This window comes from Lathyrus oleraceus, chromosome 5, assembly GCF_024323335.1.
Source record: "Lathyrus oleraceus cultivar Zhongwan6 chromosome 5, CAAS_Psat_ZW6_1.0, whole genome shotgun sequence".
Classification (NCBI taxonomy): Eukaryota; Viridiplantae; Streptophyta; class Magnoliopsida; order Fabales; family Fabaceae; genus Lathyrus; species Lathyrus oleraceus.
The window spans coordinates 76,585,335-76,729,513 of record NC_066583.1 but is presented as its reverse complement, the minus strand read 5'-3'; the positions used below and the strand labels follow the sequence as shown (position 1 = coordinate 76,729,513).

Here is a 144,179-nt window from a genome sequence, read left to right as displayed (position 1 = left end):
AAGGTGTTAAACCTTGGCACATTTTTTTACCTTGTAAGGTGTTAAACCTTGGCACATTTTTTTACCTTGTAAGGTGTTAAACCTTGGCACATTTTTTGCTTTGTAAGGTGTTAAACCTTGGCATTGTTCTTAGCCTTTTGAGGTGTTAAACCTTGGCTATTCAATTCAGTCATTTGCCCTGAGAGTCATGGACTCTGGCATGGGTTTCTCTTTGCTTTGTAAGGTGTTAAACCTTGGCACTTTCTTTTCCTTGTGAGGTGTTAGAACTTGGTTATTTAATTTGTTCTTTACCTTGAGAGTCGTGGACTCTGGCATAAGTTTCTCTTTGCCTTATGAGGTATTAAATCTTGACTATTCGATTTGTTCTTCTTCTTGAGAGTCATAGACCTTGGCATATCTTTCACTTTTACCTTGTGAGGTGTTAAACCTTGGTTATTCAATTCAATTCTCAGCCTTGAGAGTCATAGACTTTGGCATCTGATTCTCTTCGCCCTGTAAGGTGATAAACCTTGGTAGTTCAGTTCTTCGATATCATCAGTTTTAAACTCTGGTAGTGATATCTTACCTAGAAGATTGTGAACTTTGGCACTTCTTTTTCCTCATTGAAGGATATTGTACTCTGGAAAATCAATCTCGTTCCCTTTTGTTTCAACTAGTAGGCTGAACTATGATTGCTCTGATTTTCTCATTGCACGAAGAGAATGTATAGGCATAAGGGTTTGAATCCTCCGCGATCATACTTATTTATTCTTCTTCTTTCCGCCTTAGGGCACCCTTCATATCTTTCACGATCCATTGTCTACCTTCGATCATAAACCGTTAACCTAGTGACATATCGTTTCATTAAAACTGAAACATAGTTTTCTTTGGAATTCCATATACGCCCTTTTAGGACCATATAGTGACGAATTCGCATTTATGCCTAGAGTTGTTTAGCTTGTACCCAGATATTTAATTCTTCTTTTTTGGCTCAACCATACAGTGATACCGTGTTGTAGGCCCTCACTTGTGGTTTGTGCCACCTTCCCTATATGGTTCAAATTCCGTTTCTCTTATGGATTCTGATGTATATCTGACATTTGGTTTCAAACTGTACCTATTCAGTCACTTGTTACCAAACCTTTCAATTTTGTGACTTTGGTCACTTCATTCCATTCATCTCTATGACGCATTCGTATTCTACCTTCATTCACTTCATGTGATATACCCTATTCTCTTAGCAAAATACATTATCCATTTGTGAACCAAGAGATGTTTGTGCTATAAAACCAAACACTTAATTCCTTTGTTTTCGGTTGTTCCTATACCATACCGTGCTATAGACCCTCACTTGTTGGTTCATACCAGTTTACTCTTGGGTTCATATTTCACCCCTTGTTGGAGTTCAAATTAGATGTTCTTTGGTTTAGACCATACTTTGATCACAATTCTTTTCATCTCCCACCATTAGTTCTTTGAACTATGGAGCTCTGAATTCCTCATTGCACTATGAGGATACGTAGGCATGAGGGCCTCATTCCTCACCAAACATTTTATCTATTTCTTTTCCTTTCCCCCATCGCGAGTAATCTTTAGATAACACCTATTTGAGCGAGAATAATCAAAACGGTTCCCATGGAGTACCATGGATGTTTGGGGTGCTAATACTTTCCCCTTGCATAACCGACTTCCTTACCCAACATATCTCTTCCCCCCGGGGTTTATCGATGTTTTCTCTTTCCTTTGGGAATAAATAAATTTTGATGACGACTTTGTTATATGTTCGAGTGTGCGATACGTTCAGATATATTTCCGCTAGCTTCAAAACCCAACAGGAAGTCAACTGTCAAGTTTGTCGGGTCAAAGTCAACCATCCACTGCATCTTCGAGGCATCTTTACTTGTCTCAGTTTCCTGTTTTCTCGCGTCCATACATTGATGACATTGTTGATGTTGGTGACGATGAAAATTGTGGTTTTCGGGCTATTGCAGCTTTACTTGGATGGGGCAAAGAGTCATGGTTGTTTATTCAGACGCAGTTAGATACTCAAGTTCATCAACACCCTAAATTGTTTTTCAATTTGTTCTATGACACAGTCTCTGAAGTTAGGAATGCCTTACGAGTAGAACAATTGGGTGTGCAAGATTAAAATAAATAGATAATGATTGTTGATATGGGTTACCATATTACTTGTAGATATAGTGTCATATTTGTATCTCTGATAAAAAGACTTAACATTACATTTTTTCCTCTTACCTTAACTCCACCTATGTATACGAGTCGACATAAAATCATTGTTGTTGGTTTTGTCAATAATAATCATTGAGTTTAGGTAAAGCTGAAATCCGATTGTCCATTGTCTCCTATCACTAACCGTTGGAGACATAACGGTATTGAAGATGCAAAAGCATGAGAGCCAGTATATGCATGAAGAAGTAGGCACATGGAGATAAAGTTAGGAAGTCGTCCTAATTTGTTTTGAAATCTTGAATGTAACACGATTTTTGTGGAAAATATGTATATATATTGTATGTGGTATTTTTTTTATCGAAACAGTTATGCAGATTCCTATGAAAAATACCAATTTTTTTTTTGAATTTCTGGACTCACACCGAAAATTTTAAAATTTCTAAAATATTATGACATTTCACATGATTTCATAATTTTCGATAATATCTCTATCAAAAATCTTATAATTTTCGAAAAAACACTTCAGACCTCTACCACAAATTTTTAAATTTCCAATATATTCTTTTCGAAAATTCGTACATACTTAAAAAAAAAAAAAACATAAATGGTGCATCTCCCTAAATAAATAGTCTATTTCTCTATGTTTGAAATAGAAGTAAAAATTGTGTATTTAAATTAAAATCAAATATATTAACGGGTTTATTGGGTTAAGGTGGGTGTTTGTTTTAGCCCCGTCACTCCTTTTTTAAGAGTAAAGAGGATCTTGCATGATCTACCGATAAATAGGAAAATCTTGACGAAAATAAGAAGAATCCCAAAAAAGTGTTTCCATTGCGAAATGTGTGGTCTATTCAAGTTTTTTAGAACCCATTCATTTCTTCTTTCTCATTCTCCATTTCACAACAACGGATAAAAGGGAAGGCGGTTGGCGGGCCCCACTGCCTTCCTTTCCAACCTCCTTTTTTCAGTCAACTCTTTTCTTTCCCCCCTCTAATCAAAATCACCTAATTAATCAAATCAATTCCTTAATCTCTTTCTCTTACGCTAATTAATCATAATCACAATCACGTTACGTTTTTCAATGGTGTTCTTCATCTCCATGATTCCTTCGTTGGAATCACACGGAGATTGTTGAAGGTGAAGAACGTACGAATGTAACGAATCAATTGTTGATGGCAAACCCTACAACTCATCACGTAATCATCGATATAACAACAACAACGACGACTTCGACGACTTCAATTTCTGAAGCTGCTCCTCCTTCTGTTCATGGCGGTGGTGATGTTGATGTTGACGTTGTTTCTCGTCAATCTTCAAATTCTAGGTTAACAAGAGGAGAGGATTCATTAGGACGTGTTACTACTAGGACTCCGTTGAATTCAGGGTTTTGTGTTTCTTTGGAATTTGTTTTTACGTTTACTCAAATTGTTGCTTCTGTTATTGTTCTCAATTCATCCAGAAATGAACATCCTCATGCTCCATTGTTTGCTTGGATTCTTGGTTATGCTTCTGGATGTGTTGTTTCGCTTCCTTTGTTGTTGTGGAGATATTTTGCTAGGGAACCAGATTCCGAGTCTCAAAGCTCGACCACCGGTGATGATCCTTCCGGGATTCTGCTTTCGAATCGGACTACAATACAAGGTGAAGAAGATGCTGTCCCTGTTTCATCCAATCAGGCTTCGTCGTTGTTCAGGAATACGAGGTATATAATTGTTGTTGGCTTGTTTGGTTATGATTAATGCACACGATTTAGGTTCTGTTTGGATAAAGAACTTAATTAAACGGATGTAGGTGAGCGAATTCATGTTTATCGTTGTTGTTGTTCTTATTTGGTTATGCTTAAATTCCGTCTTTACTGTTTGGATAAACAACTTAATTTAACACTTATAGCATAATCGCTTATCATATCAATGCTTATAAGCTATTTCTATGACGAAAAGTTAAAACAAAGTCGAATTGTTTTCATGTAAGCTATAGTATGTTTTTATTAAGTTGTCATGGAGAGCTTATGAAAATAAGATGAAAACGTGCCATAAGTTGTTTTCATTAGCTTTCTCAAACGGTTTGCCAAATGTTTATGTTCCTAGATGAACTCAAATAAATCAATCAATATAGATTAGTACTTGTTGTTTTCATGTCTTAGAATCACGTATTGTATTTGTTTTTCGTCGATAGTTTGAGCTAGAACCTCCTTCAAGCTTGGCTAGGCTTGGTTTTATTTTGTCTCCAAAAGTTACTTAAATACCTAAAAGGATGAAAGTTCTAGTGGTGAAATCAAATTAGAGCTTAATGTTTGTTACATCCTCTTTATTATTGATGAAGATGGCTTTGATAGATAAAAGTCTATCTAGAATTACATCCTCTTTACTATTGATGAAGATGGCTTTGATAGATAAAAGTATCTAGAATTGGGACATTTTATTACATACTAGTAAGTTTTAGCTTTTAGCCTGGTGTATGGGGGCTCTGATTTTGACTTGTTTTTGTTCTTCTTTAGTACGACCAAATATTTATTAGAAATATTGCAATTTGTTCTATCCATGATATACACCGTGTAATGATAATATATGTGATAAGAATATGATCTTCAAGATGCGTTTTTGCATCACATCCCTGCATTTTGCATAAATTTGGAAGCTGCACCTTTTTGTGTTGTTGTATGGTCATGCTATTCTTGAGAATATATTATGAATAATGATGCTATCACAGCCCAAAGAATTCCAAGACTTGAGAATGTATCTGTAATAACCAAGGAATGAAGGAAAAACTTGATATAGTCTCTTGAATTTCGCTGTTTTTTTGTTTGAAAATTTACTATTCAGTCACTAATAGCTATGACTCCGGTTGTGAGAAGTTTATAGAGTTACTAAGCTCTTTCTTGCATTTAATCTGCAGACTCAAGATACTTATGGAATACTTCAAAATTGTCCTAGATTTATTTTTTGCATCATGGTTTGTTCTTGGAAACGTATGGATATTTGGAGGGCATTCATCCGCTAATGAAGCTCCAAACTTATACCGGTATGTATAGCCTTTAAGAACCTCTTACTTTAATATTATGTTTTTTCAGGCCCTGCATATTAAATTTGCTTCCTTTTGCTTTGACAGGTTATGTGTAGTGTTTCTTACTTTTAGCTGCATCGGTTATGCATTGCCCTTCATTCTATGCTTAACAATCTGCTGCTGTCTTCCTTGTATAATTTCCACTCTTGGGGTCAATGAGGATCTGGCACAAACCAGAGGTGCAACCTCTGAATGCATTAGTGCTTTACCAACTCACAAGTTCAAATTGAAGAAAAGCAAAAGCATAGATGAAAGCACTCCGGCCAGGGATGGAGGTACGTTGTTTAAAGGGTGGGCCTATGCCCCCATTATAATAATTATTATTTAGTATTAAGTGCTATAAATAATATATTTATATATTAAATAAAATAAATATTTTTAATAAAATAATAAGTAATTAACTTTTCTTTTCCATTCCTATTAAGTAATTTTGACTTTTTTGAAGCACAAACGAATCACTCCCTCTTCCCTTTTCCTTTACTACAAAATGCCTATTTAATACTGATTTCTTCTTCATTGTTGATATTCTAAAAGGTTTTTATTTTTTTTATTTTAATCTTTATGAATTTATTATTTACTTTATTATTGTAATAAAAAATAAAATATTTTGTTACCTTATTTTGAACTTGAGATTGGACTAATGTTTGAAATTATTGTGTCTGTATCTATTTTATAGTAATAGTAAGAACCGTTTTTTTGATATGATTTTAATTGTGTTATTTCTTTTTCATTTTTAGTAATAAGCAATGAACATTTTTTAAAAAAGAAAACCAATATAGGAATCATATACTCTTAATCCTCAAACACTTGATGAGCGTGAAAGCTTTAAATTTGGGTCGTTCATGAAAAAAAAGATTTTTCAAGTTGAAAAAACTTCATAATGATTCTGGTTTAAGGCAAAAAATATTAATATATCTTTCAAGTGATTGAGATAAAATTAAAATATATTATTTATAAAAGGGTCGTTGACCCCGCTACTCAAACTTTCTGGCTCCGTCCCTGACTTCGGCTGTTATTGAAGGTGGAGTTGTTTCCGGAGGAACCGAAAAGGAACGCGTGATCTCCGGAGAAGATGCAGTAAGTACAAACTGATATTTAATTATTCACGATCCTTAAGTAAAACTCATGCTATTTATGTTTTTCTTTCAAGATAGTGAGCTAGGTAGAAACCTTTATCTGACAGGAGAATCTTAAGAATGTTTTGTCATTATTATGTCCAATTCACAAGGCAGTACAAGGCAGTGAACTTCAATTTCGTGTTAGTGTAATGTCATCAACTTTTGATAATTATACAGCAACAAATCTATAATACCATTGCTTAATTCATGGAATCGTACAAGATAGTCTGAACATCAAGCCAATTTGTTTCATTGTATAAGATAATCTGAACATCAAGCCAATTTGTTTCATTGTTACATCGATTATTGTTATTTTTTTTTTATGACTTCAATTATTGTTTGTGTTTTATGAGTTTGTCAACTCACCTGTTGTACTTTCTGCCCTTGTGTGCAGGTTTGCTGCATATGCATAGCGAACTATGAAAACGACGATGAATTGAGAGAATTGCCTTGTTCACATCTTTTCCACAAAGATTGCGTAGACAAGTGGTTAAAGATAAATGCATTATGCCCCCTTTGCAAAAGGGAAGTTGGCGGGAATGAAACAGAACCGGTCATCGAGGAAAATGCCAGCCAACAAAGGGGCGAGAGCAGGATTGAGAATAGTCCCAATACCTCATCAGTAATATAGTTGGATCATATACATAATCCAGACTTTGCAGTTTTGTAAAACTTTTCCTTATCATCTGCCCACTCTTTCCCTTGGATTGACGTCTGAATTTTAGTGCATCTTTGAAATTATGGTGAGTTTCGACTGTATTACAGTGACATGCCGTATTTTGTTGAAGTTTCGAAGTGCGGCTTTTGGCAAAAATTACGGTTGTACATTATGATTGTGCTAAACTCAACGTCATTCCAAATATGAACTTAGTTCAATCATTTTGTTTTGATTTTGTTGATATGGGCCAATGTTTCACTGGCCGTTACTGGAGTTGTAAGTGGATGGAGGTTATACTTGCAGAGGCTTTGATGGGGGAGAGAATATTAATAATAGAAAGATAGAGAAAGGAGTTGAAATGTAAATCTTTGAGAGTTTCTTCTTCTTCTTTTGTATTTGGTTATTGATTCTACTTTCTAAGAAATAATATCCACTAAGAACAGTGAGTTTATAGCAATGATAACTTGTAACTTTGAAGCAACTTAATTTGAAATTTATTTATGAAATTATCAAAGACACTAGTAAGAGATTTAAACAGTTTTTTTTTTATCAAAATAACCCCATTTTCAAAAAAAAAATCAAAATAACCACATTTTTAAATTTTTTCCTTCAAAATAATCCATATTTTAGATGATTTTTTAAAATAACTCATTTTGAAGAATTGGTGATAGATGAATTGGCGTATGCTCTCTAAGTTAAAACGGTGGCGCCAATTGGATTGACTTATGCACCTAGTGTTGTCAATCCAATTGACGTCTATGTATTATTTTTAAATGCAGTCTTTAATTGGTTTGACACTTGTATGTATTGTGTAATTTTTTTTGTTAATAATTGATATGTTATATAAGAGTTAAAATAAAAAATAGTAATGTTAATATTAGGTTACGCTTACATACGAAAATAAAAAATACTACTGTTGTTGACTTGGATGATTCAATCGACTTTCGATTCCACATTCCCTAGTTACCCTAACGCATGGCCATAGCCCACGTTGTTGATTCACCCCAGATGTTTGAGGATTTGAGAACCCAGAACAATTCTTTGTAGTCCTGTGTATGCAATGAAGGGCTATTGAGTCGATTGAAGGGTGACATTTGTGTGAATGATTTGTTGGGGAAAGTTAAAATGGGGGTAGTGGTGTTTGGTATGCATCTGATTGTTGCATGGTTTTGTGATGTTTGGACTTCTGAGTTATAGTAGGAGAGACGATTGATGTTAAATGCCTGCTGAGTGTTTTGGCTATGGCGGCTATGGTAGGGTGATGTCTTAGGGACATATCGATGTCAGGTGTCTTGATAATGATCTTGTTGGCGATGGGGTATGCTCTTGGTATTATGGTTGGGTGTAAGTGACTTGGCATGGGTCGTACAGCTACATATCCTCAGGGAGAAACTCAAATCCAACCGATTTGTACCAAGCCATATAATTACGAGTTGGTTTTTCTTCGTTTGACATCACAACGTCAGTTAAGACATGGTCATTTTGGTGCTTCCATTTTTAAATCGCACCATCGTGTTTCTCATTACTTCTAATTTTTTCGCCTTCAGGTATGTTTCCGTCTAACTAGTGAATCAACTTCCTCTGTAGTTGTAGTTGCTCAAAACTACATATGTTCCAGAAGAGCATCTCCATCAGAGATTTCTCACTTGAATAAATCACTTTCCATTGGCGGTGAAGAAGACGAACCATGTTTGGAATATTAAAAGATAATGAGAAAGAGATGTGAAAAAATGAATCTCATTAGACCTCTATTTATACTAAAAATTACATAATACACACTTGTGTTAATCTAATTGTCGACTGCATTTAAAAATAACACATAGGCGTCAATTGGATTGACAACACTAGGTGCAGAAGTCAATCCAATTTGCATCGCCTCTTTAAATTAGAGAGCATACATCAATTGATCTTGTGCTTTGACGTTTTTATTTTAGAAAGTGAGGTGTAGTTTGAGAATTAATCTGAATTGTGAGTTATTTTGGATTTTTTAAAAAAATAAATTATTTGGAAAAAAATCGTTTTTTGTTTCCTTTCAATTTAAGAGAAATAAAATATTTGATAAAGAACATATATAATGGTTAGATTAGATTAGATTGATGATTTATTTAAAGTTTACCTAATTTATATAGTTGTAGGGGGAACATTTGATATAAAAATAATAATAATAAAAATAATAATTTTTTATTTATAAAATATTAAAAAAATAGTTAAATATTTTAAATTTTATAAATTGAATTAACTAAAAAAACTTTGATCATTTTAAATATTTTAATAATAATTTGTAGTTATTAAAAAAAATACGATAATGCAAAAAATTTAGAATTAAACTTTAATGGTTATGAATAAAGGATGATTTATCTCCCAAATAAAGTATTCAGAGTTCCTTAAGAACTTATAAAGCATCCATGAAGGTTGGGGTGACAATTTGACTCATCCACAATGGACATCCACAAATTTACCCGCAATAGATAGGATAAAAACCCATAAAATGGGTATGGACATGGGCTCGCGTAATTACTCATAAAAATAAGTGGGTACGGGTGCGGGTTGATACTCACCCCGCCCCATACATGCACACTATATATTGATGTATATATATATATATATATATATATATATATATATAATATATATATATATATATATATATATATATATATATATATATATATATATATATATATATATATAATATATATATATATATATATATATATATATATATATATATATATATATATATATATATATATATATATATATATATATATATTATATATATATATATATATATATATATATATATATATATATATATATTAGTTTATATTATTATATAAAAATATATGTCTATCAATTATAAAACGTATATCAATGTTAAACCATTACGTATTTAATATAAGTTCGTTTATTTCAACAATAAATTGTATGAATTTTTTTTAATATTTTTAAAAACTTAAAATTATATGATATTTTATAACTGATCTATTTATTTTTAATAGGAATGCGGGTCACGGGTACAAGTATGAGTACTTACAAACCCATAGGACATGAGTACAGGTGCTAACTTTGGCACCCAAGCGGATATGAACTCGGGCACGAGGATTTTGTCAAATCGCGGGGTATGAGGATGAGTATTATAGTACCCTGCCCAAACCCTATCCATTGACATCCCTACCTGAAGGATATCAAAGTAACAGAAAATGTATGGTTGTTATTTTAAAATACCAAAATTTACAAATCCTTATATTTATCATTGTGTCAAAAAAATGAAATTTATTTGAAGTATTATTGTTTCATGATTTTTATCGAGTTAGCAATTTAAATTTTAGATCAGATAACAATTAAAAGGAAAATACAAGATGTATTTTATCACTAATTTGATATATTTTTGTAGATAATTTTAAGACGGAACCAATTTACTATCGTGCTATTTTAGAATATTGGAATTTGCAAATCCTTATCATAACCATTGTATCAAAATAATAAAGAGTCTACATATTAAATAGTTAACATTAATGATTCAAAATTGTGTTTATATATAGAATTTCGAGAATTACGAATTTTATATATATATATATATATATATATATATATATATATATATATATATATATATATATATATATATATATATATATATATATATATATATATATATATATATATATATATATATATTAGTGATTTATGAATCTTTTGATTGATTATGTATAATGGTATGTTAGAATTTTTAGTTTTTTTATAGATCCAACGAAAAGTGTTTTCACACATACATTTTATTAAAAAAAATATTTTACATTGAATATCTCACTCAATATTTTAAAAACCGGATCGAAGATTGAACCGGTGAAATTTGTGGTTTAAGATTCAATTAGTTCAACCGATTAAACCTACGGTCGAACCATTTATTAAATAAACTAAAAATTTAAAACTAAATTTCATGAATATGTTCACAACTTAATAAAAAAAATATTTCAAAAACTCATTACAAATTTAATACAACAATATCGATAATACATATAATAACCTAACATAGTTCTACACTTCATTTCAAGATTATTTAAGAATAATTTGATCAAATTAAAGAATTACAATAAACTAAGTTAAACTAATTCAAACCAAAATTAAAATAATAGAATATAATAACTAAAATAAAGTTCAAATAATTAAGAATATATAAATTAAATAAGATAAAATACAAAAAATAATAATATAATATACTTTATTAAACAAAAAAACGAATTTGTGTTGAATTATGACAAATAAATCTTTATTGCCAACAACAAACAATATTGACTTGAACGACAATCATTATTAAGTTGGATAGCGTGACTATGTTTGAAAGAGACAACATGATGATGAAGTGTGGTTGAAAGAAAAACTATAATGGAGTGACAACACATAAAAGTTTGTTGGTTGTAAAAAAATACGATTTTATTTTTGTGATTGAGAATGTATGTTAAAAGTTTTGATATTAACATATTAAAATTTTTAAATAAATTTTAAAAATGCTTAATTTGATGCATTTTTTTTTGAACCGGACGTTTTTATAAAACCGACTTCCATTCTTTGATTCGAATGGCTTTGGATGGTTCAATATGATTTTTTCGATTTTACTTCGGTTTTGATCTATCAGAGATTTTGAGAGATTGACCCAACCAGATTCATCTCCAGTTCTCGATCCAAACGGTTGAACCGACTGGTTCGGTCTGGTTTTTAAAATAATAATATCTAATATTTAATAACTAATATTGTTTTTATGATCATTATCTCATTATAATATTTAATACTTAATATTTTATCTAACTTTTATTATTTTAATTTATGATAGAACTAAATATGTCAAATCTTACGAAATTGGATTTTGGGGCTCTTGATATTTCAGGAAAGAACTATTTGTCATGAGCTCGAGACGTTAAAATTCATTTAAATGCATAATGTAACACCCATTTTTCTACTCCAAAATACTTAACATATAATCAGAGTAAATAAACACGCATATAAACAAAATGGTGTCACATCGACGTTTTCAAAACTAGAAGCTTTCAAAACCAACATCATTCATCATCAATATACAATACACCTGGTCATTTAAAAATAGCACATTTCCATTATCACGAATATTCAAGAATATGCGTTTGCAGCGGAAAATAACAAATATCCATGCATTTCATCAAATGATCCATGTCCCATACCATGATCATCTCTCAATAATCTCTTCAATTAAACATATTCACAATTAATAACATAAAACGTACTCAATTCAGATATGAGTTCAATACTACCAATCTACCCAGTATTACATGACCAGAGCATTGACTCACTACTTAGTCTCTAAACGAAGTACCACAGCTCTCCAGCTAATCTCGAGTGAGCTACCGTCCACTTACTTCAGCGATACTACTCCTGAGTATCTGCGCGATACCCGTGTAAAGGTAACATTCAAACAGAAAGGGTGAGAATTCAAATCATTATGAAGAAGTATTAATCAAGCACAATGATTAAATCAACACTTAAAGGAATTCATCACACTTCATATAACCATGTAAATAATATTAACCAACATTTATTTCACATGTTTCAAGCACACATAAAAACTCACGGAGTATAATATTCAAATCCAATATTATATTCTCAAATATACACATAGCTACAATTATCACATAATCACATATTCAGTCAAGTTATGTATCCAAACATCATCAAATTCAATTACCATATCTCATACACACATCACAATCACATCAATGCAAACACTCAATTATCACATAACTCTAATGTGACTCAATGCAAAACATGTGACTCTATGCATGTGGTACCAATGTGAACCCAACGTTTCACCGCTTTCCGATTCAATATCTAGAATCCAAGCCACCACGTCTATTTCCAATTAAGGATCAACGTCTGCTACGCCTATTTCCAATTAAGGATCAACGTCTATATGGATCCAATGTTCCACCGCTTTCCGATTCAATATCTAGAATCCAAGCCTCCACGTATATTTCCAATTAAGGATCAACGTCTGATACACCTATTTTCAATTAAGGATCAACGTCTATTTACCACGTCTATTTCCAATTAAGGATCAACGTCTATTTACCACGCCTATTTCCAATTAAGGATCAACGTCTGCTACGTCTATTTCCAATTAAGGATCAACGTCTAATACCATGTGAACCCACAGTTTCACCGCTTCCACCATGAAGCCGACCATGCCATGAATGAATGTACAAATACCAACACATATGCAATTAAGACCATCTCTACCATCTTAACATTCAACATATCGCCATAATTCAACTCTATGAATTATCCACCAATGGTACATATACGCATTCATAACAAATACACCATTCACATAATATGCAATTAAGATCATCTCTACCATCTTAACATTCATAACAAATACACCATTCACATAATATGCAATTAAGATCATCTCTACCATCTTAACATTCATAACAAATACACCATTCACATAATATGCAATTAAGATCATCTCTACCATCTTAACATTCATAACAAATACACCATTCATATAATATGCAATTAAGATCATCTCTACCATCTTAACATTCATAACAAATACACCATTCACATAATATGCAATTAAGATCATCTCTACCATCTTAACATTCATAACAAATACACCATTCACATAATATGCAATTAAGATCATCTCTACCATCTTAACATTCATAACAAATACACCTTCACATAATATCTATTATAGTCACCTTTCTAATACTTTAAACCCCAACCCAAAATGATTCACGAGTTGAAAGTTATGAATAAAACCGTGCACGAAGGCGTTACTAAAAAGTTGTTGTTTTCTAAATTTTCTAACATAATTTTCGTCTTCTTCAACCCGAAAAACGTCCATGAAATAATCTCCAAAATTATTTTATTCCTAAAACAAAGTTATAGCCTTCTATTTCAGCTATCCAATGCTTCAAATGAAACTCGATTTGGACTTACGGATCAAAAGTTATGACCAAAACGATTTCAACAATAAAACATAAAAAAAGCCGCGATTGTGACAGACATCATGCAGAATTTTCTGCGTTTTTCATCGTTGGAGGACTTCCGAACCTCCGATTTCAATTCCGTAAAAAGCTAAATATTTAGAAATTTATAACTCACACAATACTCTAAATATATAATGTTAATTTGCAGTTTTAACACAATCAATCACCACAATCAAGCATACTCATCAAACCTAACGATTCCAAACAACCATACAAAATTAGGGATTTTAACCTAAACATACATCTACCCATTGACCCAATAATACTAACCCATAATAATAAGGATTCCCCCTTACCTCTTCGATTTTCTGGAAACCCTAGCTCCTTCTTATTTTTCCTCTTCTCTTTCTCTATTGTCTTCAATGATCAAATGAACCTTAATTCTCACTCTCCTCACCTCTTACTATTTATATTAGTATTCTATTTGGGCTTAAGTCATTATACTTCTAATTTAATTAATAGGCCCAATAAGACCTAATATTTAAATATCTTTATTTAATTCAAATAAATTAAACTAACACCATATATCCACCAAGTTAATTAATTCAATTATTCATGATATTTCCTATCAACTAAATAATTAATTAACACACCAAATTAATTAATATAATCGATTATTATACTATCGAACAACCCATTAATTAATTAACACTCCACATAAATAAAATAAAATCTAGTAATAATAGTATAATAAATAAATACTAAAAATTGGGTTGTTACAACTCTCCCCCACTTAAAAGATTTTCGTCCTTGAAAATTCACCTCAAACGAACAACTCCGGATACGATCCCCTCATCTTATCCTCGAGTTCCCAAGTAATATTTCCATTGGTGACTCCGTCCCATATCACTTTCACCAAAGCAATTTCCTTACCACGAAGCTTCTTCACTTTTCGATCTTCAATTCGCATAGGTGAACTATCAACCGTCAAATTATCCCGCACTTGCACATCATCTAATGGAACAACATGCGATGGGTCCGCAATGCACCTCCTTAATTGAGACACATGGAACACATCATGAATATTAGAAAGTGATGGTGGTAATGCAATTCGATATGCCACTTCACCTATCCTCTCGGAAATCTGATAAGGACCAATGAAACGCGGCGTCAACTTACGCGACTTCAAAGCTCTACCAACACCCGTTATTGGCATAACTCGAAGAAACACATGCTCATCTTTCTCAAACTCAAGAGCTTTCCTCCTCTTATCATGATAACTCTTTTGACGACTCTGAGAAGCCTTCATCTTCTCTTGGATCATCTTAATCTTATCCGTAGTCTCTTGAATCAACTCGGGTCCAACCACAACACTCTCTCCCGATTCGTACCAACATAAAGGAGTTCTACACCTTCTGCCATAAAGAGCCTCAAAAGGTGTCATTCCAATACTCGAATGGAAACTGTTGTTATACTTAAACTCGATCAAAGGCAAGAAACTATCCCATTTTCCTCCTTGTTCCAAAACACAAGACCTTAAAAGATCTTCAAGTGACTGAATAGTCCTCTCTGTTTGACCATCAGTTTGCAGATGATACGCCGAACTCAAACGCAACTTCGTACCCAAAGCACTTTGCAAGCCTTCCCAAAATCTCGAAGTGAACCTCGGATCTCTATCCGAAACAATGCTCGACGGAATACCATGCAAACACACAATCCTTTCGATGTACAACTTAGCCAGTCTCTCCATCGAATAATCCGTCCTTATCGGAATAAAATGAGCATATTTCGTCAACCTGTCCACAACGACCCAAATCGCCTCACAATTACTCGATGTTCTCGGCAAACCCGAAACAAAATCTATAGAGATACTATCCCACTTCCACTCGGGAATAGATAACGGTTGCATCAAACCAGACGGCTTTTGATGTTCAATCTTTGACTTTTGACAAGTCAAACATGAGTAAACAAATTATGCTACATCCTTCTTCATACCTTGCCACCAAAACATCTTTCTCAAGTCTTGATACATTTTAGTAGCACTAGGGTGAATACTCAAACCACTTCTATGCCCTTCCTCAAAAATTCTCTTTCTCAAATCCGCAACATCCGGAACACAAACTCGATCACGACACCTCATGATACCATTCTCATCAATCCGAAAGTCACCACATTTTCCTTGATTAATCAATGTCATAACATCGACTAATTTCAAATCTGACTTCTGACCTTCTCTAATCTCATCAAGAATACCACACGTAAACTTCAACATACCAAGCTTAACACACGAAGGCGTCGCTTCACAAACCAAACTCAAATCTCTAAATCGCTCCAACAATTTAAACTCTCGAATCATCAACATAGACATGTGCAATGACTTCCTACTCAATGCATCAGCTACAACATTCGCCTTTCCAGGATGATAATTCAAACCAAAATCATAATCCTTCAAGAATTCCAACCATCTTCTTTGCCTCATATTCAATTCCTTCTGATCGAATAAGTACTTCAAACTCTTGTGATCACTAAACACATCAAATCTCGATCCAAACAAATAATGTCTCCAAAGCTTCAACGCCAACACAACGGCGGCCAACTCTAAATCATGCGTCGGATAATTCCTCTCATGAACTTTAAGTTGCCTTGAAGCATAAGCTACCACTTGCCCTTTTTGCATCAGAACACCTCCCAAACCCAACAAAGAAGCATCCCAATACACAACGAAAGTTTCTAACGGATCCGGTAAAATCAAAATAGGAGCCGTAGTCAACCTTCTCTTAAGCTCTTGAAAATTCGCTTCACACTGCGAAGTCCAAATGAAAGCTTGACCTTTCCTAGTCAACTGCGTCAATGGTAACGACAACTTAGAAAATCCTTCAATGAACTTCCTATAATAACCAGCCAAACCAAGGAAACTTCGAATCTCAGCAACAGACTTAGGAGCTTCCCACTGAGATACAACTTCAATCTTCGTAGGATCCATAGAAATACCACCACTCGAAATCACATGTCCAAGAAAACTTACTTCACTCAACCAAAATTCACATTTGGAGAGTTTAGCAAACAACTTTCTCTCTTTCAACACCGATAACACAACCTTCAAATGATCGGCATGATCCTTTTCACTCTAGGAATAAATCAATCTAAAACTCAACCTCACGTTCCGACGGTAAATCACTTATATCTTCCGGAAATACCTCCGCAAACTCACAACTATTGGCAATTCTGTTGGTGTAAGCCCTAGAGGCCAATACTTTTGGTACTTGTATCAAATTATTTATTAATAAAAGGCTTTTTCTTTATTACGTTTGTTTAATAAAGTCCCTAGAATAGCTAGTCTGTTTAATGTATCAAGTATGACTTAATCATGAGATCACATTAAACATAAGGACACTATTCTTAAAGTATCCGTAGTCGAGCTTTAGTGTGAAGTGGGATAACATTAAAGCTTTAAGACTATTATGTTTGTAGACTGATGATCACATCTCATGGATCATGGATAAAGAGTTATCAAGTCTTAAACATAGGCATGAATATTAAGAGTAATATTTATACCGGATTGACCCGCTATGAGAATACTATATAGAAAGTTATGCAAAATGTCATAAGTTATTCTCATGGTGATAATGGTGTATACCACTCTTCGACCTGAAACCACTATGGACCCTAGATGTAGAGTCGAGTGCTTTATTGCTGATCCAACGTTGTCCGTAACTGGATAACTATAAAGACAGTTGATGGGTACTCCATGAAGCATGCTAAGGGACATGAGTGATCTAGATGGAATTTTCCCATCCTGCGTAACAGGATAAATGTCTATAGGCCCAATATTGAACTGGACAAGGATGACACGGTCTATGCCTTGTGTTCAATATAGACATAAGGGCAATAGGGTAATTATACACATAAGTATTATCACAGAAGGAATTGTCAGATCACTTGATATTTTCGTGTCTTGGGTAGCAGTGATGTGTTGCTAGATATCGCTCACTGTTTATTATGTTAAATACATGATTTAATATAATTGCCAACGTCATGAAAACCTACAGGGTCACACACAAAGGACGGATTGATGAGAGATAGAGTAACTAAGGAATACCGTAAGGTACGGTGCCCCTAAGTGAATTATAGAACATCGTAAGGTACAATGTACTTGAGTAGAATACGAAATATGGTAAGGTACCATGGGCTTAAGTGATTTTGGGCATATTATAAGATATGGGCCAAAATACACTTAAGTGGGCTTTTAGCTTGAAGCCCACACAAGTGGTTCTATAAATAGAACCCTTGTGCAGAAGCATTGATAGCGGTTGCATTATTTTCGTTTTCTCTCTCTCTCACTCAAAGCCTTCATTCGTACCAGCTAGCACTGAGATTGAAGGAATCCGTTCGTGTGGACTGAGTAGAGACGTTGTCATCGTTCAACATTCGTGATCACTCTGTGGATCTGCATCAAAGGTTTTGATCGTCACAAGAGATCTGCACCAAAGCTTTCAACCGTCACAAGAGGTAAATATTCTATCACTGATCATGACCATTCGTAAGGATCTCTAAAGGAGAATCTTTTAATTTCCACTGCATTTTGGACCGCAATTCTCCTTCAGTGGTATCAGAGCCTGGTTACGAAACCATGAATCGGATAGCTGTTTAATTTTGTATTAATATGATTAAAAGACAGAATGAATCAATTAATTAAACGGGTAATTAAATTTGGCATCATGAGTGTACGAGTTGGATGATTGATGTTGACTATGCTTCGGTACCGACATTAGTATGGTGAAGCAGCGATACATCGATCGTCCATAGGTTACGCAATTGAGACCGATCAGCTTATATATGATATAAGTAATCCTAATGCAAAGTACGGTATATGTGATATATTGTTTCTGTTTCATTCATTCAAACACTAAATGATTGTTTTCTTTTGAGCGATCAATGGTCATTTGCTTCGGAATCCGACATTAGTATGGTGAAGCAATGACCTGTTGATCAATCATACTGAATCAATAATCGAGGTGTGTTTGACGGTCTGAAATTCGCGCATTAGGGTTGGTGACGGCGCAAGGGTTGTGCCGTCAAGGAGTTGTGAATTTAGGGTTTTTGGAACAGGTCTGTAGACTGTTTCAAAGTTCTGTTATTTTGGATGCGTAACGGTCGTAACAAGACGCGTGACGTTCGTAACAGACCCATGACGGTCGTAACAAGGACGTGACGGTCGTCACGTGCTTTGTGACGGTCGTCACACTCACAAATCCAAAATTGTAGGCGTTTCTGTTTTGGCCCCGTGACGGTCGTAACATATGTCTGTGACGGTCGTAACATGCTTGTGACGGTCGTCACACTCACAGGGTCAGAATACTTGGGGTTTCTGTTTTGTGACTACGCAAGGGTTGTGTTCATGCAAAACAATGTCCATTTCAAATGAATTGTTCATTAAAATTTTGGACAGGGGCGCTTCCCCTCCAACCCCGCAAGGGCGCTGCCCCTTGACCCCGTCCACCGTCCGCTGACCGGGCAGCGGAACCCCCGGCTAACTCTGCGTAGTGTGATCGGTCGCCGAAATTTAATTTGGTTTTGATTAATTAAAGGAATTAAAATTAATAATAATAATGTGTTTGTTATTATTGCCTTGTTGTGATCAGTTATGGTCTTAGTCTTCCTTCATTTTGTTTTGGGTTTTAAGTACGACCTGCGTGTCGTGCCTCTCCTTTTAATCTCTTAATGTAACTTCTTTCTCATCTCAATCCCTCGTATGTAAAACGAGTTTCTTCCGTAATGTAATGAAGAAAGAAAAGAAGACAATGTTATGAAGAAAGAAGGAATTCAATATCAAAGGAGGACAACCTTGAAGATCTTGCTTGGAGAAGCTTAGAGAAGAATTCAATATCAAAAGAGGACAACCTTGAAGATCTTGCTTGGAGAAGCTTAGATCGTTATTAGGTTAACTTAGGTTCTCTCATTGGCTTGGGAGAACAATTGCGCTAGGGGCCATAACTGTTTCATTATTTATGTTGATGCATGTGTATGTATGTTGATGCATGTGAATATATGTTGATGCATGTGAGAGACGATTTATATGATAAATAAGCCGGTGAGATCATGACAATTACAATTCCCTCAAATTAAATATTAAGTTTATGCTTTCCAAGTTTTAGCACTCATCAAGACTAGTATCAGATGATGTAGGTTTCGCCTACGCGAGGTGCATGTTCTATATTAGTAAGGTGCGATGGGATAATTGTAATATCCAATTGCTAAAACAATGGGTCAAACTTAACTAAATAAATATATAATAAGATTATATATGTTTAGAAGCAAGAGTTGGGAATGATCCATATGATGGATTGGAATAAGGAGTTATTCACCCAACTGAAATTTTCGAGAGTTGTATGAGATACAATTGAAAGGAGTTCCTACCTAAATAACCTAGTTTTGTGTAATCCGCCTACGCGGACTTAGAACGAAGTGAAATATGGATCTCGACCCACTAGAAAATCTTCCAACGGGATTTTCCGAATCAAATGATGAGGGTCATTTGTTTTGAGTAAAATAGTGGGAGCATATTTAATTAAAGGCCTGATTAAATATGTTATTGATACTTATATTTTCATTAATTGTTATGTAGATTACCATGACAACAAACACCTCTAACAACATCTTGCGATCAATCCTTGACAAGGAAAAATTGTCTAGGACAAATTTCCTGGATTGGCACCGAAACCTGAGGATTGTCCTCAAACATGATAAAAAGCTGTATGTCTTGGAGACTCCTGTTCCTGAAGAGGAACCTCCTAGTTCTGCACCTAAGGCAGAAAGAGATGCTTATAAGAAGCATGTCGATGATGCCAATGAAACTGCATGTCTCATGCTAGCTACCATGAACTCAGAATTGCCAAAGCAACATGAGAACATGTCAGCGTTCGATATGATCGAACACCTGAAGTTGCTCTATCAAGAGCAAGCAAGGCATGAGAGGTTTGAGGTTTCAAAAGCCCTTTTTCAAAGCAAGTTAGCTGAGGGAGCCCCTGTAAGTCCCCATGTGCTCAAGATGATTGGGTATGTGGAAAACCTTGAAAGGTTGGGTTTTCCCCTCGGAAAGGAACTTGCGACTGATTTGATCTTGCAATCGTTGCCAGAAAGATTCAGTCAATTTGTCCTAAATTTCAACATGAATTATATGGATAAATCTCTTCCTGAACTGCTAGGCATGTTAAGAACAGCTGAGCAGAATCTGAAGACAAAAGGGAAGTCCATTCTGATGATCGAAAATGGAAAGAGACAGAATAAAAGGCCTACCAAGCAGGGTGATAAAGGGAAAGGAAAGGAAGTTGCCAAATCCAGACCCACTGTTGCTGCTTTGAAGCCTAGTGGAGGCATAGCAAAGGCAGGAACCTGCTTCCATTGCGGTAAGACCGGACACTGGAAGAGAAACTGCCCAAAGTACCTGGAAGATACGAAGAATGGAGTAGAGACTTCAGCTTCAGGTATTTTTGTTATTGAAATAAATTTATCTACTTCTGCATCATGGGTATTAGATACTGGATGCGATTCTCACATTTGTACAAATGTGCAGGGGCTAAAAAGAAGTAGAGATTTGGCAAAAGGTGAAGTTGACCTACGAGTTGGCAATGGAGCAAAGGTTGCTGCTTTAGCCGTAGGAACTTATGTATTAACTTTACCTAGTGGTTTAATAATTCAGTTAGAGAACTGTTATTATGTACCTGCAATTAGCAGGAATATTATTTCCATTTCTTGTTTGGACAAGTTTGGTTTTTCATTTATAATAAAGAACAATTGTTGCTCAATTTATTTGAATGATATATTCTATGCTACTGCACAAATGAGCAATGGACTGTATGTCCTTGATCTCGAAATGCCTATATATAACATTAATACTAAAAGGATGAAACCTAACGAGTTAAATCCAACTTACCTTTGGCATTGTCGATTAGGCCACATAAATGAGAAACGCATTTCCAAACTCCATAAAGATGGACTCTTGGACTCTTTTGATTATGAATCATATGAGACATGTAGATCTTGTTTAATAGGAAAGATGACAAAGTCTCCATTCACAGAAAAAGGTGAAAGAGCGAATGATCTTTTGGGCCTAATACATACTGATGTATGTGGACCACTGAACATACCAGCCAGAGGAGGTTTTCAGTACTTCATCACATTCACTGATGATTTCAGTAGATATGGTTATGTGTATTTAATGAAACACAAATCAGAGTCCTTTGAAAAGTTCAAGGAGTTCAAGAATGAAGTACAAAACCAACTAGGTAAGAATATTAAAACTCTTCGATCAGATCGAGGTGGTGAGTATTTAAGCCTAGAGTTTGATGACCATCTGAAAGAGTGTGGGATCCTATCCCAACTTACTCCTCCTGGAACACCCCAATGGAATGGTGTATCTGAGAGAAGAAATCGAACCCTGTTAGACATGGTCCGATCCATGATGAGTCACGCCGATCTTCCAAACTCCTTTTGGGGACATGCACTATTGACAGCAGCTTACACACTTAACCGTGTTCCATCCAAAAAGGTTGAGAAGACACCATATGAGATATGGAGTGGTAAGAAACCACATATGTCTTACATGAAGATTTGGGGTTGCGAGGTTTATGTGAAACGACAAATTTCAACTAAGCTTGAGCCCAAATCTGACAAATGCTTATTTATGGGGTATCCTAAAGAAACAAGAGGGTATTACTTCTACAATCCTTCTGAGGGCAAAGTGTTTATCGCTCGAACTGGAGTTTTCCTAGAAAAGGATTTTATTTCCAAAGGAACCAGTGGGAGGAAAGTAGAGCTTGAAGAAATTCAAGAATCACAAAGCATAGATACACCTATGGAGGAATTAGAGCAGGAAACACAAGAAGTTGTGGAAGAGCAACCTGCTCAAGTAGAACAAAACCAGCGTAGGTCAAGCAGGATACGTCAACTACCTGAGAGATATGGATATCTCATAACTAATCAAGGTGATGTATTAATCATGGATCAAGATGAGCCTGTGACCTACCAAGAGGCCATAACTGGTCCCGAGTCTGAGAAGTGGCTAGAAGCCATGAAATCTGAAATGGATTCCATGTACACAAACCAAGTTTGGACCTTGGTAGAGCCTCCTGTAGGAGTCAACCCTATAGGATGCAAGTGGGTCTTTAAAAAGAAGACTGACATGGATGGTAAGGTACATACCTATAAGGCAAGACTGGTTGCAAAAGGATATAAACAAATTCATGGGATTGACTATGATGAAACCTTTTCACCAGTTGCAATGCTTAAATCTGTTCGGATTTTACTTGCTATCGCTGCATATCATGATTATGAAATATGGCAGATGGATGTCAAAACTGCTTTCCTTAATGGAAATCTTCTTGAGGATGTGCACATGACACAACCTGAAGGATTTGACATACCAGAGGAAGCCCAAAAGATATGTAAGTTACAAAGATCAATCTATGGATTGAAGCAAGCTTCCAGAAGCTGGAATCTTCGTTTTGATGAAACAGTAAAACAATATGGATTCATCAAGAACGAAGATGAGCCTTGTGTCTACAAGAAGGTTAGTGGGAGCATGATCGTTTTCCTGGTATTATATGTAGATGACATATTACTCATTGGAAACGATATCCCTACCCTACAGCAAGTAAAGTCTTGGTTGGGGAAATGCTTTTCTATGAAGGACCTAGGTGAAGCAGCCTATATATTAGGAATCAGAATCTATAGAGATAGATCACAAAAACTGCTTGGCCTAAGTCAGAGTACATACATAGACAAAGTGTTGAGACGCTTTAATATGCATGATTCCAAGAAAGGATTCATACCTATGCAACATGGCTTGTGTCTATCAAAAACACAATCCCCTTTAACTAAGGAAGAAAGGGATCGCATGAATAAGATTCCATATGCATCTGCAATAGGATCTATCATGTATGCCATGTTATGTACTCGACTAGATGTCTCGTATGCTTTAAGTACAACGAGTAGGTACCAATCTGATCCTGGTGATGCTCACTGGGTAGCTGTCAAGAATATCCTTAAGTATTTGAGAAGGACTAAGGACTCATTCTTGATATATGGAGGTCAGGAAGAGTTGGCTGTAATTGGATACACCGATGCTAGCTTCCAGACAGATAAGGATGACTTTAGATCGCAATCTGGTTATGTGTTTTGCTTAAACGGTGGCGCTGTGAGCTGGAAAAGTTCAAAGCAAGATACAATTGTTGATTCTACAACCGAGGCCGAGTATATTGTTGCCTCAAGTGCAGCAAAGGAAGTTGTTTGGATCAAAAAGTTCATTAGTGAACTTAGCATAGTTCCTAGCATTGTGGATCCCATTGGTCTCTACTGTGATAACAATGGTGTTATCGCACAAGCCAAGGAGCCTAGATCTCACCAACGATCCAAACACATACTTAGGCGTTATCATCTCATTCGAGAGATAATAGATAGAGAAGATGTGAAAATATGCAGAGTACCTACACTTGACAATATTGCTGACCCACTGACAAAGCCTCTTGCGCAGCAGAAGCATGATGGCCATACTAGATCTATGGGTATTAAAGGTATGCCTGATTGGCTCTAGTGCTAGTGGGAGATTGTTGGTGTAAGCCTTAGAGGCCAATACTTTTGGTACTTGTATCGAATTATTTATTAATAATAAAAGGCTTTTTCTTTATTACGTTTGTTTAATAAAGTCCCTAGAATAGCTAGTCTGTTTAATGTATCAAGTATGACTTAATCATGAGATCACATTAAACATAAGGACACTATTCTTAAAGTATCCGTAGTCGAGCTTTAGTGTGAAGTGGGATAACATTAAAGCATTAAGACTATTATGTTTGTAGACTGATGATCACATCTCATGGATCATGGATAAAGAGTTATCAAGTCTTAAACATAGGCATGAATATTAAGAGTAATATTTATACCGGATTGACCCGCTATGAGAATACTATATAGAAAGTTATGCAAAGTGTCATAAGTTATTCTCATGGTGATAATGGTGTATACCACTCTTCGACCTGAAACCACTATGGACCCTAGATGTAGAGTCGAGTGCTTTATTACTGATCCAACGTTGTCCGTAACTGGATAACCATAAAGACAGTTGATGGGTACTCCACGAAGCATGCTAAGGGACATGAGTGACCTAGATGGAATTTTCCCATCCTGCGTAACAGGATAAATGTCTATGGGCCCAATATTGAACTGGACAAGGATGACACGGTCTATGCCTTGTGTTCAATATAGACATAAGGGCAATAGGGTAATTATACACATAAGTATTATCACAGAGGGAATTTTCAGATCACTTGACATTTTCGTGTCTTGGGTAGCAGTGATGTGTTGCTAGATACCGCTCACTGTTTATTATGTTAAATACATGATTTAATATAATTGCCAACGTCATGAAAACCTACAGGGTCACACACAAAGGACGGATTGATGAGAGATAGAGTAACTAAGGAATACCGTAAGGTACGGTGCCCTTAAGTGAATTATAGAACATCGTAAGGTACGGTGTACTTGAGTAGAATACGAAATATGGTAAGGTACCATGGGCTTAAGTGATTTTGGGCATATTATAAGATATGGGCCAAAATACACTTAAGTGGGCTTTTAGCTTGAAGCCCACACAAGTGGTTCTATAAATAGAACCCTTGTGCAGAAGCATTGATAGCGGTTGCATTATTTTCGTTTTCTCTCTCTCTCACTCAAAGCCTTCATTCGTACCAGCTAGCACTGAGATTGAAGGAATCCGTTCGTGTGGACTGAGTAGAGACGTTGTCATCGTTCAACGTTCGTGATCACTCTGTGGATCTGCATCAAAGGTTTTGATCGTCACAAGAGATCTGCACCAAAGGTTTCAACCGTCACAAGAGGTAAATATTCTATCACTGATCATGACCATTCGTAAGGATCTCTAAAGGAGAATCTTTTAATTTCCGCTGCGTTTTAGACCGCAATTCTCCTTCAAATTCTTCAATCGTCCTCTTCTCACGAATATCCAAAGTTGCCAACAACATAAACAACTCGGCACCATCTTGCACCGATTCATCAACTTGCTTAGCAGACACAAACCAATCTTCCTTAGCACCAACCTTAGGAAAATAACATGATGTCCAAGCTCGATACAATAGGAACATCCAAGAGAAGCAGATGCTTCTCCCCAACTTATTTCATTCCCATCCTGCAATGGAGAATAAAATAAGCATCGACAGTGTTTTCACACACATGTCGCATACTAGGGAACAAACATAATTAAACAACCTGGGCGGACGGACCAACCTGCTCTGATACCACTAATGTAACACCCCTTTTCTATCCCAAAATACTTAATATATAATCAGAATAAATAAGCACGCATATAAACAAAAGGGCGTCACATCGACGTTTTCAAAACTAGAAGCTTTCAAAACCAACATCATTCATCATCAATATACAATACACCTGGTCATTTAAAAATAACACATTTCCATTATCACGAATATTCAAGAATATGCGTTTGCAGCGGAAAATAACGAATATCCATGCATTTCATCAAATGATCCATGTCCCATACCATGATCATCTCTCAATAATCTCTTCAATTAAACATGTTCACAATTAATAACATAAAACGTATCCAATTCAGATATGAGTTCAATACTACCAATCTACCCAGTGTTACATGACCAGAGAATTGACTCACTACTTAGTCTCTAAACGAAGTACCGCAGCTCTCCAGCTAATCTCGAGTGAGCTACCGTCCACTTACTTCAGCGATACTACTCCTGAGTATCTGCGCGATACCCATGTAAAGGTAACATTCAAACAAAGGGTGAGAATTCAAATCATTATGAAGAAGTATTAATCAAGCACAATGATTAAATCAACACTTAAAGGAATTCATCACACTTCATATAACCATGTAAATAATATTAACCAACATTTATTTCACATGTTTCAAGCACACATAAAAACTCACAGAGTATAATATTCAAATCCAATATTATACTCTCAAATATACACATAGCTACAATTATCACATAATCACATATTCAGTCAAGTTATGTATCCAAACATCATCAAATTCAATTACCATATCTCATACACACATCACAATCACATTAATGCAAACACTCAATTATCATATAACTCTAATGTGACTCAATGCAAGACATGTGACTCTATGCATGTGGTACCAATGTGAACCTAACGCTTCACCGCTTTCCGATTCAATATCTAGAATCCAAGCCACCACGTCTATTTCCAATTAAGGATCAACGTCTACTACGCCTATTTCCAATTAAGGATCAACGTCTATTTACCACGCCTATTTCCAATTAAGGATCAACGTCTGCTACGCCTATTTCCAATTAAGGATCAACGTCTATATGAACCCAACGTTCCACCGCTTTCCGATTCAATATCTAGAATCCAAGGCTCCACGTCTATTTCCAATTAAGGATCAACGTCTGCTACGCCTATTTCCAATTAAGGATCAACGTCTATTTACCACGCATATTTCCAATTAAGGATCAACGTCTGCTACGCCTATTTCCAATTAAGGATCAACGTCTATTTACCACGCCTATTTCCAATTAAGGATCAACGTCTGCTACGCCTATTTCTAATTAAGGATCAACGTCTAATACCATGTGAACCCACAGTTTCACCGCTTCCACCATGAAGCCGACCATGCCATGAATGAATGTACAAATACCAACACATATGCAATTAAGATCATCTCTACCATCTTAACATTCAACATATCGCCATAATTCAACTCTATGAATTATCCATCAATGGTACATATACACATTCATAATAAATACACCATTCACATAATATGCAATTAAGATCATCTCTACCATCTTAACATTCATAACAAATACACCATTCACATAATATGCAATTAAGATCATCTCTACCATCTTAACATTCATAACAAATACACCATTCACATAATATGCAATTAAGATCATCTCTACCGTCTTAACATTCATAACAAATACACCATTCACATAATATGCAATTAAGATCATCTCTACCATCTTAACATTCATAACAAATACATCATTCACATAATATGCAATTAAGATCATCTCTACCATCTTAATATTCATAACAAATACACCATTCACATAATATCTATTATAGTCACCTTTCTAATACTTTAAACCCCAACCCAAAATGATTCACGAGTTGAAAGTTATGAATAAAATCATGCACGAAGGCGTTACTAAAAAGTTGTTGTTTTCTAAATTTTCCAACATAATTTTCGTCTTCTTCAACCCCAAAAATATCCATGAAATAATCTCCAAAATTATTTTATTCCTGAAACAAAGTTATAGCCTTCTGTTTCAGCTATCCAACGCTTCAAACGACACTCGATTTGGACTCATGGATCAAAAGTTATGACCAAAACGATTTCGATAATAAAACATAAAAAAAGTCGCGATTGTGACGGACAACATGCAAAATTTTCTGTGTTTTTCATCGTTGGAGGACTTCCGGACCTCCGATTTCAATTTCGTAAAAAGCCAAACGTTCAGAAATTTATAACTCACACAATACTCTAAATATATAACGTTAATTTGCAGTTTTAACACAATCAATCACCACAATCAAGCATACTCATCAAACCTAACGATTCCAAACAACCATACAAAATTAGGGATTTTAACCTAAACATACATCTACCCATTGATCCAATCATACTAACCCATAATAATAAGGATTCCCCCCTTACCTCTTCGATTTTCTAGAAACCCTAGCTCCTCCTTATTTTTCCCCTTCTCTTTCTCTATTGTCTTCAATGATTAAATGAACCCTAATTGTCACTCTCCTCACCTCTTACTATTTATATTAGTATTCTATTTGGGCTTAAGTCATTATACTTCTAATTTAATTAATAGGTCCAATAAGACCTAATATTTAAATATCTCTATTTAATTCAAATAAATTAAACTAACACCATATATCCACCATGTTAATTAATTCAATTATTCATGATATCTCCTATCAACTAAATAATTAATTAACACACCAAATTAATTAATATAATCGATTATTATACTACCGAACAACCCATTAATTAATTAACACTCCATATAAATAAAATAAAATCCAGTAATAATAGTATAATAAATAAATACTAAAAATTGGATTGTTACACATAAGGTCACGACGATACTGTTAAAGAAGGAAATACATCATCTGATCAACAAAAGGCAAAATTCATGATATTCCTTCATCGTCACCTTCGTGAAGACCTTAAAAATGAATATTTTACCGTAACTGACTCATATGTCGTGTGGAAAAAATTGAAAGATAGATATGATCATTAAAAAGCGGTCATCATACCAAAAGCTTGATATGATTGGATGCACTTACGTTTGTAGGATTTTAAAAGTGTAAGTGATTATAATTCTACAATGTTTATAATAACTTCTAAACTAACAATATGTGGAGAAAAAATAACTGATGAGTATATGTTAGAAAAAACATTTTCCACTTTTCATATCTCCAATGTGCTCCTGCTGCAGTAATATTGAGAAAGATGATTTAATAAATATTCTAACCTAATATCTTGTCTTCTTGTGGCTGAGCAAAATAATGAACTATTGATGAAAAATCACGAGACTTGTCCCATTGGTACAACTCCATTCCCAAATGTAATGTATCAAGGCACGATCGCTATGGGAAAAACCATGGTCGCGGTCGTGCACGTGCATGTGGCCGTGGTCATAATTATGCTCATGGTCGTAGTGGTAATCATAAGAATATGTCTTTCCACTAAAAGTGAAAAAAAATTCAAAAGAATGAAACATGGGGCCAAAGTAGCAAAAATAATGAAAATACTTGCTATCGTTGTGGAGGAAAATGTCATTGGGGTCGCACTTCAAAGCACCTTATTGATCTTTATCAAAAAATGACTGAAAATAAAAAGACTCACTTTGCTAATGAAGATGATGATCCAAATTAAGGTAAAATGAATCTTACCCATTTAGATATTGATGATTTCTTTGTTGATCCAGATGAAATAGTTGATCACCTTATTACAGATGTAAGTGTCAAGAAATATAATTTTTGGAAATTTCTTTTTAGCTATTATAATAAGTCTTTATGGATGGTTTGAATGTTCCTTTTATAGATGTTTTAAATTTTCTTGTTATTGATGTTTTGAATTTTCTTTTCTAATAATAATAAAGTGTGTTTTCTACTTGTTTGTTTATATATTTTATTATTTAAATGACTTGTGTCTTCAAAATGATCTTATAACTTATCATTAAACATTATTGTTGTTTTTATAATGAATATTGACACTAACACCAACAATGAAGATATGTGTCTTCTTGATAGTGCAACAACTCACACAATTTTCAAGAATAAAAGATATTTCTCTAATTTAGTGAATCGAAAGACTGATGTCAGTACTATATATGACACCTCGAAAATAATTGAAGGCTCCGGAAGAGCCAATGTGTTGTTACGGGGAGGAACAATATTACACATTGATAATGTATTATATTCTCCCAAGTCTCATAGAAATTTATTAAATTTCAAAGATATTCGCCTAAATGGATACCATATTGAAATAGTAGATGATGGAGGTATTGAATATATTTGTATTAACAAATACAATTCAGACACAAAATATGTAATGGAAAAGCTATTGATTGTATCCTCCGACTTGTACTACACTTACATTAGTACAATTGAAGCACATACAACTGTAAACCATAAGTTTACAAATAATGATAAATTTTTAATTTGGCATGACCGATTGGGCCATCCTAGTTATATAATGATGAGAAAAATAATTGAAAATTCATGCGATCATTAATTAATGAATCAGGAAACTATTAAATCAAATAAGTTCTCATGCAGCTCTTGCTCATAAGGAAAGTTGATAATTCGGCCATCACCAACAAAAATTGGAAATGAATCTATCAATTTTTTAGAGCATATACATGGTGATATTTATGGGCCAATACACCCATCATGTGGACCATTTAGATATTTTATGGTTTTAGTTTATGCATTAACTAGATGGTCACATGTTTGTTTCTTGTCAACTTTTAACCAGGCGTTTACAAGATTGCTAGCTCAAATAATTCGAAGAAGAGCTCATTTCCCCGATTATCTTGTCAAGAAAACACGTCTTGATAATGGTGCAAAGTTTTCATCTCAAGCATTTAATAGTATTGTATGTCTATTAGAATTAATATTGAACACACAATAGCACATGCTCGTACACAAAATGGACTTGCAGAATCATTTATTAAACATATAAAATTAAATGCAAGACCACTTATTATGATATGCAAACTCTCAGTTTCTGCTTGGGGACATACAATTTTGCATGCTGCAACATTGATTCGTATCAGGCCAACGAGTTACCACACCTCTTCTTCTTTACAATTAGTTTTGGGTAAAGAACCTAATATTTCTCATCTAAGAATTTTTATATGTGTGATATATGTTATAATTTCTCTACCACAACACACTAAGATGGGTCCTCAAAGGAGGATGGAAATACATGTTGGATATGAATCTCCATCTATTATAAAGTACCTTGAACCAATAACATGAGATTTATTCACTGCTCATTTTGCTGATTGTCATTTTGATGAATCAAATTTTCCAGCATTAGGGGGAGAGAATAAAAAGCTAGAAAAAGAGATCAGTTGGAATGAGTTATCATTATCTCATATTGATCCTTGAACAAAACAATGTGAACTAGAAGTTTAAAAGATGATTCACATGTAAATCTTAGCAAATCAATTACCAAATGCATTCACTAATCCAAAAGGTGTGTATAAATCATATATACCAGTTGCAAATGCTCAAATAAAAATGGATATCCCTGTTGGACAATCCAATGAGTCTCAACCACGCCTGAAGCACGGCAGACCAATCATTTCCAAAGATAAAAGTCCTCGAACAAGAAAAGGAGTTAAGAATAAAGATACCCCAAGTGAGGATATAGAAAATCTAAAAGAATCTTCAGACATAATAAACATTTCATCTCTATAAGAGATTGACCAGGTACCTAAAACTCGTGAAAATAAAGAGATCTTGATAAATTATGTCCAAAATAGAATACAATGGAACCAACACGAAGTCGACATTGATGATATTTTTGCATACAATATAACGCTAAATGACAAAGAGGATCACGAACCAACGTCTATTAAAAATTGTAGACAAAGTGAGGATTGACCAAAATGGAAAGATGCAATTGAAGCAGAATTGAACTCACTCTACAAAAGACAAGTTTTTGGACTTGTAGTCCGAACACCTCAAGGTGTGAAGCCAATTGGATACAAATGGATTTTCGTGCGAAAATAAAATGAAAATATTGAAACTGTGAGATACAGAGCTAGACTTGTCGCTCAAGGATTTTTCATAAAGACCTGTAATTGATTTTGATGAGACATATTAATTTGTAATGGATGCAAGCACTTTTCGATATTTAATAAGTCTTGTAGCACATGAAGGACTTAATTTGCACATGATGGATGTTGTAACAGCTTATCTGTATGGTTCACTTGATAGTGAAATTTACATGAAACTCCCTAAAGGATTCAATATATTAGATGCACATAATTTCAGATCTCGAGAAAGCTACTCCATAAAATTGAACAAGTCTCTCTATGGGATGAAACAATCTGGATGCATGCGGTATAATCGTCTAAGTGAATATTTTCTTAGAGAGGGATATGCAAATATTTCATTTTTCCTTGTATTTTTGTAATAAAAAAACAGGAAACAAATTTGTAATAATAGTTGTCTATGTGGATGGCATAAATATTATTGGAATTCCTGAAAAGCTTCTAAAAGCTATGAATTGTTTAAAGAAAGAGTTTGAGATGGATGACTTAGGAAAGACAAAATTATGTCTAGGTTTACAAATTGAGCATCTGGACAAAGGAACATTTGTACATCAAGAAGTTTATACATAAAAAGTGTTAAAACACTTCTATATGGACAAATGTCACCTGCTACCTACTCCAATGGTTGTTAGATCATTGGATGTGAAGAAAGATCCTTTCAGACATAGAGAAAAAAATGAAGAACTGTTTGATCCTGAAGTACCATATCTCAGTGCAATTGGAGCACTAATGTACCTTGCTAATTATACACGTCCTGATATATCATATGCTGTCGATCTATTAGCAAGATACAATTCTTCACCTACACGAATACATTGGAACAAAGTCAAACATATACTTCGTTACCATAGAGGTACAATATACATAAGTTTGTTTTATACCAAAGTATCCATATTTGAACTACCAGATTATACAGATGCTGATTACTTGTCAGATCCTCATAATGGTAGATCACAACATGTTATTTGTTTACATGTGGTGGTACAACTATTTCATGGAGACCGGTGAAACAAACCATAACAACAACTTCATCTAATCATGCAGAACTTTTAGCATTACATGAGGCAAGTCGAGTATGCGTTTGGTTGAGATCCTTAATTAAACACATAAAAAATACTTGTGGTTTGTCTTTTAAAAAATTTAAATACAACAACCATATATGAAAATAATACTGTATGCATCGCTCAATTGAAAGATGGTTACATTAAAGGAGACCGAACAAAACACATTTCTCCAAAATTCTTTTTCACTCATGATCTTTAAAAGAGTGGTGATATAAACATCCAACAAATCTATTTATGTGATAATCTTACAGACCTTTTCAGAAAGACACTCCCAAATAAATTTTTTAACCAATTAATACAAAAGAATAATCTTCAACATCCCAGAAACAAATGTTCGGATGGGAGGGAGAAGTTAATTTAAATTAAAAGGATATTACACTATTTTTTCCTTCATTAGATTTTTTTCTAATAATTTTTTAACGAGATATATCCAAAACAAACTTCCAAAAGAAATGTTATGAGTAATAGATGATTTATCTCCCAAATAACCTCCTCCCTTATTTATAACAATTTGTATTTTTATTACATGATCTATATCTATATGATGTCTTATAAATATAATCGATCTCATTATATATTATTACCGATGAAATAAGAAAATGAACCATTCTCCTATGTTACTCTAAATATTTATTTTCATTCTCTTAACACTAATTTTATATTGCTTTTCTTCTTTATATAAAAAAGAAAAGAGTATTGTGCAAAACGCAGCGTTTAGAGGATAAAATCGAGAGAAGAATCAAGAACGTGAGAAGCGGCTGTAATTTGGTGATGTTATACTACTAGTTCTTATTTCCCTCTTTCGATATCGTTATCGTCTTCTTCTTCTACCTCCAACGAACCTCCTCTTTAGGGTTTTCACTTCCCACTCTCTTTTCACTTTTCACCATTCGCTAGATCACAATTTTCCTCTCCCAAGGTAATGTAATCGATCCTTTTCATTCTAATTCCAATTTTTCATTCCATTTCTTGTTTCACCAATTCCAAGTAGATTTTTTGGAAAATTAGCGCATGTTTTTCGTTTGTGATTTTATTGAATTTATGCATGTTGTTTTAATTTGATTTTATTGGTTCTTTGTACTCTTCACTGTGTAATTGTTAGCGTAAACACTTTGTTTGGGATGATTTTTTGTTTTTGTTTTGAATTGAAGAGTGTTGAAGTTGTTTCTATGGTTGATTTTGTTTGTGACTGTGTTGTGAACTATTTCAGGTGTGTTTTGTTTGTAATTGTGTACTCTATGGTTGATGATTAATGCTAATGGTTGGAATGTCGAATAATTTGGTTTCGGAGCCAGTAACGAGCCGGCAGATGGCTCAGTTGGAGCCTATTTCGAACAAGGTTGATTCGTCGGGGAGACAGATGGAAATGGGGCTTTTGCATCCTGTAGCCAGTGATTCAATGTCACAGCAGCAGGGGACCTCAAATGGTGAATCCAAGTCTCAAGGCTTACCACAACCTAACCGGCAGAGTGGCCGGGTAGAAACCCAGGATGGTAATATGGGAGTGCATCGGCTGCTTCCCCAGAAACAATCCGTGCAAATGGGGACAGTGCCGAGTAATTTGGGGGCACGTCAACTGTTAGCAGCTCCTAAGCGGAAGGCAACAATAGAGCTGCCTTCGGGGAGCTTCATAACACCTAACAAGCGGGAGAAACCAATGGCACACAGAACTTGGACACATCAATCATCAAGCAAAGGTTCTCAACAGATGCAATCACCGACAAATGCTTCTAGGACACAGCATTCGGCAGCATCTAGTAAGAGAAAAACACAAATGGATTACACCTCCGGCAAACCTGTGACGCCTCGGTCCTCAAATTCTAAAAGTCAGAGTGCACAGATGAAAGAATCCTCCAAGGTTCAAACTGAATCATCTGAGAGTGTTAGGTCCAAGATGAGAGAGTCATTAGCTGCTGCTCTGGCATTGGTATCCCAGCAAGATAAAAATCTGGTCTCAAACGATGACAAACCAAACGATGCGGCCAATAGCTCTCAGTGTGCTGAATCCACATCTGCATCTGCTGACACTGCTCCAGAACAAAGGCAGGAAATTTGTCAATCGGTTAATTCCTCTTTATCTGTGGCTGATTCTGTTGGCCATGTGATGGGAGAGCACACGAGTAATACATCTATTGGAGATTTTTCTGAAAAACCTAAGGACTATGAAGCGGGATTCACAAATGTGTTAAACAATGAAGATATGTTGAGTTCCGACAAGCAAGATTTCCTGTCTAACTACACTTTGACTACTGATGATGTTCCTTTCAGTGACAGTTTCTTTGTGAAAGATGACCTTTTACAGGGAAATGGTCTTTCCTGGGTATTACCTGATATGGACCATATGATGGACATGGATGATCAAAGGGAAAGTCAAACTATGATGGAAAAGAAATTGGAACCTGAGGAAGCAGGTGGAGTTTGTAGGACGGTGGTCCCTTTACCTGAACTTTTAGCATCAAGGATAGAAGCAGAGCTCTTCAAACTGTTTGGAGGTGTGAATAAGAAATACAAAGAGAAGGGAAGGTCTCTTTTGTTCAACTTGAAAGATCGCAATAATCCTGAACTCAGAGAAAGGGTTATGTTTGGTAAAATTCCTCCGGAACAGTTATGTTCCATGACTGCAGAGGAACTTGCTTCTAAGGAGCTTTCTGAGTGGCGGATAGCCAAGGCCGAGGAGTTTGCTCAAATGGTGGTTTTACCCGATTCAGATGTTGATATTAGACGCTTAGTCAGGAAGACACATAAAGGTGAATTTCAAGTGGAAGTTGAACACGAAGACAATGTTCCAGTGGAAGAGGTGTCTGGTGGCAAAACTTCTGTTGTTCGAAGGCAACCAGTTAAAAAGGACGCGAAAGCCACTTCTCCTTCTAAACCCGGTGTAATCAAAAGTGATGTAAGCACTGACAATGAAAAGAGCAACATACAAACGGATAATCAATTTTCCATTACCATTTCTTCCAATGACGGGACTGATCCAATGCAAGGACTTATGACAGATGATGATGCATTGAAGGACCCTGACTTTCTTCCCCCAATCGTATCTCTTGATGAATTCATGGAATCCCTTGATTCTGAGCCACCATTTGAAAATCCACCCACAGAGTCTGGAAAGGCACCTACCTCAGACAAGGATGTTTCTGGGGTTGCAACAAAATCAAAATCTTCAGATTTAATTCCAAGTGAGAAAGGTGATGTCAGTGCTGATAAATCTGGTAAGCTTCAAAGCACAGATGCTGAGGAAGAAAAAAAAGTTAATGCTGAAGCAGGGTCTATTTTGTCTAATACAAAATACAGTGAAAGTCGATCTGACACCAAGCCGACTGATGGTCATTCCAAGGAAATATCAATTGATGGCAAAAAATCAACATCCAATGATGCTGAGTTAAGAGCTAGTCAATTTCAAGCAGAAGAGAGAGATGGCAAGGATAGTGTGTTGAAAACTACCGATCCCATTAAGGGTGAATGCCTTTGGGAGGGAATGCTTCAGCCAAACATCTCAACCACCGATTCAGTCATTAGCATCTTCAAAAGGTGACTACCATTTTTTAGTATATTTTATGAAAAACTGTTCCTTTGCTCTGAACTCAATTCGAATATTCTGCAACTGATAAATTCTTTCATATAGCATGTTAAGCAAAAAAATTTAAACTGTGTACAAAAGAGGTGAAAGATCAATAATATCATTGAAGTTATTAATCCATCCATATACAAGGGCAATGATGACTTTGGAATTTGTAACTGTCTTTACTTTTCTCTTTCTTTTATGCTTGTGATTTTTTCAGATTTTATTTTGCGCTGACTTGTGATTTTGTTTTAACCTGCACACAATCTCGTATAAATGTGGCAACTTACATTTACTGTGGTCCCTTATGGTCAGTGGATCAAAATTTCATGTTCTAGTTGAACACGATGGCAATTGTGCAGAAACATAATTTAATGTCATGAAAAACAAGCTTGACAAGATTTCTCGAGGGCTTGGAATTTGTTTTAATTGGTTTCTTGTTTTTTAGCCTTATTTATATTTATTTTCTTCATCTACTTCTACATGCCATCTTACTAACTTTGCTTTGTGTTTTTTTTGGGTAAATTAAACTGCAAATTACAATTTCATAGGATTCGTAATTGACTCTGGGACAATCCTCAAAACTTTGGGGACAATACTGTTCAATAGCTGTTTGTCAATTTTTTAAGGTTCTTTTAAGCAGCTAGTTTGTGTTATTTTTAGATCGATTGACTTTTAGGAAATTGTTGTTTCTTCCAACTTCTGGTAACTAGGCATGTTTATTTCAGAGTATATTTGATTATTTGTGCTTTTCAATGCCTTATGTGTCTATTCAAACAATCCCAAATGCGGCTTTCAAATACTGTTTATTTCAAATGATGTGTTCCACCATAATCTACTTTCATTTTCTTCTTATTTCATTGAATAAAAAGAATATGTTTTTGATCTGTACTGTTTGAAGAGGATTAATGTTTCCGTGTTTTTCCTTTCCTGATCTTACATTATACTTTTTTTGTGAAGCGGCGAGAAAACTTCTACCAAAGACTGGCCTGGGTTTCTCGAGATTAAGGGAAGGGTTCGGCTGGATCCGTTTGAAAAATTTCTACAAGAGCTTCCACAGTCAAGAAGTCGTGCCATCATGGTATCTCAAGTTTTCTTTTGTTGTGCTAGATTTGTGTATCACCTGTTTATCACACCAGCCATATATATAGCAATGATTAAAAACGAGAAATAATGTTGCAGCTTGATGCTAATTTTTTCTTTTCATCATATCTTTTGTATGCTAGACTTGTGTATAGCCTGTTTATCTCACCAACGTATATAAAGCAATGGTTAAAAATGAAAAAATTAATGCCAGCTTGATGTTAAGTTTTTGTTTTAATCACGTGATTAAACAATAGCATCGGGAATAACAGCGTGCTTTCTTCTTTTCCTTTGTTGATGAGATGATGTAGTCACTAGAGTAGTACTAGTAGGTAGTTGTGTACGATTGATTAATGACAATTTTTAAAGCTGTCTGGATAAAACAGAAAATGTGTTTTTATGAAGGAGAAAATGAGTTTTAGGATTTGTATAACTTGGAAAAACATTTGTCACGGTTAAATTGGATCACATGATTAATTTTTGTTGTTGGTAAATGCTCTTAAGATGTCTGGCAAATTGCGAGAATTTCTGTGCGCTTTCTTCTTTTCCTTTGTTTTGTTGATGAGATGATGTAGTCATTAGAATAGTACTAGTTGGCTGATGTGTATGATTAATGACAGATTTTAAAGCTGTCAAGATAAAACATTGAAAATGCATTGTTATGAGGGAGAAAATGAATTTTGCGATATGTATACTTGAACAGACATTGGTCACAGTTAAATTGGATCACAAGATTCATTTTTTATTGTTGGTAAATACTCAAAGATGTCTGGTGAATTGCGTAGGACAGTTTCTCGTTTTATTGGCATGTGTCTTTACAACCGCTCAATCACAGAAATTCATGCACACACATGTATGAAATGTTGACATCTAACAAAATATGGGCAGAAAATTATAACAAATTTTTAGGAGTTTTATGAAAAAATCTCTCCATTAGACTCTCCTATTTTAGGGGGGAGGCTGGAGGGACTCTTTAAGTTTGGTGTGGATGAGATACATGGCATGATGTCACAACATAAGACGGGTTTAGTGACATAGTTTGAATATATTTCGCTTATTGAAGCCACTTGCTTTTTGATTTGAATATTAATATAACTGATACAGAGCTCTGTGTATATGATGAAAACATGTTTAGCACGGTAGTTACAAAGTTTCTGTCAGCAAACAAAAAGTTAACAGAGTTTCTTTGTATGACAGGTTTCACATTTTATTTCTAAAGGGTCAACCCCTGAGGAGCAAGCAACTCTCCGCGAGGTAGTCATGATTATTATTAGGTTGGTTAATTATCCCTATTTTTAGCTGTGGATTGTTCATTATAATTCGATAATTTTGCGTGCAGGTGGCTGATTCATATATTTCGGACGAGAGAGTGGGATTTGCAGAACCTGTGCATGGAGTAGAACTTTACTTTTGCCCACCTCATAAGAAAACAGTTGAAATGCTCAGCAAGATACTTTCAAAGGAACAAATTGAGGCAGTTAATTCTATTGATAATGGTCTAATTGGTATTATTGTATGGAGAAAAACTAATATAACTACATCTATATCTCCCACAACGCAATCACACAACAAACATAGCTCTAAAAGGCAAAACTTGAGTAGAAGACAGCATGATACTAATGTGAATGCCAATGCCAAATCTACCCATAATGCAGTACCCTCTACGGGGTTTAAGACCACCGAGAGTGAACCTCCGGATGCAGATGGGGATGATGATGACGATGACGTTCCTCCTGGATTTGGGCCACCAGTAGGCCGAGTAGAGGATGACCTCCCTGAGTATAATTTTTCCAGTAGTTCAAATCCATCCGTCTTGGTTAAAAAACCTATGGGACCAAGTATGGCCCCGTCTCACTCGGTTGTTCAGTCTCACTCGGTTGGTCAAACCCCTTCCCGTCCTGCACAGCAAATGAGAGAACTTGTACACAAATATGGGCAAAACGTAACACCTGTATCTTCAGTAAATTGGCAGGACAAATTTAGGGGGTCAATTCAACCCTGGAATGATGACGACGACGATATACCTGAATGGCAACCTAATATGAACCAGAACCAGTTTACTCCCCAACAGACAGTGCATAATTTTCATCCTAGACCTCACATTATGAATCAACCATTTGTGGGTCTGCCGCAGCAACCAATTATGCCAACACAATATCTGCAACCCCCAGCGAATGTGGCACATGGCCAACGAAATTTTGTCCCTCAATGGGTTCCTTCTATCCAGGGCAATACAAACATACAACCAAACAGTGCACCACCTTATGGAACACCCCCACAAGGAACTCCGTGGTCTCATCATGTTTCTAGAAGTAGAGGACTTTAGTTTCTTTAATTTCAGTTCTTTTTATTTTACATTTCTTTTAATCATTTATACAACTGTAGACATGTATGTAAGCTTATGATAGTGTCAAGACTTTTGTATTTTTGTAACATCAATACTTTTTAGAGGTAATAGACCATTCAAATGACTTTTCTTTTCATCCCCTGTTTTATCGTGCGATGATTAAATATGGACGAGAGAATATACCGTCAGTTTTATTCTAGGATAATTTCAAATTTTCATTAGAATTAACTATAACATAATTAAAGGTTTGAGGCACCCTTGTATGAGTAAACAATTCTATAGAAACGTTGCGTTTTGACAGATATGTGCAATGTATGACCTATTGTATATTAGTATATTACTCTTGTCCGAAAGCACACACCAATAAAAAGGGTCATGTTAGTGTTACACTAAAAAAAAGGACGAAAAGTTATACATCCTCAAGAAAATGACAAATGAAAAAGCAACCAAGAATTGAAAAATAGTGTAATCAATCTTGGATCAACCTCCCAAAACTCTCTTAAGTGCAGTACGTTGTCCTGGTGTCAATTTCTTAGGAAACTTAACCTCAAATATGATCTTCAAATTACCCCTGTGACCAGGCTCCTTTGTTATTGGCATTCCTTCATTAGAAACAACAAGCTCATAACCAGGACTCACAATGTCTTTCACTTGAACGCGTACGTTACGTTTGTCGAGTGTTTTTATATTTATTAAAGTTCCTCCAATGGCTTCTGCTAGTGTTATCCTCTGGTTCACAATAAGGTCATTCCCATCTCTCTTGAACACTTCATGAGGCTTCTCATCAATCACAAACACAAGATCTGCTGGTAGCTGATTTATTTGCTGATTCCCTTTATCTGGGAATGTAATCTTTGTCCCTTTCTTCCATCCTGGCTTTACTTCAATGCTTAATACCTCTGTTTCTTTTATTTCCCTTCTGCAATTTTTGACATCATAAATAAACAAAGATTACCTTAACAACAATTGACCTATGAAACAAACATCTACAATATGTTTTCATCAATTTTATTGAAGAACTTGTGAAAAAAAGCTTAAAATAGCTTATTATTCACGCGTCACAGGCAGTTTTCACGAGTTCTCCTAAACAATCTCACAGAAAAACATATCGATAAAAGTAAGATAACTTGGATTGGGATCCTATGCGTCGGCTACACCAGTGCAGCCGCGCTGCACAGGATCTCCAAACACAAACAAGTGAAACGTACCCGTAAGCATTGGGATCCATTACAGTCCTTGAGATCTTCATTTTCCTAGTAGAACCAGAATACAACTCCTCCATACTACAAAGCAGTTTGGTCTCCACAGGTGACGGTTTCTTTGGCATATACGTTGTTCTTTCGCTGCGTGTTCGAAAATTAAAATCTCCACTGAATCCAGCAAACGGGCCACTTCCTCCACCATCAGACGAGAATCTCTTCGACCTTCCAGCTCCAGACGATCCAAAATTCAAAGGACTACTCCCAAAGAATTCCGTAAAGATATCCTCCGCAGACCGATTAAAACCACTCGACGACTCATTTCCCGGCGGCGGCTTATCTTTTAACCCTTGTTCTCCAAGCTGATCATATAGCATCCTTCTTTGAGGATCACTCAATATCTAAAATTCATCAAATTTTCTCAGAATTCAAAATCAAGTATTGTCACAAAACACCAGAACAAACAATAGAATATACATAACTTCTTCCACAAGGAATCCATAACGAATAAAAACCCTAATTTAAACCACAAATTTCTGCATCTACATTCGTAAGAATAAAATTCAATAAATTTCTAAATTATACAATTCAATTCCCAAATAGCGAACACAAAATAACAAAGAAAAAAAGAAACCAAAAAAAAGAAATTGTTACCGCATAAGCTTCAGAAATTTGTTTGAAATTGGCTTCAGCTTCTTTTTTATTGGTAGGGTTCTTATCAGGGTGCCATTTCATAGCCAATTTTCTATATGCTTTCTTCAAATCATCATCGGTAGCATTTTTTTCAACCTTCAATATATTATAGAAATCCACACCCATTTTTGAAAATGTAACAATTGTAAAATCAACTATTATTCTTGCAAACTTTGTGATGAACAAAGCATACAAAAAAATTGGTTGATTGAACAATTGAGAAATCTGAGAATTTTGGAATGGAAAACGATTTATGGGGTTTGGGATTTTTGTATTGAATATTACAGAAGAAAAAGAAATTTCATTGGCATTATTGTCTTGTTAATAGATTACTAAACAGAAAAATTTGGATCATACAAAATTATATTACCGAGACTTTTGTTTTTATTAACCACTTCGAGTACACATTATATAATTGATATAGTGTTTTTAATTTATTAGTATTTTTTTTTAGTTGTAGTAACAAAAAATAACGATGTAATTACTTTAGTTTAATCCGTGGTTTAATTTTTATTTTTAAAGATTCCTCTATTGATGACACGTCTCTTTTACAAAGTCTGTCTATTCAGAATAATTCCATTGGACATAACTCTTTTTTGATACCAATTCCCCAAACATGTCGGTCGGTTGCATGTCGAACTGCAGTTTTACCCGGTCACTCTGATGCATTAATGAACCGGAGAATTGGTGTCTTTGTTGTCCAAACTGCAGCATCATCATGGTTCACATGATATTCAAGACCCATATATGACCTCCAGATAAAATAAACTGTAAAACAATACGAAATGATTAAATGATAAATAATTTGATAAATAATTTTAAATTAAAATATAGTTGTGTAGGAGTATTACATCGTCTGGTCCAATGTGGTCCAAAAGATTGCGATAGACTACTATAGCGTGTTTCAGGCACCTATTGTAGTTCATCCCCCTGACCACCTTAGATAAAAAAAAATTGAAAAATATTATTTACACTTAATTGTAATATAAAATATAATTAATTAAATGGTAAAGTGTTACACTTACTTTGTTGCAAACGGGAACATGAATGAGCTCTCGTTTATCGGGGCGAGTGACGACATTCTTGACAAACCCCATGCTTGTAAGAAATACGCACATGAAAAAAACGTACAAGTATTCTTTTTTGCATTTTTACATATTGCACTATATAGACGGGCCAACACAACCGAACCCCAACTATATGTGCTTATCTTATTAATGTTGCGTAACAACGGTAAATACAAAATATTTACTGAATTACCTGTACTTTTTGGAAATAAAAAATTACCAAATAAAATCATAATATAACACCGAGCTTTAATTATTGTTTCGTACTCGGTTGATTCTTCGGACAATATTATACTCACATAATATTGTTTAAGGTATTTTAAATTTATACCTTGCCCCCATGCTTGACCGGATGACTCTCCCTCCGTTTGGTCGTCACACAAAGGGGCACCCAATAATTCGTTGCAGATAGAGTTGTCCGGGTTTACTTTATCATTCATGGTCTTACCATCTATACGGAGATCCAACAACATGTATATGTACTCAAGTGTGACAGTAAACTCACCGAGAGGAAGGTGAAATATGAGGGTCTCGGGTCTCCATCTCTCCAACAAAGCAAGAATGAATTTGTAGTCCACCGAGTACGAGACAATGTTGAAGAGATTTACAAATCCACATCCTCTAATATATGGTTCTACCAAAGGATCGTGAGGTACATATTCATGTACACGGCATCAAAAACGCTTTGGGTCTTAATAGCACATAAGTAAGAAATACAATAAGAAGAAGTAATATATATTACAGACATAGATAACAAAGGTATACGAATTAAATATGAGAAGTAAAAAGAGAGTGATAACATACAATGTCGAGATATTCTCGAGTATTCCTCTGTGTTCATCACCCATAGTTAATAGAGACATAATTTTAGTGTTGCAGAGAAAGAGTGTGGTAAAGAAAGAGTATAGATGATTAATGTTGGAGATGATTTGATGTTGTGATTTGAAGTCTATTTATAGATGAGGGAGTCTTACTAGGTTTATAACCTACGCAACATGTGATTGGTTGCATGCATGGAAAAATAGAGTAGCCATAGCCTTAGGCGCATGCATGTGATATTCACATGCAAGGAAGATGCACTCATGGTCTTGGCGCTTGCATGTGTATATTCACATGCAATAAAGAGACGCCCTTGCTCTTGGGGCCTAGGAGTCTTTGTCATGAAGGGGCGCCCTAGGTCTTAGCGCCTAGGTTGCTTTATGCGCCTAGGGACTGAGCGCCTGTTTGGACTATTAGGGCAGAGATTCTCTTGTGAGATTCCTTGTGTGCAGAGATTCCTTGGGCGCATGCATTGTGTGTTCTTGTCACTACATGCATTCCTTGTGTGTTCTTGTCACTGCATGGTCAAGTCTGTGCAGATGAATAACGTGATCAATGCATTCAACATTTACGCTATTTAAGTGCATTTGAATAACATATTAATGCATTCAATTTCAGTATAGAAAAGAAAGTTATATTTAAAAAAATGTCTTCCTCACAATATTACATGATCAATGCCCATATCGAAGGTGAAATATTTAAGCATCAACTATTCAGTTTTTGTTTTCACAACACAGAGGTAACTCGGTTTACAATAAATCGACGATCAAATTTTTCACATCTGAAACAAAGAATAGAAAAGAAATTGCAGTGCAGTCCTGTTGGCCAAATCATCTATAGAAATCCAGTTTGGTTTGCAGAAAACCAGGTGAAGTTTTATCAAAAGAAGATTCGAGATGATGAAGATGTTCAACATATGTTTCTCAGTCACGAACAATCTAGGTACAACAATATAGAGTTGTATATATTACCACAACAACAACAAGTGTCTCAGTTCATTGATCAGTCACAAGTGTTTTGTAAAACTGATGACGAATAAGCTGATGTGAATGTTGTAGATGACGAAGAGGAGGAAACTGAGATCTTGGTTAATTCAATGGTGAACACTGATGAGGAAGATGAGTCATTACCAGCTAGTCATGTATACTGTCCACCTCAACAAATGACAAGGTTGAATTTGGGTTCCGATGAACCTTCATCAGATATATGGTACAATCCTTATGTACAAATGCAAGGATCTTTGAAACAAAGAGACACATTTCGCACAAAAGAGGATTGTGTAAAAGCCATCAAAAAAATTCACATACAACTATTAGCTGATTTTAGAGTTGATAGAACTAATGCATTGAGATATAAAATATATTGTTCGAATGAGCACTACTTTTTTAAGTTGTCAGCTTCGTATCGGAAGAGGAGCGATTCTTGGGAGATTGGATCCATGGGTCCAGTTCACACATGCATGCTGACAAACCCAATGCAAGATCATCGGAAACTAAGCTCTCAGCTAAATACGCGTAAATATTGCCTGTCATTGGCGACAATCCGTCGTTAAAGGTGAGTACAATAATCTCACATATTAGGGAAGAGTACCAGTACACTCCATCATATAGGAATGTATGGTTAGCTATGACTAAGGCTGTTGACAAAGTGTTTGGAAATTGGGAGGAGTCTTACAAACAACTTCTAAAATACTTGTTGGCTCTAAAGCAATATGCTCCAGGGACTATTGTCAAGTTGGAAACGTGGCTCGCGTATAGACAAGACGGGACATATGCTATTGGAAATGGAATATTCCACCGTCTCTTATGGGCGTATCAACCATGCATCATATGTTTTTTCTTTCTGTAAACCTATTATACAAATTGATGGTACATGGTTGTACGGGAAATACAAAGGAACGTTACTGATGACAGTGGCACAAGATGGCAACAACAACATTTTTCTAATCGCCTTTGCACGTTACACCGCAACCTAACTTATGTTTGATCTCCGACAGACACCCTTCAATCATCAGTGCATATGATAACATTGATAATGGATGGCAAGATCCTCCTTCGACGCATGTCTTATGTATTAGACATATTGCTCATAATTTCATGCGAGAAATCAAAGACAAGACGTTGCGAAAGAAGGTTGTCAATGCATGTTACGCATTATCAGAACCTTCTTTCAAACACTACCGCGAAGAAATAAGATTGTCAAACGCAGATGCAGTACGATGGATAGACAATATTCCATTGGAGAAGTGGACTAGGGCATACGACAACGGTCAACGTTGGGGCCACATGACAACAAATCTTGTGGAATCAATGGACTCTGTCTTCAAAGGCATTAGTAACCTACTTATAACCGCTTTGGTGCATGCAACATATTTCAGGCTAGGGACGCTATTTGAGACCAGACATTCCAAATGGAGTTCAATGTTGCAATTTGGGCAGTTGTTCAATGATGCTTTAATGAAACTCATTAGACATGAAGCTGCAAAAGCAAACACACATGTGGTCACGGTGTTTGACCGCACTAAAGGTTGGTATAGTGTTGCTGAGTCCATGGATCACAATGAGGGCATGTCGATGGGACAGTACAAAGTCGAACTAGATAGAGGTTGGTGCGATTGCGAAAAGTTCCAAGACTTTCGTACACCCTACTCCCATGTCATTGCGGCATGTTCAAAGGTTTGAAGGGATCCATCCTACTTGCTATCTTAAGTTTACAAAGTCATCAGCCTATCAAATGTTTATAAAATTAGTTTTTCCATAGTAGCAAAAGAGGATTACTGGCCAGAATATCAATGGGACATCGTCTGGTACAACGAAGTTATGCGAAGGAAGAAAAAGGATCGCCCAAACAACACCCATATTTGAACCGAAATGGATACGACGAACAAAATGGTTAGATTATGTAGTTCATGCCGTCAGTTAGGTCACAATCGCACTAACTGTCCTAGTGTTGGAACGAGCACAATAGATGAATTCACATGTACCTCTGTTGCAATATATGAAAAACTAAATTTATTTCATATTATAAGTTTGTGAGGAAAATACCATTACATAAACAATAACACAAATAATTAAAACAACTACAATACAAGAACTATGCGATTACAACCATCAAAACAATTTTGAACATGTAATGCATCATCCTATGAACGTCTCAGTCAGTCTTGATATCCACCCATTCACGCACTTCTCCATTTTGGTTGAACGTGGACACAAGCCATTGGATTCTTCTAATCCTTTCACCATCTACAATTTCTCCTTCTAACCAACTATTCAACGTCTAATTAAGACGTTCAAACGAATCTATATTCTAAAGTCGAATCTTTATCAGAGACGCAATGACGGAAAATATTAAATCGGCATTTCGCTTGTGAATGTATTCATAGATGGTTAAAACTCAAAAACTTGAAGGAGAGTGGAGTTGAATGAAAGAAAATATAGTAGTAGGGGAAGATTTTCTGTGAAAAATATTGCATATAGGGCGAGGTATTTATAGTGAGGAGATATAAAATGCATGTGCCAAGAGGGTAAGCGCCTAACATGTAAAGACATGCAAGCACCATAGGCATTGGTGCCTCCTCATGAGCTACAATGCAGGCGTTATAGACATTGACGCCTCCTCACGAGGCTTCAAATGCAGGCACATCCTCTTGGTTCAAGACGGATGCGCCAGTTCATCTGGCGCATATTTTTTTAAAGGTGGTTATTTTAGATTTTTTTTGAAAAAATTGTTATTTTGGAATTAATTTTGAAAATGGTGGTTATTTAAAAAAAATCCCTTCTTTGTATTACGGAAAAGTGTATATTGGATCAAAGTGAATAAGTTATGGAGAATTTTATCTCACGGTCGTGATTTTTCTTTTACAAGTGGGAAAAGGAAAATAAGAAAAATAGAAAATTATTCTAGAAAATAAAGATCTATTGGCACCAGTTAGAAGGAGAGTGATGGTTCTAATACGAGATTATGCAAAAGATCGATACACCGTATTATTATCATTCTTATATTTTGTTAGATAATCGACACAAACACTTTACTCCTTAAGAGTATGAAATATTTGAACTCGTCATTCCTTAGAGAGAAGCTCTTTTGTGAAGAATCGCGACATAGTGATGTCAAATATTAATAAATTATGAGATAAACTTGATAGTAGAGTGAAGTCAGAATAACACATCAAGTTTTTGATGCCAAATTCTCATGCTATATGGAAACTATGCTATAAAACCATTAGATCAACATGAAGAATGCTGGAATAACCAATATTACTCGTAAAATCGTGAACCTAAGCACCATCATCATTTCAAACCAATCCACTAAAACCCGAGACTTCGGGATTACCGAGGCTACTACCATCAACATTTAAAATCATATTACTACATTACTGTGCATTCCACGTGATCGTGATCGTCGGATGAGACAAATCATGCTTGAGAAAATATTTATCTAACAGATTAACATAATTCATTGTGATGAGTTAAAAAATATAGGAAGGTATCACTTAATTCGCAAGACACAATTTGTTCCTAGCGCGCCACAACCACCAAGAAGCAGCCAAAAAGATAGAATCATCATCGATGTCATGTTTAATCCATTAGAAGAATAATGGGTCCAAGAAGTCAATAAGTTTCCAAAAGCAGGTGGCAAATTCACAGTCTCACAGGCAATGTAGAATCATCTCAACATCCTAGTTGCATCTAGGACATCGATTAGTTTGGAGTATACCACGATGACACGACATCGATCTCGTATAAAGGTGTCGCGCCACGAAAAATACAAAGTTGCCATTGGATTTTATTTATTCCAAAGGAAAAGGAAAATAGCAATAAAAACCCAAGAGAATGGTCTTCGCAACCAAGAGCAGATTCAGAAGTCGGTTATGCAAGAAGAATGTATTAGCACCCCTCACATCCGTTGTCTTCAACGGAAACCACTTGCTTGTTCTTCATGCGTATATGGATGTTGTTATCTGAATGTTACTTTCTATCGTCCAATGGAGTGAAATGTGTAAACAAAATATAATTATTAATCTGAAAAGAGAAGGGGAAACAATTATTAGTGTGCTCGCCAAAGTTTCGAACTCCAATGCCTACACATCCTTATTCGTGCAATAAGGAAGTCAGAGCTCCGCAAACAAAGTATTTGTTTGTTTATTTTTATGGATAATGTTAACGTTCGCGTTCTAGCGGCTAAATTTGTTTGTATGCCCATGTCATGGGAGGCTTAAGTGTTTATTTGTTTGCGGTAGAATGGATGTGTTTGGATCACATTCTAGCAATTAAAAATTACTTGTTTGCTCATGCATGGAAGGCTTAAGCTTCGTTCATGGTAGAACGAAAGTAACATGCCCTTTCTTAAAAGAAGGTTTTGAAAGATACCATAAGGTAGAAAATTAATTTGATTAGTTGTGGTTGATTTTAGTATGGAGACAAGTATTAGACCACATGCTAGGTACGACCGACAATCTGAATACTCGGGAGTTGAGAGGACAGTTGCATCCTAACCACTCTTTTTCATCCAAAAGGGTTTTTGACTTGTGAAATAATTTGGAGAGTTTAATCATTGGTACTTAGAGGGAGACAAGTATCTAACCCTTGGCCAAGTACGACCAACAATCAGAATACTCGAGAATTGAGAGGACAATTACATCCTAACCACTTTATTTCTCTCTCATAGCACAAGATTTAACTTGTTTTATTGTTAGATGTTTTGAATGGAAATCAAACATCATACTACAATTTAGGTACGACCGACAACCTAAGTACTTGAATGTTGTGCACAAGTACGTACACCCCATTTTTGCATTCGAGTTTATTGAGATTTTTTTTTGAAAAGGAACTTGACGTTGGATCAAGTGTTTGGAATTTATTGTGAAAAAGTGTGTGAAGTAAGGAGGGAGATAAATATAGATTGAGGTTGAGGTGATATGAGAATGGATAATGATGGTGAGGTACTTGCCATTGGATCAAGCACCCCTGTTGCTATGAAGTGAGTTTAATTTGGAAAACACTCGACGTTTGATCAAGTGTGCTTTTTCTCTTTTGAAAAGTTTCTTTTTATCATTTGATTTTATCTTTTTAGTTAGCATGCATTGGAAAGCGATAAAGGAAAGATAAACCTAAGCTATTACACTTTCATGGGGAGGGGGGACATATGACCCACAATGGGGGGATGGTACAAAGAAATACAAGGCAGTGGAATATGAACCAAATAAGTTACAGTCCAAGTACCATGCCTAAAACAATCAAGTGGCATGGTGTCCTCACATGTAAACAAACAATACAAGGCAAATGATAAGCAATGGTGATAACTTGGATTAAACTTGAAGTCACATGGTCATGGAAAACACACAAGCAAGTGGAGTTAGTATGGATTAAAGGTAAATGGAAAAAATGAATCAAAGTAAACACATTCAATGGAATCATAAACTCAATAAGAAATGAATCATGGACAAATGTCAAAGATGAATCACATGATCATGGTGAAAGAAGTTATGAGCTCTTGAATTTGTGAGTGAGATGAGTGGATTCTCGAGAGTGAAGTTATGAGCTACTCCTGTGAGGTTCTGGTGAGGATGAGGGTGAATGGTTCAGAGGTTCAAGGAAGATAGAAAGCAATGATAATTCAAAGATGAAAGGTTTGAGAGAGATTTGTGAGGATGATATATTTCTGATTTGAGAGTGAGATTGAATGGTTCAGTTCTGATTTCTGGTGGAATGATTGTTGCTAGCCCCTGATTGTGTTATGATGAATGTGTTATATAGACTGTTAGGACCTTGGGACTAGTGCTTTTTGTAGCACCCTAAACCCACATACAATTTTAATGCATAATTTAATAAAATTGTAACCACAAAGGGTGTCACTCACATCAAATATATCCTGCTCCATAACACGGGTTAAAAATTTCACATAAACACATATCACCGCATGCTCACCTTCAATTAGGGTATCATCGTAGTAGAATCATAATTAAAGCAATTAAAAACCATATTTCACTCATACCATTTAGTCTCAACTTCAACTTCCATAACAAATAAAGAGTTTAAATAAATCAACTCAACAACCACATCAATTATAATACTTCAACATAAACATGACATAAGAAGTGAAAGAAAAAATTTCCATCCCGATGTTACGTGGTCAGGGCAAAACCCTACTAAAGAAAATGACAAACTATTAGAAGCCACTCCAAGAGCTACCTTCCACTTACTTCATGAATGTTACTCTTGAGTATCTGCATGATGCCCATGTAAAGGCAACACTAAAACAAAAGGGATGAGAATTTATTTCAATAATAGACGATATAGAATGAAGAATAAAGTACAACATCTACACAATCATGGACAACAATATATCACATTCTCACATCCAAATCATAATCAACATCATACACGACAATATCTCAATTATCATCAACATCATACAAAACCACATCTCAATTATCATTAACATCATATGTAACAAAAACTCATCCAACAACACATCAACAACAACCAATAAATATGCAACATTTATGCAATATACTCAACACTGACTCGACATGCATGTGGTACCAAATATGAACACTCAGGTTCATCTAACTCCATGATCCCCACCATAAGATCGATTCCCTCTTGGAACTGGAGCACACCAAAATCGCTACCATCACCATAGGTAACATTTCACTAATCCCCCCAAATAGGAATTAGCTACTCGCACCCAATCCATCACCATAGGATCGAGGCTCACCAAAACTGGACCGAAGCCCATACACCAAGATGCATGACTCTCAAATAACATGCATTAACACAACAAGGTTCACCAAAAGGGTCCCAACACACATCTCATAATTTATGCATCACATCATTCATCATGAAACAACCAATTCATGTTACCACGTGAATAATATCAACAAACAACAACAAATCATCAACATCTTAACATCATCGACATAACAACACAATTATCACACTATGATATTACAATAATGCAATGATTCATTAACCAAACATATAAACCAATACATTTATTAACATAGTACGCATGTGAATAATATTCAAACATCTCAACAATCACTACCATGTTATAGGTCTGAGCGTTAGCTTTTTAATATTTCAAAGGACATAAAAATCGGACTTACGGAATAAAAGTTATGACCAAAATCGTCGGGATATGTCAATAATTCATTAACCGAACATATGAACAAAAACTTCATCAACACAGAATAATACTCAATCAATTAACTTATCACCATCATATTATATTTATGAGAGTCAGTTTTCTAATACTTCAAACTCCAACCCAAAATGATTCACGAGTTAAGAGTTATGATCAAAGCCGTGCACGAAGGCGTTACTAAAAAGTTGTTGTTTTTCTAAAATTTCCAGCACAATTTTCATCATCTTCAACCCCAAAAACGTCCATGAAATAATCGCCAAATTTATTTTATCCCTGAAACAAAGTTATAGCCCTCTATTTCAGATATCCAACGCTTCAAAATACACTCGATTTAGACTTACAGATCAAAAGTTATGGCCAAAATGATCTCGATCGAAAAACACGAACAGAGGCTCCCGCACTGAGCGCGGTTCTGACAGACATAATGCAAAATTTTCTGCGTTTTTCATCGTTGGAGGCCTTCTGAACCTCCGGTTTTGATTCCGTAAAAAGCCAAACACTCAAAAAATTAAAACCCATGCAATACTCTAATTATATTAAGTTAATTTACAATTTTAACATAATTATATCATCTAATCACAGTTTTAAGATTATGCCTAAAACCTTAGAAATTGCAACAATAATGGATATATGTTCAATCATCAAAATGGAAAAAAATACACGCACATAAGGGACACAAAATTCATCATATAAATATCATATAACAATAATCATAGTATCCAAATTCAAAATTATGAATTAAAACACTTAACCCTAAAGAGGTTAAGGGTTCCTCCATTCGACCATTCTACCATACCCTTTACTATTGGAACAGGTTCCAACCCTTACCTGATCTCCAGCAAAAGCCCTTGATCTTCTTCTTCAACCTCAAGCTTTTACTCTTCCTTTTTGCCTCTTTTGCTCCAATCTCATGTACTGACAAAATCACCCCAAAAACCTAGCTTCTCTCCCAACTTTTGAAATATATAGTAATCTCCTTACTTTTGCTTTATTATTATTTTTGTCCAATTTAACTCTAGCTTCCCTCTTCTTACCATAAACTCTCCTCAAATCCCACAATTGGCCCAGACTCCCATGCTCTCCAATTTCTTATTTTATCAATAACAATAAATAAAATTCTAATTGTTATAATCATTTTCTAACTTATTCTATCGTTTCACCGCACCCTACTATTTCTACGACACCCCAACAACATATATTCAAATAATTTATTTTAAATTGCACCAACATCTAATAATCAAATAAAACACCGAAAGTCATCATGAATCACCAATAATTCAAAATAAAACAATTAATAAAATTGGGGTATTACACATTCAGTTGCGGAAGTTTGTAACTGAAAGTTCATGAAATCGAGGTAAGGTGGTTAGATTTCTGTTGTGAGTTAATTGCTAAATCCAATGCACTTACAACTGGCACATGGTAGTTAGTGTTACTTAGCTTGCTGAGGTGGCCATGTTAGTTAGTGATAACTGTGAATTGATCAATTATTTCTTATGTGAATTTTGCTTAGCTGGCTCAGATGTTTTTGAGCTTGGAAATGTTTGGACTGCTGCAGGTTTAATGTTTTTGGAACTGATATGCTATGTTGATGTTGAATTATTTCATGAGGCTTGTCGATGTTTGTAATGTAGGGACTGAGTTGTGCTATGCAACTGTTGAATCATTTCATGAGGCAAGGTCATTGTTTGGACTGGATGGAATCTGTTGCAGGTTCATTGTGTTTCTGCAGGTAAGGTGGTTTAAAGCAGGTCTGATTGGTTCTAATGCAGGTGTGATACAAGTTAATATGATGATGGTGTTTATTGATACAAGGTTGATTTGTATGTATCATGTCCATTTGGTTTGTTCTAATGCAGGCAAGCATCTGGTTTGTAGGAGGCTTGATGTATGCATGTTGTGTGCAAGGCTTGTGTTGGACTGGTTAAAGGCTTTGACTGCATCATATTTTTGCAAGCAAGATGTTTGTGGTGAGTTCAGGCCTTGGGCTCACTTGGAGCAAGTCTTGGTTCTTGGCTTTGGAAAGGTTACATGGTAAGTTTTGCATGGCTATGGACTTATGCAAGCAATGGTTTATTGTGTGAGGTTTTTTGCAGGTTCATGTGGTGGTCTTTTGTGAGGCCCATCTGGTTGGTTTGGTGGTTTGTGACCTGATCCATTTGGTGGTCCATTTGCTGATCTAACCTGGTCATGGACCAAGTTACTTGGCCATGAAGAAATCAAAGGAAAATAAAATTTTGGTGATGAAACAAATCAAGATAGATGGAAATAGGTCTTAGGGGGTCAAGGGAGGGCCAGTTGACAAAAAAATTCAATTGTTGACGAAAAGTCATCTGTAGCAAATTTTGGCCAAAATGTAATTTTTGTATGGACATGGACATTCTTGTAATGAAATGAACAATTTATGAATTGAAATGAGGTTTGCATTGACTTTGAATGAATTTGAATTGATATGAACTAAGTGAAGGAGAACGGTGATCCAAAACGCAGCAGAAATTAAAAATTTCTCCTTTAGTGATCCTTACTAATGGGCATGATCAGTGATAGAATAGTTACCTCTTGTGACGATTGAAACCTTTGATGCAGATCTACGGAGCGATCACGAACATTGAACGATGACAACGCCTCTACTCAGTCCACACGAACGAATTCCTTCAATCTCAGTGCTAGCTGCTACGAATGAAGGCTGAGAGAGAGAGAGAGAGAGAGAGAGAGAGAGAGAGAGAGAGAGAGAGAGAGAGAGAGAGAGAGAGAGAAAGAAAATGCAACCGCAATCAATGCTTCTGCGCAAGGGTTCTATTTATAGAACCACTTGTGTGGGCTTCAAGCTAAAAAGCCCACTTAAGTGTATGTGGCCCATATCTTATAATATGCCAAAAATCACTTAAGCGTATGGTACCTTACCATATTTCGTATTCTACTTAAGTACACCGTACCTTATGATGTTCTACAATTCACTTAAGTGCATCGTACCTTATGGTGTTCCTTAGTTACTCTATCTCTCATCAATCCGTCCTTTGTGTGTGACCCTGTAGGTTTTCGCGACATTGACAATTATATTAAATCACATATTTAACATAATAAACAGTGAGCGGTATCTAGCAACACATCACTGCTACCCAAGACACGAAAATGTCATGTGATATGACAAATACTTCTGTGATAATACTTATGCGTATAATTACCCTTTTGCCCTTATGTCTATATTGAACACAAGGCATAGACCGTATCATCCTTGTCCAGTTCAATATTGGGCCCATATACATTTATCCTGTTACCCAGGATGAGAAAATTCCATCCAGGTCACTCATGTCCCTCAACATGCTTCGTGGAGTACCCATCAACTGTCTTTATGGTTATCCAGTTACGGACAATGTTAGATCAACAATAAAGCACTCGACTCTACATCTAGGGTCCATAGTGGTTTCAGGTCGAAGGGTGGTATACACCATTATCACCATGAGAATAACTTATGACACTTTGCATAACATTCTATATAGTATTCTCATAGCGGGTCAATCCGGTATAAATATTACTCTTAACATTCATACCTATGTTTAAGACTTGATAACTCTTTATCCATGATCCATGAGATGTGATCATCAGTCTATATACATAATAGTCTTAATGCTTTAATGTTATCCCACTTCACAATAAAGCTCGACTATGGATACTTTAAGAATAGTGTCCTTATGTTTAATGTGATCTCATGATTAAGTCATACTTGATACATTAGACGGACTATCTATTCTAGGGACTTTATTAAACAAACGTAATAAAGAAAAAGCCTTTTATTATTAATAAATAATTCGATACAAGTACCAAAAGTATTGGCCTCTAGGGCTTACACCAACACTAAGGACTTGATTGAATGTAATGAGTTGCACAAGACTAATGGACATGAATAGTGTAGAAATCCCATGAATAAAGTATAAGAACCAAGACCTAGCAACTTGAATGGGCCATGAATGAATGACATTATTTAATGAATTTTAATGGACCAAAGACCAAAAGGAAAATCATCAAGACATTGAAGGTGTAGTGGAATTGGATGAAGAATGATCAAGGACTTATGAAACAAAAGCAATCAAGGACTAAGGTGGGATGAAACTTGAATGAAGGATCAATGGACATGGGCAAACATGATTGGACCAAACAAGAATAGCAATGACTAGATGAAATGATCAGATGAAATGATTATAGATGTACCAAGTGGGACTTGTGATGCCATGAGAATGGTCTTTGGGTCAAAATATACCATCAAGCAATAAATGAACATGTAATGACTTGCAATGAACTTGATCCAACCAATGAAATCTCAAGAACAAGTGGCCTTGAATGGAGCTTGGACAAGCCAATGAATCATGCACAAATGAATGGCGGTGCACCAGATGAAATTAGGGTTGGGTGTATCCACAAGGAAGGATAGTCACAACTAGGGTTTTTCTTACCAAGAAGATACAAATGAATCATCAACACAAAGCACATGCACAAAGATTAAAGGTGCAACCAATTAGGGTTTTGGTTGGTTGAGCAACCTCAAATTACTAGTAAACCCTAGCTCTCACTAGGTGCACACAACAATGCTTTTGAATCCAAGACACCTGTCCTCTTGTCTTGAATGATTCATATGCAAGTTAACTGAATGAGTATTAAGATATGCACATGAATTAGGGTTATTGACCTAGTTGAACATTTTTAAGGATATGGTAAATTTTGGGGTATTTCATAAGGGACTTATGTAAAGCCATCCAAAGGAAGAATTTCACATTCTCAGGAGGAGGAATATGCCATAACCACTTTCAAGAGTTATTGTCTGTTGTATACTAAACAAATTCAAGTATGTTGAGGTAGTTATAACCATCCTGGGCAGTATAAATACCATCTAAATTGCATTTCCAGGTTAACCGACCAGGCACCAGAGAATTCAAACAAATGGTAAACGCTTTTAGGCAGTCACAAACAACCAAAAGAGTATTAGTATATAATGAATTGAAGTTCCAATTCTCATCCAAGTAAACATCATTCACTCACATTTCCATATCGTGGATGTCTACATAGAGAACATACTCTACCAATTTCCCTATCCCATACCAATTGGAAAACCAGAAAGAGGAACTCTCATCCCAATCTAAACTCAAAGCCATCTTCAAGAGCTGAGATAACTTTCATAATTTCGTTCCAAGTAACTGATCCTAATTTCTTTTTCTTATTAAGGAAAGTTTCCTCATTGATGTACTTATGCTTTAAAACTTTGACCCATAGGAAATCACAATCCCGATGAAGACCATAAACCAGAGTTTGAATTACCTTTCGATAAAAAATTCCTATCCATCCTGTCATTAAAATTACAAGTTAGCTGAGATAGCCAAGCTACTTGCATATAATAGTTTGGGATGAAGTTCATGACAAACCTAACCAAAGTCAAACGACTAGTGTTTCTTTAAAAATTTATGTTACCATGATGCTAGCCTTTGACTAATTTTATCCTCTAGGAACTGAAAGTCCTTGCATTAAAGACGACCATGCAATATAGGTAAACCCAAGTATTTTTCTAGAGTAAAAGTTCGTTTGATAGATGGGGTGGAGACAATAAAATCCATTTTACTCTTCTTAGTGGTAGTTGAGAAAACCATATTTGATCTAACAACATTCACTTTAAGGCCAAAAGATATGGCAAAATGATTCAAGTTATTAGAAATGATCCCTGGGAGTTAGAAACCTTCAAAAAAGAAGAACATCATCAGCAAAAAATAAATGCGATAAAGGGAGTCCATTATGGGATAAGCTGACAAGTTCCCATTGACCTTCATTAACTGCCCTGATGATTGTCTACGACAAGAATTTCATACAGATAACAAAGAGATAGGGTGAAAGGGGGTCACCTTTCTGTAATCTCGCAGTCATGAGTTGCACTCTACACTTTTACAATTAATCTTTTTTCTTAATTTTCTTATTATTTTACTATATTAATTTTGACATTATATTAAAATTTTGAGTGAAGAACCATTTTAGTTCCTCACAGAAATTAGGGATTCAAAATTAATCCCTAAGAAAAAAAGTCTCTATTTAATCCCTTGGAAAATTTAACCGAGCCATGTTAGTCATCTGTTAATATTTTTTTCAAACTAGTTCTTCTTCTTACTTTTGATCCAGCACGAAGTCTGGATATCGAGCTCTAGCTGATCTTGCTGCTGAGGTAGCTTAGATTAGGTCCCTTCTAAATGAGCTAAAATTATCATTACATAGAAATCCAATCCTATGGTGTGATAACTTGAGTTCCAAGACACTTGCTTCTAATCCAGTTATGCATGCCATATCAAAATACATTGAAATTGATGTTCATTACATACATGATCAAGTTTTACAAAATGAAATCAATGTGGCATATGTACCCTTAGCTTACAAAATAACAATTTTTTTTAACAAAGCTACTCATTCAAACAAGGTTCAACATGCTAAGAGACAAACTTGAGGTGACTCTTGCACCATCAATTTGAGGGGGAGTTAGAGAAAGGATCAAGTCACAATCCCTTGATTCATGCACGTCCATTACTCTGAATGATTCTATCATTACTATTATAATAACACTTTAATAGAATTATTATATTCCGCATTAATGTAGTTAATAACTGTATAGTTGTATGATCAAACTGATCCATTCTTATGTATATTTAAAGGTAGTATGCAAATGAATACAATATATCATTCTTGATAATTTCTAAGTGAGATAAGTGTGACAAACTAGTTATTGACTGTGAGAGAGGAATAAATTATAAGACTAACAAAAATTCAGTTGTCACTTATAGCAGAAGGGCCAAGTGTCTTTTTTTATATTTGGAATCAGTGCCAAGTAATGGTGGTTGGATGTTAAAGGTTATACTGGCATTCAAAATTATGATCTAGCAAAGACTTTAGACAATCATGATATATTCAACCACTTAAAACCAGATGAAATATAGTTTGTAAATGATATGAAGAAGTATCACAATGCGTAGAAGTTAATAATGGGTGCATTAAAAGATCGAAATCCTAAAAATATGATAAGTGTCACACGAATAAACAAAGTAAGAGGTACATATGGGTATACTATGAAAGGTCCACACATATAAATGCAACACTTTATGAGTTTAATTCACGATGAGATTATTTGGGTTGAACAAGAAACAATGAGGACTTATATGTTGTGGGTGATATATTTTGGACACATTCTAATTCAGTGAAGCTTCTAAATATGTTTTGTTTAGTTTTGATATTTGACTTCATGTACAAAATCTCTTTAGCAAAGTTTGAAGAAGAATTTTTTATAGAGTACTCATCATCGAGTAATGCACATAGAGTTTTCAACAATAGAACTTCGATTGTTGAAGAGTCAGTTCATGTGGCTTTTGATGAAACTAAACCCCAAAAGACGGGAAATGTAGTCTTTCTTGTTTTGATGTTTCATGTATAATAACAAAAGAATTAGTCAAATACGACACTCAAAAAGAGGATCCTCTGAAGGATAAGGACATTAAGAATGACTAAGAGGGTAACAAACAGAAGGAAGAAATATGCTGTCTTTATATAAGGGACAAGGTAGTATCAGGAGAAATCACGACAAATTTCGTAAAATTCGAAGACCAATTAGCTGATATGTTTACAAAGTCTCTTAGGGATTCTCGAGTGGATTAAATTTGTAACAAGCTCGGCTCATATGACATATATGATCCAATTTAAGGGGGAGTGTTAAGAATGTATATAAATAAAATAGTCTCACATCGACTATAACATGTAATTAACTGTAAACTCTCTCTATACGATAGAGTCTCTGTAGTACCTTTTAAATTGGTTTATTCAAACGTCTCTCACTCTCTTATACTTCAATAAATCCCAATCATGAAAATGCTTGACCCAAATCAAAATTTGATAGCAAATTTTGGATTTTGATTTGAATCATAGATCTGGATGACTCGAATCACATGACTTGGATCATAAAAAACTTGATTCGAATAATGAGAGTAATTTTTTTGGCTCTTGAATCTTGATTCAAGTCATTCACTCTCTTGATTCGACTCGTACCATTGACACTTGATTCGAATCAAATATATATTTTCTCTCATTTTTGCATCTTATCTCCGACACATAAACCACTTTTTCAAATCCCTCTTATAACCGTTTATTGATTTAGAACTTATAAAACATATTTTCTCTCAAACTTTTAAAAGCATTTTGACTTTTATTTTTTCAACTTTGTGTTTTCCATTATTGTTTGGATTATCTTCTTTTCTTAGGGTTACGATTTGTGTGAGGAGATTCGTTTTATGATTAATGCTTTGTAAATTGTGATTGAAATCGACAATACAATGAAAAAAAAAGAAGGTTCTTCTATAAAAAAAAATGCTTAGGTTCTTAAAATTTATTTTTAATATTAAAAATAGTGCCAATATTACATATTTCCCTTTTTGTACTCTATTTATTTTCAAATAGTAAATCTTTTTATTAAAAGAATCTTACATAAATAGAAACCAAGAAAAAAATATTGCATGCGACTTTGTTGGGGTTAAATACTGAATTTAACTTAAAAAGTTGTAGGATAATGTTATAGAAGAGGGTGATCGAATTCGAAGTGGCACAGTGCTGAGAGCAGCAATGGTTTTACACTCTCTCTGTCTTTCTTCCTGTCCCTCCAACAACAACCTTATTCTCCCCAACAACAACCTTATCTTCAGGAACAACAACAATAACACTATCACTACAAGGGCAGTAATCCTTAACCAAAAAAGAGACTTTTCAACTTCTTCTCTAAAACCCACTTCACAAACCAGAAGAGATTTGACACTGTTAGGCCTCACTTCACTATCTCTAACATGCTTTCCATTCTCTGGTATCTCTCTCTTTCTCTATCTCTCTTGCACTTTCTGCTAGATTTGAGACACATTTGTTTTATTATCATAATTCTTTCCTATTATCTCTTGCAGCTACTCATGCTGAAGAACAAGAACAAGAACAAGAACAAGACACTAAAATGGCTTCTTTTATAGATGAAATCAATGCCTATTCTTATCTTTACCCTCTTGAGCTTCCTTCTAAAAAACTTGTCTTCAAATGGTATGTTTGCCATTTCTTTTTTCACTTTTAATCAACAATATCTTCAATGAACTTCTCGATTGGATGAACATTACTCCATCCTATCACTATTATAAGCAAATGTTTCGTTTTCAGATTCATTGAATAACTAATGTATTTGATTTCAATTAAAGACCAGAGAGATACGATACACTAGTTATTCAATAAACCTAAGCGTTAATGGAACTATAATAAAGTAATTCATTTACAGGGTAGAATCCCGAAAGCCAGAACGATATTCGTCAGCTGCACCACTTTCTCGTAAGTTTCATTTTCATGGCAAAAGTTTATCTTATCAAAGAGTTTCGGTGTTTTGTTGCAAACTTCTTAGCACTTTTGTTGTGCATCAAATTATCTGAAAGATAGGAAGTTGTCTCTGTACTGATTTTCTGCATAATGATATTCGGATGATTGCTATGTAGTTTCCCTTTTTCTCGATAAAAAATTCTCTGTAAATTCCATACAGCGAATGCACGGCTACGTATTGTGTCTGAACGTCTTGATATCTTTGACAATGTCATCATTTCCGTCACGGTATTTCCTTACCTCAAACTTGTTGCATCAAATTTTATGTATCAGTTCAATGCTGTATCAGTTTTTTTTGCATTAAATTCAGATAGGCCCTCCAAATGCAAGCCTTATAAACCTGAAGGATAAGAGCAAATGGACTGCAAAAGATGTTGCTGATTCAGTTTTAGCTGACAAATTTTCATTGGTAGCTTGTTGCTCCTTTCTCATAGATTTTTCTACTCGTGCTATTCTTAACTTTTGAAATTTCGTATTAGAAATGCTTTATGTTGCTGAAAGGCGCTTTGTCTGTGATCTGTAGTGAAAAAACTTTCAACTTGTTTTTGATATTTACAATATTTTGCAGCGAGTTACCTCAACTGAACGATCTGCTGAGAGTTCAGTCCTCGACGCACATACTGATGAAGTAAGCTTTATACATCATCGTTATTTCATACTTATTGGTTTCCACCACATCGACAATGAGCATGCTGCATTATATATATGACTGTTTATTAAATGAATTTGATATGAGATTGAAAATTTTGACGCATTTACATATTTTAGATCAAATGTATGCATTGTTGAGTTTATCTGTCTCCTCACAGATTAATGGTGAACCTTATTGGTACTATGAATACCTTATCCGTAAATCGCCTACTACACTTGTAAGTATTTCCTCTTGGTGCATTTTTTCTTCTTGTTCTTTTATGGATAATTTTAGTGTTCGTGATTGTGATTATTTTACTCTGGACTTGTAAATGATGGTTTTGTACAGTCTGAAGAATCCGCAACTTACCGGCATTATCTCTCTTCAACAGCAGAAAGAGATGGTATAGATTATAGCCTCTCAACTTTTTGCTACTTTAGTATTGCAAACATGCATCTATAGATTATAACTGTTACTAATTGTGCTTGATTTCAGGTTATCTGTACTCGATCAGCGCTTCAACCCTCAGCTCGCAGTGGAAAGAAGTACATAGTCTCTTTCTCTTTCACGGTGTTTGAGTGTGTGCTCATTTACATATTACATTCGTCTAAATGATTCTAATGTTTTTTTATGCAGATGGGGCCTTTGTTTCAACAGGCAGTGAGTTCGTTCCGCCTTGTCAGTCCAACAGAAAACTATGTTCCTCCTTTCAAAGATCCCTGGAGATTTTGGTGAAAACTCAAATTTTGTTATTGTATTCATGTAGTAACCTGTGCGCGGTGAAAAAAATTCATGTAAACATATTACGTTCTTTGAAGACCGAAATTTTGAACGACATCTCTTTATTCATCATCGAGCTATTTCAGTAATTTCCAGATCCCTACTCAAATGATTTATAAATTCATTATCTATCCTATTAACAAGCTCAATCTAAGCAAAAGAATCATATACAGCTATCTACTTGTTATATATCTAAACCTAGGTTGTAGCATAGTATTCAAAAAATATGCATAATAATGGAGAAGATTGTAGGCGCAAATGCAGGCGACTTGTGAGTTGATAGCTCAAAGACCACTGTGTTGCCATTTCTGAATCCTTCATTTGCCTAGTCACTCTGGCCTGAAACAGAAACAATTGCTTTCTCAATGAGTAACACTAATTAATCAGTCAGCCAATTGGCCATGTTTAATAGGACATAAAAAGCCATGTCCAGATTGAGGGCATGTCTGGTGTCCGACACTGACACGACACCGACATATGTAGTTACATTCAATCATATCATTTTCTCATGTTAATAATGTCGATGTATCAGTGTTGTGTGTCTGTGTCTTTGAAAGATAAACTAGTTTTATTGTCATTACCTGAAGACGTTTTCCAAGCTGTACTTCAACATCTGTTCCAAATGTTAAATTACCAGCAAGAAACTCGAAAGTATCTACCGTAGCACCAGAAGATATTAAACTAGGAATCTGAGGCGAGTACATTATCCGCCACCTAGCATTGCCAAACTCACCTTTCCCTTCTATCCGCGGCATTAACTTTTCAAGAGTAGCGGTTGCAAGCTTTTCAAGTGCAAGTTGACCATTGCCTTTCAAAATGGATTCTGCCAACTGACTCTCAAATTTTCTGACTGCCTGCATAGGTAGAATATATTGAACACAGGACAAAGTTCCAAGCTTCGAATTTATCAAACAAGATAACAGATAGTAGAATATTTTACCTCAATAGGTGATAATGTATCCTGTTCCACACTGCCTTGCCAATTGCTAGCCCGGCCTTGAATTCTATATTGGAACTGAGATCCAACCAAGGCTAAATCTAGCATTGGATCTAGTCCATATTCGGGCTCAAACTTCGCAATATTCAGATGTTCCCGTTTTAACCTCACCTGATTTTTTGAAATGGATTTTATCAACGAAATAAGAAAGTGACGGGCCAAATCAAACATTGAACTAGCCTAGGAGTATTTTTAAGCAAAGGCATCACTATAAAAAAAACTGTGATCCCAACCAAGTAAAAAGAATACGAAGAAAACATGGAGACATGAAACAAGCTCATCGCACAAACCTGCGTCGCTAGTAGCTCGACTTCACCATTCTCGAATACCAGTATGCCCCTGGGTGTTATACATTTGGGATGTGCGAGACCATTCAACTCAAGCTCTCCACTAACAGTAAATATAAGAATCAAAGGATAAACTATCTTCAATTCTGGTCCAAGCACAAGCTTCAAATCACTAAGGCGGGTTTCTATACTTGGTTTTATCAGCATTTTCTCCATGTCCTTATCAGCATCACTTGACCCACTCACTGCAATGTTGTTTTAATTTTCAGAAGAGATAGATATCATTATATATCCGTAAAGCAATAATTCTGAAAGATATAAGTAAAAGGTAAAAGATCAAATGCGAAACTGATTAAAATGTAAAGTATTACCAGAGCTCGAGGATTGAGAAGATTTGGTCGTCAAAGAAGCAGATCTTGAACCAAAATACTGTGAAATATATCTTGAAGCAAATTCTTGACTATCACCACCAGCTGAAACTGCAGACTGGTTTGAAGCAAGGGCTTGACTATCGCCACTACCCCCATCCTGTGGCAAATATACTTCTCCACGACTAAGTTTAACATTCCCAGAAACGACTGGTTGCAATATCGAACCAGTTATTTGCAACTGGGAGTCAACCTGGCCACTGACAGAAGTAGAAAAAGTTATCTTGCCAAATGTCAATAATATTTTAGCTTTAATAGTCATATCTACATACACCAATGAATAAGAAAAGCAACCTTAAAATATTTTTCGCATGCACTTCTAGAACATCGCACTTCAACTCAATTTTGTCATCAAGGGTTTCTTCACTAGGCCTGAGAGGAAGGTTCCCTTTTACTAGCAGTTTCCCTTTTCCGCTTAGCCTACTCTCCAGCGAGGTGATGGATAACCGGTTTGATTTCATTTGAACAGTACCACCAAAGTTGGTTAGTGGCTTTCGAAACACCGGTGAAGATATAGACGCCCTGTGGAACATTGCATAGCCATTAAGCAGTGGTTGATCAACTGTACCTCTCACCTATTAAATCAATCAATACAATAGGATTTAGAGAAGCGACTAAAAATGAATAACTATATGACAATTATATGACCACGCCAACCTCGAGCATGACATCGGCATTTCCATGAAGCCAATCGGCATAAGGAGTTAAAGCTGTTATCAGCATCATTCCTCCATCTTTTATATCAGCATCAACCCTGATTTCTCCAACATCTAAATTTTGCAAATATAAACCTTCAAGGCTTTTCGCTAACCGAGTATTCCAAACTTCTTCATTTCTGTCTCTAAAAGTGTTCTTGTTGCTGGCATCGGCAGCGGTCCCTCTATTTTTCTTCCTCGCCCAATCAGAAAACAACGTAGCCCCGCTCTGATCTAATTCTTCATCTTGCGGTAACATGTTATTTTGAACAAAAGTAACAGGAATACTTCCTTGAATTAGTACATGACCATTTTGGATTATAGGCTCAAATTTTGCATTGAAAAGAAAACGGCTGGTTGATGTTAAAGAAGCAACAACTTCTGCTCGTTCAAGATCGATTCCACCAACGGAACCATCGAGGAGCCTTATTTGCACATCACATTCTGGTTTTGTTAAACTTCCTCTAAGATCTCCTTCCATATGCAAGATACCCTTAATCGGTGCTAACAATGGCTCCAAAGAATGAAGAGAATTTGTTGCTGTAGATTCAACAAGCTGAGCAACATTTGGGACCAGACTAACAGGAAAGTTTAAGACCGCAAAATGAAGGTTGGTTTTAGGCCCTAACAGATTTCCATCAGCATGAATGGTGGCATTATCATTCTGGATTAAAAAATTCTTCATATGCATGCCATTATCATTACTGTAAGCACCAACTCCCAAGATACACTGAGCTTTGTAGTCTCCCAACTCCCAATCTTCCCCGTGAATGTCGAATTTTGCCTGAAATGACATCAACAAAGAATTCCGGTATTCATAAAGTTGACAATTTATGCCAAGTCCATGTAATAGTAATACAAACAATAATGAGTTTTTACCAGGGTGTCTCCATCCCCTCCGCCACTTGCACCGACAGAGCCATGCCAACGACCTCTGAGATCAAATAAATCAGGCAGATTTAAATCTTCATGAACAACATCATGTGATAGATCATGATGTCCCCTTATTAACTGCAATTTGAATGCAATTATAGACAAAGAAACCTCAATGTTTGCAGTGAATTTCATTGATATAACGAATAAAAAATGAACATTGCATGCACACTTCAGGTTATGAGGACAAACTAGATGCATCAAGTATTGTGGCTATTGAAATGAAAATAAAATTGTAGTGATCCCTTGATGATACCTCAAGCAGTTGTTGAGAGCTTGTTGAATATAATCCCACCGACTGCAAACTTCGAATAAAAAAATCCTACAAACATGTAATGTGGCAACAGTAAGTTATTTCTATCATATTTCTCTATTTGGTACCAATTTCTATCAGAAAACATCCAAGACATAAAACATAATACCACCTTTGATCTAGAGAGAACAGAAGGGTCCATGCTTCGAGAAAGAAGCCTTGCAAGAGGAAGCATCTCAGCAATCTCCGCTCTACATACTTCAAGTTTCATTCTCCACCTGCCCATCGAGGATATAACACTACCAAGATTCCCAGACACACGACTTTTTAAAAAGCCGTCCCCTTTTCCATCAACAGGGTTGTGATTGCGGTTTCCAGGCAACACATATTCACCTTGAAGTTCATAATGACTGTTGCTTTGTTCGAAGATAACTTTTTCAATTGTGATCTGAACAAAAGAACATTAACAAACAATCAGTATCCTCAAACACAGTTCCAAAACAGCTTTACCAATACAATATACAAAAGCACGGGGTCATTACCACGGCTAAACATTGATTTCATATAATGGAAGTCAATGAACAGCTGTGATTAAAATTACACGCTTAAGGTATTATAATGGAAGCGTGGTTGGTTCAAAACTCTCAGGTCCTAGGATTTGAACCTGACTTTGATACCAACTTGAATAATATAGAATGAATGACTTGTATTATACAACGAGGTTGACAAATTTATATACTAGAGGGACAGTCCTAGTTACTCACAACATCTCCACTCCACCTAGCCGCCACATCTAGGGATTTACCAAGAACGCCAATGAATTTTGGCTGAAGTACAGATAGGATTCCATGTCCTCTTCTTTTTTGAAGATTAGCCTTGATTTCTGCCTGAAAAAATACCAACCAAAAAGAAGCATGTATTATTTTCATTACATGATCATTAAATAATGCCTCGACCAAGTCATAATTCAGACAGAACTGAACAGAAAAATAGAGAGTTGAAGAGATAAAATAAAAAGCAACAAAGTCGAAATTTGCACATTGGGATGGTGAAAACCTTGTCTAATTTCCCTAAGGTCAACCTCATTATGATCCAAATGTGCATAGGAGGAGGCTTACCCTTTGAATAATCCCCCTGAGAGAAGCAAGCTCCAGCTCATCTAGTGGAAAATTTTGTATGTCCAAGCTAGCTGAAAGACTTTGTTGGATATTGACACTGGCCCCCAATTTCCCTTTTTGAAGTGAAATAAACAACAGTTGTCCACTTTTCAGATCATCTTCATCACCGGACTGTAGTGGCCTGATAAACTCCACTTCAAAACTTTCATCGGGTCTACCGGAGGCATCCAACTGCATACACTAAAATTATTTATTAGAATTCTTGTCCATGATTATATCACATTGACCAATGAGCTACTGCCGAGGAGTCTGTTAAACAGTTGCATAGCATCGCAAAACAAAACATTTTTTAGGAAGAGCGAGTTTTATTCTCTACCTTGATACATTCAGGAGAAACTCTTAACAACCCTGATAGTTGAGGTGCGAGCAACAATTGATTCAATTTGAGACCAGAGATTGAAACCTCACCAACAAGACAATCTGAACTTCCTTTCTCTAAAAGCTTTCCTTGAAACTTAACTCTTCCAGATGCTTTCAGAAGCAAAGGTCTTGGAAAATCCAATGTATAAGTAGTAACCAATCTGAAGAATTCAAACTCGTGCATGTTCAAATCAAACTCAATCTTGCCAACAGTAAATGGAATGACTTTTGGAGCACAAAACTCTTCACTAGATGTTTGAACTTTCATATACAAATCAAATGCAGCTGAAGCAGAATTAACAGAAATGAAATCATGTGAAATTATGATATCTCCTCTAGCATCACTAAAAGACCCTTCTGCAGATGGCGCAGTCCATTTTATATCAAGCTTTCTGCATTGAAAAACAAAATGAGAAAACAATTTCCATAAAACAAATCGTATAGGAGACAGGAAAGAAATATCGTATAATCCAAAATAAGGAAGGAGAGCAATGTAAAAGCAGATAATTTAAGTATACAATAAGCAAAAACTATTTATCAGAACAGAAAAGGGGACTGACTTACGGTCTTGAAAGAGGTCCCAAAATTTTTGTCTCTCCATGTATAACACCTAGTTTGAGTGGCATCAAACTATGATAATCGGGAACATAACGAAGAAATATATTTTCAACGGCCAAATTTCCAGAAAAGTTAACATCTATGGCTGTCTCATCCTCTTCACCCTGAGAACAAAAGTATATATTAGCAAAATCAATGAGACCTCTAATTTCCAGTTTTGCAAGTGAGGGAGTCGGTAACATATAGTTTACAGGCCATATACCTCTGGACATATCCAAGCAGTCCCGGCTCCTTGAATTTCACCACCATCCACAAGGCTTGCCCTGATTCCATATAAATCAGCAACCTGTTGAATGCAATGAGACCAAGAGACTTAGAGGATTTAAGAAATTGCTAGAATGAATTGCATTCCGCATATTTAGGATTTTATGTTTACTTCAATGGATTGGATAAACCGTGATAATAAATAAGAAAACATTTCCTAGAACACTAAGGTTTCAAACTAGTTACCGATCGACTAAAATGTAAATTCATTATGACTTTCAACTTACACAGTTATCAGTGTTGAAACTAAAATTGGCAGATACATATGAAAATGGTACGCGGTCAAATGCTGCGACTGCACCAGCTTCTTTACTTTTAGCAAGTGCTTCAGATGCTACAGTTGCCGGAGTGTCATCATGTAAAGAAGGCGATGTCGTAGAAACCGTTGCAGTGCCCACAAATATAGGATTACCTAGCGGGCCTTGGCAATTAAACAGCGCAGTTACTGATCCTGCTAGCTACAATCAATAAACCTTAGTTATTAAAAATAGAAATGAAAAACAGTGATTGATATTAGATAGGTAATTATCACTCTTTTTCGGTAACAGTTCTGTAAAAAGTATCAAGAAATGATGATACTTCAAAAATATAAAAGAAATCAAGAAGAAAAATGATATAGCTTTATGGTAATATGGCAATGACCGGTTTACAAAACAATAACAATACCGGGAACGAGAAAGATTCCATGTTGAAAGTTTTCATCAAAGCATTCACTTCAACACCAGGTACCTGGAAATTTGATCAAGAAAATATCATAAGGAATAAGTGGACCGAGTGTTAGCCACATTCTCTCATTGAACAGATGCATAATTATACAGATGTGAATACAAACATACATAAGATTAAAAGTACCTCACACTTAATATGCAATTCTCCTTCGTCGGGGTGAATGCCAAAATCTCCTGATGCTTCTAGAGGAATGCTGCCAAACCAGCCACACGCATTGTGTAAAAATATTCTTTGAACACGAAAACACAAACTTGCTGATACGTTCTGGAAAAACCAAACTATTTGATCACCTTGAAGGCTATAAGTATTTTTTGGCGAACGATAAAAATACCGTGCGTATGCAATGGCTCAGTTTCATTCCAAGAGAGTTGCAAATGAAACATATCAAAAAGGGATTGCACAAAGCATTTTAATTCGGGTGAAAGGAAGACATACAGAGAAACACGATGAAGCATCTAATAGTTGGAAGTTCAATCCTGTCACGTCTAGCTGTCCGTGAATATTTGGAAAAGTCTCACCCTTAGACATGCACAAGTGAAGCTGTAACAAAAGGAAACAATATATCAAACAGATGAAGCAATATCAATTCTCAAGAAAAAACTAGCAAGTTAAAGACAAACCTCGCCACTGGCCCGCCCTTTAGACCATGTAATTGGAATTTCTAGGATCCTTTCAAATAGCTGCATAGAACTCAAGCCAGACATAAATTATATAAGCATCCATAAAGGATAAATGTCTAAATAGGAGGTGACAAAACTTTGGAACTTTAAATTATTGTATACCTTACCGGAACATAAAGATTGTCGATTTTCAAATTAGTATGCCAATTCTGCTCAAGAATGTCGATAAAAACATCTGCAGACAACCAACCACCATCTTTGCATATAACATCTGACCTCCAGGGCTTACAATTTCCATTAAGTTGTACGTTTATATGGTTGTAGTGGTTACGAAACTTCACATGGCCATTGACATTCTCCATCTCCCTAAAAGTAAAACATACAGAACATCTAAATTCATGCAGCTTATCATTTTTTTTAATAAAACATCAGGTTTCAATATAGAAGTTCTTAGAATTTGGGTTGGGACTAACTCAACTCTATAAAATCGGTTTGTAAAGTGAGAGAGGCCTTCCACTTATAAACTCATTTTTAGGCCATATATCATCAAATGAGGGACTCTTAACACTCTCTCTCTCTCATGTCTAGGATTGGACATCTGAAGATTGACTCGAGTGGCTCAATGGATACTATGATTGCATCTCAAAAATTTGAGTTGGACTTAACTCAAACCTATAAAATCAGTTTGTAAAGTGAGAGAGGGTATGAAGCACAGACTCTGACGCGAACACGTGACATTGCTAATTTCGAAAATATAGGCATCGGTTCAATGAATCCATTTTAAGATACAAGAAACATAACTGGATAAAACATGCCAATAGTAGTTCTCACCTAACTTCATTGTCTCCATATGCGAGTAACATCACAGTTGCGCCTCTGAAATGAACAGAATCCAACATTACGGGAAGAGTCTCAGTAAGGCCTTCAGGCTGCAGAACATCTACCCCATTTTCTGCAACAATATCTTTATCATCATCACCACTGGCAAGCGATTCTGTAATTTTATCAATATCATTTTCTATCAAATGTTTATCATCAAGATTCATAGAATGAAAGCATCCAGAAGATGATGAAGGCTCCTCAGACTTTCCCTGTGATTGACCGCGAAAGTATGCACGTGCTGCCGACGCACTGCATTCGAAAATTCTTTTTTTGATGGCAACACCAGATGCAGATATGTCACTCCTTTTAGACTTCCTCTTAAATTTGTGCTTCCCATACCTTTTTATAACTCTGGACCAAAACCTAAGCCCTGACGAACCAGGAAACTTCACTCTAAATGGCTTTTCCAACGCCGCGTGTTTCATATCATAATCAACACCCTTATCTACACAGTGATGATCATGTTTCCCCTCACTCATGCAGAAAAAGGAGTTCGAACCAGTTTCTCCTCTTGAATGAACTTGAGTCTCCTTTAAGTCATCCCCTTGGGAGGACTCAGAAACAAAGTAACCAATCTTTGCAGCTTCCCTAGCATCATCATCCCGCGCTCTCTCCGACCGAGCCGCTGCTTCCTCTTGTGCAAGCCTCCTCGTTCTAGTCCGATGATCAATCCCTTCTTCAGCAGACAAGTTCCTCTTTACACCGCCTTCGCTCTCCGGTATCCCTAACCAACTATAGTCCTTCTTTTGCACAATCAATACACTTGAATGTGACAAAACTGCATCAACCACAACTTTCCCCCTCATCAAACTAGCAAAAGGATGAAGACGAAGCTTAACAATAGGAACCTCGCCACAAGAAAACTCCTCCCTATGAGGCCCAAATGAACATGACTCCAATGTCAAACTCAACGGCGAGATCCTTCTAACCTTTCCAATGCGAAACTCACGCTGAATTCGCTCACTGATAACTAAACAAACAGAAGGCAATAGTTTGGCTTCAACATAACCCTTAACTTTATTACTTCCAAACCAAACCAACAGAAACAAACCAGAGATAACAACACTATAAACACATACCCTTATCAAAAAAATCCTTTCTTTCCACAATGGGGTAAAGGAAAGAGAAGAAAAACGTGATTTCTTGGTACATTTCAACCTAGACCCACTATTGAAAACATGGTGTAACCTCAACAAGTTTACATTTTGGCAAGAAAAACTAAAATCTTGCCTTATTGGGTGTCTGTGTTTGGCATATACAGTGCACCACTTTTTGGTTTTCTGCAACAAGCTTCTTGTTTTCAACAACTCCAAATGGTTGCTGCTAGTGTTGTAAGCTTTGAGAGAAGAATGATGTTTGATCCCGAAGAAAGAGGTGTTCATTATAGGATGATAAATTGAGTGTGTTGTGATTGAGACAGAGAGAAGTGTCAAATTGAGAATGTGGTTTGATGAATATTTTGTGGAGAAATTTGAACTTGAATTGTGGGAAAGAAGAAAAGAACAAGACAAGATGAATATTTTGTTGCTTGTTTTGATCAAAATGGAATAATCAAATATATACTTATAAAATCTACCATAAAATACAAGATGTTCTGATTAATATCTTTATGACATTCCCTTTGATTGGTCAAATTCATCTTCTACAAATAACTTTTTAGAACTATAACTTTTCAGTTCTGCCAATGAATGCATGATTTCTTTTCAACATTACCGGTTCATTTTCTTTCCAAAAACACAACTCAATGCAACGTTTCCTTTGGTTTTCCAAGTTACTTTCATTTTATATGTTCCCATAATGTAGAGTCAGGCTTACGATTCCCAGTTATTGCACAATAACAAACTTTTAGATTCAACTCAAAAGTTAGTCTTCAAACCTTCAAACCACAAGTTTCTCTTGAAATTCACCGGAGAAAACATGGTTAGTGATAGAAACGAACATCGGATCCCGGACAAAGTTATTAACTTCATTCCGTTCTGTGATATTATCACTGAAAAATGGAAAAAAGATGCATGGATAGGTAACAACTTTTGTTTTCCCAATCAAATTAAAGGACTGTTGAGTTGCTTAAGGCAACCTCATGGTTACCTAAAATTTTGTATATATCATTAGAATGGTGGACGAAATTAGCTACATACAGATCCAAACTGGTGACAAAAAACAGAAGGTCAACATTGTCAGAATTTATATTTTGTGTCCTTTTCATTTATATGATACTCTCCATATATAATACATCAGGCATAAACAATATTGAAGATACAAATATTCTAATTCCTATAATTTCTATACAATTAGAGACAACGTAACATATAGTCAATAACTAACATAAATTGAAATAATAACAAAGTCATGACAATAAGTATTCCTTACTGACACTCCCCTCAAATTAATGCGGCATGTCAAGAAGCATCAATTTTGCGGATGAGAAATGATGTTGAGGTCGAGGTACAACCTTAGTGAAGATATTTACAAGTTGAAGTTGTGATGTGACATGAGGAAGAGAAATAACATGATTGTCCAATGCTTCCCGAATCGAATGACAATCCACCTCAATATGCTTTGTGCGTTCATGAAAAAACAGATTAGTAGAAATTTGAATAGCACTGGTATTGTCAGCAAAGAGCGGTGTGGCTGTATGTTGAGGAAAATCGAGCTCGACCAAAAGTCCACGAAGCCAGGTAATTTCATAACAGACTATAGACATTGCTCGATACTCGGATTCTGTTGAAGACTTAGAGACGCGAGACTGCTTTTTACTCTTCCAAGAAATCAATGCAGAACCAAGAAACATGCACTAACTAGTAACTGATCTTCGTGTGTCAGGACAACCAGCCCAATCTACATCACTATAACTAATCAAATTAAGAGGTTGTCGAGTAGGAAAACATAGGTCACGTGTAGATGTGCCTTTCAAGTACCGTATGATGCGACATGCCGTAACTTGGTGAAGATGGCGGGGAGTGTGCATATATTGACTCACTTGCTAGACTGCAAAGGAAATGTCGGGACGAGTAAATGTCAGATAATTAAGATTACCTACCAGTTGTCGGTATAATAAAGGATCATACAATTGATCACCTTCATCACGATAATATTTAACATTAACCTCAAGAGGAGTATCCACGGGAGTGAATGAAGTTAGACTCGCCGAAGAAATCAAACCTTCAGTATATTTATGTTGATGGAGAAAAAATCCCTTGGAATTAGAACAAACCTCAAGCCCTAAAAAATAATGAAGATCCCCTAGATCTTTCATATGAAAATAAGCTTGAATTTGTTGTTTAATGTGTTGGATCGCAGCATGATCAGAACCGGTAATAATCATATCATAAACATGGATAAATAGAAGAACAATACCATTAGATGTGTGATGAATGAACATGGATGAGTCAAATTTACTATGAGTAAAAGAAAAATCGAGTATAGTAGTCCGAAACTTTTCAAACCATGTCCGCGGAGCTTGTCATAATCCATATAGAGAGCGTTTAAGCTTGCACACCCCTTCAGATGAGGAAGGCAACCCTGGAGGAAGGGTCATATAAATATCTTATGTCAAGTCTCCATGAAGAAATGCATTATTCACGTCCATTTGAGTAAGTGGCCATCCTTGAGAGGCAACAATAGTCAAAATGGTTTGAATACTAATCATTTTTGTGACAAGTGCGAAGGTCTCGTCATAATTCACACCATACTCTTGTTTATTACCTAATGCAACCAATCGAGCTTTGTAATGATTAAGAGTACCATCTGAATTCAGATTTATCGAATACACCCATTTACTCCCAATAGGCTTAACACTTGGAGGTCGAGGAACAATGTCCCAAGTGAAATTTTATTAAAGGGCTTGTAGTTCATCGTTCATTGTCGTTACCCACGAGCATCTTTAACTGCCTAAGAATAACAAGTAGGAATAAATATACCAGATAGAGTAGAAGTAAGAGAAATAGGCACATATTCGTACCTATCAGGTGGGCGAGACACTCGTTGTGAGCATCATATAGGTACTGGTGTAGGCTCAAGTGACAAATCAGTGGCAGGAAGGGACAAAGTAGGAGTGCATCTGACATAAAATTGACCTAGTTTAAATCATTCTACAAGAAGAATATCATTAGAAAAATCAACAAGAGTAAAAAAAATCAATAGAGGAAGGTTTAAAACTTGGGAAAAAAACATTGATCAAAGAAAATAACATTCCTAGATATGCGTAAGCGATGAGAGGTGGGATCATAACACAAGAAGCCTTTATAAGTGGTACTATAACCCAAAAATGCACACATAATTAATCGGGCACCAAGTTTATTTCGTTTAGGAGGTGGAATATGAACAAAGCATACACAACCAAATTTATGAAGATTAGTGTAATCAGGACGTGCATGAAAAAGAATAAAATTGGGAGAATCAAGCCCAAGAACCTGAGAAGGAAGACGGTTGATGAGAAAGACAATTGTGAACAAAGTTTTAAACTAAAATTGGGGAGGGACGGAGGAAGCAAGAAGCAAGGAACGCGTAACATCAAGTAAATGCCGATTTTTGCGTTCTATGATGCCATTTTGTTGAGGCATATAAGGACATGAACCCTGAGACAAGATACCTTTTTGTTGCAAAAATTCTTGAAAAGCATGAGAAATATATTCCTAAAGGAGTTTGTGTGTAAGATCTTAATGGTGGTCTAAAGTTGGTTTTCAACATAATTCAAAATTTTCTTAAACATTGCAAAAACTTCAGCTTTAGAACGAAGAAAATAAACCCAAGTAAAACAACTAAAGTCATCAATAAACGTTACAAAGTATTTATATTTGGAATGAGATAAAATCAGAGACACACCCAAAACATCATTATGAATAACTTCAAAACATTTGTCAGCACGGTGAGCATGGAGAGGAAACAAAAGAGTTTTGTTTTTGACAAGTTTACACACTGAACAATTAAAAGATGAGTTAACACTGATATTCTTGTGGCCCAATAAACCTGTTTTTATTAAGTGAGACAAAACAATAGAGTTTAGATGTCCTAATTTATCATGCAAATCTGCAAACGAATGTGAGACATCAATACAAGCAAAATAAAAATTAGAGGAATGAAGTTAGAGCATAAATAAATTGCCTACTTTTCGCGATCACTTTCCCCGACACTTGATCCTACACAAAACAACCATTACCAGCAAAATTAACATTATAATTATTATCCACCAATTGGCCAATGAAAGTTAAATTAGAGTCAAGTCTTGGTGGCACAAATACATTGTTAAAAGAAGGATTGATATCACCAACAACAGAAATAGGCAGAGTGTTACCATCAAAAATTTGAATGTTTTGGGTGCTCTTATAAGTATGGACATTTTGTAAGTGTTCAAGGGATACTGTCATATGATTAGAAGCCCCCGAATCCACAAGCCAAGGTGTTGAAGCACTAGTAGACTTACCCTGAATGCCCAACACCGATATAGCAGAGAGAACAATATGTTGCACCTTCTCTAGAGTCAGTGCATCAGATGCATTGGCGATGATAGGAGTAGACAAACCGACAACATGGGTAGTAGCATGAAAGGCTTGGGCAGGACGCCAAACAGGTCTCTTTGGGAACTCAGAAATAATGTGGCCGTGTTGTTTGCAGTAGTTGCAAAATTTCTTACTGCAACTACGAGCAATATGACCAAAATATTTGCAATAAAAACACTGGACATGTCGTGTGTCGCATTTGTCAGCTGTATTTTGAACTAAATAGGAGATTGTGAGAGCTTTAGGATTACTCTGATCATGCGATATGTTGTTTTAGGTGAGTAGGCTCTGGTCTTCACGGAAAAGTTCCCCTACACAAACTTCTAAATCAGGGACTGGATTGCGGTTCAGCAAAGCTCCACGAGCCACTTCAAATTTTGCGCAAAGTTTCATAAGAAGCTGATCGCGCTTGCTCACTTCGTAACTATTTCGAACAACTACAAGGGATGGGATGTTTTAGGAACATCAACATGTAAGATCTCAGAGTGTTCAGCCCATAAATTTAGAAAGCCGGAGTAGTAATATTGAATGGACAAAGTTCCTTGTCGATAATTTGCAATATCTAGTTCAAGTTGAAAGCATTTCACTGCATTATTCGAATCATATATAACTTTTAGGTGACCCCATATAGCTTTAGCTGTTAAGAAGGAGTGTAAATTATTAACCATTTGAGGCTCAATGGAGGCAAGGATCCAAGAAATAATTTGTGCGTTCTTTGTTTCCCATGTATCTAACGCAACCTTCTCGGTATGAGCCTTCGAAGCCCCATTGAGATGACTAGACATTCCTTTCCCTTTCACATACATTTCAAATTGAAATGCCCATGAAGAATAACTTTTCCCGGTAAATCAAACACAAAAGTTCTCTCTTTCTTTTTCAAAATCCATGAAACCAAACCAAAAGCAAGAAACAACGACGAGAAGAAAAAAAACCCAGTGCAGAGAAGGGGACCAAAACAAGAGTCACCAAAAACAAAACAAGAGCCAAACACATTTTTTTTAAGAGAACATGTTATCAACGAAGAAAAACAGGTTTGATCAATAACCTGCTGATACCATGTCAAAATTTCTATTTTGTGTCCTTTTCATTGATATGATACTCTCCATATAAGTACATCAGTCATAAACAATATTAAAGATGCAAATATTCTAATTCTATAATTCCTATACAATTAAAGACATCCTAACATATATTTAGCAACTAACATAAATTGTAATAATAACAAAATCATAACAATAAGTATTCCTTATTGACAAACATGGTGTTGCAAGACTTTGTAGCAACTAACCTCTTTTTTATCCATGTTTATGTTTTTATTAACTAAAGTTTCTTTCTCACTTTGTAGCAACAACACTATCAACTGCACCCTCTGGGAAGCCTACGCATCACAGTTTATCAAATTCAATCAACAGAAGACTGATTCATCCTTGCCAACTGTAATCTTACTCCAACATGCCAAAGTCAAAGAAGAAGGTTTGTCATACTTTATTTCGTTTATTCTACACATTCAGTTATGTATTTTTTTAATTTCATCTACGCATAGACAAATAATGTTATTATGCATGTAGTAAAATATCATCTTTCCATTTCCAACACTTACACTGTTACAAAACTATACATCAACGACAATTTGGGTCCAACCAATGACTTCATTAAAAGGTGCACTTAAAGACAACACATTTTGTATTACTTGCATTACATACATTTTTCCAATTTCTATAACATTATTTATGTTTTCTACTTTCTATTAGCATCCCTAAGGACTCATTGGTTAACCGGCCCAGACAACTTAGTTCATAATCTCAAGTGTGGTCACAAAACTCTTCCAACTCTCATCTTACTCTCCACCAAAAATTCATGTCAAAAGTTGTGGTCCTTCCTATCACTGAAATTAAGCTACTCACTGATGTATATATTTTTATTAAGCTCTCTTTTTCTTTATGCTCACATACATGTTCTTTGTCTGCCAACATCTTTTTTATGTAAAACTTTCACTGACGTGCTTTCCTGTAGATAACTTTATGTATTACTGTTGCAATAATTGATAAGCTTATTGCATCACAATACAAATGGTATTATAAGAAATGCCATCAATGTCCTAAATTTTCTAGGGGAGACAAACCTTCATTTAAATGTGAAGTGGAACATTTAACAAAAGATTAAATATTTAGGTTACATCTTTTGCCAACTGCTACTAATTCCCCATATTATTCGGTTCTATAAACATGACATTAATTAGTGCTTTCATATTTCTACATGACTGGGTACAAAATTCAAATTGAAGTTGTTCATTGTGTAAGTTGTTCTAAGTTTATTTTATGGGATCGAGAAAGCGAACAACTATTGGGCCTGTCTGCTGCTCAAATGCGCAGCACAGTGATTGAGGTTTTGTTATCAATTTTCAAGAAATTTTTATACATTTCTCATTCTATAATCTATATTAACCACTTTACTTCATTCTTTAGGATGGGATTACTGATCCACTTGAGTACCCCTTAACACTTGAAAAATTGTTAGGTAAGGAGATTGCTTTTAAGGTCAAGTGGAAACCGCACTGGGACAATTCTTCTGTTGTCTCGATACTTCGAGACACTGCTGTGATCGAACAGCTAAAGGCTCCCTGGGAAAGGGATAACGTACGTATGTGTGAGGTTTTACCCGCACATGTATTGCGGGTATTTCCTTAATATATATGCCTCACTTTTTCATATCAATAGTGTATGTTACATCTGTTTACTTGGAAATTTGGTAAACAAAACAAGTTTCTATTAATACTTAAGGGATTAAACTCGAAAATATCCCGGAACATATTTGTGTGTATTTAAACCTTTGAACAACATTTTACTGTTGAAACCAAAGGGTAATATTTGAAAAGTAACAATGTGACTTTGAACAAGATTTAGAATACAAGGGTTTGAAAATGAAAGTGATTGAAATCGAAATGCTGGACGAAGTAAAATGACAAGAATTGTAATGCGAAATCGAAATGTAACTTAATGCAGGGAAAAGGCTTGAATGTAAAAGTGTTTGAAATTTATAAATATGAAACACATACGTACATTTTCTTCACTCATTTCTGAAATGCGCAGATACTTTGAGTTTACAGAAATGTGAGTACAATTGTGGGGCCCTTATAATATGAATATGATCCCCTTTATATACTAATCTAAAATAACTACCTATGGACGGTCGACTAACCCTATCACAACACATCTCAATCTCATGCAGCTGTTTTATTCGACGAGTCTCCACGTGTCTTCGAGTAACCACTTATTTCAAATCAATTCCCTCTCTTTCAACACCATTCAAATATCTTAACTAATTATACTGGTCACTGGGAATTGACTCAATTATGTCGAAATCACCAGGATCGATGATGATGAGACATCACACTTTAAAGTACTTCCCACATGCAGTACTCAAGTCGACATTATTATCAATGTAATGATGAATTCCAACCTTAGCCAACATAGCATAGTACTCAATCAGGCGACAACTGACCAACATACTCAAAAATTTGCGAAGTCCCCAAACTTTAACAACGTTCTTCGACTTCCAGATACTTCAACATTAGACCAACTCGACCTCTGGTTGGCTACATTTGATTTCAACCATTCACATGACATACTTATTGTTTTCACTTGCCATTTATACTTAGATCGAAAAATACAAGGTAACAAATTTCCCCCAAAAGGCCATGTTTCGCTTCGGATCAAGCAAGAGAGACATGGAATTTTTTATCGTATTTTTCGATAACGCTTTCACTCATGCTGATGTCATTGTTATCCCTTTTACGGTGCATTGTCATTTTCAATGAGATTTGTTCAAAATCTCATCATCACTCATATTTCCTAGGAGGTCATGGGTGTGCACGTCTGCAGTAACTGCTACCACTCACACCAATGCTTCGCTTTGTAACCCATGAAAACGCTTCAGAAACTCCACGCGGCTGCCATGTGTCCGATTTCAGATATGCAGCGAAAAAGGTTATAAATACCCAATTTCAACCCCTTTCTCTTCTTCTTCACTTCAGCTTTTCTATAGCTTTCTTACGCAGAGCAAACCCTTTCACTTTTTCTTCAAAAATCTTCACTTTCCTCAATGGAAACCACTAAGACAATGCCTCTCAAGTCTGGTATAGGAAAGAACTCGATAGCCTTCACAATCCCTCCAGATACGGATGAAGAAGGCAAATATTACATCCCTGAACCTCCACTCTCAAAAGAAAAAATTGTCATATGGGCAAAACAGGTACACATCCCCCTCTCCCTGTCTAATAAGCTCTTTTTTTCCATATCCAACTACGAGGTTGAACGCTGGGAAACTTGCACGCTTCTTCCCAAGTTACTCAGTCACAATGCCTTCAGCGTTTAAATAATGTGCCCTCGACCTGTCCTTTTTGGACAAAACTGCATGTGTATTTCAATCAGCACCACCCACTTAGTGCAAAGAGTACATAGCCTGGCTTGATAAAGTTCAACTTTAAAATAAAAAACAATGGAAAAACCTAGGCATTTATGACATGGTCAAAATTTTGAGGACTATCCCTAGGTATAACCCAACCATGTTATTGGCTTCAATTTTCTTTTGGGAAGGATCGACCAACACTTTTCAGTTTCCATATGGGATGCTGAGACCGACCCTATTAGATGTGGTGACCATTACAGGTTTAAGTCCCTTAGGCGAAACTTTCACTCTGACCCTAGAAACCAACAATGAATTTACCATCGAATGGTTTAGTATCAAGAATTTCATTCTAGACAATCATGACAAAGCAAACCCTAAAGTTTCTGACCAAGAACATATAGCTTTCTTGACCCTCTGGATATCATATTACGTCTTCTGCTTCAGCTCTCTGCAGGTGGCTAAGAAATTTAGACCTCTAGCCATCCAGCTTCACAAAGGTAGAAAGATCTCTTTAAGTAAGCTCATCATGGATAACCTTTACTAGTCACTTGGAGAAACCTCTTACAAACTAAAACACCTCCCTGAAACCAACAAGTCTTACCTGGTCTCAGGTCCTTTATGGCTCCTTCAACTTTGGATTAACGTCACATTTGAGCCAAAACTTCATGTAACAGTCTCCTCGTCCTTAATAGAACAGAACGATGCTACAACCATCGAAGGCACTAGGTTGGCTTTGATTACTCCTCAAGAAACTCCATTCTAGAGGCTATTCATGAAATTCATCAACTTATTTCTCGAATAGACCGTTTTTGCCACGATTTTGGCTCCTTTTGTGGATCACTTAGTAGGTTCATCTTGGTTTAGAAATAGATTCCCACGTATGTGTTTCTCCTTCAGCAACTGCCATGTCGAAATTCAGTCTGGACAACCTTTTTAACTCCTACACTTTTATCCACAAGGATCGAAATCGACACTGTGGGCTATGGCTTTGTTGGTTATCAAGTCAACTTAGAAGCCAGACAATTTAGATTTATCAAATTCAACCTTGTCCACTTTATGTTTGGGAAGAGGACATTTGCTGGTCAGAACGAAGATTCGGCGTTTCAGACTACAAGTCTTGCACTGCATTTGCCCGTGACCAAGTCCTTGAACTCCCTACCTTCCAATTTCAACAATCATTTTTAATGACAGTCGAATACCATAGTTTATGGACAAAGTATTTCACTGGCCACTTTTCAGAAGAAGAATTCCGAAAAAGGCTTTATGTTGCTTTCTCCAATGTATTAGAAAATCAATAATAAGGTACATATATCTACTATTGTCTTTAACTTACTTTCATCCAAGACTTTCTTATATCTCGATTTTCAGGTGAATCTGAAGCACCAATTGACACCAACGTCGAAGGACCTTCCTGAAGGAGAATAGCGATCCAAAACACAGCGGAAATTAAAATTTTCTCCTTTAGTGATCCTTACGAATGGGCATGATCAGTGATAGAATCGTTATCTCTTGTGGCGATTGAAACCTTTGATGCAGATCTAAGGAGTGATCACGAACGTTGAATGGTGACAACGTCTCTACTCAGTCCACACGAACGAATTCCTTCAATCTCAGTGCTAGCTGCTACGAATGAAGGCTTTGAGTGAGAGAGAGAGAGAGAGAGAGAGAGAGAGAGAGAGAGAAACGAAATTTCAACTGCACAAATGCTTCTGCACAAGGGTTCTATTTATAGAACCACTTGTGTGGGCTGCAAGTTAAAAATCCCACTTAAGTGTATGTGGCTCATATCTTATGATATGCCAAAATCACTTAAGTGCATGGTACCTTACCATATTTCGTATTCTACTTAAGTACATTGTACCTTACGATGTTCTATAATTCACTTAAGTGCACCGTACCTTACAGTGTTCTTTATTTACTCCATCTCTCATCAATCCGTCCTTTTGTGTGTGAGCCTGTAGGTTTTCGCGACATTAGCAATTATATTAAATCACGTATTTAACATAATAAATAGTGAGCGGTATCTAGAAACACATCACTGCTACCCAAGACACGAAAATGTCATGTGATCTAACAAATCCTTTTGTGATAATACTTATGTGTATAATTACCCTTTTGCTCCTATGTCTATATTGAACATAAGGCATAGACTGTGTCATCCTTGTCCAATTCAATATTGGGCCCGTAGACATTTATCATGTTACGCAGGATGGGAAAATTCCATCTAGGTCACTCATGTCCCTCAACATGCTTCGTGGAGTACCCATCAACTGTCTTTATGGTCATCCAGTTACTGACAACGTTTGATCAGCAATAAAGCACTCGACTCTACATCTAGGATCCATAGTGGTTTCAGGTCGAAGGGTGGTATACACCACTATCACCATGAGAATAACTTATGACACTTTGCATAACATTCTATATGGTATTCTCATAGCGGATCAATCCAGTATAAATATTACTCCTAATATTCATACCTATGTTTAAGACTTGATAACTCCTTATCCATAATCCATGAGATGTGATCATCAGTCTATATACATAATAGTCTTAATGTTTTAATGTTATCCCACTTCACAACAAAGCTCGCCTACGGATACTTTAAGAATAATGTCCTTATATTTAATGGGATATCATGATTAAGTCACACTTGATACATTAAATGGACTATCTATTCTAGGGACTTTATTAAACAAACATAATAAAAAAAAAAGCCTTTTATTATTAATAAATAATTCGATACAAGTACCAAAAGTATATGGCCTCTAGGGCTTACACCAACACTTCCGACGCATGAGAAACAAAGGAAGTGGAGGAGCCCAAGAAAAAGGTATTTCTTTCTTCTTTGACTTCTTTATCACCTGAACTAGTCTTCATAGTTTTACCTTTTAGATTCGAAAGTGTGATCTCGACTCTCCTACCAACAAATCCAAGAAGAAGAAAAAGAAAATTACAAATTCTTCACCCTAGGTACATCATTGATTTCTATCTTTGTGATCTTTTAAGCAATGCTTATTTGATTCGATTTAATCTTTCCAAGCGACTCCAAAGCCCAAAAAGATTCAGGCTGAAAAGGAAATATCATAGGAGACTGAGGAAGCTCTTATATTCTCAAGGTAGAAATCTAAAAATTCTCCTAAGTTGAACGTCAGCCAGAAAAATTAAAACACCCCAAAAAAATCCAAACCCAATAAAGACAACGCAACCTCGACCGTTAGACCTTCCACACAGATCAAAGGGAAAGAAATCACGACAAGAAAGGATGAAAATGATAAAGTAGAAAGGCAAGACATGACTCAAGACCTCCCCCCTCCAAATAATGAAGAAATCAACAAACCTCAAGATAAGTCGGTCATAAAACCGAAAGCAACTGACTCCAAGGTATCTTTGTTGCACTTTGTAGATCTTACATGATCTTTTACTTTACACTTAAAGAGATTGCACACCGTCGAGCCAAAATCCTTGAGCTGAATAAAGAGATTGAAAACTTGGAGAAAGAGAAGGAAGAGATGGCCTAGGAAAAATCACTCCCCATAAGAGAGATGATTGACGAAGAGGCCATTAGGGGTTTCGGACATGCGGAAGCGGCTCCCAACCTAGGGCTTGAAGTAAATTTCTTAGAAGAAATTCATGACCAACTAATTTCCAGGCCCGACTTCTCTAATACCAAGCTTGAGAAGTTCAAGTCAAAGTTTCCAGCTTAGATTTCACTTCTTTTACTTTCCCTTGCTTTTCCCATTTTGTAATGACTATGCCATTTTGGCACTTTTACTTTTCTAATGCATATTATTCTTTAGCAATTCAAATTTCTTATAGCATAGGCTTATACCTCTTAATGTATTTACCATTTACTCTTAGAATTTGTTTATAAAGTGCTAACTCTTCGCTCTCATAAGCATTGTTAAAAAATGTTTGAACAACTCGAAATGGGCTCTCCCAATTAGGAGACCACTTGCCTAGAGCTTTGTCTCTTTGATCCATCGATAAGATGACTTTCCAAACATAATCTCCAAACGAAAACACTTTTGACTTAACCGTCTTATTATAAGCTCTGGCTATTTGTTCTTTTTGTCGTATTAAAACATCCAACGTTGCCAACCTTTCTTCATCCAGATCAACCATTTCATCCAACATCACGTTCCAATACTGGTAAGATGGAATCTCGTTCTACCTTTGAATTCGAACTGATTGCAAACAAATCTCAACAGGCAAAACAAATTCATGTTCGTAGCTCAATAGAAACAAAGTTGTATTTATTGCCTCTTTGGGAGAAGTTCGGCATGCCCACAAAACCTGGTCTAATGTTTTATGCCAATTCTTTGGTTTCTTCCCAACGTGCTTCTTTATTAAACCAACAACAATCTTATTGGAAGATTCGACTTGCCCATTTGCTTGAGCATAATAAGGAGTCAAAGTAAATAATTTAATCCCCATTTCATAGGCAAATTCCTGCACCTTACGACCAGTGAACACCGACCTTTGGTATGTCGTGATGGTCTCTGGAGTTCCAAGCCTATAAATGATATGCTTCTGGATGAATTCTACTATAGCATCTTGGTCAGTATTGACTAAAGGAACTACTTCGATCGATTTTGTAAAATAATCAATACCAATCAGAATATATTTTGACTTTTAGAGGATGCAATTCGAATTTCTCCAATCAAATATAAAGCATATCCTCTTAATGGCCATGGCTTTACCACCACATGCAATTCACTTGCAGGAACGTGTTGTATGCCAGAATGAATCTAAAACTCCTGACAACCCTTAGCAAAGTCAATACAACCCTTCAACATTATGGGCCAATAAACACCTTGGAGACACAACAACCACCTCATCTTGTGCCCCACTTGATGAGCACGACATGCCCACTATGAACACTCGATACAGCCAAATATGCCTTTCCTTCACTAAGGCATTTGAGCAATACTCCCTCAGGTGTCTTCTTAAATAATTCATTACCTATGACCACATGATTCAAAGATCTATACTTAACCTTTCGATTCGTCGATCTGACTGGGTTATCTAGGTAACTAACTATTTGTTTTCTCCAATCAGTATCAGCCAAATTTTCAATAGTATAGATCTCGAAGTTTTCTGGATCTACTGATCCCAGCTTCGTTAGTGTTAGATTTGATGGGGAGAGTCTTGTTAACTGTACCCTTCCTCGAACCTCAATCAAGTCATTTAACCTTTCTTTGGTCATTTTATACCCTGAAGCAAGTTGTGCTAATTTTTTGGCTTCTTGGTTCTCAAGTCTAGGAACATGTTGGATATCCACAAAGTTGAAACACTTGATCAGTCAATTCACTATGACAAAATACATGATTAAGTTCTCCTTAATACATATGTATTCCTTCGTTATCTGCTTTACTACTAATTTAGAATCTCCTTTTATTTCGACTTGTTTTGCCTCCAATTCTAACAAGATTTCAAGTTCGGCTATTAAAGCTTCGTACTCAGCCTCACTGTTTGAGCAAGAACCATTGATCCTATATTTAAACTCAGTCGGAATCTTGTTTGGTGAAACAATCAAAATTCCAACACCAGTCTCATTCTTATGTCTGGAACCATCGAAATATAACTTCCAATGCTCCATTTCCAACTAGTTCAAAGGAGTTTCGGCCATCGTGTGATCCACGATAAATTCGGCAACCACATGCCCTTTCATAACCTTTAAAGGCATATATGTAAGGGGATACTCTGTTAAAGCAAATGTCCATTTTCCAATTTGACTACGCAAAATTGGTTTAGACAACATATGCTTAATAATATTGAAATGGGAAAATACGTAGACATCCACTGGCTTTATGTAATGCTTTAATTTCATACCATAAAAGTACAAACAAAAGCACATGTTTTCTATAAGACTATACCTAGCTTATGCATCATTTAAGACTCGAGTGAGGTAATATATGGCTCTTTCGACACTATTATCATCATCCTGCGCTAACATACTTCCTATAGTAAAGTCTGAGGAATAAATGTACAACTTCATCCATTTATTCCTAGTTTGAGGGGACAAAATAGGAGGATTTTTTATGCACTCCTTTATTTCGTCAAACACCCTTTGATTCTCTTGCTGCCACACAAACCATTCCTTCTTCAGGAGGAGTAGTGGCGAAAATGCTCAAACCTTTCCCTTGAGGTTTGATATGAACCTCCTTAGAAAGTTGATATTCCCCAAAATAAATTGCAGCTCTTTCTTAGTCGAAGGGGGCTTTGTCTCCCTAATGGCCTTCGTTTTATTTTGATTTATCTCGATTCCTTTTTATGGACCAAGAAACCAAGAAATCCCCCTGCCTGCACACAAAAAGCACACTTCAGAGAGTTCATTTTTAACATGTGCTTCATCATCCTTTTGAATGAGCGTCTAAGGTGGTTGAGGTGACCATTACCTAACACGGATTAACAACTATATCATCAATATATATTTGCATAAATGTTTCAATATAGTCATGAAAGATAGAATTCATCACCCTATGGTAAGTTGTACCAACATTCTTCAAGCCAAATAACATCACTATCCACTCGTAGGTGCCTAAAGCTCTTGGGCATCAAAATGTTGTCTTTGGCATATTTTCATCTGCAATGAAATTTTGGTTATAATTAGAATAACCATCTATCATACTAAGAAATTCAAAACTCGCTGCTGAGTCGACCAACATTTTAGTGACATACATTGGACATTCGTCCTTTGGGGTTGCAGCGTTCAGATCTCTGAAATTGATGCAAACCCTTAACGTTCCATTTTTATTAATTACTAGAACGATATTCACAATCCATTCGACATGCCTTGTCGTTCTTATGAACTTTCTTCTTAGGAGTATTTTGATCTCCTCCTTTATCTTAAACATGATTTCGGGGGCAAACCGCTTAGGCGTCTGCTTGAATGGCTTCTTCCCCGTCTTTATTGGCAGTTTTAATTCCACCAAATCCCTTCTCAAACCTGGAATTCATTATAATCCCAAGAAAAACAAACCTTAAATTCATGAAGTAACTTAATTACCTTTAACATTAAATTTGAATCGATGTTGGTGTTGATATAAGTCGGCCTTTTGATAGATCGATCTCCCAAATCTATTTCTTCATGTGGATCTTGAGGATGCATCTTTGCGCTAGACACACCTGGATCCTTCTCAAAATCTAAAGGCTCATCGTCATAGATGCAATCGAGCCTCTGGTCTTTCCTACCATAATCTTCTAAGCTTGTTAACTGCAACTCTTCGACCGGTTGAGGTCCAACAATGATCCTCTAACTTACGTTGAACACTTTTATCTCATTGGCTTCGATAACCATATGTGGTATTTCGGTTTTCAAAGTCACTTTTATTCTGTTCTCGGCTACATAATCCGAAATTCACTTCAATGCGTTGACTTCAGATATCAGCATCAAATTCGTCTCCCCAGCCAGTTTGTCGGATTGTGTCTGAGTCATAAAACGTCTCCCCCGTGATTTCTATATCCCATGTGAACCTATGGGTAGGGTGGAGTTTCAAAGAGTAAAATTCCTCCTATATAGGCATGTAAGCTAACACTGCTGGTGTGCAAAGCGCTGTATTAGCCAAATTTTTGTCGAAATTTCTTTTGTCTACAAGGTTCACTTCTATCATGTAGTATCCTTAATCAGCCTCAATATTCTCGAATATCCCGTCTTCACGCCAGATTTCTATCCTTTGGTGGAGTGACGAAGGCACTTCCCCCACTTCATGTATCTACTCTCGCCCCAATAACAAGTTATAACTAGCTCTTAACGTTATAACCATGAAGACTATGGGTCGAGTTATGGATCCCACTGTTATGTCCACTTGGATAACTCCCATAGTTTGTCCAATCTTACCCTCATAATTGGAAAGCAACATGTTATGGGGCCTCAAGTCTATATTGATATTTCCTATTTTGGCCAACAAAAAATGAGGCATCAAATTCACAGATGCCTCACCATCCACCAAAATTTTGTTCACCGTAGTGCCATCGACTTTTTCCCTTATAAAGAGGGGCTTCAAACGGCTTTTCATACCCTCATGGGGCCTTTCGAAAAACGTATTTTATTCTTCAATACACCCATTGTTCATCACAAAGTAACATACCGGTTTGTGTTTCGCCAACTCTTCCTCGTCAAAAACGTCAATCTCAACAACTTTTGTCACACAGTCGTACTCCCTAGGGAGTACAGAAACTACATTGCACAACACGTCGAAATCCTCTTCCGACTCATAATCGAAATTGTCTGTCACTAATTCACCCTCATTCGCATTCTCTTCTTCCTTGAACTTTCCCTTCGACTGACTTGTCTTAGGAGAAAACAATTTCCTTCCCACCGGCTTCTTCGCCTAGTCATTTGCTCGATTTTGATATTGCTTATTGTTGCTTGACTCTGCAACATCCCTCTCATCTTTTTTCTTTCTTTGGAATCTCCTCCACTACGTCCTAGAGATGGGGTTTTTGCTTTTGTAATTACAAGACTCATACAAGCACCTCTCCGACATTTGGAAATTCTCTCGAGAAGTCATAGAAGACCCTCGACCCATTTCAAAGTTCCTCCACTTAGGTTTTCCAGCTTGCTCTTTATCAGCATGTTTGTCCACCTCCCCTGATGAGCATTAGACGTAGGCATGTAAGTATTAGGCCCGACCTTCTACTGAGCAGGGGCATGTTCCTTCTTCTAAGGAACCCCCTCTTATCGAAATAAAATTAGGGCATATTCTTCCTCTAATTTTCCCTCTCTTTTGCTTTTTGGGCGCTATCGACCTTTCTTGTAGCTTTCTTATCAAATACAACATTGCATCGAGGATACAACATCACCTCCAAATCTTCAACCTTACACCTATAGATAAATTCCACAAGTCTTTTACCAGCCTTCGGCTAAAAACTTTAATCTGATTTCCACTTTCCTCAAACTCAGCCATGTCGAAATCTTCAATAATTCCGACCATGTTAATCGTCACAGTCTCCATATAGCTAGCATTTCCGAGTTGTAAAGGGTCAGAGTCAATCTTCATTGGAGTATTTCCTTTAGCAAACTTTAACCTGCCTTCATTCAGTGCATTCTGAACAAGATCCCTGAAAAGAAAACACTGTGAGATCTTATTCCCTAGAAAATTATGATATTTACAAAACCCTTGTTTCTTTCTTTGTTCTAATGGTGGTACTTTTGCGCCTGAGGGCACAATACTCGACCATCTGCAACCAGCAAATCAGAAATTTCATCGCATTTGGTTACGTCGAAGGTATAAGTTTTCTTAGGGAATTTATCATTTTTCTCAAGCTCAGAGGGGTTCTTCCCATTTGCAGGTGTAAGCAACTTACACACATATGGGAGACCCGGCTCTAATTCAGCCACGTCAACCCCAGACTCCTCGACATGGCTATATTCTACCTCTGACATCAGGTCTTGGTCTTCCATATCGACGTAAGCCACACGCTCTTTCTTATCCTTGTTCTTTCTGGCCTTCTCTACCTTCAATCTTTTGACCTGTCGAACTCTATTTGCCAACTGAGCCATATCTCTTCGATATTATGTATCTAGATTCTTCCTAATGAAGTAATATAATCCTCCAGCGGCCATTTCGACAAGCTAATATCCAAGAACTTGAGTGAAGCACTTTGTTTTTAATAAACAGAATCGATTCAAGTAGTCGTCAATTGATTCAGCGAACTTTCGCTTCACGCTCGATAATTCTTTCAGACTAATCTTGGATTGCCCCATGTAAAACTGCTCATGGAACAACCTCTTTAATCGAGTCCAATCATTGATTGAATGAGTAGAAAGGGTTTTAAACCATGTGAAATAATTATTTGTGAGAGAACTAGGGAATGTCTTATTCTTAAGTTCTCATTTTATAACTATGTCTCCCGCTTCGGTCAAGTATCGAGCGATATGCTTGACGATAGACTCATTAGTGTCGCCAATGAATTTTGTGAATTTAGGGACTTTCCAGCCCCTTGGAAGTTCATTCTGCAACACGTATTCTAAAAGGGGAGATGTGTAATTTGGTCTTTGCAGGGCCATGTTTACCCCGTTCTGGGCCATTATCCTTTCGACAATGGTTGCAAGGTTATTCTCTCCTAATAGATTTCCTTGTCGAACCTGATGGATGACTTGGTCAGCGTCCTGGTTTTAATTAACTATCATAACAATTGGGTGCTCTATCTCTCTAGGTATCTCTTGTTCGACCACTTAGGGCACAACTTGTTGTCCCTGGTTTACTGTGTTTTCCTCCAAAACCGTCCATTCGTTTTGAACTTGTCTAATGATTTGGGGTTGAATAATAGGTCGAACCTGTGTTGGGTGAGCGCCAAAAAACCCAGCAATTATATTTATTTGGGTTGCCAACGGTTGGTAACTCTGATTCGTATTTTAAATCAATGGGTTGAATATCATACCCGTCTGTTGAGTTAGAGTATTTATCATATCATGGTTACTCTCATCCATTTGTTGTCTCATTTTCATTACGGAATTCACCGTAAACATTGACATTGTCTGGGAACCAAATCCCATTCCCATTTGGGGTGGCATGGTTTGATCGTGATTACCTATGGTCGGGCCAGACACCAAGATTGGAGAATACGTATTTGCAGCATTATTAACAGATGTTGCGGAATTTGTATGTAGGTTTTCCATCATTGACGTTGGCATCCTATAAGGTTGTTCATGTCCCAACATGGGCATTGTAAAACTTGTGGCGAAAGGCCTAGCCTATGTTGCCATAATTGGTCTAGGAGTCACTGGTTGACTCTGGGGTATTAAGGACAAAATTGTCCTCTCTGGTAGAGTTACTAGCGCAACTGTTGTCGATGGTATGGTTGTAGTACTAGCACTCGAAGGGATTGGTTCAATCGACATTGCGGCGACTATGCCTGCCCCAGTGCTATTAGAGGACTGTTCTCCATTGTTATTTCTGGGAATTTCCATTCTCTTTATGTATTTCTGTACAGGTCTCCTAACTTCTCTCTTTGTTATTTTACCACACCTTAGTCACATGCACACTCACAAAATGAGAAGTTAACAATAGAATGAAGAACTATAATTTTCAAAATGCAAAGTAAAAATAACACACAAAAGGGTCCCATCGGGTGTGTCAATTTGTTTACTTGAAAATTTGGTAAATAAAACAAGTTTATATTAATACTTAAGGGATTAAACTCGAAAATATTCTGAAACATGTTTGTATGTATTTAAACCTTTGAACAATATTTTACTATTGAAATCAAAGGGTAATATTTGAAAAGTAACGATGTGACTTTGAACAAGATTTAGAATTCAAGGATTTGAAAATGAAAGTGACTAAAATCGAAATGCAGGACGAAGTAAAATGACAAGAATTATAATGCGAAATCGAAATGTAACTCAATGCAGGAAAAATGAGCTTGAATGTAAAAGTGTTTGAAATTTATAAATGTGGAATGCATACGTACACTTTCTTCACTCGTTTCTTAAATGCACAGATACTTTGAGCTTACAAAAATGTGAGTAGAATTACGGACCCCTTACTACATGAACATGAGCCTCTTTATATACTAATCTAAAATAACTATCTACGAACGGTCGACTAACCTTGTCACTACACGTCTCAATCTCATGCAGTCGTTCGTTTTCTTCGACGAGTCTCCACGTGTCTTCGAGTAACCGCTCATTTCAAATCAATTTTCGTTCTTTTAACACCATTAAAATATCTTAACTACTTCTACTGGTCACCAGAAATTAACTCAATTATGTCGAAATCACTAGGATCGATGATGTTGAGACAACATACTTTGTAGTACTTTCCACATGCAGTATCAAGTCGACATTGTTTCCATTATAATGATGAACTTCAACCTTAGCCAACATAGCATTGTACTCAATCAAACGACAACTGACCAACATACTCAAAATTTTGCTAAGTCCCAAAACTTTAACAATGTTCTTCAACTTCCAGCTATTTTGATATTAGATCAACTCGACCTCCAGTTGACTACATTCAATTTCAACCCTCCACATGACATACTTATTGTCCATTTCAATACACTTTCTCATAACGACATTACTTATATTTTTTTAAATTAAAGAGAATGCCGACGAGGCTAATACTATTGATGATTGTGAAGTAATACTTCTGCTATGGTGTGTGTGTTTTTTTGGTATATGGTGCATTGCATGCATCTGATACATAAATTAAAAATTTAGCAAAAAGTTGAAATTATATCCAAACTCAACCTGAATCCAGTCACACCCAAGACAAAGAGGCAAAATCTTGATTGATCAAGTAAGTCGACAATGTTAATCAACTTGGCTATGGTGAACTATCCTCAACCAAGCTTAACAAGCTGATCAAAATTGAGAAATTGCAGCTATGATGTTTCCTCGTAGTATACATATCATCATCATATTGGTTATGTCTTTTGAATTGTAATGTCGAATATCACCGGTACTCTTGCAACTTATGAAAGTTGCATATGTGTGTTTCAATATTAAATAAATGCAATGTTTTGTTGACACAATATTAAATATATGCAATGTTTTATTACTTACAGTGTTGTTCATAATGCAATGTTTTATTCCCTAACTTCAATTTCAAAACGGTATATCAAACGATATACCAAATTGAAAGTCGATAAAGAGTTTCTAAACGGTATACAAAACTAATGATTTTGGTTCGATTCTGTTTTAAATAAATTAAAACGGTTTGATTCAGTTCGAGTAAACATTTACTATGATTTAGTTCAGTTTGATTCAATTTTCTCACTGAACTCTACCATGAACAGCCCTCCTTATCAACAACTTGAATACCTTTTGTTTTTGGGTAAAAAGAATAACTTTATTTCAGTTTCATATCAACAGTTTCATATTAATACATAAGCTAGATGACAGCAAAAACAGTTTCATATTAACACATAAGCTAGAAGTCGTATTTTACCCTATCATATCAGTCAATTTTACACATCTAAAATTAATTATGGTCGCCTAAAACATAGAACCAAACACTGACTTAAAATGACTTATTTGAACTTATCCCCAAACATAAGTATTGTGAGAAGATTTAGAAAATTTTAAGAAAACAAGTTGCGACATTATATACAAGTTGTTGCTAGCTTATTTTCGTTAAGTTCTTCAAAACAACTTATGTAACATACATGAAAACAATTTAAATGATAAACACATTGCAAATAACAAGAACATAGAGATCCACTATATTTCCAGTTTCATGTTTGACTCCAAAACAAAAATCTACTAATGCTCCAATTTAAGCAGCAACACAGCGCATTTCTCTCAATTCAAACTTTTTGATCCACCATACAAGGCCATAAGAACCCCATTACACAAAAAAGTAGTTCATCTAAAGTTTTAAGCTAAAATTTTATGTGCCAAAATGTGAGTCTATAACACTTACAGCACAAATCCAAAAAAGTTTAAGACAATATCTCAGATTCACTGCAATACCACTAGTAGTAGTCACCAAGAGCCTAAAACCAACTGCTTATTCAGAATCATCATATGAACAAGGAATACAAATTCCTGTATTGATGTAAAGTAGGGCAAGGTTATTTTACCGCACAGGTTGTTGGTTATAATGATTCTTCTCCTTTTTCTTTGCTGCAGCAAGCCTTGCATTCCTTGCGGCAGCCTCTTGTGCAGCAGCTCTAGCAGCACCATCCATTTCTTTACTAGATTTCTTCTTCTTTATAGAAGCAACTTTCTTAAGACGCTCTTTCACATCGACAACAGATGGATCCTCCTCTGCATTTTCAGTGCCTGTGGCCATATAAGGCCTGTTGTTTGTTTCTGAGCTGTTGGGCTGACCGTTGGATTCTTTTGCCTCCTTGGAAGCTTTATCCTTCTTTTTCTTCTTTTTGGCATTCTTGGACTCTGCCACGATTTCTTTCTTTTCACCATCTACATCCCCATCAGCACCTTTCTTATCCTGGGATGCGCCTGCAAATACAAATTTTCAATTTCAAGAAATCAACAATAAGCTTCCTATAGTGATTGCATCTAGATAGGCACATATGTCATTCTTCTCTAAGGAAAACAAAAACTATAAATGCTTGAATACAACAACTCATAATTGAAACAGAAAACCTGTAAGCAAAAAAAAAAGAAGAAAATGGAGGTAGATCTTTGAACAAAAGCATGAAATATCCAAACGAGGAAAGACCAATAGTGTAGAACAAAGTCATGAGCAACAGCAAATCAATAACCTGGACTCACAAAAATAAACAGTAGTCCTGCAATAATGCACAAAGCAGCTCTAAATAAACTACCTTGTGACTCCTCTTGACCTTGACCATCATTACTTTCTTTCGGTGCAACTCCAAAATCAGCTAAAAGAGCCTCAAGCTCTTCAAGTTCCTTTTTCTTCCTTTCCTTTTTGGAGAGTTGCCGTTCTGCCTCCTTTGGTACCACAGGAACTTCAGCATGCTTCTTAAGCTCAGGTTCAGGTTTCACATCGTGCTCTGGTTCTGGTTCATGATCTTGCTCTTCCTCCTCCTCATCCCCTTCGTCTAAAATATCTTCCTCACTCTCAGTCTCCTATTAAAAATCATTTAAGTATCAAATTTGAAACAACACAAGATTTATCACACCATTTAAAGCAATAAACCACACCAAGACAACACATAGGCAAATCACTGCATACTTATATCACTGGCATTTAGCACATAAGAAAAACATGTGATAGACAGTCCAAAGTTTATCATTATCACTCAAACGAACTCTAATTGCCAATATATAGCAATAGAACAAACTAAAGCACACCAAGAAAACACATAGGCAAATCGCTGCATACTTACATCACCAGCATTTAGCCCATAAAAAAATGTGATAGACAATCCAAAGTTTATCATTATCACTCAAAGGAACTCTATCTGCCAATAGCACTAGAACAAACTAAACAAAACCATATTATCCTCTCAAAGACAAAAATACTACCTGGAAGAAACCATCAAGATTCAAGTATCCTAATAAGAATAGTCATAACCAAAGACAAGTAGACGAGTAAAGGACATATCACACAAGTATAATCATGATCCATGTATCCTAATAAGGACAGCAATAAGCCTATAACCAAAGCCAAGTAAGCGCGTAAAGGAAATGTATCATGCAAACACATCTTTGGTGAAAATATTCATTCAAATTTTACTTGATATAAGCATGTTGGTAAGTATTTGAAGAGTTTAAGGGTGGTATATCTTACTAAATACCTACAACATATTTTCAACTTATATTCATAAACTAGCAAAAAAGTTGCATAGTTTCATCTTATTCCCATTTCAATTGTAAATCAACCTATACATAAACATTTTGTAATAAACAGATTCTATAAAACATAATAATGACAACTAATCAAACTACCCTACATATCAATAGTTATCAACAATACAAGCAATGCAACCCAAAAAAGATCAATGTATGAATAAACAATCAACAACAACATTAATAATAATAACAAAAACCTCAAGATTGTCCTGTTTGTCGTCTACAAAATGCCATCTAAATCTCAATTAACATCTAAACTAGGAACTAACAAACAAGACAACTAATTGGGACTTATACAGCAAATATTTCATTTCATTCAAGAAAACCAATATACCAAATCCAAACCAAAACAATCCAAACAGATAAATGACATAATCCTTAAAATGAGTAACAAGACATTAAGAAAAAAACCTCAAAAATTTCTGGCTTGTCCTCACTGTGTTGGGGGTCGGAAACAGACCAAACAGATTGAGGCGGTGCAGTGGTGGCATAATAATCATCATCATCATCCACATCAGCCCATGAAGTTGCATTCAGTGGGGCCACAGCCCAAAACACTTTGGAATCCGATTCAGATTCCAATTTCACCGATTTGGAACCCTTGCTCTTTCTCTCCTTATCCGATTTCTTCTTCTTCTTCAAGGTATCAAGCGCCGCAAAAACATTGGTGTTGTTAATTACCAACGAACCATCGTCCCTTCTGCTTCCACCACCAACCATTGTCAATCACCAACAATTCAACAACAAAATAAAAACTGCTTTAAGCGTTTAAGCGTTAATTACAGTAGTAATAGCTTCGGTTTGTATTGTCGGTTCAAATCAAAATAGTAACGGAATCGGAATCGGAATCAACTAAAATCGAAAATTTCTAGGGAAAATCGTGAATCGGTTGTTTGTATATTGAAATTCAAAGGTGGTTTCGGAGCTGGTTGAGATCTGTGATAAGATGAAAATGTGAAAAATGGGGTAAATTGAAATTAGGGTTTGGAGAAGAAATAAAGAGGCGAGAGGCAGAGAATGGTTGTGTTCGGAGTTAGGGTTACGTAAAACAAGACGGAGAAGATAACGAAACGAAACGAAAAGAACAAAGTCGTGTTAGAGCATTTATATGGACTGTTATTTTACTGTTTTATTTTATCTTTATTTTACCATTTTTTTTCTTTTTTGTTTTATTAGTGTTGTAATTAAGTAAATAATTATATTTTCCGTTCACCTCAGTTATCAGTTAAGTTATGTTTTAAAAAAGTAAAACGAAATTGAATGAAATAGAGCATTTGGTTTATTGTACTCAATTTGTTAAATTAATTCTGAAAATTGCACGCAAATTATTTAGAATAAAAGGATCAACCTCATCTACACAAACAAGACCAAAAAAAAATTCACCACCATATTTTTTTTTAATTCTCATTATATAAACAATAACATTATTCTTATATCAATCTATATATCTAATACTATTCACCCTATTTATTAGGTGAATAATATTTTTATTTTTTTTATAAATAAAAAATAATATTTCTAAAAAATATTTTTATTTTAAAAATATAAATAAATAATTTATAATTAATAAATTTAATTATTGTATTAACCATAAAAATATAGATTATTAACTATGTATTTTACTTGTAATTTATTAACCAAATTTACTCTTTCATTAATCAGTAAATTTTATAACATTAATCAAGTTCTGACATTAGAATATAAAATATAATAGAGTGTAAAGATTGATTATAATATTTTATATTTTAATGTCAGAATTTGGTTAATGTTATGATATTTGTTGGTTAATGAAGTACTAAATTTGGTTAATGAATTATAAACAAAATATGTTAATAACCTATATTTTTATGGTTAATGATGCAATAATAAAATTGGTTAATCACAAATTATATATTTATGTTATAAAAAAATTAAAAATTTAAATATTTTTTAAAAATATTCCTTTTTATAAAAAAATATTATTCATCGTATAAATACGATGAACAATATTTGATGTAGGTATTGATGTACAATTTAGGGGGTAAGAATAGCATTCCTCGTATATGAAATGTGTCTCATAGTATAAGTTTGCTTAATTAGTTAGTATTGTAAGTGTGTTGAGATTAAAAAAAAATGTGAATGACATGTAGATATTTATAAAATTTGTGTGTAATGTTCTATCTCTAATTTATGCTGAACTTATGATTTTCTCACTATCACAAAGTATTATGATTTAACATGTAATTATAGATAACAATTAATTTGATATATCTATATAATGCTAAATAGAAGAGAGAAAGCATAAGATATAGCCATGAAATAAGATATAGCCATGAAATTGAATGTGTGGCAGAAAAGAAATGCATTGCATTTCTTCAAAAGAAGTTGTAAAGTTGATAACAAATGACTCATATCATAAATATGATAAAAAAAAAAGTGCAATTCCAACATGTTTTTCAAACCAAAAACATAAAAGTTACAAAAGTCAAGGGAGTATTCAAGTTAGCTCCAAAGATTCGTCCTGGAAAAAAAATCAAGTATATAAAAAATAATATAATGAAAAATATAAACACGTTTATGAAAGAGATGAAAATGAATGATATACCTATTAAATGTTGTGAACAACTTCCTTGAAAACAACGTTAGTGGTAATTGTTGCAACAATTTTGTCTTTGTCATGAATCTAAATTTTGAGACCTTGTTTACTCTTAAAACGAGACATTGCCACATACAATTGACCATGACTAAAAACATCATTTGATAGGTATAATCCAACATTGTCTAAGGATTGACCTTGTGATTTGTTAATTGTCATAGCAAAAGAAACAATAATGGGGAATTGTCTTCGCACCAACTTAAATGGCCATGGTGATTTTGACGGGGACAGAGACATTCTAGGAACATAAATGGTGTTACCCATATTTTTTCCTGAAATTATCTTAGCTTCAATGACATGATTAACAAACCTTGTTACAGTCAGTCTTGTACCATTGTGTAAAGCTTCGGACTGATCTAAGTTGTGCATCAACATAATAGTTGTACCAATCTTTAATTTGATTGAATGATTAGGCAATCCAGAAGTTTTCAGAGCGTTTAAAAATTTAGGAGTCATGTGCTCAAATGCATCGAAGTCTGTAGTTGTTGATAATATTTCTTTTCTTCTCCTATTAATTTAAAACAAAAGAGAAATGCCATAACAATATTAATAAAAAGTATAGTATAATATTAGGATTAAAACAATGAAACAACATGTGTAATACTTGGAAGAAAAATTGTGATGTATTGATTAATATCATCGACAACTTCAATTGTTGAAGTCAATATTGCACGACTTTGCAGATATTTGGGATCGTGGTAGTTATGTATCATATCGGGATAGGTACTCTCCACAATAGCCACAATAGGATTTGAGAAATTAGAAATTATAAACTCATCTGGAATTGAAATGTCAACATAACCATCGTCAGGCTCAGATAAGGTATCATCTCCTATATGCAATATCCACTCAGAAAATAAGCGGACTTCCTCTTTGTTATACCACTTTGAAGGCACATATTTTTTTGTAAGCTTGAGGACTCTACACTGATCACAAATATAAAAGCATTAATTGTTGCATGAATAATATCAGATCTACTACCTCTTGGAATAACTGGGAGAATTTGTCTGAAATCACCACCAAAAACTACTACTTTTCCTCCAAATAGTTTCTTAGAAACTTGAGGAATATCACTCATAATATCTTTCAAAGATTTATCTAGAGCTTCAAAACAAAACTTGTTAGCCATTTGAGTCTCATCCCATATAATAAGATTTGTCAACCTTAAAAGGTCAACAAGTTCATCTTTTTTGTCAATGTTGCAAATTGAGGATTCTAAATTAGGGACAGGAATCTTAAACCTAGAATGGGCGGTTCTTCCACCTAGTAACAACAAACTTGCAATCTCACTTGAGGCAACAGGCAAAACAATTTTGTGTTTATAACGTAGTGTTGCAGCCAAAGTGTTCCACATAAATGTTTTACCTGTTCCATCATAGCCATATAAAAAAAAAACTCCACCATTTTGTCTTTCTACCGCATCCATGACTTCAGAATAAATGTGTTTCTCTTTACCTACAAATAAAACTAACGTGACATTATGTTGACTATGACAACATGAATGAGAAATGTATATTATTAATTATGAAATAAGAGAAAGGGCATTCAAGCGTTAAGAAAAATAGCATAACATAAAGGGCATATGAGCATAATCATATATGATAATTAGTAATGTTGTTTGAAAAAAAATGAAATGTTACAATATATTTCTTATGCTACATGAAAGGATGGTCAATATACCTGTAAGAGAAGAGAACAAATTATCAAAAATTTGTGTTTTGAGGAATTGGATCATACTATATATCTTTATAAACCAGTTGATTTCCAATAAAAGTAACTACAAAGTCATTTGGATACGACGTCGGCTTAAAGTCCTTCAAACTTCTATTGTTCTTTTGTAACTGAATTTCTATTGCAATAAGCATCAGTTCTTTGATTTCTTCATCAGTAAGTGTTAATTCTATTTTAGCAAAAACAAATAATCGTAGAAAAAAATTAGTTATTGCATAATAGTAACAATTTTAAATAAAAGTTTCATATTAGAGGTACCTGGATTTCTGCTCAAAATACGCTTCTCGTAAAGAATACCATCAGACAAGTATTGTCATGTTTTACTCCAAACATGCTATGGTATATTCATTGATGATGATAGCAACATAGTAACAAATAACTTCCGTAAAAAAACACCAGAACCCTAAACATGTGCCTCTTTTAAAGCCTCAATAAATTCTCTATCATCTTGTAGAAATCTCATAGCAAAACATGCTTCTCTAAAAGTCTTATGTTGGAAACCATCAATCTTTTTAATGTCATCATAACTAATAGGTCATTTCTTGACAGTCAACAACATCCATAAATAATATAATTCACTTGTGCTTTGAGGAACCCAAATAAAACGACCAATAGTATACCCTATTTTCCTAGGCTTCCAACTTCTGCTCCGTTTATGGTAAACAAATTTAGATACAAAGTCACCATATGTCAACAATTTATCTTCATCAAAGATTTTCTTAGCTTCAAACCATGTTGTAAACATAGATTCGGTAACACTTGGTTTGAGTAAAACATTTCCAATTTGCTCAAAGTCTTTGTAGTAAACTGAATTCTCTCCTTCCATGTGAAAAAACAATCTCTCAACTATTGGTTTCCTATCGTGTATAGAATATGAGAAAATCCTCCAACATGCCTCACTTGGGGAGATGTAACGACAATTTAGATATTTCTTGATTTCATCAATGCTCTTCTTCTCACCAATTATATTTTCATCCGAAGATTGAATAACAACTGAAATTCTATCAGAACCTTTGTTGATATACTTGAATAAGTATTTAATAGAAGTACTCTGATTGCACCATTCCATGTTGATGTGTGCTTCATACTTTAACAATAAACTTGGGTTGTGAGGTACTACATGTCCATTGTGAAGGATGATTCCATTTTTATCAATTGTGTGTCCATTATCTTTTCTCCTATAAACAGGATAGCCATCTTGATCAACTATAGTTGTTGGCTGAAATTTCTTGGGGTAATACTTGGAGCATTTGCCATCTTTCATGTAAGGTGATCTTAGATTTTCCAAACCACAAGGTCCATGAACCATATGAGTTTTAACCAAATTGTATAGCTTAGGATCCTTGTTTGGGTCGAGCACTTCCGCACTGATTATTTTGTCAATATCTTCAGGTTTTGGATACTTGTTAGAAGGATGCAAAAATATCAACATATGAGCATGTGGCAGGCCTCTCTTTTAAAACTCAATGGTGTACATATCTAGAAATTTAGAATAAATCAATAAGTAACTTTTAGTAATAGAAATGAAATTGTAAAGTAAGGGCGAGAAATCAGAACTTACATGCAAGGACTTTGCCTAAGACACCCATCTTTGTCAAATCTGATAGTAGTTGATCAAACTTAATTTTAAAAACCCGTGACATCACATCGGGATGATCTTGTGCTTTCATATGAAGAGGTCTTAGTAGTCTTTGTATTTCAGGCCAATTTGGGTTGTAAGTGAATGTTGTAAACAAATTAGGAAACCCAACCTTGCTATAAAATAGTCATTCCATCATAGTATAGTTATTCCATAAACCTCCTCCCACCTATATATGTAGAAGGCAAGATAACTCTCTTTCTTGTTGAAGAACCAGGTGTTTGACTTTGATCACCCTCTTTGTTTATACTTTTGTACTTTAAATCCCTTAACTTTGGTTGATTTTCTCGAATCCATTGTAATCTTTCAGACTCTAACATTGTGTATCCATCAACCAAAAAATGTTGGAAAAGTCTTCTTGATGATAACAAATCTTTCGCCTCACATGGTCTATTTTGAATGTGAAATGCAGGCCACTCTCTTATTGTAAGTTTATTTCTCTTGTTGTCTTGGAAGATGTCTAAGCCTCGATGAGCTATGTTAGGCCTATAACCATCTTCTTCGTATGGAAAAATCAAAGGATATTGATAAGTCAAGTAACTTGCATGAAGCTCATTAATTTTTATAGTTGTCCTCCTTTTGTATGCATTATGATATCCCTTATTTATGTAGTGTCAATATCACCAACAACTAAAGCAGAAACTTCTGATACAGTAGGTTGATTATGGATTCTTCCATATGTGGTTCTATCAGAAATAATTCTCATTTTCAAGTTTTGTGTATCTGAATTAAGTAACCATTGTTTGGCCATTTGAAAACTTTTGGCATGAGGGTTGTGTTCGTAGAGCATATCTGACAACTGATGTACAATGATAGGATCAATGTGTTTTTATGTTCCTATAATTAAAAAAATACATTAAGTTGTAAGGTATACAGAAATTAATGTAACAGGAGAAGGTAATACAAAATGTAGTGTGATGAGTTGCATAAAAAAACACTTGTATGTGTCAAATATTACCTTAAACCATGCATTTTGTTTTGGACTTCATTTTCAGTGTCCTCACACCAAAATATTTTTATTATAATCCAATTGATAACATTGTCACTAACATAAGTCCTAATTCAACTAGCATATATCTTAGATTTCTCACACATCGAATTGATTCCAACTGGATCGTTTTTCCATCTTAAAAGTTATGGCTAACACTCAGCTCATTGAGTAAATAGAATCAAATAAGTAGATAATTATTGATTGTGTGTTTACAAATATCCCTCAATAGAGGATGTAAACAAATATATGCACAAATACAAGTGTTTGAATATTTCAATAGAAAACGTATAGAATAAAATACTTTTTTGCTTTTTATTTCTTTATTTTAGTATAACTTATTTTCTAGATATTCTTTCTTTTAAAGTACTTTTCTTTTCTGAAGTTGATTTTTAAAAGTTTGTTCACAATAGTTGCTTAGTATTTTTTGTTCTAATTGTTGGTAAATAAAACAGCGAGAAGTTGAACCTTTGTATAGTTTCCCTTTTGTTGATTGTTGCTTGATAATGATCTTTGATAAATGATCTATTGTGATCTTTGTACTATTTTCAACAAGCTAATTTCACGTTCTTTTCACTCATAGTAGGTCTTGTCGCACACGATATTGTATCATTTGTCATGTAAATCTTATATCATTGTACCTTATGTATTATTGTTTAGTTGTCTCTCAAATTTAAAATTTAAATATTGACATTGAGATATAAAATAACCAATTTATTCTTTCAGAGAATAATCTTCTCTGGTGGTTGAAGAAGGAACAAACTCATAGTGGTTGGCAACATGATCTTCTAACAGATGATCAAAATGTTGAATTCAAGTTTTAGGTTAAGCAAAGGAAATTGATGGTTTGCTTGAGTACTCTTAACCATACGATATAATTGAGTATTCAATCAATATGACGCGTTGGATAATTGTACACCATGATCATGCACTAGGTCAAACAAGATTCCTTATTCTTAGGCTAATTTATAATAATTATTTGATTTGCAAACTATATGTACATTTAAGTATTGTAAATTATCTTTAATTACCTTACCAATTGTCAAGGGATATTTTCCCTATTTATGTTTTGCCTTCACGATCAATGAAAGTACAAAAAACAATGGTGTGTTTTGTACGTTTGTTTATGGTATCAGTTGCTCAAAGCTTTACAACATCGATCCAAAACAGGCAACTTTATCATGCCTTATGTTCACACAATCAAAATCAGTGAAACTACATTTGTTGTAGTCCTCTAACCTCAAACATACATCAAACTTACCCGTTTCAATTACCCTTCTTGGGAGGTTCAAATTCAATGCCTTCGTGGTTAGTTATGATCTTATAGGGTTTGTTAATGGTATCAAAACTTGTCCTCTACAAAATCATGCAAATAACATATACTGGCGACGTCATGATAAGTTGATCCTACACATCATTATATCCCTAGTCGATCAAAGTATCACTACCATGCTTGGGAATGTCACAACTTCCAATCAAGCATGGAACATTCTTAACAAGATGTTTGCCAGCAAAAATCGCTCTCGCATCATGCATCTTAAAGAACGCTTGTCTCAGTTCAGCAAAGATACACAATCGGTGACAAATTATGTACAATCAATCATAGTTATGTTCGATGAATTGGCTATAATCAACTCTCCATTGGTTGATGTTGATCTTGTTATTCATACATTGAATGGACTCGTATCTAAGTTTAAAGAAATCATTGATGCTCTTCGCTCTCATGAAAAACCCATTGAATTTGATGCATTTTATGACTTGTTGATTGAATATGAAAGTCATCTCAAGAAAGATGAATATGCATCTCCCATAGCATCTGCCTATGTTGCATACAAAGGGAAATAACAATACCAAAAATATGGTTACACTACTAATCATACCATTTCATCTCAACAAGCCAGATATGAATCTCCTAGATCCTGCAAGAGAGTCACTTGTCAATATTGTGACAAGCTTGGACACACGGAAAAAGTATGCTACAAAATGCATGGATACCCGCCTAAAAATAATTTTGACCCATTGGTTCATCATGTTCGAGCAAATTCTGCAACTCCAACAAATTGGATCATGGACTCATAAGCTACACACCATCTCACAAATCAACTTAATAACCTTAATCTCCAAAATCCTTACACAGGAACATACCAAGTCATTATCGGTGATGGATCCACACTTCCAATAACTCAGACATGTAAGGTTATTATTCCTATAAAAATGTAAAGTGTTCATCTACCTAAAGCTCTTCATATTCCTCAAATTTCACAAAATATAATATTTGTTTCATCTCTATGCCAAACTATATGTTAAAATTTTCCTTATCATTTCTTGATATATGATATGAAAACAAGAGCACTACTTCTCAAATGATTGCATAAAAATGGACTCTACCACATGCCGCCTCTCACCACCTCTCCCACTACCTTCACCACCATCAACTTATCATCCCCACCATGGCATCATGTTTTGGTCACCCATGTGAAAGAACAATGAAACATCTCTCATTCATTAATAAAATAAAGACAAGTAAGCCTCTATAATGCATCTCATGTTGTAGTTCCAAGATCCATAAGATACCATTTACTTTTTCTAGTATAATTAGCAAGATACCACTTAAAATTATTTACTTTGATGTATGGAGGTCTGCTCCTATTAACTCTTTAGATGGTTATTTATATTACTTTATTTTTATTGATCATTTCACCAAAAACATTTAGTTGTATCCACTTAAAAATAAATTGGATGTCTCAATTATCTTTCCTCAATTCAAAGTTTTTGTTAAAAAGTTTTTAACTTCCCTATTACAGTGATATACTCGGATAATGGTGGAGAATTTATCAAATTATAAACATTTTTATCTTCCAGTGGCATATCACTTTACACCAAACCACCACATACACATGAACTCGGTGCTACTGCAGAACGATGACATGGACATATAGTAGATACAACACGCGCACTTGTGCATCATGCCGAACTACCTAATACATTATGGTCATTTGATTTTCCATACTGCCACATACTTAATAAATAGATTACCCACCCCAAATCTCAATATGGACACGACATATTAAGTATTACACCATACTCAACACAACCCTAACCATCTCCATTCTTTTGGATGTCTTTTCTTCCCTTGGTTGTGTCCCTACACTAGCAACAAACTACAACTAAGATCAACCCCGTGTATATTCATAGGTTACTCACCCTCACAATATGCCTACTAATGCCTTGACCCCATCACCAACCAAATTTATACATTTAGACATGTAACCTTTCATGACAACCATTTCCAATATAAGGACCTAACTAAACCAGCACCACCTCCTCTAAATCCTCTAAGCATCAACCAGACTCATCCACACTACATAATTCATATTTAACCTACCACCAATACCAATACAAATCCAAATACTTCTCAACCACAACCTTCAGAAATCCTGCGAGAAACACCCTTGAGTTCAAACACTTCATCAGGTAATGACATTCAAATTCAACCATTTCATCATGATCAAAAATGTGTAACTAATCAAAGTGCAGCCACCACTAGTGAGTATCATGTGCAAACTAGATCCAAAAATAATATATTTAAATCGAAATGAATGTTAAATGTCATTAATTATCCATTAACTAAGAACCTTGAACCATCAAATATGAGACAAACCATGCAACTAGGGGTGTACACGGGTTAGGTTGGACCGGGTTTGACCTAACCCATTACCCAATCCGTTCAAAATTCAATGGGTTGGGTCCGTCGTTCAACCCGCAATTTCATTGTCAAAACTGACATGAACCGACCTGTTCATTCATGGGTTGGATTGGGTTGGATTCACGGGATGTGTTTCAAATAAAAATATATTTTTTATGAATCCTTTTGTCGGTTTTAAAAATAATGTAACACAATTCATTACAATCATACTCATTTATAACACTCAAATTCAATGAAACACATCATATAATATCTAATAAAATTCATCAACTCGATATAACACTTTATAATAGTATAAAATTCAATAGGACACGTTATTTTCATAAAATACATAAGTTAAAAATGATACAAAAGAAAATAAGAAACAACATTTAATCTTATAATTACGTAAACTCATTGGTCTATTAGTATTATTGGTGGAGAATAATTTTTTTTTGGAAAAATTATGGTTATTGGTGAGATATTAATTTTATATTTTATTTAAAATAATAAGAAATTATTAAAGCCACATCAATGGATTGGGTCAACGGGTCTGCGGGTGCAAAACTCAAACCCGCTACCTGAACCAAAACTATACGGGTTATTATGGGTTGGGTTGGATATAACCGTGAATGAATGGGTTCGGGTAATTTATGGGTTGAGTTGGGTCAGCGGATTCATGGATCGACCCACACCATGAACACCCCTACATGCAACTACCATATTTGAGACAAAAATATCTAAGAATTTGATGCATTGATATGTAATGGTTTGTGGTCCTTAGTATCACCACCACGAGGTAATAACATATTTGATTGTAAATAGTTATTTTGCTTTAAAAGAATTCTAAATGGATTTATTTCACGATACAAGGAAAGATTAGTTGCCCAAGAATTCACACAATGTCCGAATGTGGATTTTAAATAAACATTTACACCAATAGTGAGGCCACAAACAATTAAACTCATCCTTACTATTACACTCGACAATGTTTGGCCTATGCAAGTAAAGCGAAATGAACCAAATCTCCATCTGATTCTTTGAGGTCTTTTGCTTGTGCTAGCCACACCCTCTTTATTATCTGCTTCGACTTTGACTATGACTAGAATGTCATTAAGTGGAATTTATTTGTGCTCACTACTATTTTCATCAATGTCATAGCTCATCAATGGCTTGTTAGTTGTATCACCTGAATTTCAATCCCAGACAAAGTTCTCATCAATCATAATGTCCTGAATCATCACAATCTTATCATTAATTGGATTTAATAACATGTATGCTCCATTATTGTGATATCCTACTAGGATCATATATTCACTTTTATCACCAAGCTTCTTTCTTCTTGCATTAGAAACATGCTTGTAACAAATAGGGTCAAACACCTTAAGATGACTCACTGATGATCCTTTGCCACTCCATACTTCTTAAAGAACCTTGTTCTTCAATTTCTTGGTAGGACACTTGTTCATAATATAAATAACATTGTTGTCTGCTTCACCCCATAAGGATTTTCGCAAGTTCTTTTGTTTTAACATGCATCTTGCCATATCCAATATGGTTCGGTTTCTTCTTTATGATATTCCATTATGTTGAGGCGTGTAAGGAGGTGTTATCTTATAATTAATATTGTGTTCTGCACAAAACTCTTCAAATAATTTGGACGTGTATTCACCACCTCCATCTGTCCTCAGAACTTTGATATTTTTTTCATTATGATTTTCGACAAGTGTTTTGAATCTCTTAAACATTGAAAATACTTCATCTTTGTGCCTTATCACGTAGATCCAAAGCTTTCAATTATACTCATAGACAAATGAGACAAAATACTTGTTTTCACCAATGGTATGATCCTCAAGTGGGCCACATATATTTGAATGTACTACTTCTAATATGTAGGAGGATCTTTTTGGCATAGTCGAAACGAAATATTTTTTGGATTGCTTCCCTACTAAGAAACTGTCATAGAGTTTATCTGACATCACAAGACTTGATATACCAATTATCATATATTGAGTAATTAGTTGATTAAGTGACCTAAAGTTCAAATGGTCAAACCTCAAATGCCACAACCAACTATGTTTGTGATCGACAACTGTTTTTAGACACTAAATAATCATGGTCTGAAATGTCATATTCTTCGATAGATGAGATTTTAAGACCAAATTATTCTAGGCATCGAACAATTTTAAGGATCCATTTTTAATAACCACTAAGAAACCTTTTTTGACTAGTTGTCCAACACTTAGTAGATTGCACTTCACTTCAGATACACAGAGTACATCTTTGATCATAGATTTTGCTCTATTACTCCTTTAAATAACTATGTTATCAGTACCTCATGCTTACAACAAGTTGTTATTTACAAGCCACACGTTGATCTTCTTCGACTCGTCAAAATTTGTTAACCACACTCTTCGACCAGTTATATGATTTCAGCAACATGTGTCAATTAAGCAGATCTTGAAGTCGACATGCTCATCTATGACTGCGGCCATAAGCACCATACCATATAAATCATTTGAATCTTAACATGCAAGGTTTTCTCCTTCATCATCATTGCCTTTTATCGCTTTCTTGTCTTTCTTGTACTAATAATTCTTGGCCAAATGACCTCACTTTTCATAACTATAGCACTACACACTTTTCTTATCATGTGTGTCTTTCTGATATAAGGTTCATATCCTCTTTACGAGGATTCAGAAGCCCTATCATCAATCTTATGCTTTTGAGACCCAAGACTTCTTGCTCTAAGTCTTGTCTCTTTTACCCTTGAACTTGTTGGAACCACCATGCTTCTTCCATGTTTGGACATACAGTGCTTTTATCAAATCTTGAACCTCTTTCCTTTCGACAATCCTTAATTCACGTGCCTCCAACGAACCAACCAAATCTTCCAATTTCAAGGTTTCAAAATTGTCGAATTCTTAAATGGCAATGATAACGTGATCAAAGTGAAAGATCAATGTATGTATTACCTTCAAAACTATCATCTTGTCAGTTAAGACTTCGTCACAACCTTTCATGAGATGAACAAGATTGTGTGCCTTCAAGACATAATCTACAATCTTTCCATCTTCTTCCATTTGCAGCAACGCATACTGTCTTCACAATGTCTACAACTTAACAATTCTAACCTTCTCACCACTTTCATAATACTTGATAAGAATATAACATGCCTCCTTCGCTGATTCAGCATGAGAAATCCGATCAAAATCTGCTTTTATCTACCGTAGATTGAATACAAACGCAACCTTGCAATCTTTCTTCTTGGCATCCTTGTGAATGATTCTCTAAGCATCGCTTGCGTTGTTAGAATGCCCGAAAACACCATTAGTAACCACTTCTAAGATTTCATGAAAACCAAACAATGATTGCATCATTTCTTCTCCATCAGATCAAAATTTTGCCATCAAAAATTAAAAGAGAATAAAAAATACTATTACTACCATTCATCTTTACAGCAAATACAATTCGCAATCCTCGAAAGCACGACCACTAACATGCAGTTCTTGAATTTTCTATCAAGAAGAACAAACCATAAGCTCTAGATACTAAATTATTAGTGCTATGCACTTAGGTGAGGAAAGAATTAAAGTAATTGTATTGAAAAATGTTATAGTGAAAGCTATCTACATACATATTTGTATTTATATACAATAGGTTACTTGTAACCCAAGTAGCTAACATAACAAACTAACTAACTTACTATATCACAACACTAACTTCATTGTTCGGCCTATAACAGTACTCGACATTCATATTATTTATTAAAACCTGGATTGAAAATCTTAAGGATGAAGATGATACAAAAAAATCGAATATTTAGAAAAAGTGAGGATGGTACATAGTTAAATATATATATATATATATATATATATATATATATATATATATATATATATATATATATATATATATATATATATATATTGCCAAGCTGTGGTCAAAGCTGCCTATTCCGATCAAAAGTATAGAATGTCTACGTCGATTGAACTCAAGTGGAAAACTTTTATCTACAAGGAGGAGGTACTTTATAAAAGCCATTTCAAGTGCCTTTTTATTTTCTCATATTTTTGTTTGGCTGAGGATCAAGTGGCAATGAGCAAAGAATAATAGATAGATTTCGTGGGACATTTTTCTCAATCAGCAAAAAGCCGGTTGTACACGTTACCCAGCTTGAATATGGCAAAGATAGGAAAAGGAACAGAAAAAATTGTCCAAACAGGATACTATGATTTCTCGACTCTTCTCATAGCTAAACATTTTCTTGAAGAATATTTTTTAATCTGTCTGTAGTACACAACACAACACTTTCAAAACTAAACTTCAACTACTCGCACCAGCAGTAGCCACGACATAAGAACAAATGCACAACAACTTAGTCCCATGGGATTTTCAAAACATAGTTCTTGTAATTTTTAGAGATAAAATCCCGTGCTCAAAATATAATGGTCTATAACAATTAAACAACACTAGCCCAAAAAAGCATAAGACAGTATATCAAGTCTACTGGAGTACGGCTAGGGTAACCAGAGCCTAAAGCCCGACTATTTATTCGGCATCATCATCATCATCATCATCATATAGACAAGAAATACAAATTCCTGTATAGATAGATGTTTAGGAGCAAGATTCTTTTACCGCACAGGTTGTTGGTTATAATGGTTCTTCTCTTTTTTCTTTGCTGCAGCAAGCCTTGCATTCCTTGCAGCAGCTTCTTGAGCAGCAGCTCTAGCAGCACCATCCATTTCTTTATTGGATTTCTTCTTCTTGATAGAAGTAAGTTTCTTAAGACGCTCTTTCACATCAACAACAGATGGATCCTCCTCCGCATTTTCGGCCATATCAGACACAACGTTTGTTTCTGAATTGCTGTGCTGACCGTTGGATTCTTTCACCTCCTTGGAAGCTTTTTCCTTCTTTTTCTTCTTCTTGGCATTCTTTGACTCCACAGCTATTTCTTTCTTTTCTCCATTTACATCCCCTTCAACATCTTTCTTATCCTCAGGTGCGCCTGCAAATACAAATTTGCAATTTGAACAAATCAACAACAATAATCTGCATTAAGTGATTGCATCTAGATATGCATAGAAACTTTACTTCTTTTTTATACAACAATAAAAAATAAAAAATAAAAATAAAAACTTGAATTCAACATAGTTAAATCCAAAAACCCTCTAAGTGTGAAAAAAAAATGGAGGCAAATCTGTTAGCAAAAGCAGGAAACCTCCAAAATGGGAAGGCAGATGGTGTAAAACAGAGGCACGAGGGTTGGCCAATCAATAATCTGAACTTGTGCAAAATGTAAACAATCCTGTAAATAATGTACCTTGCGACTCATCTTGACCTTGACCATCGTTACTTTCTTTCTGTGCGACTCCAAAATCAGCTAAAAGAGCCTCAAGCTCTTCAAGTTCCTTTTTCTTCCTTTCCTTTTTGGAGAGCTGCCGTTCAGCTTCCTTTGGTGCCACAGGAACTTCAGCATGCTTCTTGAGCTCAGGTTCAGGTTTCACAGCGTCCTCTGGTTCTGGTTCATGATCTTGCTCTTCCTCCTCCTCATCCCCATCATCTAAAATATCTTCCTCACTCTCAGTATCCTGTCAAAAATTGTAAACTATCAAATCTAGAATAGCACAAGAGTTTTCTAACCATTCAACCAACAGCCACACCAAACAAAAACAAACGTAATTCACTACTAACATATAAACTGCTGACTCATAGAACAACAATATAAATATAATGAAATAGAACCAAACAATGTTACTACTACCACAACATTGTTTGCTATGCTGGCTGGTTCCATCCCTGAAATTGCCAGACATTACACAAAGAAACCATCTTTCAACTTAATTTCATAAACTCCTTCAAGGCTTAACGCGACAGTGAAAGCGGCTGTGATAAAATGTTACAGAACAAATTGTGGTTAATTCACACCACTACAACCACAATCAATGCCACAACACCTAACACCTAATACCTCTACAGACCGAAATCAAGCTACCTGAATCTTAATTAGCTTCCTAGAGTACTCTACATAAACAAAGTATAGATATGCAGAATTCCATCCCTTTCACAGTCTTAGATTGTAAGATAAACACTACAACATGCCATCTAAATCTCAATTAACATTGGAACTAGGAACTAACAAACAAGACAACTAAATTGGGATTTATACAGCAAATATTTCATTTCATTCAAGAAAACCAATACACCAAATCCAAACAGATAAAAGAAATAATCCTTTAAACGAGTAACAAGAAAAAAAAACCTCAAAAATCTCTGGCTTGTCCTCACTGTTTTGGGGGTCGGAAACAGACCAAACAGATTGAGGCGGTGCAGTGGTGGCATAATAATCATCATCATCATCCACATCAGCCCATGAAGATGCATTCAATGGGGCCGGAGCCCAAAACACCTTTGAATCCGATTCAGATTCCAATTTGGTGGATTTGGAACCCTTATTCTTTCTCTCCTTATCCGATTTCTTTTTCTTCTTCAAAGTATCAAGCGCCGCAAACACGTTGGTGTTGTTAATTACCAACGACCCATCATCTCTTCTGCTTCCACCGCCAACCATTGTCAACAGCGATTTTCACTACTCTCGGAAATTCCAAACCTCGCCGCTTGTGTTGTTGTCGGTTGAAATCAAAATTGGGACTGAATCGGGTTTTATATATCGCTGAAATTCAAAAAGGTGAAGCGGTTATAGAAAGAACGAAGCTTTTGTATTATTTGATTTAATCGAGAAAAAGAAAAGGAAGAGTTTGAGATCTAGAAGGAAATGAATGGAGAGAAATTGATACAACGAAGTTGGAGTGAAAATGGAAAATTGGTATTAGGGTTTGGAGAGAGAAGAAAATGAGATGATTAGAAAAAGAAGAAAGCGGTGTTCGGAGCTAGGGTTATATCAATACTTGAGAAGATAACGATACAAAATGATAGGGTGCTTCTAAAGGCCATTATTATTATTATTATTATTATTATTATTATTATTATTATTATTATTATTATTATTATTCCGACATGGGATTAGATATGAATATTCTAATTTCTCCAAGAAATTAAAAATGAAGAGAGTTGATTAGCGGTTAATCTTAAATGATGATTCTAATCTCTTTTACGGTGGTATATAATGGGTATACATGGTTAATATTTTAATGTTTAAGTTAATTCAAGATTTAAGATGAGTATAGTCAGTTGAATATCAGATCGTATACATTCTCATAACATGTGAATTGTTTTATATGTGATCGAGTAAGTGAACTTGAGACGGATTGGGTCTTGGTAGTGTCGCATCCACGAAAAAACAACCGGCGGGCTGAAATAAAAAACAACACAGAGCCGCCACTGCGCGTTATTTATCCCAAAATAGGGAAAGGAAACGCTTAGAGAAACCTGGAAAGGAAATGGTCTCGCGACCAAAGAGAAAGGGTAAGGGAGTCGGTTACGCAAGGGGAAGGTATTAGCACCTCTCACGTCCGTCGTACTCGACGGGATCCACGTTCTAAAATAAAGAATAGGTTGCTAAAACATCACACACACACACAGGGAACGCAGGTGGGGTTAAGAGAAGGGAGCTCGATAGGACATCGCGTCCTATGCCTACATATCTCGTCTGGAACGAGAATCAGAGCCACTGTAGTTCGGCTTACGCACGCCAAACAACACAAAACGCAAGCAAACATGGAGCCCGACTACCACTTGATGGAATTATGTCAGCATCCGAACCAAAACACACACCAAAGGGCAAACGTGGAGCCCGACAGCCAATCACTGGGCTTACGTCAGCATCCGAACCAAACACACAGATAACAAGTAAACACACGCAAAAAAAAGAAAAAAGGTTGCCCGGAGTGGTCTCGCACGACCACCTGCCTACATACCTCGTCTGGAACAAGGATCAGGGCGATGTAGTTCCCCTGAAAGGGACTGAATTGCTAGCCAGAAACCAGGGGAAGACACACTACCAGGGAGCTGGACTCGAGCCTAGTGTTGTCATGCATCGTTACCCTAAGTTCAGTTTTCTATCCTACTTGCATAAGCAAACTACTCCTATCCAGGAAAGAAGCAAGCATACAAGCATACAAAATAATTCAAGCATACATCAAATGAGAACAAGCATCTCAAACAGATATCCACATAGCACGCACTATAACCAAACAAGTGGGCTCACACAATAGGTTTGACTGCCTCAGCAAGTCATCTGTACGGGCTGTGTTTGCTCTTAACCTTGCCATTACGAGGCTAAGGTGAAGCAGATGAAAGGTGAAGTGAGGATCAGACCTCACAGCTCTTATCCCTGACCAGGGAGAGCTTCAGACAAGGGAGCGTGGGTCCAGAATGGAGGGACCCTTCTACGCTCAATGACTCTGACTCGATTGTGCGACAGCACAGATCTTGGGTTTGTGCCCCAATGCATCAACACACAGCCGTGTGAGCAGAGGGACGACACACAGAATAGTGGGGGATAGATTGCATATCCCTACCTTCCACCAATTGCCTTGATTAAGGACTTTACCTGCTTAGGCACAATATTAAACAATCACAAACATCGCCTCTTAAGGAGGACTTCAGACAGTTTGCCCGGTCAAATAACAGACCGGGTCTCCAGACTACATGAAGAATAGAAGTCCTACCTCAAGTGGTTTAAAAACCAAGCAGCAGCAAGCAAGTTCTTAAAGAACTGTAAGCAACTAAAGGTACCTGAAAACAATCAAGTATCATCAGTACTCAAACAGACAAACATAAACAGCAAATAGTCAACCAGTCAGACTATACAGATAACACACAACAAGGCAAGCTATGAGCTCAAGCCCAAGCTTCACAACCTACAAAACAAAGTTAGATTAGTGTACCAACATCAAACAATGTCAATTTAATTAACTTGATTCAATCTCCTTGAGCATTGTGCTTTTCATCCTGAAAAATCAAGCAAATGTAAGAAACTAGACCACTAGGCCAAGCCTAGGGTCCAAAGGTGACAAAAATGTCTAAACAGCAAGGGATCTCTAACCAAAGTCAAATTAATGTCAAACAAAAGCCAACACAATTAGTCCCATGCTCATACCATTCATTATATTCATTTCATGCACAAAACAATTCAATTTAGGTCAAATGGAACACCAAACATCCAAACAGAACTATTGCATTCAATTCCATGTCAAAACAATTCCAAAAATCCTCAAATAATTTACACCTAAACAGGACATATTCAAGGTATGGCATGTCAAATTTTAGCTCAATTGGACAAAGGGAACCATGTCAATGAAAATCAACAAAAACAGACACAATTATATGATCCAAATCACAACATCAACACATGCATTCACTTCAAAAATTCATAAGTCAATGAAAACAATAAAGAAATGAATGGGACCAAAAGCATCATGTCATATCATGTGTCTATAACCAGCATACCAAATTTCATGTTCATTCAATACCATATGAGCATTTCACAACAAATTTCACAACATGTGTCACATGGACTTGCATATTTGACCAACAGAGATGAAAAATAGCAATCAAATTGAAAATGCAATGGAAAAATCCAGAAAAATTCACATAGCATCTTAACATGTTAATGAACAATCATGCAAAATTTCACTCTATTTCAACAAACATAGGCCAGGCAAATAATTACATGAAGATGACCTAATTAGGTGTGACACAAATTGTCACACCTAAGTTCAACAAATCATATCTCACACCACAGGTATCAAAAATCCACAAAATTTACATGTAAATCACCATTGACATGTCTACAATCACCACAAAAATTTCCATGAATTTCTTTCAAAGCATGAGGATTTCACAATGGAAATGGCAAAATGTGTCAAAATTGCATACATGTCAAACAACCCTAAGTCAAACCTAATTTTCTCCAAGCACAACTTCTAAAAATAGGTCAATAAAATTCTACAGGGAATTTGGAATCCATAGAAAAAATCCTCACATTTTTCTGATCATTAAAATATTTTTTATGAATTTTCTAATATTTATGTGATTTTTAAATAATTATTTGAATTATTATTAATTAATTAAATGTTTTTGAATTACAGCAGTGGCAAGGCGCGGTAAACGCATTTTTGAACTTGGAAAGGCACTCACGCGGATCAAACGCTTAACATTTCCAGAATTTCTTCACCACCTCCATCGCGTTTCCAGAAATTCAAGAATCATGAAGAACATCAAACTTTAACCAAAACTCACAAATTAATAACCGTTGGAAAGGTCTAAGAACAAGGATCTCAAATATGTCCATGATTTCACCTAATTCTTCATATATTTTCTGAATCGAGCGTTTTAGGTTTTGCTCTCAAAACTTCTAATCGACCTAACTTCCTCTATGTTCATCCAAATCCAAAACTAACTATATCACGATGCTCTATGTTCTTCACTCTACAAAACGCATACAAGCAATTGAAGAATCATGACATTCGAAAAATTGATTACCTGGAATGGCAGTGTTGGAATTGGAGTTATTTGCGCGTTTTCACCTCAAACAGTTGTAGTAGAAGCTTGTGGAAGTCAGATGCAATGCTCAGGTTCGGTCGATTTTGCTCCTAGTGCACGAAACTTCGATTCACCATTGATGGAGCAAACTTGAACAGTCGAGCTTTGGTGTGCATTTGATGTTGAATACCAAAAACAGTTGAAGATGATGATGAATGGAGATCAACACAAAAAGAATCTTCGAATTTGATCAAGAATTGAGAGAGATTTGGTGAATTTGGCTTTGATGTGTTCTTGAAGAATTTGAAGAATTTTGATCTGATTTTGGGGAATTGTGATTTTCTGTTATGGTTAGTTAGGATTAGGATTATATATTCCAACTTAATCAATGCTTAATCACACCAATTAGCAAAAATGCCAATGATTAGTGAAATGTGTCATTTTCAAGCTAGGGGCAAAATTGAACTTTCACATGCCAGCTCATGATAGCTCATTGCCACCTCATACACCTCCTAAACACCTGTCATGAGCTATTGCCATTTGTCTCATGTTCATTGGACATGTATTTTAGAATTTCCACATGTGATGGCTATGTCATATATTTTCAAGTTCATTTTAAAAGCCAATTTCCAAACCATGAAGCCTTAGCATGTTATGATGATTCCAACAACTTTCAAATGCCATTTGTGAAGTGTTGCAAAAATCCCCACTCAAAAATTCCAATTATTTCACAAGTTGGACAATTTTGCCCCTGGTTCATTTAACTGTCCAGTTGAATTTTGACTTTTTGCATTGACCTTTTTTGAGAAAATCCAATTATGCACCATGAAAGTACATGACAAATGGAGTTTGTGCATATAAAGAACATTCAATTTGGACACTCCATGTGGAAGTTATGGCCCTCTGATTATGGGTCATTTTTGAAATTCACTGGACCATAACTTGCCAAGCATACATGGGATTTTCAAGTTCTTGGACTTTTTGGAAAGGTGAGAACAAGATCTACAACTTTCATGTTGAACAAATTTTCATTTAGAGCTTCCTTGGACACGTGGTCTTGAGGTCAAAAACTTTCCATTTTTGGAAACTTCCATTACAAGTCACTTTCTATTTTTGGCAATTCTTGTTCTGACTTAATTTTCTCCATTCTTAAGCTTTGAAAAGTCAAATAACACTTGTTCCAACATGAATGAAGTGTATCCAACTCATTTCCACCTCCAAATCCATCAGATCATGTACAGTTGACCACAGTTGACTTTTTCCACTGATAGATGAATCTGGCAATTCATTGATCAAATTGAGCTCCAATTCTCTGATGAAATGGCTCAAGGATGAAACCCTAGCCTCAATTAGCTCCATATAATCAAATAATGATCCCCATATACATCATAGACCCCATCTCCTGATCATGCCCTGATTGGCCCAATGCAACTAATTAGGGTTGACCAGTGGTCAAAACCCTAATCTCAAGGAATCAGCTTCAACACTTGATGATATCAAACCATGATGATGATGATGAATCATTGCAATCAAGATGAAGACCAATATCCTTTGAGAATCACAAAACCCTAATTTATAGCCCAATCCTCAGATGGCCCATGATCAGTCAATAAAACCCTAGGCTTGCACTTTGACTTTCTCATCTCCTGATCAAGACTTGGGAGGATGACTTGCACAATGTAACCACATGCTATGCAATATGCAATGCTTAATGACCTAAAAATGTATGTAATATGTTAATGCTAGTCCCAAGAGAGGAGGGCAAATTTTGAGGTGTTACAGCTGCCCCTATTCAATCCACTGTGAACCTGTCGATATGAACAGCCTCGGCTTTCAGATGATCAGGATGAAGAGTGATTGAATACCAAGAACAAACGAACAATGTGCACTCTGATGGGAGAATAAACAACGCCTGTCAGTATCGGCGAAAAAGCAATCTCAAAGAAAAATCCGTCTGGTACGGAGAAAACTCGGCTTGAACCCCACTCATCCGCTCGGGATTATCATTTCTTTCTTCTTTTTTCTTTTCTTTTCTTGAACCCCGAAATTTTCTCTATTTTTCATTTTCTTGAACCCCAAGATTTTCTCTCGCGCAAATGATCCTCGGATCACCGCATTTGAACCCCGCTCCTTTTGCGCCAATGATCCTTGGATCACCGCATTTGAACCCCGTTCTTCTGTTTGCCAAATAATGAACCCCATTCTCCGTTTTGAACCCCAGTCGCCTGACGATACCTCGCGATCGCCAATATGAACCCCGTTCTCCAGAAAATGCCGCAACATTCCCTTTTCTCCATTTGAACCCCGTCTCCAGAAAATGCCTCAACATTCCCTTTTCTCCATTTGAACCCCGAAATCCAATCTCTCGTGATAATTCCGCTGGCAATGTCGGAAATAACACCAAACCACTCTGAGGGCGACATGTCAGAGGGTATACCTTCGCAAAAGGAAGGTAGCATGTGCAACTCTTCCTCAGAAGACACCTATAACGACCTCCATTGGCCTCAGCCAGAGTCTAAGATGACACATGAACAGAAGATAATCCTGAGGACCTCATCCCGGACAAAATCTTCAACTCCAATCTCTATTTGAACCCCAGAAAATACCTCAGTATCTCCTTTTCTCCATTTGAACCCCAGAACATGCCTCAGCATTTCTTTTTCTCCATTTGAACCCCGAAATCGCGCTGATCGCGTAACACCCTTGATTTCACTTCCATCTCTGTCCGACGGAAACATCTCCTCCAATATCACACTACTGGGGGAATATTGCTGATCTGACGTCTTGATGCTAAACTCCTCAGAGTAACATCTTCACCATTCGGCGAAACAAAACTCCAAGCGGTAACCACGGCTTGAATTGCGCTGATCGCAAAATATTTCCCATCTCTGTCCGACGGAAAAACAAATCTCCTCCAGTATCGCACTACTGGGGAATATCTTCGATTGAAACCACGATGTTAGACTCCTCGGAGTAACATCTTGCTTTTCGGGCCAAACCACCTCTCAAACGGTAACCACAACTTGCGACTAGCTTATGCGTGCAATATGATGCATGATTGATTTTTCTGCGTAATGCTCCATAATTATGGAAATGCTACGCGATTTATTATTTTTCTATGCAGCATGCTATGCTATCTTTTCATGATGAATGCATAAAAAGCATCCCCCTCAAGGGGCTCTTCTGAGGAGCACGAGACACTCTGCTGAGGAACTCGTCAATACTCCGATTCCACCCTGCTGGGGAATAGCACTGCTGCTGGGAAAAGGCAACCCTTGCTGGGAAGAACCTCCTTTGCATCCAATCCTCTCGGGAAACTGCTGGGGATAAGCACCACCAACACTCTGTGGGGATACAGTCTTTTGACTTGCTGGGGATATACATCCACCTCTGCTTCGGGAACCCTCACAGATACCTGACGACTTCACTGGGGAAAATGCTCACAGATACTCTGCTGAGAAACAGCCACCTTCAGGCTTGGTAACTGGGGAAGCACCGATTTGACACCTGCTGGGGATAACCATCCTGACCCTGCTAGGGAAGCGAATGCTACTCCGCTGGGGACAACCCATGCAATCCACACGTAGGATACACTCAGCTGGGGATGCAAATATCGGCCTGCTACGGAAACTTGTCCAATCCACTGGTGGGACGAACACTGCTGGAGATATATTTCATTGAAACCCGCTCCACTCGGGGAATAGCAACCTCCTGACCTGGCTACCAAGGAAACACCATTTTAAACCTGCCGGGGATAACCATCCTGACTCGGCTGGGGAATCCACAGACCTTGATCTGCTAGGGAGTTGATCTTCCGATTTTGCTTGGGGACCTAGCTGGGGAAATGAGAAAAGTTAGTGCAGAACACCTGTCGACTCGTCGAACCACGGTATCCACCTCCCAATCTCGTATCGGCTTTCCACTTTTGAGAATTCCCAGACTCGTCTGGACCTTTTCTGCTCCATCATCTTGTATTCCAAATCGCTCCGCGCTCGACGAGACACGTACTCCTGGGATTTATACATAATTTCAATTTTCCGACTTTGAAGAGTCTTCTTGATTAATTCCAAAGGTCGTCGGACGCCTCGACGTCTCCCCTCGTTCCTTCATCCTCGTTCGTTTCTGGTCAGACTCTGCGGGGAATTTCTACAGACTTTCCAATCTTCCGACTTTGAAGAGTCTTCTTGATTATTATCAAGGATCGTCGCACGCCTCAACGTCACTTCGTCGTTTTCATTCATTCGTCCCTGAGCGAACTCTCTGGGGATCTATTACAAAGCTTCCACATCACAACCTGCAAGTGAGTGGAAATACCTAACAGTTCCTGCAAAACAGACCGTTAGATAAAACCGTGCCCCAGGCGTGTCAAGATTTCAACACTTGGGTCACTCAACCTTCCAAATAAGATTTCAAGCTTTCCCTCTTATAAACATGCATTGGAAGGAACCTGTATGTGTTAAAAATGCAAGATTCTTTATCAAAAATATCTGGAAGTTTTTGCAATCAAAGCGGTAATGAAAAACAAAAACAAAATTATTTGACTGAATATGCATTTTATTGATTGGAAAGTGTGTGGCTCAAATTGAGCAATACAAAAGAAGCAATTCCTGAAAATAGGTAATTGTGCAAAAGGAAAAATCTATCCTAATGGCAATGTGAAACCCGTGATCTCATCGAGTTCCAACTCGGTTACACCCCATATGTCCTCAGACTCTCCGTGCTTTCTGCCTTCTAAAAAAGACGATTCAAATTGATTCCCACCGGGTATTATCCATGATGTTTTAACCAAAGCGCAAACGATCATGCGGGACGCAGTTGTTCGTTTCAATCCCTCTTTTGCCTGGACCGCCCTTTCGGGTTTTCAGTCCACCGGGATACCCTTTTTTGCCCAAGTCGCCTTTTCAGGTTTTCGACTTGCCGGGTGTACATTTTTCTTTTTATCCCTAATTTTTGCCCGAACCTTTCTTTCTGTTTTTGGTTCGCCGGGATGCCCATTTTTGCCTGGACTATTTTACTCTTTTCGTCCAGCGGGTCTCTTTATACGAAGTATTTTTTAACTGCGTCCGCATTCACAGGGGATGGAAAATCTTCGCCATCCATGGTCGTCAACAACAAGGCTCCTCCAGAGAAAACCTTCTTGACCACGAATGGACCTTCATAATTCGACGTCCATTTGCCCCTTCGATCATTTTGAGGAGGAAGGATCCTTTTCAGCACCATATCACCTACGTGATACACCCGAGGTCGCACCTTTCTGTCAAAAGCACGCTTCGTACGTTGCTGATACAACTGCCCATGACAGATGGCTGCTAGCCTTTTTTCTTCTATCAGGCTCAACTCTTCATACCGGGTCCTTACCCATTCAGCCTCTTGCAACTTTACGTCCATCAGGACTCTCAAGGAGGGAATCTGAACTTCCACAGGTAATACAGCCTCCATTCCATATACCAATGAGAATGGAGTTGCCCCAGTAGATGTACGTACCGACGTTCGATACCCATGCAACGCAAACGGCAACATCTCATGCCAGTCTTTATAGGTTACCACCATTTTCTGCACAATCTTCTTAATATTCTTATTGGCTGCCTCAACCGCCCCATTCATCTTCGGACGATAGGGAGAAGAATTGTGATGCTCAATCTTGAATTCCCGGCACAGTTCTGCCATCATCTTATTGTTCAAATTAGAACCATTATCAGTAATGATTCTCTCGGGAACCCCATATCTGCAAATGATGTCTCTTTTGAGAAACCGGGCAACGACCTGCTTCGTCACATTCGTATAAGAGGCTGCTTCAACCCATTTGGTGAAGTAATCAATAGCCACTAATATGAATCTGTGCCCATTCGAAGCTGTAGGCTCAATCTTTCCGATCATATCAATGCCCCACATAGCAAACGGCCATGGAGACGACATTAAGCTCAACGGATTTGGAGGCACGTGCACCTTATCAGCATAAATCTGGCATTTATGACACTTCCGCACGAAGTTGAAACATTGGGCCTCCATTGTCATCCAATAATAACCTGCCCTCAGCAGCTTCTTCACCATTGCATTCCCACTAGCATGGGTACCGAACGATCCCTCATGAACCTCTTTCATCAATTGGCTTGCCTCTGCATCATCAACACATCTGAGCAAAACCCAATCAAAATTTCTCTTGTACAAAACCCCATCCTTATTAAGGTAAAACACCATGGCTAACCTCCGCAGAGTCTTTCGATCCTTTTTCGATGCTCCCTCAGGATACTCTTGAGTCTCTAGATAGCGCTTGATATCGTAATACCACGGCTTCTCATCATCGGACGCTGTATCAACAGCAAACACATAAGCCGGTCTATCCAGACGACCTACCTCCACACTGGGGAACTGATTCCACCACTGCACCTTAATCAAGGCAGCCAGAGTAGCCAAAGCATCTGCCAAAGGATTCTCCTCTCTAGGCACATGATGCAACTTCACCTTGGTGAAAAACGTCAACAATCTCCTCGTATAATCTCGATACGGAACCAAATGAGATTGATGCGTATACCATTTCCCGTTAACCTGATTTATCACCAGAGCCGAATCTCCATATATCACAAGGTTCTTGATTCTCAAATCAATTGCCTCTTCAATCCCCAATATGCAAGCTTCATATTCAGTCACGTTGTTGGTGCACTCAAATGTTAGCCGGGCAGCAAAAGGAATATGGGATCCTTTCGGCGTAACCAAAACAGCACCAACACCGCTTCCATTCACGTTAACGGCCCCATCAAACATCAGAATCCATTCGGATTCAGGGTCAGGCCCCTCCTCCGGGATTGGTTCCTCGCAATCTTTCGATTTGAGAAACATGATGTCCTCATCAGGGAATTCAAACTTCATCGGTTGATAATCATCAATGGGTTGCTGGGCGAGGTAATCAGACAATACACTCCCCTTAATTGCCTTCTGAGAGGTATACTGTATATCATATTCTGTCAAAATCATTTGCCACCTCGCAACCCGTCCGGTCAATGCTGGCTTCTCAAAAATGTACTTGATTGGATCCATCTTGGAAATCAACAAAGTGGTATGAACCAGCATATACTGCCTTAGTCGGCGAGCAGCCCAGACCAAAGCACAGCAAGTCTTCTCGAGCAGTGAATATCTTGTTTCACAGTCGGTAAACTTTTTGCTAAGGTAGTATATGGCATGCTCTTTTCGACCAGACTCGTCATGCTGCCCCAATACACACCCCATAGACCCCTCGAGGACTGTCAGGTACAGAATTAACGGTCTTCCCTCCACAGGAGGCATCAGAATTGGAGGCTCCTGCAAATATTCTTTTATTCTTTCGAATGCCGCTTGGCAATCATCATTCCACCTGACCGTTTGATCTTTTCTTAACAACTTGAATATTGGTTCGCACGTGGCTGTTAGATGAGATATGAACCGTGAAATGTAGTTCAATCTACCTAAGAAACCACGAACCTCTTTCTCTGTTCTTGGTTCAGGCATTTCTTTTATCGCTTTTACTTTTGCAGGATCAACCTCGATTCCTTTCTCACTTACAATGAACCCCAGCAATTTACCGGACCGCAACCCGAACGTGCACTTGTTCGGATTCAACCTCAGTCTGAATTGTCTCAGCCGGTCGAACAACTTGGCCAGATCTACCAAATGCCCCTCTTCTGTTTGGGACTTTGCTATCATGTCATCCACATAGCATTCAATTTCATGATGAATCATATCATGAAACAAAGTCACCATGGCTCTCTGATAAGTAGCACCGGCGTTCTTGAGACCAAATGGCATCACCTTGTAACAAAAGGTACCCCATGGTGTAATGAACGTTGTTTTCTCCATATCCTCTGGCGACATTTTGATTTGATTATAGCCAGAAAAGCCATCCGTGAAGGAAAACACCGAGAATTGAGCTGTATTATCTACCAACACGTCAATGTGAGGTAGCGGAAAATCATCCTTCGGGCTAGCTCTGTTCAGATCTCGGTAGTCCACACACATTCTCACTTTCCCATCTTTCTTCGGGACTGGCACAATGTTCGCAACCCATGGCGGATAATTAGTGACAGCAAGGAAACCAGCATCCCACTGCTTCTGCACTTCTTCCTTAATCTTCATCGCCATATCAGGTCGAGTTCTGCGCAACTTCTGCTTCACTGGAGGACAATCTAATCTCAATGGTAGCTTGTGCACAACGATATCGGTATCCAACCCTGGCATATCTTGATAAGACCAGGCGAAGATGTCGACATACTCTTTCAACAATACTACCAGTCTGCTCTTGACACTTTCCTCCAAAGCAGCCCCGATTTTCACTTCTTTCTTAACCTCGCCGGTACCCAGATTCACAACCTCGATCGGCTCTTCATGCGGCTGAATCACCTTCTCCTCTTGTTTTAACAACCTGGCTAATTCCCCTGGCAGTTCACAATCTTCTTCGTCCTCTTCTTCAGCGAGATAGATTGGATTGTCGAAGTCATACAAGGGTGTAACAGGATTGTTATCAATGAGATCCGGAGAGGAATCGCATCTGCATGAATGTTGATTCATGCATTGCTTTAGAACCGGTGTGACAAATCAAAAAGAAAAATGAAAAACATTGCCTTTTTATTTGTTTTTATTTTTAAACTGCAAAAATAAATGAAAAAACAAGGAACACCGCTTTTAATTGAAAAACATCCTTTTATTAATGATGCAAATTTGCAAATTTAAACATGAGGTGGCCCTTACAATGGACCATTACGTGTCGGGCAACACGCATGGCTTTCATGCATATAAAAATGAAAACAAGAAAAATATTACTCTTCAAGGAAAGTGACCCGGATGATCTTTTCAGCCCTCCAGTTCTGGATTCCCATCTCTGGTGTGCACGGCTTTATCCATTGGTCGATGTCGCAGTCACTATCAGCATCCTCACTCATCATACAGATGTGATCCGGATCCAGCATTCCGGCGCTCGTGAAGGTTACCGACGTACGACGTCCTCTTCCTTGTCCTGAGCCTCGGCCCGGCTGATATCCAACCCCAAATCTGTCTTTCTTTTCAGGGATCTCCATCATTCTTCCCCAACCAGGAGCCTCTCCACTCTTGACCACTTCAGCAGCCTGCCTATATGAAGCGATAGACGGTTTCTCCTCTTCCTGCTTAGCGAACAGAGCATTCTCCACCTTGACGGTTTCGAATGCCTGGCTAGGCGTCTGTTGAAACAGTTTTTAAGTGTCGGGTTTTGTTATCGTATCCACAGAGATTGTAAGATATCACTGCCGTTCAATGGTTGAATTAATCTTAACTTAATGTAACACTAGGGTTTTGGTTTTAATCAAGTTATCTTGCATACAAAGTAATTAATTGCTGTAAAAGTTATGTTTTGATTAATATGAGAAATATTGTCAAAGTTAGGTTTCAATGATTACATTTGCGTTGCATGTATTTGCTCGGTCAACAATCTTATAAACTCCTTTAGATGATAAATAATTTCACAAAGTCCTCTCAATGCGTTTCTCTCGAACACCCATTGTGAGTTTTGTCATTTTGATCCATTGTTTCTCTCGAACACAATCTATCAAAAAGACAACGTTTTGGTTCAACCTTATGGTGAACAAAATCATTCGTTACTATCTCTAGCTAACAAACAAGTTTGGATGAAAACCTAGGTCAAGAATCGGTAAACATCTCTCGATCAAATACCAACACAAAGAGTTTTAAATAGAAACAAAGTTTTCATCATATATTTACCGTTAAAGAGTTTACAAATGAGGATCCTTACATTTACACACAAAGCTTGGAAATCACCTACATCTAACCTTGACAAATGGAGACTTAGCTACTCATTTTCATGGTAGCTTGGTCGGCAAGTAAGAAAAGAGGGTTGATCAACATCCAAGTCGAATGATCGAAGTTGGATGGGAATCCACCTTCTTTTTGTGGAAGATGGTTGCTAGATGAAGAGAAATGAAATTAGGGCATAAAATCTCCTACAAAGCAATGCTGTAAAATATCTAAGAGAAAGTACAAAAAAATGGAAAAGTTGGTAAAAAGTGGTATGGGCTCAAAAAGTGGCACCTGCTACTTATAGACAAGTGCAGAACTGTCACGTTCGCTAGGCGAGCAGAATGGCTCGCCTAGCGAAGGCCAAAAATGGGCACAAAATGCCCCTGTGCCCAGAGAAAACTGGGCCTGTGGAACTGTCATGTTCGCCTAGCGAACAGACCTTCGCCTAGCGAAGAACTCGCTTCAACCTTCGCCCCAGCGAGGTTGAGAGGTTTTGCTACTGGAATGCTCGCTGGGGACTCGCTAGAGCCTCGCCTAGCGAGCTAGTGCTGGCTGCTCTTTTCACCAAAACAGACTGAATTCGCTGCCACTTCGCCTTCAGTTCGCCTAGCGAATTAATTAACCAATTTACTGGAGCCTTTCGCTAGGAGCTCGCCTAGCGAAGGTTTTGCTTCGCCACATCCTCGCCTAGCGAGCTGGCAGATAGAATGCTTGTGAACTTGGTTCCTTTGCCAATTTTCTTGTGTCTTCATTTTCAATTAGTTCATGCCTTTTCCTGCACAATAACACACAAATCAAAGGCACCAAGCTTGCTTATCAATGTGATGCATTCTATGTAAAATGAATGTGGTTTTGACCACATTAGCAAGGAATAAGAGTGAAAGATGCCCACATATGATAGCTCAAAGAAGCACTTTTGGGCATCTAACAACTCTCCCCAACTAGATTCTTGCTTGTCCTCAAGCAAAGTATGCCTCTTTGAAGAACAAGAGGATTTGCTTTTAAGAAAACGGTTTCTCCGAAGTTGGATAAACGGCTCAAACACAAGCGAAATCCGCAAATACACGTTTCCAACGGTTTTGAATAAGATAATACATAAGAACTAAAACTTAAATAGCAATGCAAAATATTTATCTATCTACAACAATGCTATTCTGAATGAATCATCCTATCTCTCCTCTTCGAATAAGGAATGAAGATTTTGCGCGTTTGCAACCGCGGGACTAATCTCACTCTCTAACAAATAATGAAGAAATCAAACAGATTCATACAATGTCTAATCAATCATAAATGGTACTGTGGAAGCATAAAGATCACTAAGGGCTTTTCGGTTGAAACTTGGTCGGGTTAACAAACAAGGGACATTTCTAAGGCCATTGAAACGAAAGTGCCGATGCAAAAGAGACATTCACAGTATTATTCACACTACTCGACTTTGTTTCCTTTGTTTCTTATTTGTAACCTTCACAACACATTTTCCACAACTCCACTTTTATTTTTCACTATTTTTCTTCCAAGCAAGCATTCATTTTCTATTTTTGTTCTTTTCTTTCACATCAAATATACAAAACAGATGTTTATTTTCTACATTTTCTATACATATATTTTTCTATGCTTGCTCGGTTTTTCTTTTCTTTTTCAAGAGTTGTGGAATTTACCGATTCTTTTTCGTTCTCCCCAACTTATTTCTTCCACAACCTAAGTGAATGCTCTTAACTTCTTACGGCAAAAGAACAATAGACACGATTTTCCGGGTTGTAAAAAAATTTTTTGAGATCCCGCTTTTTTTCAAGCCGAGATTCAACTGTTCAGGCTCAAAGGGGTTAACAAATACTCTCTCTGCTCACAGGTAAGTTGTTTTTGGATGTAGTTGTGCTCGAAAGAAAACAAGTGCCTTGATCATTTCTAATTGCTTCCACAATCTCACAATAATAACAGACAAATAATGAATCAAATGAATCAACAAAACTTATTAGACTCCAGCATTTAAGTGTACAATGGAGGTTTCCTCACAATATATGGTTCTAAGTTCTAGATGAAACATTCATTCAATTATGTTGCAAAAAGACAATATTCTATTTACCAAAAAGAGTAAAGTTCCTAATGCATTCTAAAATTCTAGCCGACGGTAACCATGTACCTTAGCTTCATTCACTTGTTATTCTTATCATTGCCATCCAAGCTCGGATGCACCTTCATTGGGTACTTCTTGAGGAGCAACCAATCTAGAAGGGTTTGCCACTTATTCAACCAAAAATTTATTAAACACACAAAATTAACAACAAACATAAATAACATTAACTGAAAAATAAAATTTTGTTCGTGGGGGACAAAACACCCCAATAGTACAACCCATGGTCAAAATACAAAATTCAAAAGTACAAATAAAAATGCCATAATAAAAAACTGAAATACAAAAACAAAAACTTAACCCACAAAGGGCTCAAGACTCCTCCTCACTACCGGCCTCAGAACCGGTCGCCTCATCATCATCCTCATCATCATCATCAGCTCCCACCCCCTCAGAATAGACTGGCACGTCCACGGGCCAATTTGCATTAGTCAGAAACTGCTCCCGTGTCATCTATGCTATTGACGAATTTTTAGGGTAAGGGCAAAACTGCCCTGCTGAACTGTTTAAATAGAACAGTACTGGTGCGCTCGCTACTGCCTCGCCTAGCGAGCAGCCAGCGAGAGCGCTCGCTGCAGCCTCGCCTAGCGAGCTGCAAGCGAGCATGACAGCAAGTGCTTTTGCAAATGCAGCACTTGCATGTCATCCAGCCTGAAAAAGCACACAATACTCATACAACATCAAACATAAAACAGGAAATACTTACAATGTTGGGGTGCCTCCCAACTAGCGCTTGTTTAACGTCGGCTAAGCTCGACGATGCGATGCTCACAGAGGAGCATCGAGCGGCTGAGCACAACTCTCGCGATCCACATGACCGCCGAGATACACTTTCAATCGTTGGCCGTTCACGGTCCAACTGTCTTTCTCGTCCATGTCTTCAATGATAATGGCCCCGTATTCTTTTACTTCTCTCACCCGAAATGGCCTGGACCATTTTGATTTCAACTTCCCGGGAAACAACTTCAACCGGGAGTTGAACAATAAGACCAATTGTCCGGGCACGAATTCTTTGGTTCGGATCTTCTTGTCATGATATTTCTTTGCTTTTTCCTTGTACAACCAACTTGAGTGGTATGCGGCATTGCGCATCTCCTCCAACTCAAGTAGTTGTACTTTCCTTTTGTTACCGGCCAACTCATGTTCAAAATTTAGAAATTTTAGGGCCCACAAGGCCTTGTGCTCCAATTCAACCGGCAAATGGCAAGTTTTACCAAATACCAATTGAAACGGAGTTAGGCCAATTGGAGCTTTAAAGGCCGTACGGTAGGCCCATAATGCTTCGTCCAATTTTTGGGACCACTCTTTTTTAGAATTAGACACGGTTTTTTCTAGGATTCTCTTAATCTCTCGATTAGAGACCTCCGCTTGCCCGTTAGCCTGAGGGTGGTACGGAGTTGTCACCCTATGCGACACACCATAATGTTTTAGAATTGTTTCCAAAGGTGCATTGCAAAAGTGTGACCCTCCGTCACTTATCAACACTCGGGGTGTTCCAAAACGGGAAAAGATGTTTTTCTTTAAAAATTTTATCACCGTTTTGGCATCCGCCCGAGGTGAGGCAATCGCCTCAACCCACTTAGAGACATAATCAACAGCTACAAGCATGTACTCATTCCCGTAAGAGGGTGGGAAAGGTCCAACAAAATCTATGCCCCAACAATCGAACACTTCCACTTCTTGGATATTTTGGAGAGGCATCTCATCTCTCTTACCTATCCCACCACTTCTTTGGCAACTGTCACAACTTTGCGCATGGGTATGTGCGTCTTTAAAAATAGTTGGCCAATAAAATCCCGATTGAAGAATTTTAGTGGCCGTTCTAACCCCATTATAATGACCTCCATAAGGCGAGTTGTGACAATGCCAAAGGATGCTCTGGGCTTCATCACCAGTTACGCATCTCCTTAACAGGTTATCGCTACCCAACTTAAACAAGTATGGGTCATCCCAAACATAATACTTCGCATCCGAAAGGAACTTCCTCTTTTGGTTCGAAGTTAGATCGGCCGGCACACAACCACTAGCCTTGTGGTTTGCAAAGTCTGCAAACCACGGCCTAACTTGAACCTTAAACAATTTTTCATCAGGAAATTCTTCCCGGATTTCCTTTTCAGATGCGGTAACCTCGACATTCACCAAGCGGGATAAATGATCCGCTACCAAGTTTTCCGACCCCTTCTTGTCTTTAATTTCGACATCGAATTCTTGTAACAAGAGAATCCAACGGATGAGCCTTTGCTTCGAATCCGGCTTGGTCAGCAGATATTTAATCGCCGCGTGGTCGGTGTACACCACGACTTTAGACCCTATAAGATAGGACCTAAACTTTTCTAGCGCATACACTATTGCGAGTAGTTCTTTTTCCGTTGTGGCATAATTTATTTGAGCCTCGTTAAGAACCTTACTCGCATAATGTATAGCATGAAAAATTTTGTCCTTTCTTTGGCCAAGTACCGCTCCAACGGCATAGTCACTCGCGTCACACATTAGTTCAAAATTTTCCTTCCAATCGGGAGCGACTATTATTGGAGCGGTAACCAATTTTTCTTTTAAAACCTCGAAAGCTTGCAAACAATCGTCGGTGAAGAGAAATACCTGATCTTTGGCGAGTAAATTGCTCAAAGGTTTAGCCACCTTTGAGAAGTCCTTGATGAAGCGCCGGTAGAACCCCGCGTGCCCCAAAAAACTACGGATGCCCTTCACATTGACCGGAGGGGGTAATTTTTCAATTACATCAACCTTAGCTCTATCCACTTCAAGCCCCCTTTTAGAGACTTTGTGGCCTAGCACAATCCCCTCGGTCACCATAAAGTGACACTTTTCCCAATTTAGCACCAAATTAGTCTTCACACACCTTTCCAACACCCTCTTCAAATTTGCCAAGCATAGACTAAACGTCCCACCAAACACCGAGAAGTCATCCATGAAGACTTCCATTGTTTTCTCTATTAGATCGGCAAAAATAGCTTGGACACATCGTTGGAATGTCGCCGGCGCATTGCAAAGCCCAAAAGGCATTTTTCTGTATGCGAACACTCCAAACGGACACGTGAAAGCCGTCTTCTCATGATCAACCGGGTCAACCGCAATTTGGTTGTACCCGGAGTAGCCGTCTAAAAAACAGTAGTATTGTTGGCCCGATAGTCTTTCAAGCATTTGATCCATAAATGGGAGTGGAAAATGGTCCTTACGAGTCGCGGTATTCAACCGTCTATAATCTATACACATTCTCCATCCCGTGGCAACTTTAGTCGGGATCAATTCGTCTTTGTCATTACGGATTACGGTCATTCCACCCTTCTTCGGAACCACGTGCACGGGACTAACCCACGGACTATCCGAGATCGGGTAAATCATTCCCGCATCCAAAAGCTTCACCACCTCCTTTCTTACAACCTCTTTCATTGTAGGATTTAAGCGGCGTTGTGGTTGAGCCACCGGCTTGAAATCCTCCTCCATCAAAATCTTGTGCATACAATAGGATGGACTAATTCCTTTAAGATCGGAAAGAGTCCAACCCATAGCTTCTTGATTGGTCTTTAGCACAAATATAAGACGAGCTTCTTCTTCAATTGTCAAAAGGTTGCTTATGATAACCGGCTTGTCCTCAGTATCATCAAGGAATACATATTTCAAAGTCGAAGGTAACTCTTTTAATTCAATTGACGCTTTCTCGTCAATTACCTCCTTCTTCAAATTTTCTTCCTCTACTTCCCACGGTTGTAGGTCTTCCAAGCTATCAAGTTCCTTCAAGCATTCCTCAAGAGCTAGCTCCTCTTCAACAGTGAAAACCTCCAATGAGTCGTCGAGAGCTAACTCCATAGGAGATATCTCGTGAATATGCTTTGAAACTTCCATAATAGCGTCTTCGATCACATCGATTCGAAAGCTATCATGTCTATCTTTGGAATGCTTCATCGCCTCGAATAGATCAAAGGTGACCTCCTCATTTTGAACACGCACCTTCATTAAACCGTCATCAACATCAATCATCATTCTTGCGGTCTTCATGAATGGTCGGCCCAATATGAGCGGAGCATCATCATCTTCCTCCATATCAATTACAATAAAATCCACCGGGAAAAAGAATTTGTCGACCTTCACCAACACATCTTGGGCTACGCCATGAGGATGGGTCGTCGACTTATCCGCCAATTGTAATGTCATTCGGATGGACTTAATCTCGATGTTGCCAAGCCTCTTGATAATTGACAAAGGTATAAGATTTATGCTCGACCCCAAGTCAATAAGTCCCTTTCCGACATACACATCACCAATTTTAACCGGCAATGTAACTCTTCCCGGATCAACCTCTTTCTTAGGAAGCGTCCTTTGAATGATGGCACTACAGCTCGCATCAAGGACGATGGTCTCCGGTTCCGTATACCTTCGCTTTTTGGTTAGTATGTCCTTCATGAACTTGGCATACTTTGGCATTTGTTCCAAAGCTTCAGCAAACGGAATGTTTATTTGTAATTGCTTAAAAATATCCATGAACCGGGCGTAATGCCGTTCATTTTCCCTTTTGGAAGGGGCATGAGGGTAAGGAAGGTTTTGGACAGGAGTAGCGCTCACTACCTCCTTCCCTTTCGCTACTCTAGCGCTTTTCCATCTCGGCTTCTTCACTACCTCCCTTATTACCTCATCATTTTTATTCTCCTCAATCTCCACATTTTTTTCATTTTCAACTTCACCATTATTTTTATTCTTTTCAACTACTTCCTCATCACTCCACACTCCTACTTCACCATCAACATTTTCTTCCACTATCTCCTCCTCAATCTCCTTCTCTTTCTCTCTTTTTTCACTCTCCACTCTTTTTTCGTTTTCACTACCCAACTCCCTTCCACTTCTCGTCACAATCGCCTTACAAATCTCCTTAGGATTTGTTTGCGTATTGGCCGAGAAAGAAGGACCGGTTTGTTGTTCAGCTAGTTGCTTGGCAAGTTGCCCAACTTGAGTTTCAAGATTTTTTATGGCCGCGTCATTACCCTTTTGATTGGCCATTGACATTTGCATGAATTGCGTCAATGTCTCTTCCAATTTAGAATTGACTACCGGCGGTTGTTGAGATTGATACGGATTTTGGGGAGGATTTTGACGGCTAGAAGAACCACCTCCATAACCTTGGTTATGATAATAGTTGCTTCTAGGTTGGAACCCTTGGTTCCCTTGGAATTGTTGTTGTTGTTGTTGAGGGTGCGGTTGATAAGGTTGTTGTTGTCTTGGTTGATAGTCCCGTTGATTGGCCATGTAATTTACTTCGTCAAAACCGGGAGGTGGACAAAATCCGGTGTCATGTTCACCTTTACAAAGTTCACAACAAGCTATTTGTTTAGCTTTTGACGGTTCTCTTAACTCTTTGATTTGTTGCGTTAAAAGTTCCACTTGTTGTGAGATGAGCTTGTTTTGGGCAAGTATGGCATCATTCGTCCCTAACTCAAGCACTCCCGCCTTCTTCAAAGAATTTCCACGACTTTGACTTTGAAGATCATTCAAAGCCATACGGTTGATAATGTTGGTGGCTTCTTCGGCACTCTTTGACATCAACGAGCCACCCGAGGTGGCATCCAACAACGTCTTACAGTTTGGTTGAAGTCCATTTCTGAAGATATGGATTTGAGTTAATTCATCAAATCCATGCCCTTTACATTTTCTTAGCATGGACTTGAATCTCTCCCACGCTTCATTCAACGATTCACTGGTTCCTTGAGCAAACACCGAGATGGCCGTCTTTGATTCCATGAATCGGTTATGAGAGAAAAATCTTTCAATGAATTTCTCCTCTAACACATTCCAATCTGTCATTACGGCAGGTGTTTGATCGAGGTACCAGTCCTTTGCTTTACCGAGCAAAGCGTGAGGAAATAAACGTCTGAACAACGGAAGCTCCTGAGCCTGATCCACTCCGGCAGCCAATGCTATCTCATAGAATTTTGTGAGAAAAGCAAATGGGTCTTCATGGTCCATTCCGGTGAATGGACTCCCATACAATAAATTCAGAGTTCCCGTCTTCATCTCAGCTTGCCTTCCAGTTTGGTTGGCAAACTGAGCGGTGTTCCTTGGACTGTTGATACATGGAGTAGAAATCGGTGGTGGTGGTTGTGGCTCCATGTTTGGTACGAATGGGTGTGGATTTGTGGTTGAAGAACTTTCTCCTTGCTCTTGGCGTTGCCTAGCCTGTTGCCTCCTACGTCTTGTTTTGCTATTGAGCCTCCTTGCGGTTCTCTCGATCTCCGGATCAAAAAGAAGTTCGTCCACAGGGATTTTCCCTCGCATAAAACGTAAGCTGCACACTAAACCAAACGAATTACAAGCACAAGTCAAAAATTCACAAGCTAAAACTTAAACAACCAATGCGATGCTCGCAATATCAATTTACAATCCCCGGCAACGGCGCCATTTTGTTGAAACAGTTTTTAAGTGTCGGGTTTTGTTATCGTATCCACAGAGATTGTAAGATATCACTGCCGTTCAATGGTTGAATTAATCTTAACTTAATGTAACACTAGGGTTTTGGTTTTAATCAAGTTATCTTGCATACAAAGTAATTAATTGCTGTAAAAGTTATGTTTTGATTAATATGAGAAATATTGTCAAAGTTAGGTTTCAATGATTACATTTGCTTTGCATGTATTTGCTCGGTCAACAATCTTATAAACTCCTTTAGATGATAAATAATTTCACAAAGTCCTCTCAATGCGTTTCTCTCGAACACCCATTGTGAGTTTTGTCATTTTGATCCATTGTTTCTCTCGAACACAATCTATCAAAAAGACAACATTTTGGTTCAACCTTATGGTGAACAAAATCATTCGTTACTATCTCTAGCTAACAAACAAGTTTGGATGAAAACCTAGGTCAAGAATCGGTAAACATCTCTCGATCAAATACCAACACAAAGAGTTTTAAATAGAAACAAAGTTTTCATCATATATTTACCGTTAAAGAGTTTACAAATGAGGATCCTTACATTTACACACAAAGCTTGGAAATCACCTACATCTAACCTTGACAAATGGAGACTTAGCTACTCATTTTCATGGTAGCTTGGTCGGCAAGTAAGAAAAGAGGGTTGATCAACATCCAAGTCGAATGATCGAAGTTGGATGGGAATCCACCTTCTTTTTGTGGAAGATGGTTGCTAGATGAAGAGAAATGAAATTAGGGCATAAAATCTCCCACAAAGCAATGCTGTAAAATATCTAAGAGAAAGTACAAAAAAATGGAAAAGTTGGTAAAAAGTGGTATGGGCTCAAAAAGTGGCACCTGCTACTTATAGACAAGTGCAGAACTGTCACGTTCGCTAGGCGAGCAGAATGGCTCGCCTAGCGAAGGCCAAAAATGGGCACAAAATGCCCCTGTGCCCAGAGAAAACTGGGCCTGTGGAACTGTCATGTTCGCCTAGCGAACAGACCTTCGCCTAGCGAAGAACTCGCTTCAACCTTCGCCCCAGCGAGGTTGAGAGGTTTTGCTACTGGAATGCTCGCTGGGGACTCGCTAGAGCCTCGCCTAGCGAGCTAGTGCTGGCTGCTCTTTTCACCAAAACAGACTGAATTCGCTGCCACTTCGCCTTCAGTTCGCCTAGCGAATTAATTAACCAATTTACTGGAGCCTTTCGTTAGGAGCTCGCCTAGCGAAGGTTTTGCTTCGCCACATCCTCGCCTAGCGAGCTGGCAGATAGAATGCTTGTGAACTTGGTTCCTTTGCCAATTTTCTTGTGTCTTCATTTTCAATTAGTTCATGCCTTTTCCTGCACAATAACACACAAATCAAAGGCACCAAGCTTGCTTATCAATGTGATGCATTCTATGTAAAATGAATGTGGTTTTGACCACATTAGCAAGGAATAAGAGTGAAAGATGCCCACATATGATAGCTCAAAGAAGCACTTTTGGGCATCTAACAGCGTCTCCCATATTTCTCCATCCATCTCCACATATTTGAAAGAAGACAGGTGGCTGACAAAAATGTCCTCCTCTCCACAGACAGTGACGACTTGACCTTCCCAGATATACTTTAGCTTCTGGTGCAAAGTCGATGTAACTCCTCCCGCAGCATGAATCCATGGGCGACCCAACAGGCAACTGTATGCCGGCTGAATGTCCATGACATAGAAAGTCGACTTGAACACCTCAGGTCCAATCTTCACCGGCAGCTCAACCTCCCCAAATACGGCCCGTTTTGACCCATCAAAAGCCCGCACGATCAAATCAGTCGGGTCAAAATCAATCCATCACAGTTAAGCTTCGCCAAGGCCTTCTTTGGCAACACATTTAATGAGGAGCCGGTATCAACCAGCACATGCGAAAGCACGGCTCCTTTGCATTCCATCGCAATGTGTAATGCCCTATTATGATTTCTGCCGTCCACCGTCAGGTCCATATCCGTAAAGCCCAACCCATGGCTAGCATGCACATTGGATACGACCGTCTCCAGCTGATTAATAGTGATCTCCTGAGGAACATACGCCTTCTTCAAAATTTTCAATAAGGCCTCCCTATGCCCCTCTGAGCTCAGCAGCAATGAAAGAATTGAGATCTTGGAAGGAGTCTGCTGCAAATGATCAACCAGTTTATACTCCGACTTCTTAATGATCCTCAAGAACTCTTCGGCATCATCATCAAATTTATTTTCCGACCCCGCAGGCGCCGGTGTCACCACAGGAGTATCACCATTATCCACCACAGCCTTTCCCTTTGCCCTGGCTAAAGCCTCGGCCTTTTCTTTTTTATCTTTTTCTTCCTCCCCTCTCCTCAACGCATCAGGAGCAAATAGCCTACCGCTGCGAGTGAAACCGCTGGGACCGGCATTATCCACCTTTAGCACGGTGGTTTCACTTGCAGATTGCTCTTCCACCTTCTCGCCGTTACAGTACACTTCCCCACCATAATGCCATGGCACGGCATCATCTTTGTCGTAGGGAATTGGCCCAGGTACCGTGATGGTAACTGGAGCCTCCTCACTAAGGTTCGACAAATCCACCGGATCATAATAGATTGTTATGGTGGAGACTTCTTCTTTTCCTTTATCAGCCCTCTCAATCAGGATAACCCCTTCGTCCATCAGCCCTTGGACACACTTCCTCAGAAGCTCGCAATCGTTGACAGAATTAGTGCACTCAGCACACACGTGACCGCAGCCCGGATAAACCCCATTCTTCAACAACTGCCTCTTGACCTCAGCCAGAGGCGTCTTCAGCTGATCAACATCAGACAACCCAACTCGATTCTCCGTAGAAATGGCATTTACCCCCCTTTGACCATGCGCAGGCATGGGATTTGCATTGACATTGGAAGATGGTGCAAAATTAATTGCCTTGGAATCCACTAAATCCTGAACTGTGTGCTTAAAAGCTTTACAGTTCTCAATATTATGCCCAGGCGCACCTGAGTGGAACTCACATTTGGCGTTCTCGTCATAGCTGGCTGGCCTTTGGTCAGGTCTCAAAGGCGCCAGAGTTCTGGTTTGCACGAGCCCCAAATCTTGCAACTTCTTGAACAAGAAAGCATAGGTCACCGGAGGTCTGTCAAATTGCCTATCCATACCTCTTCCCCTTACCTGATAACCAGCCCTCGGAGGCTTTTGCTGGAAGGGTTGCCTTTGCTGTTGAGATTGTTGTTGCGGTTGTATAGGATGAGACTCAGCAGGGATAGTTACCGCAGCAGTGTGTTGGAAGTAACGGTCCCTACTAGGCCCTCGTTGTGTATAAACAGCGCTGGTGTCTCCTTCCTTCTTCCTCTGCCCACCATTACCAAACGGTTTCTTCGATCCCGAAGAAGAAGAAGATGCATTACCCTGAATCTTACCCAGCTTCAGCCAACTTTCTATCCTTTCCCCTGCCACCACAATGTCAGAGAAATTGGTGACAGGACAACCCACCATCCTTTCAGCAAACGGCCCCTGCAGGGTCCCCATGAACAAATCAGACATTTCGCGATCAACAAGAGGAGGTTGAACTCTCGCAGCCAGTTCTCTCCACCGCTGGGCATACTCCTTGAATCCCTCATTATGTTTCTGAGACATACCCTGCAGCTGGGTACGACTCGGAGCCATGTCAGCGTTGAACTGGTACTGCTTGAAGAAAGCATCTCCAAGATCCTGCCAATTCTTTATATCAGACGATTTCAACTTAGTATACCACTCCAGGAAGCCTCCGGACAGGCTGTCCTGGAAGAAGTACATCCACAGTTTCTGATCTACCGTGTACGCAGAGATCTTGCGGACAAAAGCTTGTAAATGCGTCTCTGGGCAAGAACTCCCGTTATATTTGTCAAAACTGGGCGCCTTGAACTTCTGCGGGATTACAATCCCCTCGACCAGCCCCATGTTAGACATATTCACCACCCCAGGCGTGGCATAACTCTCCAAGACCTTGATCTTCTCAGCCAGCAGCTGGATCTCCTTGTTCTGAGGTGGAGCACTATAAGGCACAAACGACTCGTTTTGCATAGAGAATTGGTCAGCCTCCCTGTCCTCCTCCTGGTCTTCATCGAATCCGTAGAATGGAGGCACAAAATTGTCTTTCTGATTCTGACCCGGTTGGCCACCAGCACCACCGAACCCACCAGCATTATTCACAATACCAACAGTGGTCCTCTTTCCACCATCTCGAGACCCCTGCCCCTGGTTGGAGACTCCATCCAGGTTAACTCCGCTGTTTGCTGCAGAAGCCCGCTCGAGCTTTTCAACTTTATCTGCCAACGCCTTATGACCAACTGCAAAGCCTTGCATGATGTTGATCAGCTCAGTCATTTTGTCTTTTAGCTCGAGGATGTCTGCACTAGGAAGCTCCATGAGTCTAGGAGTATTGCGTCTGGTATAATATCTGTGAGGGCGTGTTGAGTGCAAAGGTACCGTTCTTCGAGCACGAGCAATGATTCCTGTCATAATCAAGCACGTTAGTAACAAACACCTGCAAAATAAAGCACAGTTATTATGATCAATGCATGGATGCAGTGTCTATCCATATGAAGGACACTTTGTCTCTCGATCCTGGCATCACTGGGACAAATAATAATCCGGCATCAATATTCTGATATTTAGCATCTGATTTCATCGTGCAGATCGGAGATATGTGATTTAGCATGATACCCCCAACCATGTGTGTGCTTGTGTGAGTGCATACGGTAAAGCAAATAAAGCTTGAAGATCAATCACTGAATGAAAAATCACCATCACATAACAAATAGTGCACAACAGTGCCATAGTCATACATCAAACCAGATAGAATTCAAATACAATCCTCCAGAATCAAGAAAGAACTACAAGCAAATAGATTCCGTCAACAAGCCTGACGGTAATCCACAAAAAATGAAAGATCTATCTGGATGAGGGTTCCACGGATGGCCCTATCTCATCTTCCATCCTTGCGAACTCTGCGGCGAACCTGAGCTCGGTGTTCTCCTGCTACAATCTCCCCACTTCCTTCTGATGAATCTTCATCTGTCTGAAGTAGTGATCTCTCTCTGCCATGTAGTGATCTCTCTCGGCGACGATCTTCATGTTTTCTGACTCCTTAACCCTCAGCTTGGTCTCCCACTCCGCAATAAGAACCCGGACTCTGTCGTCCCTCTGATCTTTCACCAAGATTTGCCTTCTCTTCTCATCTTCAATGACCTTTGAAGCTCTAGCCAATCTCTCTTTGGTGATATCGTGCTCCCTGTTGGATGATGCTAACGCCTGGCTAATCTTCCCATAGTAGGCTGTATCCATCTCAAAGCGTTTGGCTTCCAAGGCATGCCGCTTGTCTTGATCTTCCATCTTCACTTTGATCTCCTGGTTAGCTGTCTGAAACCGAGCAACACTCCTCTCCAATTCAGCTTTCTCTGCAAGTAACTGATCTCTGGCTCTCTTCATCTCGAGGAATTCTTCCATATTGACAGAAGAACTTGGACCCTCAATCACGGGACACCAAGGATCACCTCCTGGAAATGGTAGAAGTGTGAGCTCTATCCTCTTCCGCAACCAATCCTCAAATAATGGAAAATACCGACAGTTAACTTTGCCAAATGGAACCTTTCCTTTCCTCTGAATATTACGCCATGACCCAGACACCTGCATCAACTTGGCCTGATTGCCCTCAATCGGGAAGTAAAAGGACTCCTGAGTCTCACACTCAAGGGGAGGAACCTCCATAGCAAATCCCATCTGTCTCCTAAGAAGCGTTGGGTTGTAATTAATGCAACCCTGAACTCCTATGAGAGGCACATTGGGAAAATCCCCGCAGCTATATATAAAATTCCGTCCAGCTAAACCATTATGAGTCCATGCTATGTCCTCAGCCCGCAACCCCATCAACCTGAAGGACCACTTGACCGAAGGATCAAGATGAGCAAAAGCACCTCTGGAAGGCAAATACCCCATAAACCACCTGAAGAGTAACTGAGCACAGCACCGGATCAAACCACCACGCCGCTTCTCATTCCTGTTATGAACCGAGTAATAAACATCTCCGATCAGAGTAGGAATAGGGTTTCTCTGCATGAACAATCTGATGGCATTATGGTCCACAAAGCTCTTCAGATTAGGAAACAGGATAACCCCATAAATGCCCGCAGCAATCAAAGCACAAACCGTCTTCCAATCACCCACAGCAGCGTGTTCCTTGGCCTTAGCTTCCAAGAAACTCAAGTGAAAACCTGGTAACTTTCCTTTCTCTTTCAAACCCTCCTTGACTATTTCCGGACTCAAATAAAGAGCACGGGAAATCCCAAGGACGTCAGGCTCTCTCCTAATAGCACAAAAAGGAATCTGATCGCGGATCTGAACACCCAGGATGCTAGCATAATCCTCCATCAGAGGTCCCAACAAATAGTCCGGAAATACGAAGCATCTCAGCCCCGGGTCATAGAACTGGAGAAGAGTATGAATGGCGCTTCTGTCACTGTCAGTGAGTCTGAAAACCATCTTCAGGATACTACCGTACGACTCCCTGAACATCCCCACATGGTCAGGTGTAATCAATGCAATCATATCTCTCAACTCATCAATCTCTGGGTTGAAGAAACTATAGACAACATCATGCTTCAAACCGGTTCTCATCTCTAGCAGAAAGTCTCTCAACCAGGATCTCGATCAAAAATGTCCCTGCATATGGATAAACATGTGTTAGATGCAGGTAAATGCAAAATGTAATGATGCTGATGAATGAATGCAATGCATTGCCATCCTCCAAGTCATCGGATCATCTGTTGCCCTGAACCACAACTCGGATCTCTGAACTGATCACAACCATCTGAAGGCGAAAATGTAACCACAAATCCAACTCAAGGGTTCCGAAATAAACGGAAGACAGATACATCATCATCATCATCACCTGACAATCTCTGAGCAGATACCCACTGAATCTCTTAATCGGCCCGGGGAATCCTGAAATAAACGGATCCCCACTGATAAAATCGGCCCGGGGAATCCTGAAATAAACGGATCCCCACTGATAAATCACGGACAGCACTCCGGCGTCTCAGAAATAAACGGCCATAAATCCGACTTATAAATAGGACTCTAATCCACGGAACAATTAGTCACCATCAAAGTCACCATCTGAACATGCATCTGAAAGAATCACCCTCCCCTCACAGGTAAATTCTAAACAGGTCATCCTAAGGCGGACAATAGTCTCGACAATCGGGCAGAGATACTCAATGGGTTTGCCCTTTCGGGTGTACCATCGCAGCTCTCCTGAGATCATCTAAACCAAAGATCAGGGAAATGATCGGTCACCAGAGTCAATAGTTCAGATGAAGTAACTCAACCAAAGTGGAGTACCCCACAGAGGAAAGCACTATCAAATGAACCTCGTCTGGCTTGTGGTATGTCACGTTGCAACAATATGCTGATAAAGCAAATGAGGAACGCGAGACCACACTAATCCTAGGTGTATACTTGGGCCTGGGTTTTAGCCCCACTCAGAACACCCACCCCAAACAGATGAACCACCTGCACAGAGGACGGCAACAACATGATAGTATGATGCATGCAGATATTTATGCAAATACATAAACAGGTTAGAATAATAAATGCGATAAATAACACAACACAAGCAACCTAAACTAATCCTAACACGCTAGGAAGGACTCGCTTAGGGAAGATGGACCAGCACAGGTCAACATCTTATAAATTCCCCAGCAGAGTCGCCAGCTGTCGCATCCGCGAAAAAACAACCGGCGGGCTGAAATAAAAAACAACACAGAGCCGCCACTGCGCGTTATTTATCCCAAAATAGGGAAAGGAAACGCTCAGAGAAACCTGGAAAGGAAATGGTCTCGCGACCAAAGAGAAAGGGTAAGGGAGTCGGTTACGCAAGGGGAAGGTATTAGCACCCCTCACGTCCGTCGTACTCGACGGGATCCACGTTCTAAAATAAAGAATAGGTTGCTAAAACATCACACACACACACAGGGAACGCAGGTGGGGTTAAGAGAAGGGAGCTCGATAGGACATCGCGTCCTATGCCTACATATCTCGTCTGGAACGAGAATCAGAGCCACTGTAGTTCGGCTTACGCACGCCAAACAACACAAAACGCAAGCAAACATGGAGCCCGACTACCACTTGATGGAATTATGTCAGCATCCGAACCAAAA

At 37.0% G+C, this 144,179-nt stretch overlaps 8 protein-coding genes across 9 annotated transcripts; 3 read left to right on the top strand and 5 right to left on the bottom strand.

Annotated features, from left to right (window-relative positions):
* Positions 1-2,958: 2,958 nt before the first annotated feature.
* Positions 2,959-7,489, top strand: LOC127086153 (E3 ubiquitin-protein ligase At1g63170). Its single transcript, XM_051026868.1, has 5 exons — positions 2,959-3,871; positions 5,065-5,190; positions 5,278-5,507; positions 6,254-6,309; positions 6,745-7,489. The coding sequence occupies exons 1-5, from the start codon at positions 3,342-3,344 to the stop codon at positions 6,979-6,981; spliced, it is 1,179 nt and encodes a 392-aa protein (XP_050882825.1). The 5' UTR covers positions 2,959-3,341; the 3' UTR covers positions 6,982-7,489.
* Positions 7,490-34,141: 26,652 nt separating this feature from the next.
* On the top strand, positions 34,142-40,563 carry LOC127086151 (uncharacterized). Its single transcript, XM_051026866.1, has 5 exons — positions 34,142-34,354; positions 34,646-36,966; positions 37,958-38,078; positions 39,278-39,334; positions 39,420-40,563. Exons 2-5 carry the CDS (start codon positions 34,688-34,690, stop codon positions 40,404-40,406), a joined length of 3,444 nt encoding a protein of 1,147 aa, XP_050882823.1. The 5' UTR covers positions 34,142-34,354; positions 34,646-34,687; the 3' UTR covers positions 40,407-40,563.
* Positions 40,564-40,733: 170 nt separating this feature from the next.
* LOC127086152 (uncharacterized) lies at positions 40,734-42,674 on the bottom strand. The gene is made up of 3 exons (XM_051026867.1): positions 42,281-42,674; positions 41,636-42,027; positions 40,734-41,346 (listed from the first exon to the last, which is right to left on the bottom strand). Exons 1-3 carry the CDS (start codon positions 42,443-42,445, stop codon positions 40,908-40,910), a joined length of 996 nt encoding a protein of 331 aa, XP_050882824.1. The 5' UTR covers positions 42,446-42,674; the 3' UTR covers positions 40,734-40,907.
* An 18,165-nt stretch (positions 42,675-60,839) lies between these two features.
* On the top strand, positions 60,840-63,270 carry LOC127086150 (psbP domain-containing protein 5, chloroplastic). The gene is made up of 10 exons (XM_051026865.1): positions 60,840-61,222; positions 61,317-61,446; positions 61,676-61,725; positions 61,931-61,998; positions 62,081-62,179; positions 62,339-62,398; positions 62,580-62,639; positions 62,750-62,804; positions 62,897-62,946; positions 63,038-63,270. Exons 1-10 carry the CDS (start codon positions 60,988-60,990, stop codon positions 63,134-63,136), a joined length of 906 nt encoding a protein of 301 aa, XP_050882822.1. The 5' UTR covers positions 60,840-60,987; the 3' UTR covers positions 63,137-63,270.
* LOC127086149 (protein TIC236, chloroplastic) lies at positions 63,191-72,878 on the bottom strand. Its single transcript, XM_051026864.1, has 22 exons — positions 71,375-72,878; positions 70,711-70,909; positions 70,544-70,603; positions 70,359-70,463; positions 70,047-70,187; positions 69,861-69,923; positions 69,422-69,652; positions 69,133-69,216; positions 68,877-69,034; positions 68,269-68,704; positions 67,893-68,123; positions 67,539-67,661; positions 66,947-67,222; positions 66,778-66,843; positions 66,468-66,599; positions 65,551-66,372; positions 65,188-65,468; positions 64,837-65,093; positions 64,469-64,710; positions 64,122-64,289; positions 63,763-64,035; positions 63,191-63,520 (listed from the first exon to the last, which is right to left on the bottom strand). Exons 1-22 carry the CDS (start codon positions 72,805-72,807, stop codon positions 63,380-63,382), a joined length of 5,922 nt encoding a protein of 1,973 aa, XP_050882821.1. The 5' UTR covers positions 72,808-72,878; the 3' UTR covers positions 63,191-63,379.
* Positions 72,879-94,480: 21,602 nt separating this feature from the next.
* LOC127086146 (peptidyl-prolyl cis-trans isomerase FKBP53) lies at positions 94,481-97,665 on the bottom strand. 2 transcript variants are annotated; one of them, XM_051026860.1, is made up of 3 exons: positions 96,980-97,665; positions 95,575-95,842; positions 94,481-95,245 (listed from the first exon to the last, which is right to left on the bottom strand). In XM_051026860.1, the coding sequence occupies exons 1-3, from the start codon at positions 97,286-97,288 to the stop codon at positions 94,860-94,862; spliced, it is 963 nt and encodes a 320-aa protein (XP_050882817.1). In that variant the 5' UTR covers positions 97,289-97,665; the 3' UTR covers positions 94,481-94,859. The 2 variants fall into 2 exon arrangements, with proteins under 2 accessions (XP_050882817.1, XP_050882818.1); XM_051026861.1 differs by having other exon boundaries at positions 95,575-95,839.
* A 1,565-nt stretch (positions 97,666-99,230) lies between these two features.
* LOC127078827 (uncharacterized) lies at positions 99,231-102,366 on the bottom strand. Its single transcript, XM_051019249.1, has 5 exons — positions 101,619-102,366; positions 100,941-101,103; positions 100,237-100,690; positions 99,786-100,129; positions 99,231-99,711 (listed from the first exon to the last, which is right to left on the bottom strand). Exons 1-5 carry the CDS (start codon positions 102,364-102,366, stop codon positions 99,231-99,233), a joined length of 2,190 nt encoding a protein of 729 aa, XP_050875206.1.
* A 9,093-nt stretch (positions 102,367-111,459) lies between these two features.
* LOC127086145 (uncharacterized) lies at positions 111,460-114,186 on the bottom strand. Its single transcript, XM_051026859.1, has 3 exons — positions 113,515-114,186; positions 112,576-112,843; positions 111,460-112,260 (listed from the first exon to the last, which is right to left on the bottom strand). The coding sequence occupies exons 1-3, from the start codon at positions 113,821-113,823 to the stop codon at positions 111,884-111,886; spliced, it is 954 nt and encodes a 317-aa protein (XP_050882816.1). The 5' UTR covers positions 113,824-114,186; the 3' UTR covers positions 111,460-111,883.
* Positions 114,187-144,179: the final 29,993 nt, after the last annotated feature.

Coding starts and splice junctions, on each gene's coding strand:
- LOC127086151 (XM_051026866.1), top strand. CDS start 34,688: ATGCTAATGGTTGGAATGTCGAATAATTTGGTTTCGGAGCCAGTAACG. Junction 36,967..37,957: donor GTCATTAGCATCTTCAAAAG/GTGACTACCATT, acceptor TTTTTTGTGAAG/CGGCGAGAAAACTTCTACCA. Junction 38,079..39,277: donor CAAGAAGTCGTGCCATCATG/GTATCTCAAGTT, acceptor TTTGTATGACAG/GTTTCACATTTTATTTCTAA.
- LOC127086145 (XM_051026859.1), bottom strand. CDS start 113,823: ATGGTTGGCGGTGGAAGCAGAAGAGATGATGGGTCGTTGGTAATTAAC. Junction 112,844..113,514: donor ACAAGCCAGAGATTTTTGAG/GTTTTTTTTTCT, acceptor AATTTTTGACAG/GATACTGAGAGTGAGGAAGA. Junction 112,261..112,575: donor AGGTCAAGATGAGTCGCAAG/GTACATTATTTA, acceptor TTGTATTTGCAG/GCGCACCTGAGGATAAGAAA.
- LOC127086150 (XM_051026865.1), top strand. CDS start 60,988: ATGGTTTTACACTCTCTCTGTCTTTCTTCCTGTCCCTCCAACAACAAC. Junction 61,223..61,316: donor AACATGCTTTCCATTCTCTG/GTATCTCTCTCT, acceptor TATCTCTTGCAG/CTACTCATGCTGAAGAACAA. Junction 62,640..62,749: donor GTAAATCGCCTACTACACTT/GTAAGTATTTCC, acceptor GGTTTTGTACAG/TCTGAAGAATCCGCAACTTA.
- LOC127078827 (XM_051019249.1), bottom strand. CDS start 102,366: ATGTTGATATTTTTGCATCCTTCTAACAAGTATCCAAAACCTGAAGAT. Junction 101,104..101,618: donor AGATAAATTGTTGACATATG/GTGACTTTGTAT, acceptor TTGCTAAAATAG/AATTAACACTTACTGATGAA. Junction 100,130..100,236: donor AGAAACTATTTGGAGGAAAA/GTAGTAGTTTTT, acceptor ATTTGTGATCAG/TGTAGAGTCCTCAAGCTTAC.
- LOC127086152 (XM_051026867.1), bottom strand. CDS start 42,445: ATGGGTGTGGATTTCTATAATATATTGAAGGTTGAAAAAAATGCTACC. Junction 42,028..42,280: donor AAATTTCTGAAGCTTATGCG/GTAACAATTTCT, acceptor GATGAATTTTAG/ATATTGAGTGATCCTCAAAG. Junction 41,347..41,635: donor ATGGATCCCAATGCTTACGG/GTACGTTTCACT, acceptor CAAAAATTGCAG/AAGGGAAATAAAAGAAACAG.
- LOC127086146 (XM_051026860.1), bottom strand. CDS start 97,288: ATGGTTGGTGGTGGAAGCAGAAGGGACGATGGTTCGTTGGTAATTAAC. Junction 95,843..96,979: donor ACAAGCCAGAAATTTTTGAG/GTTTTTTTCTTA, acceptor GATTTTTAATAG/GAGACTGAGAGTGAGGAAGA. Junction 95,246..95,574: donor AGGTCAAGAGGAGTCACAAG/GTAGTTTATTTA, acceptor TTGTATTTGCAG/GCGCATCCCAGGATAAGAAA.
- LOC127086153 (XM_051026868.1), top strand. CDS start 3,342: ATGGCAAACCCTACAACTCATCACGTAATCATCGATATAACAACAACA. Junction 5,191..5,277: donor GAAGCTCCAAACTTATACCG/GTATGTATAGCC, acceptor TTGCTTTGACAG/GTTATGTGTAGTGTTTCTTA. Junction 6,310..6,744: donor TGATCTCCGGAGAAGATGCA/GTAAGTACAAAC, acceptor CCTTGTGTGCAG/GTTTGCTGCATATGCATAGC.
- LOC127086149 (XM_051026864.1), bottom strand. CDS start 72,807: ATGAACACCTCTTTCTTCGGGATCAAACATCATTCTTCTCTCAAAGCT. Junction 70,604..70,710: donor TCGACAATCTTTATGTTCCG/GTAAGGTATACA, acceptor AGTTCTATGCAG/CTATTTGAAAGGATCCTAGA. Junction 66,373..66,467: donor GAGGGGATGGAGACACCCTG/GTAAAAACTCAT, acceptor ATGTCATTTCAG/GCAAAATTCGACATTCACGG.